At 42.7% G+C, this 144,179-nt stretch overlaps 2 protein-coding genes and 2 long non-coding RNA genes across 6 annotated transcripts in view; 1 reads left to right on the plus strand and 3 right to left on the minus strand.

The window, feature by feature from the left end:
* Positions 1 to 2,502: 2,502 nt before the first annotated feature.
* On the plus strand, positions 2,503 to 20,337 carry LOC121675906. The gene is made up of 3 exons (XR_006020273.1): positions 2,503 to 2,567; positions 6,313 to 6,438; positions 20,020 to 20,337. It is a non-coding gene; the product is annotated as an uncharacterized LOC121675906 (long non-coding RNA).
* Positions 19,594 to 22,587, minus strand: LOC121675907. Of its 2 annotated transcripts, none has more exons than XR_006020274.1 (3): positions 22,459 to 22,587; positions 20,237 to 20,303; positions 19,594 to 19,799 (listed from the first exon to the last, which is right to left on the minus strand). It is a non-coding gene; the product is annotated as an uncharacterized LOC121675907 (long non-coding RNA). The 2 variants fall into 2 exon arrangements; XR_006020275.1 differs by lacking the exon at positions 22,459 to 22,587 and adding an exon at positions 20,398 to 20,487 and having other exon boundaries at positions 19,596 to 19,799.
* A 13,846-nt stretch (positions 22,588 to 36,433) lies between these two features.
* Positions 36,434 to 116,159, minus strand: PLB1 (phospholipase B1). 2 transcript variants are annotated; one of them, XM_042051737.1, is made up of 58 exons: positions 114,899 to 116,155; positions 111,104 to 111,141; positions 109,938 to 110,001; positions 109,398 to 109,456; positions 107,935 to 107,966; positions 107,011 to 107,054; positions 105,975 to 106,059; positions 105,428 to 105,479; positions 104,197 to 104,283; positions 103,650 to 103,712; positions 102,261 to 102,343; positions 99,796 to 99,862; positions 99,037 to 99,141; positions 97,474 to 97,563; positions 93,144 to 93,212; positions 92,252 to 92,332; positions 90,695 to 90,761; positions 89,957 to 90,015; positions 88,812 to 88,885; positions 87,275 to 87,318; positions 86,320 to 86,428; positions 85,389 to 85,440; positions 83,382 to 83,462; positions 81,784 to 81,849; positions 80,987 to 81,087; positions 78,191 to 78,272; positions 77,430 to 77,534; positions 76,684 to 76,779; positions 76,161 to 76,232; positions 75,485 to 75,544; positions 75,025 to 75,085; positions 74,245 to 74,303; positions 72,346 to 72,413; positions 71,308 to 71,351; positions 69,968 to 70,076; positions 66,219 to 66,270; positions 65,993 to 66,073; positions 64,820 to 64,885; positions 64,318 to 64,418; positions 63,376 to 63,457; positions 62,848 to 62,952; positions 61,104 to 61,199; positions 59,924 to 59,995; positions 58,262 to 58,333; positions 55,942 to 56,002; positions 55,173 to 55,231; positions 52,614 to 52,672; positions 51,381 to 51,424; positions 50,072 to 50,171; positions 48,630 to 48,681; positions 46,682 to 46,762; positions 45,655 to 45,720; positions 45,008 to 45,102; positions 43,763 to 43,844; positions 42,332 to 42,436; positions 41,133 to 41,228; positions 37,569 to 37,643; positions 36,434 to 37,105 (listed from the first exon to the last, which is right to left on the minus strand). In XM_042051737.1, exons 1-58 carry the CDS (start codon positions 114,945 to 114,947, stop codon positions 36,884 to 36,886), a joined length of 4,401 nt encoding a protein of 1,466 aa, XP_041907671.1. In that variant the 5' UTR covers positions 114,948 to 116,155; the 3' UTR covers positions 36,434 to 36,883. The 2 variants fall into 2 exon arrangements, with proteins under 2 accessions (XP_041907671.1, XP_041907672.1); XM_042051738.1 differs by lacking the exons at positions 36,434 to 37,105; positions 37,569 to 37,643; positions 41,133 to 41,228; positions 43,763 to 43,844 and having other exon boundaries at positions 42,338 to 42,436; positions 114,899 to 116,159.
* A 16,644-nt stretch (positions 116,160 to 132,803) lies between these two features.
* FOSL2 (FOS like 2, AP-1 transcription factor subunit) overlaps positions 132,804 to 144,179 on the minus strand; it is a 16,566-nt gene continuing 5,190 nt past the window's right edge. Inside the window, exons 2-4 of the mRNA XM_042051575.1 lie at positions 142,585 to 142,839; positions 138,893 to 139,000; positions 132,804 to 137,441 (exon numbers count right to left, since the gene is read on the minus strand). Of these exons, the coding sequence (XP_041907509.1) occupies positions 136,932 to 137,441; positions 138,893 to 139,000; positions 142,585 to 142,839 (873 nt within the window). The 3' untranslated portion in view covers positions 132,804 to 136,931. The remainder of the gene's footprint in view (positions 137,442 to 138,892; positions 139,001 to 142,584; positions 142,840 to 144,179) is intronic.

Genomic DNA, 144,179 nt, shown 5'->3' on the forward strand with positions numbered 1-144,179 from the left:
GGATCTCCAAGTGCTCTCTAAATATCAATAATCAGACTATGAAGTGATTAAATTTTGACACACATTTCTCACAGAGGGTTACACTTACAATGAGAAGGTAAATAAGTTCCTCCAGGTTATGTGGTGAGTCATAGTCTGGTCTCCTGCATGCTCTGACTGTCCACGTCTCTTCTTGTTAATGTGTCTCCAGTGTGCTGTGTCCTCAGCCATATTCCCAGGACACAGTTTTTAAATGTGAAACCATTACAGTTAATAGCACAGGGACAGGATTGCAGTGTATGCAGCATAGATCACTGTAGCTGGGGCATCTGAGTGCTCTGTGGGCAATTTATAATGTGCTAAGAGATTTATGAGCAGCCCTCAAACCTCTTGCTAGTGGCAGTTGCAGTGGGTGTTAAGTGACTGAAGATTCTTAATTATTTGATGATTTTTATTGATTTGTGTTGTTATTGCTTAACATGACTGCATGACTGTAGTAACAAGGCATCTATCAATCTGAAAGTGTTTTCCAGCCAGTGAATTATTCAAGTGTGTGATTCTTAGAGGTAAACTGTTCTGTTGGACTGCTGGGAGGCTGATTTGCTCAAGAGTACTCACACCTTGCAGGGCAAGCCTACGGGAGCTTTGGACATCACAGTCACTGATGGATGCAGCACAAGTTCCTGAGCCAAACCCGCCCCTGCTGACTAACTCCCTGTTGTCTGCTGCATGTAAAAGCAGCCTTGGGAAGGATTGCTTTTTACCTGCAATTTCAGGGGGAACCTTCCCACAAAAGCATTTTCTGGACAACTTTGTGAAATATGTATTTGCTGTGAATCACTAGGTATTGCTTCTTCTTAGACCTACAGCCATAAGCCCTAAAGGGATTCTAGTCCTGGATCAGGAGACAGCAAAGGCCTGCACTATCTCCTTCAGTTTCCTGGAGAAGAGTTGTGCAGTGCTCCAGTTTATCCCATCGTCTGCATGATGGAGGGTGTGCCACCGAGCACACCTGTCCTGCAGTTGAGGCAATGCTATAATTTAATATACTTCATGATCAGCATTTTGAGAGTTTGAATTTGCTATTTCTCCATTATGTAATTACATAATAATAATAATTTAACTAACATAATGTACGTGGCATTTTGCTGTTGCTTCTTATGTAAATTAGAGATATTTAGCAATATGTTGCAAAATGGATATGTGTATTTCAGACTGAGATCTAAGAGGTTACTTTGATTCAGAATGAAATAAAAAGAAGCTGTTGGAAAGACCTATTTTATAAAGAAATAACTATTTAATTATAACTCTTCATCCCATGGCTTACTCACTAACATAGAAACTGCAGAGCTTCAAAGAGTTTAAATTTTTAAAAAAAGACCAAACAAAACCCGTCTGTACTTCTGTCTTTTTAAAGAAATTCAGATACTTAAATGTAGGTTCAGAAACTGAAATTATATACAAATGGGGAATTTGAGGTTGAATTTTGAAAAAGCAGTGTGAACAACTAACTAAACATTAAGGAAATAGCTAATCTTTAGGTAGGAAAGAACACTTATTTTAGTCGTTAATCTGCTCATAAGAAGCAGAGACACTCTATATTTAAAGTACACTCCAGAAGAACTAAAAAGAAATTTAAAGTAAAATTTAGATATCAAAATACATCAGACAGCTTGACTTCTACCCAATTGTAACAAACACTTCTCATTCCTACTAAATTATGCAGCATTTTTATTATCTATTAAGTAACCTAATTTAACCCTGTTGTTCCAAAAATAGTTCACTTGCATACAGTACGGCTCAGAAGAACAGGAGATGGGGAGACCACAGCAGTGAGTCACACTGACAGGTTTAGGCCTTGAGTCAGCAAAACCTGGCCTTACTCCCAAAGCCTGGATGGGCTTGATTCAGAGGAGGCCATAGCTGTCATTTGTGTTTGGGGGTTGTACACCATGGTCTCCCAAAAGCGTGTCCCAGGTCTGCAGACACACACATGGCCGTGGTGGCCACACTGTGCTTTCCCTGGTGGCAGCACTGGCTCCAGGTGGTCATTCCAAGCTCCTGCTCTCCCTCCCCACTGTGATTTGCCACCCTTGCCACCGTGCTGATGTGTCTGTGGGATTGCACTGAAAGTCAGGTGCCTGCAGTGATCCAGATGAATAACAACTCCCTCTGGCTCTCTGGAAAGCAGTAGCTTTAACCCATGTTGCTCTGGGTGCTCTGGTGTATAGCACACCTCCCAAAGACACATGTCTCAGCCCGGCTGAAGACTGGAGACTGTGGTATGAGGCTGAAACTGGCAGTGGCTGCTGGTGGAGGGGGCTGGCTGAGCTGTCCCCCAGAGCGATGGTGTGGGGTGGCTGTACCATCAGTGGGCTAGCAGGGAGGCTACAGCCCCCAGCTGCGGCTCTCACATCCTACTGAGTCATCCCATGACTCCAGATAAGCCATGTGCCTTATCGTGCCTCAGCCTGCCACCTGCAAATCAGTGATAACAAAATTTAAATAATTCAGAAGAATGTAGCAAGGCTTAGTGGAGGTTTGTAATACGTTTTGGACTCGTTACATACAGTAGAGTGGAATTTAAGGTATTGCTGTTACGGAGTGTGTTGCTAGTAGTGCTGTCTTCCTTTAATAATCCCTGCAAACTCCCTGTCTTCCTACTTTCATTACCAGTGCTTGGCTTTGGTGTCATTGTGTTGCTTGGACACCTTCTAATTTAAATTTCATGTTTTGATTTCTGGGTGATAACTTCAAACACCAATTTTCTTCTGCTATGCTATGCAGCCTTTTGCTCATTTTAATGAAACCTAGCAACCATAATGTAAATTGGAAATAACTACAGCCCATTAGACTATTGAAATCCCTGAAGATTTGAATTATTCACTATTAACAGAACTTGTATAATTATAGGTTAAGATATCACTTAGGCATTTAGCATACATCAGCTCCACTGTTAATTTTTAGCTCTTGATCTGTATTAGTAACCTCAGCTTGCTAAATTAAAGGATATGCCTCCAATTAGCCTAAATTTAACATTCAAGAACACATCTCTGGTGGGATGATGCTTATAAGTTTAGAATATCCAGGCAATTTCAACTGATCTACTAAGTCTCTATCACAAGTGGAAGAGAAAACATTTTCTTGCAAACACTTCGGTGACTTTCACAGGGGTAAAAGAAAAAAGGACAGAGCTGCATTTTGTGTAAAGTCCAAAGCCAGAAGTGTGACAAGCATTGCAGCCCTCTGCCCCTGTAGGGATCCCAAAAAAAGTTTGTACCTGGGACAGAGGCAGTTGTGTCATTGAATGAGGCCTCAGAAAGCAAAACACTTAGTCTGAGGCAACAGGAAAGCATTGAGATACATAGAGAGAAAAAAAGAGAGAGCAGTGACACTTAGCAAAAAACCCCAAGCCAAACCAAACTAACACTGTAAACAACAAACCAGCAAAAAGCTATTACTTTTCCCCAAGAACTTTGGCTGTGTTTAACACCGCAGGGCTGGGTAGGACACTTCTGTTTGTGCACTGTAGATGTTAGCTGTGTACTGCAGTGCAGGCAGTTGTGGCACCTGTGCGAGGTGTGGTCCTCGCAGAGTTTGGTGCTCTGTAAACAACACTGCACAAGCTGAGTTTCAGAGCTAAGCAGTGCAAGTCCCTCATTCAAAGCTGAGCTTCTTCTTTGGGATTGTCCCCAAGAATCACAAAAATTAATTACTTTCTTGAGCAACTTCTTTCCAATTAAATGACCAGAAAAGTTAGTGTGACAGAGTTAAAATCTCATGTACTCATCCTTTAAAATAAAAGCACTTTCTGATCAGAGTAAACTGTAATTGGCTGGGATCTTAATAACAGGCTTTCAGCCACCACTGGGTAGTTTTAACTCCTTCCTCAGAGTCAGAAACACGCTGCAGTACTTTGATAAGACTCAACATTTGTCTTTTTTCTTCCGAGGGCAGTGAGATGACTTTCTCTTTGCTAGTGTATAAATTAACTCTTCCACCAGGAAGGAAAGATTCCTGGTAACCATCTGTGTATTTTTCTTACCATTTGGTACCTGCTTTAGATGATTAGCTTGCACTACATAGTCCTAGGTAATCACACTTCCACTTCTGGAAAGCCCTTTTAAAATATGTAGCTAGAAAATGGTTTAGGCTTCAAAGCAAATGATGAGTCTGTTCACACATGCTGGTCAGAAGTTGGAATAGAATCTTAAAGCTTTTGTCTTGGCCAACACTGAGAAAAAATAGTTTTTGACAGTGTCCTCTCTTATATCCATAAATTCAATAAAATAAAATTCAGTAAACATGAGTGATCTTGGTAATGAGGTGAAATGCCGGGCACTTGGTAGCTGTATAATTGTGTCATAAGTATAATTCAAAAAATGGTTGCTAATATTGATGAGTGTCTCCATAGGAAAGCTCTGGGTGATAAGAAATCCTCTTCCTGGGAAATCTGCTTATAAACTTATAATGGCAACCATTACAGAGAAGGGAAAAAGCACTAAACTGGAAAATGCTATTAAGAATGTAATAGAACCCAAATTATTCAAAGCTTAGTCATTACATTCATTCAGCTAAACTTGTTGCAAAGTGTGGATTTTATTGGAAACAATTGAAATCAAAAGATTATACTACTAATACCTAACTTTAGTGTGCCCAGAACAAATGAAAAAGAAAAAAGAACATTTTCAGCTCACAGCACAATGAGGATTTTTCCAGGGTTTGTTTTTTTCACTTAGGAAATTGGACCATGTTATATAAAACCTCTTGTCATGTTAAGCAGTCACTGTAGTATGTACATCTTTTTAATTAGACTTCCAAAATTATGGGGGTGCCTCACTCCTTAGACAGTTCCTTCTGGCCATGCCAAATTCCAAAATCTTAATGCCTGTAGTTGTCCTACCAGCCTCCAAATGAAGGCTTTGGTTGGTGAATCTCAGATTTGTGACATCCCCCACGTGCTTGCAGTCATTTCAGAACATCCAGGGGTGGTCCAGCACAGGCAGTACTGATACTCCAACTCCTTTGTTTCATGAGGCTCCTTGAACTCATCATTCCTTTGGCTGTATTGCGTGTCCCTGATGCCAGGATTATTTGTGTCCTACGTCAAGTAGATGCCATCTAATATAAAATCCATTAACAGCTCTGAGAGCAAGGACCGAAGCTGAGGTGCCTGACTAATTCAAGGCAGCTCACTGATGAGCACGTGGGATTTTTCATCACCCTTTGGAGGCTGCTTATTCTACTCTGTGGTTGCTGGGAATGCCTGTATGCCTGACTTGAGTGCTTTGAATCACCCTACATGGACAGGGACTGACTTCTCAGCCCTTGCAATGTCTCAGTAGAGCTGCCTTAGCAGTCTGGCCTCCTCCTCTGCCTCTCCTTGTGTGGGTTTATGCCTGAACCCTTGCAGATTCCTCTTTAAAACTGTCAAATGTTTAAGGAGTTTGGATTTCTCTCATCTACTCTGGAATTTTGCCTTTAATTACTTAGAACAAAGACTTTTCCCATTCTAATTAAACACCTCTTGCCTCAAGTGCCGACTATCCGTGCCTTTGCACGATCATTTACTTTCAAGATTTTGAAAGTATTTTTCACTTGCATGCTCCAGATGGCTTGTCAGTGACAACATTCATGCATTTAGTTCTTTTCTCTCATTAAGCCTGTGGATTTTCAAAATATTTCTGGAATGCAATCTTACAGTTTTCTCTCTCATTTTTTTTTCTTTTGCCCTTTTCAACCCAAATGCAAGAAAAAGTACAAAATAGGTGTTTTCATGTCTGAGTTGATGTTGATTCTTTTTGGATAGGGGAAGAGTGGAAAGGGTACAGGCAGAACTTATTTAAATTAGTGATGTCAACAGTCAGAAGTACAACAGGCAGGTAGAGTACTGCTCAGTTGCTGTAACTCTTTAAATTTGACCTCCTGCCTAGCCTTCCTGGGCACACCTGCTCTGTGAATTGGAAGAATGAGCCAAGCTATCAACAACCCGAGCTGGTAAGGCTTCCTCACACAGCATCACACAGACGCAGTGTAGCCACAGCAGCCCATCCACAGACAAGGAAACAGTCTCCTGCAGCTGGGTAAGGCAGCCAGAGCCAGCAGCTGTATGGGGCGAGGGAGAACCTGCTCCGTGCAGGACGCAGCCTGCCTGGTGTCCCATAACATCTTCTCTTAAATCCCTTTTGTCCCAGCTGCACCCATGCACCGATTAGTGAGGAAGTTAGAGCTGGCATGAGTTATGCAGGAGAGAGTGAAAAGTCATATAAATGTGCAAGTAAGTAGGAGTAGGACAGGCAGGACTAATTTTTCGCATGTTTTTGTACTTCCCAGGGTGTTGCTTGTCTCATCACACCACTCTCTGCTGGTGGGGGAATCCCATTAATGCAGCCTTTCTCTAAAGGATCAGGCCTGATCCTCCCTCCACAAGGCTGGCATCCTTGTGCTGACTTGAACTGGGTGAGAGTCAGACCCACCGTGTGGCTGGGGAAGGGGAGGTTTCGGAAACAAATTATACATTGTTAAGTGGTTAGAAGACACGCTGGTTTAAATAAGCACTTAGCTCGCATTTACGCTTGAAAGTTTTGTCATGCTGGTAGAGTTCTGCCAGTAAACTCCTCCTACATAATTAGAGGCTTTTTGCCTATAAGATGCATTCCAGTCTGGCAAGTGATATAAGCCATAACATCAAAACCACCACTTTTTTTTTTTTTTTTTTTTTTTTTTTTTTTGCATTTTTTTCTTTTTTTTTTGCTGGTGTATTTGTGTCTGTGTAAGGGCTTTTGTTGAAGCAGTTATGTTATAAAAACCACCCTACAAAACACAAAACCTTCAAGCACAAACTGGAGCCTTGTCTACCCAGCCAGATGTTACTATGCTTTAAATACAGTTATGGAAAATCAAGGTAAAGTTGTTAGAACGTGCTGACCACAAATGAACAGTCATCAGAGATTAAGTTAAATCCCACTCAGCACTATATAAGATAACCATATATGCAGAGTGGTATAATCTAGTTTGACTTTTTCATAGCTGTGGTTGGACAGGGACTGTTTGGCTTGCTTTAAACTATATTAAATTTTAATAGGGCTGGAGTGAAATCTGCTTTATTCCAGTTTATTTTTCACTAGTATTATAACATATTTATTCTGACATCCATTATTTTGGTTGTCATCTCAATTAAGTGTGTTAAGCGTTCTTCCTTTTAGGCTTTCATGTTTATTTTCCATTTTTTTGATACCATGAACTCTAAGCATATCTGAGATCCCAATGGGAAAGAAATGTCTGTCACTTTGATACTCCTCTGACTCTTTAAATGCAGACCCCCTAAAATTTTTTCATCGCCTAAGTGAAACTATTTTCAAGCATTAATATAGCAGATTATCAATACAAATGACAATAAATCTTCTTAGCTGAATATCACTTTCTAAAGGATGTCATTAGGCACACTCAGATTCATTTTCCCCAGTGGACAGTAATTTGGTCTTGCATTTCTAATAGTCTACCACATTTTAATTATTTTTCTTTCACGTGAATGCTGCTAGCTTTCCCCAACAATGCTAATGCTGCCCTTCAGAAAACAATAACAAGTTTTTATAATTGGCAAGGCTAGTCCTGAAGAAGTCACAGAAACTTATTTATTAGGCCCCATTGAAAATCAATACTATCTTACACGTGCAGTGCAAGTTTCACTCACTGATACCCAAAGTCCATCTGCTAATGAAGGACTGGAGCCAGATTTGCCCTGGAATCAATCACAGTTTGTTACTGCATTCAGAGGAGGTAAATTTAGGCTTACACTAAGTAAAAGAGAAACCTAGTTTTTCTCTGAGGTGCAATTAATTCTGCAGTGTGATGTGGACCAGATCAACCAGCCCTGCTTATTTCCCAGGCACGAGAATGCCCGTGACCATGCTGTAAGTACCAGCTAACAGTGTGACCAGGGAACAGTTTGTTAAGCAACAGTCAAAGCAGGAAATGCACAATGCTATATCCTGGTGATTCCACTGGCAAATGTGACTGGACAACGTAAATCGCCAAGCTGGAATTAAACCAGGCATTGTATCTTTCTTACAGAAAGCACTGGGGCTTTCCTGCTTGCCACAGAGAGGGTTCGTTCCTCATCCCAGGCAGGTATTGTGGCTCATGATGCATTCGTACTGCGTCTGGCAAAGAGAGTCTGTTGTGTCACTGTGACCTCTGTAGGACTTTATGTGATGATAATCCTTGGAGAGATCCCTGCCACCAGCACTTAAAGCTACGGAAAGGACGAACTGAAAGGCTGAACCAGGAACCAGGAGTGCAGTAGAGCACTGGCACATGCTTTCAGTCATGGGATACTAAATAGACACAGTGACTGAGGTTTTCAGAGGACCATGAGAAAGTCAAACACTTGGATATACTTTTCATTGTTTTTTGCCTGCAAAAACAGTGAAGGACTACTGGCTGATATTCCACTTCAGGCCAGAGCCTCACACTGAAATAATGAAATTCTTGCTTCACTACTCAAGCAAACAGACCCAAGAGCATTTTTTCTAAACACAAACAAAAGCAAATGCAATTTTGTTGCTGGCACACAGCCTCCATGTGTATTGCACCCATTACTTCTGCTTTGGTGGCTAGCTGAAAGCAAACACATACGAGCCTACATAGCTGTTTAAGGTCAATCCTGCCAGGCTAACAGTAGGGTTTTCTCTGACCATCTATTTATCATCTATCATTGTCATCTGTATCACCACAGGAGAGTGTCATCTCCTCTTTGCTCTAAGTGTTTACTGTTATCCTCTGCAGCACCAATTGATTTCCCAGTACAGATAATAATAAACACCCAAACAGTTACATAATCCACCTGCAATTTTCCAAGAGAGGACATAAAAAATTATGCCTGTGAAAAGCAGAAACTTTCATCTTCAAAGAATACTGTGTAATTTTGGGAAATAGCCTTAAATGTGTAATTCAAGTGTAGAAGTGGGAACTACACAATTCCAAAGATTCATTAGTGGTTATGTATCTTTTAGCTCCAGGCCACTGTGTGAATCAGGACCAGGTGAGTAGTGACAGAAAGTTGTTACTACCTGGCAGACAAGAGGAGAAGACGTGGTGTTCCATCCCACTCAGATTTTTCATGGGCTGCTGACCACAATACAAAGACTCTGGACTGAACAATGTGCACAGATTAATCATCTGACTCTGATCTGGGAATAATCCCTTCTGATTGGGGTAGATAAGCAATTGCCCTGCATGGCAAGTAGTCTTACCATTGCCCTTTCTGCACTTATTGTATGAAAAATGAGGACAGGCAGACCTGTAGGCAGTGCAAATTGTCCATTTGGGTCATTGATTTCAGAGTGATTACCATTGCCTGTGCTGCTGAGGAGCTGGCCCAACAGGGTTTATATACGTTGATGGAAGCCAGCAGATTTTTTGTGAGCATTACATACATTTTTTATATATGTCTACTGTAGATTAATTCTCCCATCTTTTAAAGGTACAAAATATGTTTCTCAAATCACTTGCAATCAATCAATATCCAATGCATTGGATTTTTTCCACCCTCTTGCTATACCAGATTTCACTAATTTTACAGCACATTTGAGTAAAACACATGGGTTTAGATTTTTTATAGTGCCTTATGGTATTTTTGCTGGGAAAGTACTTTCAAAGTGGGGTAGGGTTTTTTTCTTTTTTTTCTGTGTGTGCATTCATTAATCCAGTCTCAAATTCTGATATTTCTGTCCTTTTCAACATTTGATAGATAAGAACAGGACATACTACAGTACACTCAGAATTCCCATTTTACTGCAAACTTTTAATTTGCCTCTATAAATCACATAACCCATTCTGCTTCTGGTGGATGATATGTGTCCCCAACAAATGATACACCAGGTATTAGTGCTATTAAAATCTAAGAACTCTAAACTCCAACTTAATAAAAAGTACACCTGTCATTACATATTTCAATACATGGGCAGAACACCTTTTTTAACTGTCTTGAAGGAAGCAGCACAGGTGCAGTCTCATGCTTAAGAACAGCCATTTCTGCTCCTTCACATCACACGAACAGCAATAAATAGCTGGTGTGATTAATGAGATGAACTAAGACCATCTCCAACCTGATTTGAGTATTTAGTTAGTCAAAGCAGTTGTTTACTTCCCATATGACAAAGCAACAGGGGTTACTATAATTAATAAAAAGTAATGATAAATAATTTTGAGAATATGAGCTTTATGAATGTTTACTGAATGTTTTAACAAACAGATGAAAAAACCCCAAACTCCTCCAAACATGAATACAAACCCCATGTTTCCCTGCCCTGGCTTTCTGGATGTGAGCCGTAATGCCCCAGTGGCTCAGCTCTGCTCCAGTGTGGGCGAGAGGAGGGGACACCAAACCCATGTGAATGAGGCCGCTGGCCAAACTCCCCATTTGTAGCACGCCTCTGAGGCACGCACACCCACGGAGCTGTGGGTGTGTTTTCAGTGCTGTAGGGCACCCAGACAAGCTGGGGAGAGAGCCTGGGCAAGAGGAAGATTTGCATCTCCCCATGGAGAACATGAGGTGGAGACAGACCTGACATGGGGGCCATGTCTCATGGCTGGCTCACGGCCTGCACTGTTGTCAACCTGAGCAGCATAGGCCAGCCTGGTAAAACAGCACCATGTTTACCCTTTGGTATTCCTAAATGAGATCCTCTAATGTCTCTTTTCCATCTCTGCCATTTCATGTTTATGGGGTGCCACATACCTTCTCACCTGCCTAGAGCCTTCAACACACAAGACAAAAAATAAAACCCCAAAGCATCTCATCCCAGCCACAGAGCTATGCAGTTTCTCAGCATTTGCTTGGTTCTTTTTTCAGCAAAGAAATGTTACTCTGGGGGAGAGGCACAGGGACCTATTGATCTGCTGACTCAGATGTCAAAGGGGCAGATCACACATAGCCTCCCAAAAGCTTTTCTGTTGCTGAGTACCCTACTTCTGCAGGGGCTTAGCAGCCCAGACTCCTGAAGAGGGATTTACTCAAGTAACATGTTGCTTTTCCCAACAGCATTTTCTCTTGCAAACACCCATCTTGTCAATGAGCAATTCCATAACCATTAGTGACTCTGGCTTCTCAGTGGACCAAATATATGTTTTGTGTGCTTGAAGAAGATTTGGTGCTTTTGACTGGAGCTGCAAATAAAATTCACTGAAACACAGAACCAACTTTGGCTCCAAGGAAAAAAAGTCCAGTGACGTAAAAGTTTGGTGATTGTAATGGAGGTTAAAGTTATTTGACCTGGGTTGAATTTCAGCTTGAAAGAAGGGCAAATTGAGAACTTGCAAAGACTTGAAGAATAATTCCATAAACAAAAAAGGTACTTTATCAGATAAGCATTCCCATTAATTTTTATTCAGTCTCATTCAAGAAAGTTATTTTTTTGGTGCCAACAGATTATGTTAAGATTAGTTCTGAACTCCTACAGAAAGAGGTTGGCTGTCTCTGTTTCTGAGCCATGACTGAATCCTCAATGAGAAGAGGACAAAAGAGAGGTTTTATGGCACAACAGCAGACAAATGAAGAGCCTACAATCCTGGGAGGAGACTGATAGGGGCAGGCTTGAGGAGAGGCAAAGGCATCACCATTTGCCTATCAAGGGTAGTCTGAGGTAGGGGAAAGTAGTAGGTAGGTCTTTCTTTCAAGGTTTGATGTGGACAGGAGAACCTTACAGGCAGCTGCCCAAGCTCTTAGTGCAGAGGCCTTCTCTTCCAGAAACAGGCAAGGTCCTATCTGTGGCCTTGTCACAGAAAATACATGAAAAATAATATAAATAGTATCCACTGTACATTGGGATTAAAGAGAGAGAGCTGTGACATAGTGCTGATTAGCACATGACTTTATTCTGCTTTTTTGCTTTGCTCTTCTTTTACTGAAGTTCTCCACTATTTTTACTACTCCCTCTCTCTCATTCAAGCTGTGTTTGAGAAACCATTCCTCTCCATGGACTACAGCAGGCTTTGGATCAAATCCTACAATACATTTGCAGCTTGTTGAATTACTAAACATACTTGCTTCACAATCTTTGTGCTATATATTGCTTCATCAGATGAAACAATGATAAAATTTGATCCTATGGTCTAATTCCAAGGAAGGCAAACACTTACCCTAGTCAGAACTAGCATGCCAGCTCAGCTTTTGAGTCCTTTGGAAATCTGGGCTCCTCTAAGCCCGGGCTTTCACTGCTGGTAGGTGGCCAGATTTACAATACAATAAATTACTTGCTCCTGGAGAGAATTTTAATCAGATAAATGCAGTGATTTCTTTATACTGTCTGGAGGCAGTCTCTGAAAAAAAAAGTATACAGCCTGATGTGACTGATTTAGTGTTATTTTATAGACATACATGCATTCCCTATGATGGCTTACTTTTAAGAATGTTTGTTTTTTGAATAGCAATCTCTGTGTTACTATCACTATTAATCCAGGAAAAGGAAATTTGTGGCTCAAAGTCCCTTGTCCATATGAGTCCTCACTCCCAGTACACTGAAAGCTTGAGGTGAGTCTAAATTTATGGCTCATCAAAGCCTGTTAAGTATGGGAAAGGTTTTTTCTCTTCTGATTTACCTAGTAAGTAACCATAAAGAAGCCTAGAAGGAGAAAAAAATGGTTCAGAATAGGTTTCTCTGCAGCAAACACTCAAAGACTGTGAAAATACTATAACGGTATCACTACTAGAAGATAAAGCTGGCATAAAGAAATAATATGTATTTCAATGTTGCAAACAGTGAGGTTAAAAAATTAATTAAAGAACCTTGCCCATATACAAAAGATGGTAGGTTAGTCTAGTCTCAAACCTGTAAGTGGGAAAAAGATTTGAGGTTTAAAATGAGTGTCTCAGCTGGTGCTTTGGACAAAGACTTTTGACCAATAATTAAATTAGTAAAATCATGAGTTAAGTTGTTTGGGGTTTTGGGGGGTTTTTTTGGTTGGCTGGGTTTTTGTTTGTTTGCTTGCTTTTGGTTGTAGGGTTTTTTTGGTTGGTTGGTTTGGTTTTTTTGGTTTTGTTAAATTACTAAAATACTATACCTGCCTTTAGACACCAAAACTGCCTCCGTGTGAGAGAAACTAAGCGCCCACAACCATAACATGATGGCCACTTCTGTAGCTTTGTCAAGGAGATCTCACCTGCAGGGGCTAGGGAAAGCTCCTGCTCAGGGTTCTCAAGCTAGGACTATAATAAATACATGGAGACTTTGATACGCCTGTCTTTCTTTCCTTCCCCCTTCCTTTTCTTATTAGCTTTGGTATCAAAGACCTTCACCCTGTAACACTTGTTACTTGGACTTCAGAGTAAACGCATTCAGTCCCCATGAAACCCTACAGAGAGCACACTGCAAGTGGGTTGAGTGAGCAGGGAAGCACACTCAGCCACAAACAACTCTCATGCCTGTAACAATTCCTCCTAACTGCATCTGAACATCTGTCATTCATCTCTCTCTTTATATTTGCTAGCAGCTTTAGGAATATCTAGGCCACTAGGCAGATTTTCTATTCAAAACCTGTGGCCCAAATTCTTAAGAACACACATTATATCCCCTTAAAAGGACAAAGAGGAGTGTGTCTGCTTGTTTACATTTGTTTAGAAAGCAGAGCCAATGAGCTAAATTATGATGCATTGGCATAAGAAACAGTGGAAATCTGCTTGAGTAAGACAAAGAGTACCAATATATTTCTGGTTTTTGATCAGTACCTGCCCTGCATTCAACACGCCTTATGATGGTTAATTCGTTCAAAAGTATAAATAGTACAAACTAGGGGATCAAGCCTAGAAGCCAGCAGCTGTGTCCCCTGCCTCCTCACATCCAAAATGCCTGATGTTAAAGAAGACTGCAGCACAGCTACTTAATTGGTCAGCCATTTAAAGGGCAACAAAACCAGTCAAGCTTTTCTGAACCCTAGTCTTACATTGACTGTCAGTTCTCTAAAAAGCATCTTTTCACCTTAGAACACAGTCCAGAACAGTAAGAGACTCCACAGTGAAGCCTCACATACAGGAGCATTTAATGAAACTAACACCCAATGGTATAAGAAAGACAAATTGTGTATTTCAATTTGATTGAGAACACCCTATGGCCACTGGAGTGGAAGGATTTTTTATACTGATGGCATGGGCTGGGAGTGTGCTCACCCGGTTCTGTTCCCTGGCCTTAGCTAACAACTTCTAGCATCACCTTGGGCACACTCATTATCTCCAGGTTACATTTAGGAAAATCCCATGAATGGCTTTCCAAAGCTGGGGCTTTTTTGCAGAATTCTTGATGATGTGAAATTATTAAATCAGGATTAATGGTGTTTCTAAAAATACTTGTGCAGCACAGGTTGTTCAGTCCGATGCAGGAAAAAAGGTTAAATTATACAACGTAAGCAGACGTTCAGCTTAGATGATCGTAACAGTCCCTGCTGGACTTAATATCCATGAATCAATGTATGACAGGGGATAAATGCAGTGGGACATTATGTGTTTACTGATTCCAGTCTTTTTAAAACCTTTTTCCTTTCTTTTCTTTGAAGCCTCAGACACTGACGATTATTCTGGTCTGAATCACAGAATGATTTGCTTTGGGAGGGACCTTAAAGATCATTGAGTTCCAGCCCCCCTGCCATGGGCAGGAGGACACCTTCCACTAGACCAAGTTGCTCAGAGCCTCATCCAGCCTGGCCTTGAACACTCCAAGGATTGGGCATCCATCTCTGGGAAGCCTGTTCCAGTGCCTGCCCACCCTCACTGTAAAGAATTTCTTCCTAAAATCTAATCTAGATCTGCCCTCTTTCAGTTTAAAGCCATTCTCCCTCGTCCTATCACTTAAAAAGATTAAAATCTTAAGAGGTTAATGGCTTGATCCTGCAAGGCAAACTTTTTAAAATATGGTAGATTGGAAGAATTCTTTGTCAAAAACACACAGAGTAGCTGCCTTTGACAAAAGAAACTGTTTTCAGTGTGAGCTTTAATTTTGACTGTTCGTCAAAAGTAGATCACTCAGTGCTGACTTAAGGCAGTGGTAAAGCTTCCACATGACTTCAGTGACCCAACCCTTCACCACTGCTCTTATTCCATCCACCCAGCACAATGAGTCAACTGATTGCATTTAGGAATTTGCTGTACACCTGCAATTTATTGTGCTGTCATCTCAGAAAGAAGTACTGTTGAAGAATGACATAGTCTTTCCTTTAGAATTTACTGTACCAATAAAATTAATCACTCAACCTCCAGTTTCTAGAAAACTCCACAGAGGAAATCAAATTCTAAAGAGGGTCCTTTCTTATCAGTACCAACCAGGTAAAAAGTGAATCACTGCACAGGCCTCAATGTGAAATACAGATGGCCCTGGAGTGGCAATCAAACTTTAAAAGTTCATGTTTCACAGAAACATCAAGGTGGGTAGTTGGAAAAGGCTGGACTGATTTGGAAGTGCTCCCACAGTTTGAAGCATTTTTTGGTTTAATGTAGTTAGCAGTGGTTTCAGGATGCAAGGAAGAGCCCACCCGGGGCAACTGTGATTTAGATAAGGGAGACACATGCCAGTGGCTGAGTCAGATGAGTGACAACACAGAAAATCCAATCCAGCCTTTGCTTTGAGTCTGGCACCTATCAAAACCTGCCTCCCAAGGAAATGTATGACACGAAGCCACGATCTGGTATGGGCATACCACCTCTGGAATGGTGAGGGCAGTGAATGAACACGAAGCTGGTTTGTCCCAAGCCCTCCCATCCATGAGGCTCAGTGTAGGGGGGTAGGTTTTCCAGGACCAAGGGAGTCCATACTGCCCTTCCCATACTGTTAGCACCACTCGGCATAGCACACACACAGTGTGACTCCATGGGAAAGCGGCCACACCACTGAGCTTCCCCCATTGCTCCATCAGGAACGGTGTGCTTTACAAGCACTGATGTGCAAAGACCCGTAACTTGTCCTTGAATGGATTTGCTACTCCATTCAAGAGTTAGCAAAGTAAAACATGAAAACTCAACAGCCTGAACATTTTTCCAGTGCCTCACAGTTAGTGTCTAAGAGTTTTGAAGAAAAAAAATCTGTGCCAGGAACTTGAAATCCCATTACCTATTAGACCCAAGTCCACACTAGTCCTGTTTATTTTTAAGGGAAAGCTTAAGGTTATTCAGCTACTCAGCTGAATGAGTAAGGAATATAATTTTCATGAGTCATTAGAGGATATACAGAAATCAGTAGAACTATCCAAATTTTGCTGCTAATTTGCTATGGTTAGGTCACTTAAACTCTCCATTCTCCCTTATTCCTGCCCATAAAGTAAAGACAATTCTAATGACTGCTCTTATGACAGAAATACTGGAAGATTTAATGAGCTAATATTTTTTCCAACAGAGGAAATATGTAAAGTACTCAGTAAACGCTGAATGTTATCACTAGTGCTGGAGCAGTGGTGGATAGTAAGAGTGCCAGCCCTTTTAGCTAAGGGAGAGATAGAAAAAAAATCTCTTTCATTGAGAGAGAACCAAAATTGAAAGGGGTTATATTTTTACAAATTTTCACAATTGCATGTTCCAGAACTTGCTTAAAACATTGTGAAGTCACACAACCTATTTGCTGCTTTTCAAAAGCAAGAGAGTGACTCCCTCATCTCCACAAACACTTCAATCTTGCTTTTACTGCTTCTTCACATACAACTTGCCATTACATATTTTAAAATCCCTACACCAGGCAAAATTAATTAGTCCAAAAGTCTTATGGAGATTTACAAACTTGCTTGATAAATCCTGTGCTTCAGCCTAGGATGGTTTTTCTTTGCACATTAACAGATGAAAGCTACCAGAAATTATTATAAAGCACAGGGTAAGAAGCTCAGGTAGTATAAAAGTACTCTTCAGTTGGCTTAGGTTGACTTATACTTTGAGGATCTGGACACAAACCAAGAGGAAGCTTGCCAACAGAGCTTTTCCTCAGCAACCGTCTCTTAGAGAGGCCATTGCAATCCCAAATAATTTCCTCTATTAAACCCCTGTTCCAGCTCAGGAGTTCCTTCCTTTTGCAGCAGCAATGGGAAAATGCAACCAACAGCATCAGATCCATCTGCACGAGTAGTTTAACTACACAGATCCATGATTAGTATTTCAATTTGTGTACTGTGCTTAACAAAGAAGCTTGAGAGCCAGCTTCAATTCATAAGGAAACATATTTTTCAAAGCCATCTGAGCTGACACGTTAACAAAAGAACACTATCTGACTCACTGAAATCAAGATCCTCCTCAGCAATAAAAACCTGGGGAAAGAGAGGATTTGCATCTTGCCCAGGATGTCAACAGGATTTGCTCAATGACAAAAGACACACTGATCACTGGCAGCCTAAACCCAGCACAGCAGGCATCAGCAGTTAGTCCTGTCCTTGTAGATATCTTAAATGGGTTCATAATTTCCCTCATTTCACCAATTTCATTAAGATGAGAATGTTCACATCAGTAAACATACACATTTGGACAAATAAGCTTGTATGATGAGATTACACTCTGTACTGGAGTTTGCAGAACAGCACTGCTCCCAGAACGTGCAGCTCTGTGCCATCAGCTGCCATTACTTTTGTTCTCAGTACCCCTGTCATAACACACAGGGCCCCAGCAAGTAGTAAGTGATGGCAGCTGACATGGGGAGTAACTGAGGCACAGATAGAATTGGTGTTAGTGCTCCTCTGCTGCCAGAATACAGCCCAGGTTTGTGGTTTGGGTTGTTAAGGAGCCCAGCAGATTGATGTTTTTTCCTATTTTTCCCTTCACTGTAGCATCAATTTTGTTAGGTTTATAGCTCTCGCAGAAAAATGTCCTGCTAAACACAGATGACAAAATATATAGTACATACAGAAAACATATCCTGTAGGGACCTTTCAACATCATCTCCAGATATCATATTTTTCTGATTATAAAATAACTCTTCAATATCTCCAGCTGTGCATGGAGACATGAGATAAACCCAACACAGTAGTATCAAGGAATTGATCTGCTTGCATCTTCTTTCCTGCCACCAGCTGTATGAGAGTCATTTACTTAAAAGCAACTTTGGAATTCAAGTATTTTGACCTCAAGTATATCAAAACACCTCTAGGCAACCTCCATGCAGGATCAGCTGAGTATAGCCCCATTTCTACCGACATGAGGAATAATGTCATTTGATCTCAGTCTTTTTATCTTTTCTAATGCTTTTGTCTCTTTTGCCTACTCCTCCTGTTACCTGGTGTGCAGCGTGCCCCTTAAGAGATCCAGGATACATTGTCTCAGAGAAACAGCAATTAATTATTAAACCTGTCTCTGTAACAGCCTTCCAGGTGTTGAGACAATCTGTAAGCTAAGCACTGATGTTTATCTCTGTAACACGGCACTACTGCATGAAACCTGTCAGCTGAACTGCTGCACAAGCCTTTTCATTTTTATCCGTTTTTACTTTTTATGGAATCACCTTACAATGGAAAAATGCCTTTTTACAGAAAAGAAATAGACAATCTGTGGTTAAATCCTCCCTTTTGTCCACTTCTGGGCAGGCATGTGTCACCATGCAAAACATCACCCTGATTTCAGTACTGTACTTACCACCTTTGCTGTGTAAGCAGTCAGGAGCTGGAAACCTGGAGCCAGGTTCAGATCCAGCACTTGCCGTTTCCAAACCAGCTCATTTCTTGTGGGATTACACATCTTTACATCATCTGGCTAATTTTAAGGTTGTCCATGGAAAGGGAATAGAGTGGGTGAGGGCTGAGAATCTGCTGCCGGCAAAAAAACTCCCAGAACTGTGGGGTGAGATTTTGTGCCCTGCAGTTGCCAGATGAACCTTTGGTGATTAGATTTCTTTTGTCTGCCTTTATCAGTATTATTACAGTTATTTTTTTCATGGTCTATAGTAACACGTTAAAAATCCCTCTCAGGGATCTAAAACTATTGTCCTAATTGCAGTGCAAACAACCTAGAAGTAACTTAATAAACACTAGAAGAGTCCAGGTTTCTTACAGGTTTGTCTCTCATGGTTATTCAGAGGTACAAACTGAGGCACTTTTTTTGATGCCTAACTACTGTACCTCCCTTATGAATTTTTTGGTATCTACTAAGATACATTTTATCTGCTACTTTTCTTTCTGGCATGTGACTTCAGGGCTCCTCTCTGCTCCAGCTGGCTGCCTACTTGCACAAAACTTGCAGAAATTCAATTAGCTTTGAGCCCATCTCCAGCAGCCAAATTAAATCAACTGGTGTGTTCAACAGTTATCTGAAGATGTACAGAACATGACCACCCTGTTTCCTGAGGAAACCAGACTCGCAATTCCTACTTCTAAGAGCTAATCATTTGCAATGGATATATGAAATAAATGGGAAAAAGAGAAGATGGCAGAAAGGCTGAAGTTAGGTAATAAAGAGCCGAGCATTCCATTGTGCAAGAAAATGAACATTAGTCACAGTCCAATGCTGACAGCTGCACCTCCTTTGCAACCAGGCAAGGCATTTAAAGGAAGGATGGGCAGCCAGGAGGAAGGTGGCAAGGTGGGGTTTGGTCCCAAATCATCTTATATGTACAAGGCAGCGTGGGGAGAAACTCCCCTTGAAGGGATCTAGTAGGAGATGGACAAGCTGTTTACCCCTGGATCCAAGTGCTGATCCAAGGAGACTCACCTGCCTCTGGCCTTGCCCCATGACATGCCATTCACTCCAGCCATAGCCTGGGGCTCATCTTCCAGCTGAGCATCTCATAGAAACACTCCTGCTGCCTCAACCCAAATGGAGCAAGGGGAAGCTTCCTTTATAAATTCAGACATGAGCAGGTGGAGAGCTGCTCCTGTGGAAAGTCAGGAGACACAGTAACTTTTTCCATTGTTTGCAAAAGGGGTGTCTGCCCACACCCTCCACAGGGAGGGGAGGTCTTGGAGAGGGACTGTGTTTTCAGGACCTTCTTTACAAAAGTGAAATGCTTGCACTTTTCAGTATGGGGAAGGGAAAGGCAGTTAATGTGTGTTGAGAGACATCTCAACATGTTTCTGACATTTTCTGTGTTACAGGAGACATCTGGGCTCTCACTTTTCTGCATGGGTGGATACTGGAGGTTTGGATGGAAAGAAACCCCAAATTTAAAGAGCTTCTGTAGCATGTTTTGGCCGATGTGGTCCACTGAAAAGCAGCAGTAAACAGGTGCTGGTGGCTGAATGGACGGATACGTAGGCCACGATGATAGAGACAGGACAGAGCACAAGATTCTGCGGAGCTAGGACTACTCACAGGTTTGGCTGTTTCACGTATCCATAAGGCAATGTCACATTTTCCATTTGGTCAAATGAAGATGGTCCTGGAATAAATAAATGTGAGAATTGTTAGCTGAAGCAGTGACAAATCAGACATGTGTGCTTTGCCTCTAGAAAAGCTGCTTTTTTTTCCTCTACCTGCATCAAGAGCACAAGCTGGCTCATATCAGCTCTTCCCCTTTTCTAGCTCTCTGCTGTCAGAGCTACCTTGTTCCAGGAGAGTTTTTTCCCCACTGGATAAGCCTGATGCTTTAAGGCCTGTGCAGGCTTTAAAGCTGCTTACAGATTGCAAAGCGACCTTTCTTAGACTCCAGATTGAGACTGACTCACGTGAACTGAGAGTCCCTGAACATGGGGGGCAAATAGTCTTTCATATTTCTAAACTGTCAGATAGTCATTAGTTATAAATAATAAACATCACGTGGCTTGCAAAATATATATCCAGCCTATTTAAGAGTACTTAATGCTTGCGGTAAGTTTTTTACCTCCAAGTATTTTTATCTTAACTGTGGTTTCAGCCCTTGGCCTCAGAATTGCCTACGGGAGGGAAGGAGAAAGGTAAATATCATACATTATACTCTTGAGAGGTGAAGAAAAGGGGCAAGCAAAAGACAGAACTTGGATGAGACCCAGGAGAAATGAGGATGGACTTGTGCACACATTAGCCATTGTGGCTGCAGTGCTTTGCAGAAAGGCTGTGCTTGCTGCCTGCTTCTTGCCAGACACCAGGCAGGAAGACTTTGTGCAAGCCCCATCCTCAGCCTCTGACCTCTGGGAAAGGCAGGACAGGAGGCAGAGCGGGTCCCTGCTCCTCCCAGCTGCACCCCAGTGCTGACTGCGGTGCCAGTCTGCAAGGCAGGCAGGGGTTACACAGATTGGCTCCCCAAGAACATACCATGATTCCTCTTTCCTCTCTCCAGTTCACTAAGCCCTCATTTCCTATGCCTCTGCTAGCACAGTTCAGGCTGAAAAATAGTCTTCGTAATGGCCAAGCTTGTTTGCTTTCTTTGGGGATGTTTATTTAATACCTCTTCACTAATGAGTCAGGCTTTTTCTATGATCCACAAGGCATCAATATTGCATGTGCTCAGAGACCTGAAGGCTAAGAAATACATGGATGCTAAGCACTGCGTATTTCAAGCGGCAAGAGTTTTGTTAACAGCAACAGCTAAACAAGCCAGGGAACAGCCTGAACTTCTGGAGTCAAAGCGAGATCAAAGCACACAAAGGTTAATTGGCAAAATGCCACAGGAGCCATTTTGCAGTGGGAATTTATGATTTACAAGTGTACCAGGAAAAGACTGCTTTAATCACTAGATTATGCTAAGTACTTACCAAATTTAATACAGTAAACCACTATTTTTTTCCTACTTCAGCATCAGAAAGCTTCCCTTCTTAAATATAGAAACATATAATCAGATTCTTATCAAATGGTTTTCCCCTCCTTCCCCAAGAAGACCATCAATATTATAAATAAACCCATCAAGATCTCTGAGAAAGGGCTGCAGAGGATGGGGAGAAGTTCTACCTCTTCCTCCCTGTCCCTATCCTGTTTTGTGCATCCCACAACTATTTGCTTGGAGGCACTTGTCCCATTTGCCTGTGCTGCCCTCTGGGTTGTTTTCTCCATGACTTGGAGTTGTCCTGTGAGCACAGAAATCCCCTGATGCCCTTCCGAGTAGCCCTGTGTACCTCAATTGCCCAGCATGCTCCTTGGACAACAACTTTGCCAAAACAAGGGGGGAGGGGATGCTGAGGAACCCCAGAATCACATGTTCCTGGTGGCAAGGACATGCCACCCAGAGGGTCACCCCACAGCCAAGGGACGCTGCTGCAGGAGCAAGGCAGCAACCCTGGCTCACCACCTCCCAAAGACAGCATGTCAAAAATTCCATTGTGAGCTTAAATGGTATTCATAGACACCATCAATTACAGAGACCCTAAATGCATTGAATAAAAATCCATTTAAAGATCAGTGCTCTTCAAGACTCCTAAAAACAGCTCAAAAAGATGATATCACTATAACCCTCTCCTGAATTTCATGGTTTCAAGTAGATCTCTGATGCTCAGCAGGGTTTGGTTCACACTGAGGCTCAGCGCCTGACACCGGTATCCATCAAAGAGCAGAACAGAGACAGCAGGAAGCAAGCTCAGACTGACCTTTTCTGTTACAGGGAACAGGGCTCACAATTCCCTTACCTTCACGAAACAAGATTCAGCAGCATAACATCAGTACAGAATTAGTGCAGAATAAACTAAAAATCAGTCTCACAACCTTCAGGATTGGTAAAAATCAAAAGACAGCACAGGAACAGAGCCCTATCTCTAAGCCAAGGCAAACAGCTGACCTCTTGCTCCGTTTTTAAACTCCAACCTGCCCCTCCTTGTCTTTGACCATAACTGGGCACAGCTGGGCGCCCGCCGCTTGCCTCCAGCCGGGGGGGAGGCTGAGGCAACAAACAGAAAACATATGTGAGCTACAGCCCTTGCTAAATGAGCTGTACGCAGTATTTTTCATTCTCGGTGTGGTGGCATTTGAGGCAGTTGTTGGAGTGCTCACAGGGGTGCAGTTTCTTTGGCTAAAGCTGGCTTTTTGGTCATCTGAACCTAATTTACGCAGCTGTAGCAGATGTCCCAGAGCCAAGGACACAGGGATAGCAGCAGGCAGTGCCAGTATACCAGCAATATGATAGGCACAGTACCTCAGTCGTCAGTGGATACATATATTGTTATCCTGATTTTGACTCTCAGGTCTAAAATGAGTTATTTAAAGTTATTTAACCTCTTGAGTTTGGGTTTCCCTGGCTACTTATGTTTTTATTTGTGTTTACCAATTCGTCAGTGCTGCTTGCAAAAATAAGATAGCGCTTACAGGCTATTCTCAAGAGAAGAAGCATTTTTCATTCCGAGTTTTACTGGAGCAATGGTACTAGAAGCAGTAATAAGGCATAAGTTGCAGTAATGCTGCTTATTCCCTTCATAACTAACCTACAAGGGTGGAGGAATATTAAGTACCATGTAGGTCACTGATTTTCTTATTCATGCAAAATCTCCACTGCAAGTTTAAGCAATGCCCATACCTATCATGCAACAGGGTAAGCTGTGATGCAGTTTGCTTTTTCTTCATTAATGTCATTTGTTTCTATCCCTTACTCAACCCCTCTTTTTTTCTTTATTTTTTCTTTATTTTTTCTTTTTTTTTTTTTTTTTTTTTGTTAACTGTTCTGCAGAAAGTCAAACCACAGTCACCTTTCTTCTACAAACAAATCCAATTAGTTAAGATTGTGGATGGATTAAGATTTAAGACTCCTCAGAGATGCCTGGATGGAAACCCTCTAGGTTAGCTAGTTCTTATTCAAAAACACACAAACAAGGATGGAGGACAGCACCACATTTAACTTGGGGACTGGTGGGTGGAAACCACCAGATAATTAAGGATCTCTCTTTATCACCCTTGAAAAGGGTGGATCAGATAAGCCAGGATATTACCCATTACCGACAAGGACAGGTATGTAGGTCACTGTGTCACATGGAAAGACGAAGAGCAGAACCCGAGCAGCAGCCTGCACACAGTGGCCCAGATCAAAGCAGAAACTGGGGACACCTTCAGAAAGAGCTCTGGCCATGGATTGGGGAACAGCAGAACAAAGAAAAGCACCATGCCCAATTCTCTTTTCCCTCTGGATAGACAGATTGCCATCTTGGCTGCTGTCAGGAGATAGCTGATGAAAAAAATCAAACCCTTTAGTGAAGAATTCCTAGGATTTTTTATGGCCAGAAATAGGGAGAGTAAACAGGTGCAGGGAGTATGCAAACAGCTGCACGTGCAGCACGAGTGACTTCTGCTTGGTCCCACTCTTCCTGGAGTTCTTTCATCCAGAAAAACTGTCAAAGCGAGGAGAAGGGAACAAGGATTTCTCTCCTAAGGCACGGAACACAAATGAGGCAGATGGCAGGATTGATACAAAGGTTTCAGGCATTCAGTTTTTGGGAACAGGTTAGGAGAGATCTGAATCCAGCTTCAGCAGGGTGAGCCATCAACTAGTCTGCAGCTCTGGCTGAACAGCTGCTATTGCTCTTGGAAATAAAAGTTGCCAGCATATAGGTGCCAATAAAGTCCAATGCCAACATGGTCAGTTAAGACTGATGGCATGAGATCATCCTGGAGCACCAGCTACCCAGCAGGAGTCAGTAAGGGTAGAAATGCTGACAACCACTTCTCCACTGCTTTCTAGTGATGCCTGTTTAGGTCCATGTGACTCCAGAAGGCACCATGCTTGTCACCTGCCGGGCAGTTCCCTTGATTATGTGGTGTTGCACAGCAACGGGATATGACTGTTTCCCTGGATCAAGACGTGGGTATTTCAGGACACAGTATTTTAGATAACTGTTTACACAGTCACAGCTGGCTGCAGTAAAGTCATCAAGTGTTTCTGAGGTTACTTAGTACTGCAGGAAAACTGAACAAGAATCTGCCTGAGCTCCTTCACCATGGCCTCTGTCCCAAAGGGTGCCACAAACCCATGAAAGTGGCAAAGGCTCAGCACTGCAGCAGAAGCTACTTTGGGTGCTAGCAACTTAAATTTTGGCAGCCTTTGGTCTAAACAGCTTGAATATTGGGGGAGAATCGTAACACTGCAGAAGTCTCTTTTATGATGAGGGGGATTAAACACTGGAGCAGGTTGCCCAGAGAGATGGTAGAGGCCACACCCCTGGACACATCCAAGGCTGGCTTGGACAGGGCTCTGAACAGCCTGATCTGGATAGAGATTTATCTGTTCATTGCAAGGGGGTTGGACTAGATGACCTTTAAAGGTCCCATCCAACCCAAAGACCTCAATTGCACCAGCTATTCTGCCCTCATCAGAAAGGTACTGTTGCACTCTCTACTTCTGCTGCTACCAGCTCTGAGCAGAATGGTGCCAGTTTAGCAAGAATATCTGCCACCAACAGAGCTTATTGGAGGATAAGACCTATCTTGTGTGAATGCTGAGTTGGGAATGCATTTTCTTTTCACACTGTAATAAATCTGAATGTTGCAACCCCCTGGAAAATAATTGTTTAGGGTTGATCATAATGCAGAAACAATTTTTTCGAGTCTGCCTATGGAGTTTTTGTGTCTTTATGAAAACAAACATTTCATAGGGAAGAAAGAAATTTGTTCTAAAAAGTCCCCAAAAGTGAAAGCGAGACACTTCACCACCATCCAAACTTTGCAAAACATGAATTTCTGTAGAACTGTATTTTTTTACTGGCCTGCTATAGCTGTAATTGGTTATTGTTTTCCTGTCCAATTCTAATCAGTATAGCAATATCCAACAAGGTGTGTTGAAAAACGACATGGTATTATATGGGCAAAAATGTACTTATAATGTATTTCTAATGACAAAAGAATGAGGTTGGTAAATGTAGTTTATTTCACTCTGTGGGAATGGTATGAGAGATCTGCAAAAGGCTGGTGGGCACCAGGTGAGCCTATGCTAAAAGAACTGCAGGAAGAGCTGTACCATCAAATCTCTTCTAGGAAGCAGTAGGCAATGTGAAAATATTAGATTAGGGGCAGAGTGGTCATTTCAAACAACTTTGCATTTTAAATTGGCCAGCAAGCAGAAGGTTGAGAGAGACCACGAACACAAAACTGGGTTCCAGTATTAGCCAGTCAAATTCTGAACTGATGTCAGGAACACGGTGATGATTATATCATGAATTTCACAATATTTGGTGCAGATTCCTACAGCTCTTGCTCCTGCAAATCTGTAATTACATGAACATTCCTATTCCCATTTAAAAGTAAAAAATATTTCCAGCCTTGAAAGTTTAGAAAACATTAACCAAGCACTCCAAACCAAAAAACATAAATAAAAAAGCACATCAAACTAATTATTAAATTCCCCCAAACTCTCAGGGTTTTCAAGCACACATCTCATGCTGTGTGATGGTCTGAGTTGAGCTGATAGTGCTGGCTGCTCAACTGGAGAAAATTTGATTTTCTTGAGGGGAAGGTGACTAAGAGCGGGTATCTGTTTTTAAAGATAAGAGGCTAAAATACAGTGGCTGTGTGGTTGGTAGGAAGGAATAGCTGTAGTTCTCACGTGGCTTTTTTTGTGTGTTTGAGGGATGGAGCTAGGAGAAAGACTAAAAGTGGATACTAGCTTTCATGACAATCTTTACTTGCTCCCTATCTTTTTCATATATTTCTTACATGACACTACAGAAGTTTTTGGACACCTGGGAAATGCATCACTAACTGAGATATATATACACATATCCATGTGTGCATATATTCACATATATGTATATGTGTACTTTAAATGTCTGCAACCCTTTAGTCACCTAGGCCCTTGTACGAAGCAAGAGCCACAACATGCAGGAGGTAAAAATAGGAATGTAGCTGTCGCAAATCCATCTTTAATCCTCATTTAATTACACAGGCCAGTGGGGCCTTAACGCTGAGACAGCTCTGTGCTGCAGAGAGCTCCAGCACGTGTAAAGGGAGCAGCAGCACTGGATGACACAGGACCGTGGAGGACAGACAGAGTGTGAAGTGAAGGCTGTAATTAGGAAACCACTATATTGTGAAGCAGGCAGCCTAATGAAAGCAGCTGATGAAACCAGCTGACTGCATCTATATTGACAAGAGCCTGCTAGCATCATTAATATCTGTTATCATTTTCCCCCCCACCCCAGCACATCTCTGAATGTATAGAGTGAGGTAACCTCCCACACCATAATGACCAAAATCCTTAGAGAATTGCTATGCTGAGAACTGCCCTGAATTTCTGTGTTGTGATGGCCACTATGTTGGGTATGGGGGGGAGAATTTAATCTCTGGGCCCACCTATGGCAAACAGCCAAGAAAGGATGGCTGCATCCTACTCCTGCTTCACACATGCTCCCGCATGTGTGAAGGACATGGAGGAAATACAGAAAATACAACTAGGCAGTGATAGATGCAGAGGAGTAGACTATGCTCAATCCCAGCAGAAGGATAACAACAAATGCAAGGCACTTCCACAGAGCTCTTCCTCATCAGGCTTAAAATGCTCCTCACTCACTTTAGTGAGTTCATCACTCCTGGCTCTTCTGAGAGGGGGTCAGAGTGCAATGACCCATTGTCCTCTCAGGAAGACTGGGGCAGAGGAAGAGAGCAAGGTGCTTCTTTGAGGCCTGACACATGAACAGAAAATGAGTCTGCTATTTTTCAGTGCTTAATTCTGAGAAATTTAGCTTATATGCCTCAAGAAGACCTTTGGAGATTCCTGGCTGATCTGTCCCTTGCATCTGGTACCCTATACTTTTTTCGTCCCTGAAAGCATTTTGTGCAGTTTGGCTTGGAGAAGCTGACAGGTTCTCTGTGTATGCTGATGGACTAGTCCCCTGCTTTTCAGTTTAGCTGTTAATGCAAGTGGAAATACATCCAGGAAGAAGCTTGCCCTTTTGCTGCCCTTGATGCACCTAGATTGAGCCTACAGGATTTTAAGTCTCCAGAGCTCTCCATCTAGCAGCTTGTGAAAACATTCTGAATTTACTACCCTTTTATCCAGCAAAGAAAATAAATCTTCCTTGCCATAAATGCTAATGTTGGTGCACTGAGAAATCCAAAGGGAGGCTGCAGAGGGAGAGAGAAACATTCCCCATGCAATGATTAAAGTGCCAGTTCATGAAAGCTGACGTCAGCGAGTGCTTTCAGGGTGGCAGAGCGTTTTGCATTTATCCTTTCCTTGTTTGTGCTCCATCTGGATGGGCTCCAGTGGAAAAAAAAAAAGAGGGAAAAGGACAAGCTAATGCCTTTCTAATACACTTCTGAATTCCTTCGGTTTCACACAGGGAGCAGGCTCTGAAACATCTAACTTCTGCTTGCCCAGTTCAGTGAGATAAAAGAAACCGAAGGCAGCTGGAGCTTGGGCCAAACTAAATCATAATTAGATTATCATAGCAAACAGTCAGCTGGGGCAGCTCAAAGGAAGACCAAAGGAGGGCACATGGGTAAATAACATCTTAGGATTTGATAACTTGCAGGGACAACCCTGTTTCCCATCAAGAAGATTCACCTCAACCCACAACTGTTTAATATAAAGTTATGATGTTTCAAAACTCAAAAAAGCTACAGGTTTCTGCCAAAAATGGTCTGGTGGGAAGACACCCAAAAGCAGTTCCCCAACTCCATGGTTGGGGTAGAGGATAAGCACAGACAGTACCAGGCTTCCTATTGAAGCAGATTCCCCTTCCCCAGGATTGAGCAGCACAGGGAATGCCACAAACTCCCTCTTTCCATGACTTTTATTTTATTTCTAAGCTGCGGTTGGAGTCAGTGGGAAAGGCTAACCAATCACTGTGGTCACACACATGCTCCAACTGCTCCAACAATTACACTGCAGGGTTTCTTGCTGGAGATGGCTACTGATAATTTGGTTTTACAACTACAAACTGGTACTGTCATGCAGCAGGGATGGTGATTGCGCACAACAGTGGTTTTGGTCTGTGGTCACTCTCTTAGCTAGCAAAATTACTCGGTAGAGGCAGCTCATGTTGATCAATACTGGAGTTAGTTTGGCAGTGAAATGGCCCTTAAACACTGAAATAACAGCTTTGCATTTACTGGAACTATTCAAAAGAAACAACTTTTCCTCCTCCTCAGACATGATGATGATTTAGTGTAAGTTCCCGTTTCAAAAGTCAGGATGGCAGTATAAACAAATCAAAAGGTTCCAAATCAGCAATATTTTTCAACTATATGCTTTCAACTGGAAAATAAGTCAAAAGGCAAACATCCTGCATTGTTAAATATTCTGAAACTAAAGAGCCTTTGAAATAACATTCTGAAATGAAAACTTTCACTTTAGGTCCACTTTTCCCCATCATTTTTCTTTCATCAAATAAAAAATGACAGACCAACAGCACAATAAAAAATTTCCACTTCATGAACCTAATTTCTTCTCAATAGCATCCACTTTTTTCTGTTCTGGAGGACATACTACCACCATGTAAACAGATCTGAGATCGGATCCCTGAAAATCCTGACCCTTCCTGCTCTACTCAGTGTGCAAGGATCCCTTCAGAGCTTAGTGCAACCTGCAGCCTTGCACCTTGCAGGCTGGAGGTGGAACCCAGTCAGCTAATTACTGGGTGTGGAATGCAAGCGGGAGCACGATGGGAGGGCAGTGAACTTCCCGGTCGTCTCCATTCCCCACCCCGCCATCCTCTCGGCCCGGGCTGCCACCACAGCGCTGCCAAGCGCTCAGTGTCTCTGCGTGTAAATGGAGCATGGGGCGGACCCGATCCTCAGTGGAGTTCGCTGCTCCCCACCCCTCTCTCTCCCCTGGAACAAGCTGCCAATATTTTGCCGTATTTGCATTCAATCTAAGGCGAAAAACAGGCGTTAAGCTGGCAGAGCCACCAGTTGCTCCGTGTTAGTGATTGAGTGATAAATTGTGCAGTGGTTACACAACTGGGCTGTGTCTGTGGAGCCAGGACTGCTGGGTTTAATCTCCTGCTCAGTCACTGACTCACCACGTAGCCTGGAGAACATCATTTCACCTCTGCACATAAATTTCATCATCTTTAGTTGGGGGGTAATAAGGCTATCCCACAGGAATGTTAGGACACACAAATTACCCTCATAAACATTTGTGAAATTCTCTAGATGATGCTTCGGCAAATGCATTAAGTTTTTTGTTGTTGAATAAGCAACAGCCAGAGGAATGTCCTAATTGTCAGGCTGGCTTATTTACTCACCTTGTACCAGAGATTTCTGGTAGCTCTGGCAAAAGGGTATCTCAGGTAGGGGAAAGGGTGAAGAGATTGTTTGGCTACTGCAGTAGGAGCAGCAGCAGGAAAAGGTCAGCTCCCGCCACAAAAACAAGTACGTGATAGATAAATGTTATGTCAAAGGCTAAGTGGCATTGGTGGCATTTTCAGCTCAGATGCACAAGCAGCTTATGCAGATGACACAGTGATGCAATACGTGTGTCTAATCCTGTTAAAAATGTTCCACAAAGTCCCACGTCATTTCTCCAGAGTACACGCTGAACTCTGGGTTTAGACTTTCAAAGCAGTTAGATACCTGAAGTTCTGCTTTTGTGCCTTCCCGGAGGTGTTATTTTTGTTGCCTACAGTGAGCATCTCACTGTCTGTCCTCCACCTGAGGCTGTCTGGGAAGCACAGCCTGGGTGTGTCAGCGCCTCTGATCCCCAGAGGGTCTGGGATGAATACTCAGGGACACTATATGATTCATACAGTCACTCAGTTTGGCTGTGGGATGTTTAGTAGCTGCTGCAACCCAGGCCCTAGAGGCTGTACTTGCAGACAGGCAAGGTTTCTGAGGGTTCCAAAGTCTATGTTGAAGTAATATAAGATGGTTGCTGAGACAGCTAAGGAGAGAGAGAATCTAGAAACTTTCAGAAGATGCAACCTTGATTTTTGTTGTCTAATCTATCCCAGCTGTGTCCTCCCCACTTACTCCTAACTCCTGTGTTTTACTTTGGTCTGAAAGCTGATTCAGAGGATACCTGTGGGCAACCTGTGGGTAAATCCTACCTGTGTAGGTAAATCCCTCATGGGTGGAGAGCTGCTGAACCAGGCAATTCCCGTGTCTTTAACCAGTGCAAGAACACAGAAAGTACCTTCTGCCTCATCCACCCACTGTGAAGCCCTTACACAAGGCCCAGCTTCCCTGCCGTTGTTAAATTGAGCCACTGCTGAGCAACCCTGGCTGCTGTTTCAAGTTGGGGATTATCTCCTATCACTGCCTAAGCCCATTGGGGCCCTCAGGTGGTGCTTTGTGTCACCTAAGCAACACAAATGGTAGCTAAAGGGTTTTCCTCCATGGCTAGTTTTTAACACCAAAAGGAATTTTTATAAAATCTTTGATGGTTATGATAGAGATACTTTGAAGGTATCACGCCCCTTTTCTTCATAGCCAGAATAATTTTACACCAGTGAGAAAGCACTCTTAGATGTTTGGAAGCAGCTGGTTTCTCCAGCTGAAATAACTCACTCCAGGGTCAGCAGCAGGAATTCCTGACTGCCTCTCATGGAACCATGTCCCTGCAGCACCCCTAGTCCAAAGGGACTATTAAATCCTTCTTGTAGGGAAGAAGAAGGCCTGGAAACTACAAACACTCTACAACAGAAACACATTCATGGATCCCATACTTCATCCAACAGAGGACATTAGCACATTTCCATACCCAGCTTCTACCAATCCTGCTGAAGGCCTGCAATTAGGGAAAACCCACACAGTTCAGCAAACGACATTTTCTCAGTGAACTTAATGTAGTTATGACTTCATCATGAGTGACAGTTTCATAGGTCACAGAAATGGAAAGACATAAGGAAACTTCCTGTAGCCCTTGAGTAGTTCCAGCCACCCCTTAAATAAGCTCACCTGTGTTTAATTTATTTTCTAAAACTGCTCAAGCCCTGTGCTTTTCTGTCTTTTCCCTTGGGGTACTGTTGTCTCCAGTGGTCAAAACCAGAACAATTTTTCATTTGTGCTGTAATGGTCATCAAAAGCAGCTAAAGTTAATAATTTTCAAAATGAGTAGGAGAAATCTACCATTCTCAGAAAGACAGTGAAACATCTGATGTCCACCAAAGTTAAGTGGTGGCAAGGACAGGTAAATGGAAGATACTCAGCATGTGATAAGCTAAAATGTGCCAGACTTTCTTTCTCCTTCTTCCACCTCCCCCTTTTTAGATACAGACTCCTGGACTCCTGCTAGAGATGCTTCTCAGGCCCTGATTGAGCAAACTGGGTCCTTGGAACAGAATTAGTTTTAACACAATAGTTCACAGGAGCATGCTTCCCTGTTGTGCTCAAGGATCCATGATATCCAGAAAACTTGTTTTATTTAATTAATATATGAACTACTTTATGGATAGAATTTTTGTCCTACTGGTCCCAAAATCCCAGATACCTTCCTTCTAAAAAAAAAAAAAAAAGGTGGGGGGAGGGCAGGAAGAGCAAGCATTGCAAACCTATGATCCTCCAATAGCAATTCTTTAAATACTCCGGGGAGCATGAATCACAAAAATGAAGAGTTGTAAAAATCCAGAGCTTTTCCTTTCTTTAGGTGGGGTGGTTTCAGCTCAACAGTTTAGCTAAATATCCCTCAAAGTAACAAAATTCTTGCCCAGATGTCCCAGGCTATCACATACTGCCTAGCCGTTAAAATGACATCATTTGTCATTAGCACATCTCACCACCTAGAAGGTGGTGGGAGGAAACATTTAGCAGTCTCCAAAGCCACGCAAAATTCTCTGCAGTTGTTTTTTCTGAACTTTCCCGCTCTTCCCTAAGTTCACTGAGCACCTAAACTGGACTTCGAGGCAAACTGACCCTAGACCTTTCAAAGCAGGATGCAGGCACTGTACCATGATGAAAGGAATGTCCCTCAGCAGTAACAAAGAAGGCCAGAATTTAAACTCCAGAACTGCTGAAGCTGCAGGCAAATGTTTGTCAACACTTGTCAGGCTTCATCTCTTCCCTGTTTGAAGAACAGATTATTTCTCAAGACCAGGGAACACTGTAACATTTACTCCCAATGTCCTTCTTGACAACCTGAGCTGTTGGCTAGTAGCCACAAAGGTCCTTTGGACAGTGGCCACTCATGCAGGCTGAGCTGTGGCTCTTCTCCAGAGGGAGCATTCATAAAGGCTGTTTTCTCAAGGTGTTAGACAATCACTTCATACAGAAGAGGTGCTTTTCAGTGGTGGGCAAGACCACCATTGGGCAAAGCAAAATTCTTGGTTAAAATGGCAACCAATTCATTTTTCCATACGGAGTTGAAGTTCCTTCTAAGCCTCTCTTCTTTTGTGCTTCAGTAGGCAATCTGTCTATTCTGCATCCACTGAGGCAAAATGCCATAAGGGCATTTGAAACCAAGGGCATGTCATTACAGAAAAAAAAAGAGGGATGGACAACTGACAGGTAAGATTACTGCCTGATTTAATGTGATACTGAATGCAAAGTATCCAGACCTAATCAGTTGTCATTCATTCCAGATTAATGTTACCTTTGCTTAATAAGCATGGAGGGAATGTTCAGCAGTAACATCTTCACGGAAATAATTTTGCTCCTGGAACAGCTGCAAACTGCACAATTCTTGAGTTTTTTTTTTTAATGCCGGTGCAGTTCATCACATACTTTAGTCTACAGAAGAAAGATGCCAGAAGATACTTCCATAGACTAAATAAGAAACCTGCCAGTTCCTGCTCCAGCTCCTGCATTCAAGCTACACCAAAACTACAGAAAGTAGGGGAAGTCTCCTGTTGCATTAGCAGAACAGAGCCAATATAACTTAAGCTTGATGGTTTCCCAAAAGCATCAGTAATGGCAGCATTCCTTACAGGGCTAAATGCCACAGGGAAGTGCACTCCAAAGCAGAATCACCCAGGCTCCTGCACAAGAATTATTTCCACTCTAGAATCCTTCAGGATTCTAAGAACCATGCTAAGAACCATCTTTCCTCTCACTTCCCAACTGGCTGCACGTCTTAAAATTTAGAACAGAGTTTTCATCCTAAGTAAGAAAAGGGGATGTTTAGTTATTCTAGCAGGTGGCACAAACATGAAACCCAAGAAGTGCTTGTACCCATCTCTAGGCAGGACAAGCCTGATGTGAGAGGCTGCAGCATTTTGTGACTCTAATTCATGCTCCAGGACTCCCATGCCACTTCCTGCATGCACACATGATTTGGAAAGGTATATCAGCGCTGAACTACTGTTCTTGAGTTTCTTTGAGATACCTAGTACTGATGAAAGGCTCTGTAGAGAACTATTACCTTTTTACTTCTTCCCAAAACAAGAGTTGTATGAGCAGTGGCTATCAAAGTTCCCAGTAGGGAAGACGATCCACAAGAACAGCATTTAGGGATGAGAACAGATAGTAGCCTTCGGATACTTGCTCTGGTTCCTCACATGAGCTTATGTTTCCCAATGTGTCTGAGGTGTAGGTGCTACGGAATAGACTGAAATCTTGTCCCTTGGTTGTAGGCCATGTTTGCTTCCGTTTCCCAAGCTAAATAAATATCAGGTAGATGCTTAATGACCCACAGTGAAGACAGGGACAGGAAGAGCATCCCGTGCTGCACTGGAACAAGATGCAAGTGCTTCTGTTTTACATTCTAAATATATCCCCATTTTGTGCTGCCTGTAGAGATCACAGACACACATCTGTGGGTAAGACGCAGGTAAATAAAAGTCCTACTGTTAATAGCCCTACCTTTGAGAGCAGATCAAAGAGGAGCTGAGAGCAACTACAGCCTCTGAATCCTGACTATGTAACTTGTACTCTGCCCAGCTCTTTTTACCTTAGCAAGGACAATGACAGGAGTGAAATGAGAAGAGGAGTCTGAACAGCTTCTGCGTGCATAATAGTAAATTTAGGAAACCCAGAACACTTTCTTATTGGAAACATTATAATTTTCTACTCATTTGCATTTCTGGAGTGGAAATGTAGTACAACACAAAAAACTGCACCAGTGCAAATCTCACTTTGGCTTCAATAAAATTAAAATGTAAAGTATTTAACATAGAAAAAAAGAAATATTGGGAAACAAGATCATGTGGAACATGTGAACTATCTTTTGTACTAATAGATCATATGAATTGGCCTGCAGGTTTAAAACAAGGAAAATCCAATTTCCAAAAAGGATGATCTCTCAACTCCTGATCAGAATTTTTAAAGAAAACCAAACCAACCAAACCAAAAAGTGAAAAACAACTTTGCAAGCTCTTCTACAGATAATAGCTGTGGAGTGTCCAGCCTGGGAGACCTGAACTCAACAGAGGTCCTATAAGAAGGGTTAAGCCAAGGTGGCTTGCAGGTACCACATTTTTGTTTAGACCCCCTTACTACATGCTAGTGAGGAAATTCCTTCATCACAGGAAGGGTCATTCTGGAACCAGCTCCCAGAGAGGGGAGGGCAGGAGGATACAGGACTGTCCCTGGGCTATTTAGCCCTGGAGGAGAAGTGACAGGTATGGCCCAGCTCCACATCCAATCCCAGATGGGAGGAGCCTGGAGTCCAAGGGGGTACAGAGCCTGCAGTTATTCTGATGCCTTAGCTTTTAACTTTTATATTTCTCAAATCCTGTACTGCTCTAGTGTGTAACTCTGAAGCTTCATACAGCCTGTTAGCTGCTGTTCTCTCATGCTGGTCAGACATGACAAACCCTCTCTGGGCCTCAACTCAAGGACACCGTGTTGTCCCCAGCCCCAAAATGCGTAAACTAAAGCCGGGGGGGGGGGGGGGGAGGGCAAACTTGGGGTAATTACATCATTAACTGAAATTATAATTGGAGAATTAACCCTGGTATGCAAATGAACCAAACTTAAAAAACTGTGAAGAACCTGTGACCCAGGGTCCATCTTGGGTGTGGTCTTTTGACTGCCCAGGCTGTACCTTTGAAGGCCCTTCAAATAAATACCTCCTTTTATTCTCTTAATCTTTAGCCTCTCTTTTCAGGCAGCCACTTCCAGGCATCAATTCTGTCAGGAATGCCATCTGGATCCAAGTTCCTCAGAAGCTAGCTTAAAGATGTTTCCATGGCATTGTGCTTGCCCATGTAGAATCACCTTAGCACCTTCAAAGCAATGGTCTTGCTGGAATCTAACATGTGAAATTGCAGCTGCTCTTTAGCTCACTTATACCTTACTATTGTGGAACACCAGGTTGCAATCACGGACTTGTCTCTAACATTTTAAATACAGGTTTATAAGAGAAAAGGACAGGTGCACAATTAAGAAGCCAAGATGTGTGAACAGGTGTTCTTGCTTTGTGCAATCGACATCCTGAGCAATATTCATGAAACAGAGAACTGGACCCCAGAATGAAAAAGCTTTTAACCCTTTGTCCTGGTTTCAGCTGGGATAGAGTTAGAATTTTTCATAATAGCTGGTTCCGTGCTGTGTTTAGGATTTAGTACAAGAATAATGTTGATAACAAATCAATATTTTAGTTGTTGCTAAGTAGTGCTTGCTCTAAACCAAGGACTTTCCAGTTTCCTGCGCTCTGACAGCACAAGAAGCTGGGAGAGAACATGGCCAGGATAGCTGACCTGAGCGGGCCAAAGGGATATTCCATGCCATAAAGTATCATGCTTACTATATAGACGGGGGGAAGACATCCAGGAGGGGCTGATTACTCACCAAGGATAGGCTGGGCATCAGTCAGCAGGTGATGAGAAATTTTATTGTGCAGTACTTGTTTTTCTTGAGTTTTATTCCTCTCTCTTTTTTGTTACTTCCCATTTCATTACAATTATTACATTTTACTTTATTTCAGTTATTAAAACTGTTCCTATCTCAACCCATGGGATTTACCTTTTTCCAGGTCTCCTCCTCATCCCACTGAAGGGTACTGAGGGGGATTGAGTGAGCAGGTGTGTGGTACTCAGTTGCCAGCTGATGTGAAACCACAGCCGACTTTGAACTTCATCCTCCACCCGACTGGTGTGCAGAAGATAACTCTACAGTACATTACTGATCAATGTTATTTGGCCCAAAAATCCCTGGGCAACCAAGAAGCTTCATTCATATCCAACAGGTTTTTCATTCTGCTGCTCTCTGTGTCAAGCCAGAGAGCACCCTTGTCAGAGAAAGATGTTTGCTCCACTTGTGTTACAGAGGGGTTGTTTTAAGGTTGTTTTCTGTGTCAGCCTTACGTTGGTGCTTCTTGGTTCTTCTTCGTGACACAACCCAGCCAAGTAAAGAACCCACCAAGACCCCAGCTACTGCAGTCACAATGACAGCCCAGTAGGGGACTGAAGATTCTGTTTTCTCCAAGTTGAGATCTGAATTTCCAAATCCACTATTTCTTCGCGTGGAGAGAAAAGGTTTCTCCTACAAAGGGAGAGCAAAGGCTTTATTGACCACAGACCACTCAATGTGGGCAGTATTACAACAATAGGCCACTGCCCATTCTTTAGACAATCTGCTCTTTTTGCCTTCTCTCTGTCTTAGCCCAAACATTCTCCTGCTCTATTTCCTGAAAATTCTGAGAACACATAATAGAAGCCACCTCATAATCAGGAGTGGTGGCATCTCTTCCCAATTTCCTTGCTGCAAATAACCAAATGGAAATACATAGACTCATTAGAACTGGCTTTCATGAGAGGCTTTACACTCCAGTGAGGATAAAGTTTTTTGTCTTAAATCTTTAGATTTCCCTGTCTGTAACAAAACAAGAGTATATTTTAGCTGTTTGTAGCCCTCACAAAGATACTCTTTTAAAGAGCTTTACAAGTGTGAAGAAAGGAGAAGAATAGAGATAATCAATGGAGGGAGCACCTTGACCTTTACTTACAGGGTTTGGACACCTGAGTTTTGATCTGTCATGGGTAAAGTTGTTGTAAGTCTGCTTTTCACCAACTGGCTCCAGCTGAAGAAGAAAAAGCAATGTTAAACATAATGATGAATTTTTTATTCTCAGACTCTCTTGACTCAGACAGTTACACCTTCTTATCCAATCTTTTGGTGCTTGCAGTAACGAAGAAGTGTGGTAGAAGGAGCACAGGAAAGTTTGCAAACATTTTAACAGTCATGAACTGAAGACATTGACAATCTAACGTACTGGCTGCAGACTAACTCCCTCAGAAGCAAGGAATAGGATAACTCTTTATTCCTTTTGCGTTGCTCTGAATACAACATATTTTAAATGTTCCGCTAAAGCGAAGTAGTTCACTATTACACCCAGTTCTGCCATTACTCATCTCAACTGGCAGTATAAACCACAAAGGATAAAACCCACATGACAGATGTTAGACATATGACTTAGCACATTACTTAAAGAAAGATGCCTAGGTGTCACGGTGATGGGAGTTGCTTCAGAAATGACAGAGATACCGAGAGAAGATGGGACAGCGCCAACCTTTGCAGTCTTCACTCAGACAAGAAATTCCCTGGGAGTTTTAGCTGAGGCTGGGTTCACAATCTTGCAAGAAGCGAGTTAAACAGAGCCTTTTATACTATCAGTTGTCAGCTAAGTTGCAATAGCTGACCACAGGCTCACCCCGAGCCCATTTCCAACTCAACATAAAATATGCCCAGGCTAATAGCAGGCAGTTGTGCTTGGCTAGGAGTGCACATACCACCGGTTGCCATAGTTAAGCTAACGAGTAGAGGCTTGCTCAGTCACGTTAATCGAAGTGTTTACAGCAGTTGTATGGACATGCCTGAAGTAATGACTTCAAGATTGGTCCACAGAGAACTGCAAAGTTGTCATCCAGCACCTCTGGGAATACAGCACAGAGGACAGCTGTTGCTTCTGCTGTTGTCCATAAAAGCATTTACTGTCCTCAAGAGATTAAAGTGTCAGCTGTATGCTGAAAAGAAACAATACAGCAACAAGCCCAACACAACAGGGAAAAAACTAATTCCATCCGTAAGATTCTCATATGGAAACACAGGGAATATTTTCTCTCTTTAGTTCATTTTTAATAAAAAATTTTTAAAAATAGAAAGAAGCTAGCAGAGACTGTAAAATAAAAAGATATGAACCACAGAAAAATATAACTAGGGAAGAGAAGAAAGCTAGCAAGTGAAGAGAAGATGAGAAGCAAAACAGGATGCCAAGTTTTGCTGATTGTTGTAGGGTCCTGATGGACTCTTTTATGACTCCTAATCACTTGGCCCACCCACCAGCTAATGCAGTGAAGACTGAATTTGGTCGGTTTTTTGTACCTTAAAGGGAACAACAGTTATTTGTATGATGCGTGGCTCATATCTTGCAGCATTCTGCCTGCAGGGCAACTGGTTATTTGTAGAAAATTGTAATTCTTCCCATGCCAGGGCACTTGGTAAGGATTCTGGCACAGAGCCCAGACAAAAGATGATAAAATATAAAATTCTGTAACCATACTTGCTTACTTCATCTCTATGCAATCTGTTCTTCAGGAGCATTAGCTTCTGAGCTTTGAAGATGACAGTATCCTCAAGTCCATGAGCATAGAGGACAAGTTCTGGAAGAAACCCACAGCTCCTCTAGAGCATGTGGCAAGCATGGAGGCAGAACACAAGCCAAAAACTCTGTCCATGTGTCTCTTCATCTTGGCCAAAGACCTGACAAGGTGGGTTTGGGACCAGTGGAAACCCCTTAAGACGCCAGAATCTTCTGACTTGAGAGAGCAGGAGCACACTTTGTTTTGCACGAAGCAAAAAGGGCAAAGAACATTACAGCAAAGGAGAGACTCCGTAAGCCATCCCAAACCCTGCATAACCACACAGTGGCCAGGCACAGTCTGGCCCTTGATGTGCACTGACAAGAATCCGTGTCATTTGGCCACAAGCCTGCAGCCTGCCGAGCTTTTCAGGGAACAGGGAAACAATACCGCCTTACAGTAAGCTTGCACAGCCTTGCCGTACAAGGACTGCGAGGGAAAAGCAGGGATGTGCCACAAGAACGAGATTTAAATAGTAAACAGTAACATCTTCAGTTGGCGTAGACCGACAGATCTCTATGGGAGGGAATAGCTGTGCTTTGCATCAGTAAGAACCCCATCCCTGCCACCTCAGTAGAAAGCTTTGTGTCAATATCCTTATACGCGTAGGAAATGAATGACAGTCTGGACAGAAAAAAACACTGGTGGCATAGGAAAAAAGACTGATGGTGATTCAGGAATGAGTAATGGCCAGTAGGAATACCACATGGCAACAGAAACCCAATTTAAGACCGCCATATGCCCAGGTACTGCCTCTTTTTTTTTTTTCTTGAAACCCTCAGCCATGCTCAATTTGAATTTTTCTACATTTTCCTGGAGCTTCTGGCCCACCATTAGCCCTGTTTAAACTAAGAAGCAGAGCGAAGTGTACCAGCCTGCTGTCACCTGGAGTCCCAGACAGGGAAGCCTGCTGGAACACAGGCAGATTTGCTGTGCATGCACAAATCAATTACTCTGAGCATGTGTGTACATTGTACATTCTATAACCCTGGACCTGCAGCTCATATGCCATACTGGGCAGCTGCACAGATTCCTGCCCTGAGTTTTCCAGTCCTTCTGCTCAAGCTCATTCTGGGGTATCCTGTAAGTTTCTTGTCTTGCTCAAACTTTTACTCGGATGGAAAAGAAATTCCCCTCCATTTATGCTTGTTTCTTGTACAAACAGGAACGCAGGAGTTCTGCTAGCACAATGTGTTTGGGTACTGGTGTTTACAAGACAAGGGGAGGAAATGTTGCTGTGGTATGAAAATGCCATAGTCTTCCTTCCAACATGGGGAAACATTTCTGAAAGCAACTGTGACCTTGGAGTTATCAAGTCTAGCATGTGCCTCTTACACCTTCTTCCAACACTATTTGAAAGCTATCATCTCCCCCAAAATGACAGATGGAATGTGATTACAAGCATCATACGTTTAATTTCAGCCCCCCATTACTTTTAGTGACTCTACTAAAACTGCCTCAGATACAAGAGTGGGTGGTACAACATGTCCACACTATTAATGGCAGCAAAAATTCAGTCACATATACATTTTCCTAATAAAATACCTAATAGAATACACAGAAGAAGGGCAAGCTTATTGAATAGACATTTTCAGCAAACCTACAGAACTGAATGTTTAACTGTTCAGACTGACTTTTTGTTTTAATGCAAGTTATTTACCAAATCAGAAAGGAATTTTTCATTATATTAAGACTCTCAGGACTTCCCATTTTGAAAGAGCAAAGGCTTACACTGTTTCATGCAACATGATCACTTTGGATTACGTTCCTAAGCAATGCAGAGTGAGAAGAATCTCAGAGTTGAGCTACCCCCTCTTGTTAGGATATCAGTTTTATGTCTTGCTTACTCTTTTGTTTCAGACACCTTTCTCATGATCTTTTGTAGATGCTGCTACCACAAACACATAGGGATCTAAGTTGTAACCCCTTACCATATTATTCCAGAGAGCCATGGCCATCTCAGCATAACCTCTTACACTGAAATGAAAGCAGTCTGCAGCAAAGAAACTTATATCTGGCTTGCTGGTCTGCAATAAAAGCAAAAATGTATTTCTCATCAGATTTCAATCTCTGAGATCGGACATACTATATCTAATAGTGTACTGTACTTGGTATACCCACTTCACAATTTTGGTATCTTCCTAAAGGCAATATGCTCATGTTTTCACACTTAGGTAAAAAATAAACTCAGGTACTCCTAACTATGGGCTGATTACTGCACCTTGAGACCTTCTGTGTAATGTAGCCTGCTCAACTTCACAGAGAAATTTTCATAACAAAACTAAACCTGTCATTAAGCCAACAGTCACAGCTGTTATATGGACACTGCCATTGACCCACATTCCATGTTGTACAGAAGTGATAGAAAACTGCTTATTATTGCTTTTTAAACTTCTGTGACTCAGACTTACAATCTTTCAGGTGTTGAAATGTCTGCTGAATTTCAGATAACAATAAAAATGGTGGGCTTATCCAGCTGTGGCAAATGTCTCTCTTAGGGGGAATTTGCCTCATCACTACCTGTATGGTGACTGTTGTTTGATCTTCTGGCTGCCAGAAAAAAAAAATGCGGATGGTACATAAAAAGGATCAGTACTATGCAAAACTGGGTTGTTTTGACCAGGATTCATGCTGGATATTTGTATCCCAAACTACACAGCATACATAATGCTAAGGCTTGAGAAAAGGAGGAGAATCAGTGTTTGGTTTCAAAGGCTGCTTCCTGTTTCTAGGCTTGGATGAGTCACAGATTCAAGTGCTGCTCTCCATTTGAAGAAAACCTGAACAAATTCCGTAACCTAAATCGGGAAACTGTGGTGAATGCTAACCAACCGCCTCAACAGGGGAAGCAACATGCAGTTTAGAGGAAGTTAGAGGGTGCCTCGTTTATGGGTGCACACTATGAATGTTTCCTAAAGCCATTTTGATTCACAGGCAGCACTGTGAATCCTCTTGCCTTCTTGTGAGACTTCCTGTCTTCTCCTCTCTCACTCTTACCCACAGATTCCACGCTGCGCCACTAGACCGTGCAGAGAGAAGAAAACACAATCCTTTGTGGCATGGATCTTACTGGCTTAAGAGAAATCAAGATACTGGCCCTTGCATAATGGGAAAGCAAAAGAGGACTCACGCTATCCAGGGGCAACAAGGTGTTCCGGAAAAATGGCTGCATGACCACTGCAAAGTCCTCCCGCTGTTCGTACCGACCGCTGTTGATCAGCTGCAGTGCTTCAGCCTGGATGCAGTGGAAGTAGTGAGAACAGAAGACTTACTCACAAGTCTCATCTAACATTTGTCAGCTATCAGAAACATGCAGTTTACACATCTTTCAGTGTAGGAAGCCGTAAATCGTTAGTGTAAATCCAGCTAAATGTTATAAAGCAGTCAAGAAAACAGCTGAGAAAATAATTTGGTTCGTGAAGAGATTTTCATGAGGAAAATGCCCAGAAGCTGGGTTAATTCAAAGAAAAAAAAAGACATAAAAGATATAGATTGCTTAATTAAAAAAAAAAGGAAAAAAATAGAAAAAAAAGTAGTTCAAACCTTACTGATAGAAACCAAAGCTGCCCAATTGCAATGAGATTAAAATTTACAGAAAATTTAAAAAGAGGAATAAGGCTAACATTTTTAGAAGTGACAAATGAGTCCAGAATGCCAACTTGAGGCTGAAGTGCACTTGATTTTTCAGAAAGGTGTGCTTGAATTAAAATAAAACTTAAACATTGAAAAATTACCTGCCACTTTCAAAAATTATGGTCACAGACATTCATACAAATAAAAAACCCCATCTCATTGTAACTTGCCATCTTATGGCTACAAATGCTAATGCTCCCAGTGGTATCTCAAAACATTCCTAATCCATCTTCCTTAGTTAAGAAAAATGACCCCTCTAGTAGGCTTATACAAGCATTTTCCAGGGTGAATTTCTTGAGCTTTGTCAGAGTCGTTGGACAACAGCCACTGCCAGAGCCAGAATGGAGAACATAATGTGATCTGATACAGTGATTCCTGTATTCATAAGAACATCGATGGAAAAAGCTTCTGCTCCAGTGGCTATTTATAGCTTCTGTTAATTTTGAGTGAATCTTACGCCTGAGGCTATGAAAAGTTACTCTCAGATATTAAGCTGGCCCATGGTTGGTTTACTTAATTTTTTCTGCTAAGCTGTTTCACGAAACAGCTGATGCAAGGTCATTTGTCACTCTTGCAGTGACATGTTAATTCATGTGAGCTACTCACTGGGCTCATAACAGACAAACACATATCAACAAAGCAGTCATCATTACTAACTCCTTTTCGGCTGTTGAAACAGCAGTTGGAAACAGAGCTGGTCTCCATCTGCATCCAGCTCAGAACTGAGGTCAAATCGTAAGGCAACATGGAAAGACTTGCACTGCTACTAACTGGTTAGCTGGGTAGGGTTTTGATTAGGCTGTAGCCAAGTTTTTTTCCAGTTATCCCTCTCTGTAGTGCTGAAGATATGCATGAGAGGAAGGCCAGTGAGGGAAGCAATACAAAGAGACACAAGTGAAGATGACCAGTTACAGAATCAAAGCATTACCTGAAAATCTCTGTTAACTCTCTTAATTTCTTGTAATTCAGACGAATTTTCCTCTGGGTTTAAGAAACATGGGCAAACTTTCCTTCAATGAAAGAAATACTAGAATTAAAAGCTAGTCTAGAATAGCCTATTCACAGTTCTTTGGCAGTGTGTGTTTGTTCAAGCAGCTCAGGATAGGTGCTCAAAGCTCACATGCAGAAGGGAGAGCCACCTCAGTGGCTTACAAGTGGACAGATACTTCAGAAAAGAAAAATCTCTACTGACTTACTTTTCAAAATAAACACCTGTTGCAGCCAGAAAGAGCTGCAGGATCCACAACTCTTGAGTCAAACAAAAAAGTGTTTAGTATGCCACACATTAGCAGGAAATCACATGTATTAGGATAAGAAGAAAACCCACCCTATGAATGGGCTTACAGCAGATTTTTAGACATCTGGGAGTTTGAACTTAGAAAAGACAAATTTTTCATGTAGTCTGAGTCCTCGCACCACTCTGTTTTATTATGTTACCCTCATAACAAGAGGTAATAACTTGTGCTTCACTGAAATTTATATTCTAAGAATGTCCTTGGAATGAATATGAAGACATCAAGCAAGATAGTCAATTCATTATTTTCTCTTCCAGTGTGTTCCTGTAGTTAATCACTTGTATTATTAAAAATCTGTGCCTAACCTAATTTGAATTCATTTGGCATCACCTCCCAACTACTGGTCTTTGTTACACCTTTCTCTGCAAGACTAAAGAGGCTTTTCATGTCCATTCTGATGCCTTTAAAGACACTGCTGCTTTCTAAATAAAGTCCCTCGACCTTCTTTGAGTTAAGATTTTGGTCTCCTTCATTAGATGTGAGGAGCAGTTCCTGGTTGTGCTCTGCTGTATGCAGCCCAGCCTGCACCAGAGGTAATGCACAAAGAGAGGCATCAGGGATGTCAGCCTGTGCTGCTGACCAGGGGATGGCTGGGCAAAATAGCCTTCAAAGTTCAGCAGCACAACAATCATATGTTGACTGTTGACTTGTGCTGCGTTATGCTGCCTTAGAGCTGAGAAGTGATAACTCTGCTATCCACTCTGCCTTTTAGTTGAAATATTGGAAGAAGTAATAGAAAGTTGATGAGAATTAGTGCATCCGGTAAAGGCAGCAATGCAAGAAGCTTGGAAAGCTCAGTGTGGATGTCCTCCTGTAGAAATTGAGACTGAGCCAAAAAAGTATCACTTTCTAAGCAAAGAGCTGTTTTGCTCACTTACTTTGCTCTCAAAGCACACTCTGAAGAGCTTGCTGTGATTTGACGCAGTCCAGAGAACTCTAGCATCTCCACCATGTTGATAAAGACTCTTGGGAGCTGCAAGGATTATAATAACCAGACATACAGACATGTTACAAATAACAGAACATGATACCACTACAAAGAGGGAGAAGTGCCATCCGTAGGTCAGGGAGTCAGGGCAAACTGCACTGGCTGCAGCCAGTGGCATGTGCAAGGATGATGTATAAAAGGAGGGGGAGGGAGACATACAGTGGATGTCAGCCAAAAAATTCCAGCAGCTAGTACAAACCAGCCGAAATGCTGCTTCACTCCCTGGGACATTTCCATTTGCTCTAGGATAAATGAAACTGTTTATGGTTGGTTTAGCCATGAAAACTGGCTGTAGGGTCATGGTATGTCTGGTCCACAGCATAAATATGGTGAAACACAGTTTTTCTGAAACTGCAGCCCTCTCTCAGGGCATGAGCTAATACAGTTGTTGAAATGCAGCACGGAGGAACAGTCTGACTCCAGCTATTTGAAAGATGATCTTGTATGAAACATAATCACTGACAGTCTGTCAGAGGTGAGAAAAACATCAGTGTACTTGCCAGGAACATAACTTGCTAGGGTATCTGAAAAGCTTACCTCCTTATAGAAAATATCCAGAGTGTCCTGAAGGTGCTTTATATACTTTTGCACCGAATAGGTTTCCTGTTTACAAAAAAAAATGAATCAGTCTTTTTAATGAACCAAGAAGGTGGTCTGTGAAAAGATACACCAACTTAACGTTCCTTTTTTCTTTTGCTGGCAGATATATTTCCAGATCAAGAAGTTTATTGGCCCATGTACAGAGGTTATATAGTGCTTGTGTTTTTATGTCATTAATATATTCCCCTAATCTCTGTAGGAAATCCTGAGGTATCTTGCCAGAGCCTTTCCCTGATAATGACTATATTGATCACATTTTTGGATTTTGCATTGTCTTATGAACAGAACAACATCTTTTTTTTCAAACTGCCAGTCTGGAGAAACCGATATGAAGGCAGTCAGACCCCACAAAGCCCATAAGCAAAACAACTTTGTGACTGTAGCTCTAGAAATGTAGCTGTGGGGACAAAGGCTCCAGGTAGCAGCCTATAAAGTAAAGAGCAAAACAGAGAAAAGCACCTGGTCATTTCAACAAGCTTGGGTCCAGACCCCCAACCTGTGCTACATGAACTGTTTCAGAGGGGGTGACCACTGACAGCTAAAGAAAAGACATGTTTTTCACTATAAACTGATATTATTTTGAGTGTCATTCTGAAGCAAGAATTGGGCATCCTCAGTAATTATTGTGTGGAGATGCTTTCCAGAAGACTTCACTTGTGTCCCATAACATGCCTAAGATACCACACTGATTGCTTTGTCCAGTTAAGCAGGGAGAGCTCTTCATCTTAATCTTGGTGTTTTGTTCAGTATGGGCAGGTTCCCAGTATTTAAAAAACGCATTTCTCCAGAGCTGCAGTGCCCCGGTGTTAAAAGCTGTGTACTTGTTTCTGATACAATACAGATGAAAGGGGCAGGACTTCTAAGCACTTCTTAAACAAAGAGGAACTTTGGCTCCCTGAGAGAGAGAAAGGCTATATTTCCAGGGCTGGTCACCTGCCAAATGCCTCGATTCAGAGATACAAACCTTGTCCAGGCAGTACTGGCATAGGTCGCTGCCTCCAACAAGGATGGTAATCAGCTTCCAGTCTTCCTTGAAGTTAATTTTCTAGTGGCACATAAAATAAACAGATTGCAGCACCCATTGCTTAGGCATGCAGAGATAACATTCACAAATGTTATTTATTTATATATATATTTTTATATATATATATATATATTTATATATATATATATATATATATTTATATATATTTATATATATATTTAGCCCCATTCACAAATGGGGCTAAACGGGGCACAGACAGTAGGGCAGAACAGAGGAGGTATGCTGAGTTAAGCTGGCAGAAGAAAAGCATCTCTCCAGGGGGAAAATCTGAACTGTTTGCTCGTCTACTGCAATTCATCTTGGCTTCTGTGAGGAAATTCCCTTCAGGAGACAAGCTCTGTCAGGGTAACCAAGCATGGAAATGTGTCTGTGGCAGCAAGCATCCCTACATGAATGTCAGGACAGGGATGGACAGGAGAGATTTGCCAGCCATGGCTGCACACTGCAGGCAGCGTGGGGATAAAGCCGTGTGGGAGTGGAGGCTGGAGTGACTCATGAAGCTGTGGAACTGGAGCTGCTGGGGATCCCTGCCAGCTGGGCAAGAATTATCCCGTGGCCAGGAGGGGCAAGGGGTGCCCCAGGGAACAGACAGCTGGATTAAAATAGAAGAGTCCAGGAGGCTGGTGACTTCACTGAGCTCATATAAGGGCAGCTGCAGCATCCACGTCACCACAAGCTAACAATAGGCGCTGCTGAGAGTTGGCTCTCATCAAAACATTTTGTAACATTCAGTACAAAGAAAGGAATCAAAGGCAACTATTTTTAGTGTGGTGCATTTACATAACAAACATCTGCGAAAGGATCCCACAAATAGAGGGAGGGCCTGGGAATCACCCACAGGTCTGAATTCTCCTCTTTAACCGGCAATTTGCTCAGAAGGACTTTCATGAAGAGGCAATGCAATGTTATGGCAGGGACACAGCCCTCTCGCTTTTTAAAAAAATGCATTAAAAGCTGTGAATAAAACAAAGTACAAGAGCCTCTGCTCTTCTATTCTATTGAAAAGCCACGCCAGCTCCCTTCACTCTGCCAAACAATTGGCAATGCAGAGCAACTGACAGTGGGGTGAGCATGCAGCATCCATCAAGAGTTCTGGCATGGAGAGACACATGCTTTGACAAATCCTGCTTATTCAGTGCCTCCCTTTCCCATTCAGCCTGAGCCAAGGAGCACCAGGCACTCCCATTCCCTTAGAGGGAATGCTCTCCCTAAACCAGCAGCTCACACCCAGTCATCCACTCAAATTCAGCCAAAGCTCGGAGCAGGGCAGCTTTGAGTTTCTCATAGATTTCTTCCCCTCCTCACTTTTGATGCCCTTTGTAGCCCTCAGTGGAGTTGGCATAGCAGACTGGTCCACAATGCTAGATCCCCTCTAATTCTCTAAAAGATTATGGTGTGACAGAGATTCACCCAGTCCTGAGGTTTCTGGTCACTGATTAATTATTTGCCTGCTCAAAACCAGACTTTTCAAAAAACCAGAGGGCTTTTTCTCCTGCAGACTTCAGTAGTCCCTCTTCCCAGTATTGTGAATATCGTGACTCATGTTGGTCTGCAGGTACCTGCTCCAGCAATTTTACACTCAACCTTTACGACCTTCACTTTGAAGGCTGCTGCTCAACAAAGCAATCCTGTGACCTCACCAGAGCCTTCAGATTTCTCCCCTTCCTCACTACCATCCTTACATCTCCTGGCTGCACTGCACCCTACATTAGGGGTAATTCATCTGGTACATTCATTGGAAAGCACAGCAGAAACAAGGACTTTTCTTTCATCAGTAAAGCACTCTTCATGACTCAAGCTTCCCATTAATTACAGTCATCTCCCAGAGACCACGGGAGCACTGAGGCGTGGCCCAAATCCCACTTACCGAGCTGCTTCTCATCAGCTCCACCAGTGCACGTGCTTGGGCTGGCATATCACTAGGAGAGAGAACGGAAGATTTTAGATGTGTGCCCTAAAAGCACGTCACCTTCTTGATCTCTCACTCCTCCTTTCAGGGGATCTCAGGATCAGCAGAAATCAGTATAAGGAAAGTGATGCCTCAAAAGGCTGAGCAAACACTGAAGGACCAAGTTGCACAAGTGAATAATCTGATCTGAAAAGCCTTCAGCTTTTCAGCTGGGATGGCTGCCAAGTGGCACGCAACTGGTATGAGCTCTTCCCATCTCAGAGTTGGCTTAAGTGCATTTTGTTTGGGAAAAACACTAATGCCCAGATGCACAGAGACATTGAGTTGCATAACTCCCTTCAAAGATCTGCTGGGGGAGTTTGGTGCTGACACAGAAGCTGGGCACCTAACCAGCCTTCCTGATCCAGCCTTAAATTCCTATTGCTTGTCTTATGGCTGGAAGATATTGCTTACATTGTGGGACTGCCAGGCTGGAGAGTCCCAGTCCAGCTCTGGACAGGATGCAACATCAACAGGCCAAAGCAAAAAACCATGCTGAGACACCAGATGGAAATGAGCTCCTGATATACCAGAATAAAACTGTGCTTGAGCTAATAAGCCCTGCCTCTCTCCAGCAACTACATAAATGCAGTTACATTATTTGGATTCCCAGAACCATATTGATCACGCTGAGTCAGCTTTGCTCAGGGTACCTATGAAATATTTAGTAGCTATACAGGCTTTGATAGCTATCCTAAATCTCTCCTGCAGCAGATTTAACGGTTGTTAAAGGTGTCACAAAAAGCTTTGGAAACAAATTCTGTGAGTATTCATGGAACAGGCACAGGGTAAGCCATACAAATTCTTTCACCTTTTGGTTCTTAACAGACTAGCAGATTTTTTTCTTCAGGAGGAGAAAGGAATTATTTCCCAGCTGCTCTTTTTTTTTCCCCTTTGCACTGCAAACAGGTATAGTTTTTAATGCCATTAGGGTAGCAGTGGGCTTCTATTAGTTAGTTTCAGGCACATTTTCAAGAAATCAAGGAATAAAAGAGATGCTCATGAATTTTTTCTCATTACAGATATTGCCTGACAGTGAATTAGGGACCTGCACACTGAAGACAGGACAGAAAGAGGTACTGGTTGAATTAGAAGCATAACTAAAGCATTGGCTCAAAAACTATGGGCGAAATCAAATAAAGAAAGGAAGCTTGTGTCTAATTTTTAAAAAGATAACAAATAAATCCCCCAAATACTGAATTGAATTTAAAAAGTAAAAACCCGAAACTCACAACTAAAAACATCAGATCACAGAAGCATGCCGAGTACCAGCAGGTCACCAGCATTACCTCAGCCCTGACATGCATCACAAAGGTCACCTGCCAGTCCATCACATCTCACTCCTTTGCAATTGTCCTTACCGTGCTGTGGCATTTCTCTCTGCTACGTTGAATCCAGCTGTTTCCTTGGAACTGCCACTGGAGAAGCCAAAGAGGTTCGGATTGAATTTCTTCAGGATGTCTTAAAAAGAAAAGCCACAGTGTTTAACCACTCACAGTACAACCAGCAGCGCTGCCTCCCACGCGCAGAAACAGGAGCCAGTTGAGTGGTGAGAATACGGACCTGTGTTTTCCCCTCATTCGTGTGACTTCACAGGAGCTAGAGACATGGCTGCTTTGAAGACTCTAGTTACTGTCCAAATTTCATCACTGCAACTATTTCTCCCCATGGGCCTGAGAAGTCAGGGCCTGGTGGCCCAGGAGATGCACAGGTGGATCTCAGGCACATCACCACTTTTGAATTTAAGTGTCAGAGTACTTGTGGTTACTTTCTTTCATGTACCAGAAGCAGATGCCCTGAATATGGCCCTCTACCTCTCACTCCTCCAGCTAGATAATACTACTTGTGGCAGTGAATTTTTTTCATTTTTCTAGATTTCACTGAAACCTTCAGAGGGGAAGCACGATGTCTGAAAACTGTTACTGTTACTGTGTCTGTGGTGCTGTCTGAACACTCTTTATAGAATCTCATTGATAATGCATAAATGAATTGCGCCTTCTATTTCTCTTCAAGCACAGTGATATGCCTGGTACAAGGCAAAGCACATCAGATTTTATTATTAACAATGTCAGGTATTGTCAAACTGCTCCACAGCATAGATCACATACAAATAGATCAACCATTGTAAGCCAAGTCCCTTCCAATTTATTGTCACACTGACCACTTAATGGTTTCTCTGGCAACTACTAGGGCAAAAAAAATTATAGTATTTTTAGATTTTTTTTTTCACTGCTATGTAGCAACTTGAAATCATCAGGAAGAACCACAGCTTTGTCAACAACCCTGGCTAGATGGACTGCTAATTGTTTCATAACCCTTCATTTGTCCACAGACATTACAGTCAGTCACTAGAAAGCACAAAACAAAATAAGGGAGGAGCAGGTCTGCCATGAACTTCTGTCAACTTCAGCACATTTACTCCTAATTCTTTTGGTCAAAAGGACGATACAATCACATGCAGGTCCTGTGATGCAGAGGGGGTGAATCAACTTTACAGCTGATCAGGTCAGTCTGGATTTCGTCTGTGACTCACATGAACTGCTCATACCCACAACAGACGGATATCCCCACTGTTTGCAAGGAGAGAATGACCATTTCCAGATGTTTCCTAGCATCCACTTAAACGGCTTTCAGTGTACTACCCAACTTTTGCTTTTCTAGGATACTCACTGGGTAAAGTAGCCTGGATCTCCAGGGTCTCATCACCTCCAATACTACAAAGGGAAAGAACAAAATCACCCAGTAGGGTTAATCCTGCAGCCATCTGTCTTATTGTCACCATATGTTGTTGTAGCGGCCCAAGAAGGAAAAAACAACCTCCCCGCCCAAAATACTTATTTCAAACAGTACTAAGGAGGTAAACCACAGGAATTCAGGGAAAGTAGTGAAAGGATAACTCACATTAAATAAAGCAGGGCAGCAGCTAAGATAGAAGCTATGCCTTCAGGCTGGGAACAGACCATATTGGAAGAACTGATTTTTCATATGGACATGCAGGGATACCTATCATTGAAAGGCATATGTCCTCACTAAAGCTGCTCCATGTTACCTTGCTGAAACTACATTTGCATGCAGTTAGACATAGGAGAGACTCCATTAAATATTAATTAACTACCTATTTGCAATTCTGCAATGCCAGTGACAAAGAGCCTCTGCCTCTGCCATTCAGAACTTGCCCGTGTGCAGAGCCAATACACTCCTGCACCACTTCTGGCAGCCCCTCCTGAAAATATCCATGCCTGCAGACACATGCAAAGGGACGCAGAAAGAGCAAAGAGGACAATGTATACATGCACACACTTATCAACCATCCATCTGCCCATAGGGAGCAGGCAGTTTCCTTCCACTCTAGCATGGATATTGAGCTTCACACCCTCTGATGTGCCTCGTTTGCCCACTTTGCAATAGCAAAGGTGTTTGGAACGTCTTCACTGAGTATGTATGTATGTATGCAGTGCTCTCACCATGTTCATGCCAATCCACACTCACTCAGACCTTCTAGCATTAGACACTGCAGTAGATAATCACAGCAACAACAACACTTTGAATAAGATCCAGAGAGACTAGCAAAAGGCTAAAAGGTACTGTGACAGAGGACCACGCTTGTAGCAATCAGGTCTGGTTAACGCACACACAAAAAAAACCCCAAAAGAAAAAAAGAAAAAAAAAGCAGCAAGAAAAAGCCCACAAAAACAAACACAACCCACCCCCCCCACCCGCCATAAGAATCACTCCTTTTCTCTTCCAGTCCTGCCTCCTCCAGTCCTTATCAAACAATACTTGCTGTGTCAGCATCCTTGCCCTGAATTTACATACATAAAGATGTAACTACACAACCAGGTGACCCACACTTTTAACTATGTGCACAAAAATAGAGAAAAAAAAATGAGCATTCTCACTCACCTCCAGGAAAGTCCCCTCCAGTCTGTTTGTAGGTCAGGTACTTTGGCTCCTACTGCAGTCTGGAAAAGATGGAAATAACAATTGATAAAATACTAAGAGAAAAAAAAGCCCTATGAATTTAGGTAGGATAGACATCATGTTTTGAAAGTGCTGAAGCAATCTGGTAACATTACTCTGCATCCAGCCAAGCTTTTGCAATATCCCAGTTCTAGCATAAGTGGTCCGTGTCCTTACTGACCACCACACACTGGCCTGTGGGCAGCCCTGCATCTCCCATACTTCAGTTTTCTGGGCTTCTCCTCATATGTAAAAGGAATTCACCTAGATAGTAAACCATGGAGCATCAGAGGAGATATAGTCCAGGCAGAGGACATCAGACTGTAAGGTCAAGGACATAAGACGCTAAAGCTACTATTCATACTGTTTTAGCAACCCAGTGGGACCCAGATTAACATCAACAGCTTTGTATTTGTTTGGATTTTTTTCTGATGGAAAATGCTTCATCCTGGCATTTCCTGAAGAAAGATGATTTTGAGAGACTTAATAATCCAGAAAAAAAGCCCCAAACACTGATGAAAAATTCCCATCCAGTTTTAGCTGTACATAAATCAGAGGAGCTGCTTTTTAATCTGCCAAGAAAACAAATCTTTGGTGTACAATCCATTTTTCCTCTCCTGGATCCAGTCTGCTAGTCTAACACACAAACTTGATGAGGTGTAGACAGGATTTTTTTGGCCAGTATAGATAAGCCTGTTGGTGTGTCTATTGCTTTCACTGTGCACTGGGGCTGAGAAGTCAGACAGATGAATTCTAACCAGTGACATGACTAAACTGCTCAATGTTTCATTAATCTCCAACTGTATCTAGACTGAGACAGCCTTCCTTCCTGCACTGTGAACTTTCATATCCTTCAAAATTAAATAAATACATAAAGCCATCAGAACAAACACCTCTGTGCTGAATTTGAGTAGCTCACAGGATGGGGACAAACCTCTAGCAGGGTCAGCACCCTGACTCGCATTCAGGGCAGCAGCTGTGAGAAGGGGTTCTTCTGCAGCTTTACAATTTTTTAGTGGTCTCACCTAATTTTGTATTCTTCAAAAAGCCATGGTACCAATTCAGCCATAAACACTGACTGCGTTCAGGGATCGTGTGGGAAGTACCAGGAGGACAATCAGTGCCTTGGTGGACTTGGCTGCTGCAGTCCCCCTGTGCCAAGGATGCCATATGAAGTGCACGTGGCTGCTGTGGGAGGTATGAGTATGTGTACACATGTGGGAAACACTCTGCCAGTATTTCTGGCCCCCACAAATAGTTCACTTTATAAAACCCCAAAACACATCTTACTGTGGCAGTGTAACTGGTAGGAACTGCATGAACAATGGCAATATGAGAACCTACTTTGCTCAGCTCTTGAGACCAGAGACCTCAAGCATCATAATCCAGCCCCTATGACTATGGCTTTCTGAGACATTTCACATACTGAAAGAACTTATATTTTAAAAATAAGAGGTATGGGATAGTGTCATGCCTAGCATTCAATATGGGGGAGGAAATAAAGCAATTAATTTTAAGAGTCATGGCAATGGATAGGAGGGAGACTCGTAGGGTCTTCACTTATTTCTTCTAAGAAAAGCTCAAAGCTTTGCAGCAGGGGGAAAGCCAGGATTACAGCAGGTCAAGCAAAATCAGTCTCAGAGCTAATGAGAAGGTGCATGATGCATAATGAAGACATGCACACCTGCCTGTAAAATAAGCCTGATCATTTAAGGGCTTCAGACCCTTCAAGTCCCTCTGAACCCAACAGGAACAGAAGCTGCTAGAATGAGCACTGGTTTAGTTCAGGAGTTAAAATTCAGAGGAACTGTTGACGCAAATGTTTGCTTTCATCCCATGCTAGAACAATTCTGTAGGGCTGTGGAATTCTAGAACTTTTTCTCAGAAAACTTCAGTGCACATCTGCAGTATTCCCTGCTATTCTTCTCTGGGGCCTTTTTTTTTTTTTTTTTTGTATCTACTTTTTTGTTTTCAACCTCCATTTCTTAGTACTTGAAATACATCAGAGCTTTAACTGGAAGACATCTAACTCAGGAAGCAACAACTGAAAGCAAAATTCTGAAATACAGAAGTATCAGACTTATCTCAAGTGGGAAGCACTTCATTCTGCAATAAATTATTTCCATGGGAGTTTCCAGCAAATGTCTTATTGCATCAAAAATATCAACTGCTTTCACTTTTTTTTTTCCTCATGTCAGAAGAGACTGTTCCTATAAAACAGCCACTTCCCTTTTCAAAAACACTTGAATAAACTGTACGCAACAGAGAATGGGATCCCATTTCTGTCCTGGCCTGAATTATTCATTGCTGGATTACACAATTGCCAGTGTCACTCATACCCCTAGAGGCTATTTCTTTGCAAAGGGAACCAGGAAGATGAGTTTTGCTTTGCCAAGCCAAAGCAATTTGCTTTCTATCTGATGATGTCTGACTTGACAACATCTAGGTGGAAAACGACAACTGCTCTTCTCATTCTAAATGTGGGAATACAGCAGTACTCACAGTCAGGGAATCTCCCAGTGCTCCAATGGCTTTGATGTCAGCAGGCCGGAGCTCATGTACTGTAAAACAGGAGAAGAATAAAACCAGGATTACTGACAACTGACAAAATACTGGTTAGGAGAAGAAATATGCAAGTCTTAGATTCCAATCTGATGGCATTTTTGCAGACTTTTAAGGCAGAAAAAGCCTCAGGTTCTGTGTGTCAGCTAGGCAAAATGCGTAACTTCTTGCCTTTGCTTGCAACAGTATATTACACTAACACGGAAAGAAATGGACCTTAAAACAGCTTAGGTAAAAAATGGAAACAGACTAGATATGTTTACAGATGCATACATTCAATCACTTTTAATTGGCTTACAGGTTTGGGTCATAGATCAATATTTCCTATTAAAATCTCCCTGTAAAGTCTTAAACTACACACAGCACTTGCACTGCACTGCTTATCAGAGTAAATTCCAACTTGCTAAGTCACTAACACCCCTAAAACACTAAAAGGTCAATTTTAATCTGCCATGTTGCTGTATGATAAATGATGTATATTATATATGCATATGATAAATGTGATCATATTTATCCACAGAGACATACCTGCTGTCATGTAGAACTTACTGTGAATGGCAAGACAGACTTTTTCCCTTTGTTGCTAAATATATCAGCTTTTATTGTTTACTTTCCATCTAGGATGTGCAATTTCAACATCTTACTGTCTTTAAAAACAAAAGATGAAATTTTTCCTATGTGTGATTTTAGGTTAGGAGTTCTTTCCCACCTGATGTTGGGACACGACTAGATGGAGTATGTCCAGGACACGACAGTTCACTGCCCCAATTCTGAAATGACAAGTTACAAAATTCTTTCATCTTGTAGCTAAAAGATAATGTGGAATTCATATATGGTTTAGTTGTACAGTGAAGAGCAAAACCAAGTTAAAACATACATCCTAGTTTGGCGCCTATGTAGCTCAACAGTCTTTTGCACCTCTTTGTGGAATACAGTCCAAACAATAATTACTTTTGGTGACATTTTCTAGCCAAAGCATAAAACTTTTCCAAAGGCAAAACATTTCATCTTGAAATACTGCTTATGACAAAGTTCCAGAAGGAAAATTATTTTTTCCCTCTCTGCAGCCTAGAAATTTTGGCCAAGACCTAGAAGTTGGGGTCTCCAGGTCTGAAGTCTTGCTCCATCTCAAAAGATAAGAGATGTAAAAGCAAATAAAAATCAATAATAAAATTCCCTGCAAAGTTATAATGTTATATTAATGCATTATATTATTAATAAATTATTATATTAGCTGGTGAAGGGTCTGAACATCAGTCCTACGAGAAGCAGCTGAGGAAATTGGGGCTGTTTAGTCGGGAGAAAAGGAGGCTCAGGGGTGACCTTATCACTCTGTACCACTGTGTGAAAGGAGGTGTGGTGAGGTGGGAGTCAGCCTCCTCCCAGGCAACTAGTGAAGGAACAAGGGGAAATGGACTCAAGTAGCAACAGGGGAAGTTCAGGTTGGCTATTAGAAGAAATTTATTCACTGAAAGAGTGGTCAAACATTGGAACAACCTTATATATTCTATTACTATATTATCATTCCCCACATACCTTGCCAGGACCCTATTATTTTCCTAGAAACTTTCAAAAAGGGCTTGCTTTGACTGAATATAAAATTTGAAAAATCTTCAAGGCTTTAAAAGTTCCAGTAAAGAAAACTGTCAGGCTCTAAATAATTGTACTTTACCATACATTTGTTGGTGGCATAATAGTTATTATGTATATTCCACCAACTGAAGAAATGGAATCAAACACACATTGCAGAACTCCTTAGCTCACCAGCAGAGAGAGCTGATGAATGTCCCCTGCTGCTTTTTGGTAACAAGCAACCATATTAGCCAAGAAGGCAGCAAGGGAAAAACTACAATTGTTACAGTGGCCAGCCCTTGCAAGAGCAATGAGAGCTGTGTACACTGATCGAAGGGCCAGCCCTGCTACAAGCAGGAGGTCAAGCTAGGGATGTCCTGAGTCCAACCTCAGTTATTCTGTGATTGCACAGTTCTACCAGACTAAAACTACATGGACCAGTGGTCTTCAGAAAGCATGGCTGCTGTTAAAAAACATCACAACAAATTCATCTGTTCTTGTAAAAAAATGGTGCAAATAGGCTCCGCTATCAATCATTAAAGTGGTTGCAGAGGCTAGAAAGGACAGATAGGCTTATTTTTAGATCAGAGAGGAAAGTGCTGCTTTACCCTCTCTCTACTTCTTTCCTTTATCACTTCAAAAGCTGTTGCTGTTCAGATTCACTGGAAGTCCAAGAGTTACCTATTTGTCGCGGGTTCGGTTTGTGCTAACCTATAACACTATTAAAAGCATAACTCTAGCTCTACAGATAAAAATCCCATTTCAATCCTGAAAACCATGGCTTTCTAAGACAATAACTGCTGTTCTTTGTGACCCTCAAGACATACAAAGATTTTGATAATTGGGTTAGTCATGAGCACCCCCAGTATGTCAAACTAGCCCAGCCCATTTTGACTGCCAAGCAAATAACTGCTCCATTTCTTCAAGTCCTACACATAACGTTTGTTTTTGCAGTTTGTTTAACATACCTCATGATAGTTGCTCAATCATGGTGGAAATTAAGTCCCTTTGAAAATGGGATTCCTATCACCTTTGCACAGAGTCACACATCCAATATGTAAAGGTGACTGCCCTCTACAGGTTAAGCTTACTTGAGTGCAAGGAAGAACGGTGCCTCCAGAACAGAATATCTAAATCTTCCTCAGATTATTTGGGGGTCAGGATTCTAAGATAACTTCTCCATACCGAGAGGAACTTGCTCTCTGAATTAATTATGCATTCTAGGTTACTTACTTCTGGTTGCAGTTTTGATACAAATGCACCAGTAATGTAATTAATTTTGTTTGGCTTTTAGGAAAACATTTGTTTACACTGGAAAAAGTGCAATGTAAGGCAGAATTCTCTTTCCAAAAACTGGTAATAGTTTATGTAATCTATAAATTCAGGATGATGTGTTAAGAGACAAGACGCAGCTTTGCATAGTTTGCCTAAAATGCAGCAAATGGTGTAACAATTACCTCTATTGGCTCTCTAGTGGGCTCCACAGGTGTGTAGTTGCTATTCTTGTATGTTCCCAGGAATGGACTGTTCTGGAGAAAGAGGAAACAAAATCAGAGAAATAAGAGAAACTAGGCAATAAGGACATGGCACAAACCACAGCAAGTGATACCAAGGTATCATATAACCAAGAAAGTAATTGCCTAAGCTGTAAAATTGGATTCTGGACTTCGAAACCATGCTCCTTCCTTAAAATTCCTAACATTTGTTTTTAGAACCTTATCATAAAAATTACATATGCCAGATGCCAATTGCAGCTTAACATTTTCCTCTCCTAATGTTCCAAATTAGACTTTATAAAATGTTTAGTCCCTTCAAAAAGCACTGAATTAAAATCTAGACAAAACTGGGCAGATCTTCTGTGTCAGCAGCAGGGAGGTGAAATATTGCTTACTGAAAACATCATTCTTCCCTCCAAGGGAGGCTGTAGAAATTTCATCGTTATTTTTGTTCCCTACTGATGCAGCATGCATTCAGGAAGACACGCACATCATATAGGCTAAAAAATTTCACCTGGAGGCCCACTTACCTCAATTGAGAGGAACTCCAGTATCTGCATAAGGAAGTCTTAAAAACCACTAAAATTAGAAGGTAGGCTTTTATTGTACTGAAGTTTGCCTCAAAACAAATAATTTTCTGTGGCTACTGGCACTTCCATCAATGAACTTTTCATAGCACTTAGGCTTACTAAAGGCTTACCATTTCTGCAAAAAGATCTATATACATCTTTTCAAGGCATATAAAACTTTTCTTTGCCTACTTCTGAAAAACGACATCTTTGAGTAAGAGTGAAGAAAGGGAAAGAAGTATAAAATCCACATTATTTGGCAGTGAAGAAGTTGCTGAGTTAATTTAAGCTGCTTGGAAAGAGTGCTGGGTAAATGAAGTAGGATCATTTTGAGTGAATCTGAGGACTTCTGAAATATGCTGGTTAATACTCAGCAGATTTTCCTCGTCCGACAGGATGGACACAGTATGGACAAAAGCCTCGTGTATAAGTTGAATGCCTGTCTCCAGAATTCAGAGAACTCAGAACTCTGCTCCCTGATCTGTTCAGTTCTTTGGCCTTCTTGTTGAAACTGCTGAAGAAAGGGAGCCAATTACTGCTGCCTGCAGTGGTCATTTCCACGTGCTGGTACCTAGCAACTGTACTGCAAGTTCAGCAGCTTGTTTTGTAATTGCAGAAGCAGCTTCCAAAGAGTCTGAAGTATCCCTCTTATGGATCAGGCCAGGAAAACCAGCCTGCCACTAATTCAAGATAGATTCTCTGTTTTCAAAGCTGCTGCGGTGCCCAAACCCCACTGATTCTGACGGGAAAGTTAATGCAGCATATTCTGTTGTTTGCTGCTTGAGCTGCCTCTGTACTTCACAAACAACAAAAAACAACCTCTGCTACAACTGCAAACACACAAATCAGCATGTTGTCAATCAGTATTCACAGCACAGCAAAATGGCCACGGGACACCAGCGCAGGTATATAAGAACACCTGCTCACTCAGAGGTAAACAGAGAACAAAGCTTTAAGTAAACTGCTTCCACATATACCAAACGCCTGCTCTCTGCAACAAGCACAAGCAGTACAGCCTCCTGATAGCCACCTTCCAAAGTGTGGGTATATTTACCTGAGCTGGACAGCCAAGGACGATGTCAGCCGAGAAATCAAATGAGTTAGCTTTCTGGCCTACAGGCTGTAACTACAAAACAAAGACAAAAGAACCTGTTTTTTTAACCATGTCAGCTCATCTTAAATTTGCATAACAATTCTAATTTTAAAAACTCCGACATACATATACCTTTCAAATCTATATAAAGATGCCTGCATTTACAGACCTAGATTTACAGCCAAGGCTGAAAGGCATCTACTTCTCAGAAAGAACATGGCAACTGCAAAACAAAAGAGCAGCTCTAGAAAGAAGCTTAAAATGGGAAGTGGAAAGCTACAGTGGAACAGTTTAAACTCCTGGAGGATTTTGGCAGGCACATGAAGTACCTTGGAACTTCGCCAGAAAGCAAGGTCATAAACTTTCTTCTCTTGCATAAAAGACGTTAAGAGTCCCTCAATTTTTTATAGCTAAGATGCATGATGGCATCTCCAACAAAAGGCTGTTTATGTGTAGAAGGTAATACCAAATCTAATTAGAGGTACTGCTTGATGATTGCTTGCAATCATGTCAGCTGTTAAAATATTACCCCAAAGTACATGGAAGTTACTGTTCAGGATCCAAGATACTGCCTCTGACTGCTGGGTACTCCTGCACTGCAATGCTAAGTAAAATGGGTTTGCTTAAGCAGTCTTTAGTGACTCATTTTCATTGAGCTTAACTCATTTCCAAAAGTAGTAAAACTGAACTGAATTAAAGCCACTTTAAGTCCTAATGAGACATTAAGAACACATGGATTTAAAACAAACTTCTAAGCAATCAATTTTAAATTGACGGATGCAGTTACAATTCTTTATTTGGTGGTTTCCCATAGCAGCCCATAGAAACATCATCCTTATAAAATGCTATCCCGCCTTGCATGAAAACAGATGAAGACGACTCAGATGACAGATGAAGCTGCCCAGATGAAGCCACAAAATGACTGTGATCGTGCACTTGCAGCACCCCACATGCTTTAAGAACCAAGAGATTCTAGGCAGAGAGAAGTGCCAAGCCAAGAGGGTGTTTAACTAGGTAAGGAGAGACAAACACAAGGTCCAGCACTACCCAGGCCTTAATTGCAATGATTATTACAGAGATCATTTTAATGGTAGTCAGGTCTAGGTGAAGATCTCATTATATGCAGAACCTGTCACCTTACCACAGCATTCCAGAGGGCCTTGGCAAGCTGAGAATGGCCTTTCTGGCTCGGATGGAAGCAGTCAGGTGCAAAGTAGGAGACATCTGGATTCCCATCCTACAAATAAAAGCACAAAGGACATCTGGGTGTAGAAGAATCCCCACGGTTCCAACCTGGAGTTGCTGAGGCCAAATCACAACCAGTAAAGAGAGATTCGTGTCACTTGTTGTCCCTGCTCCATTGCAGGAAGGATCCTGGTTATCTGGTAATACAAACTGTACTCAGGCAGACCCGTGAGCTACCAGAAACACTTAGCTAGAGATGATTATATGCCTCCATGGGCATATCCACCCAGAAGCAGCAAAACCACCATTTTCAATTACAGGTACAGCTCCTCTTCAGGTTCTGCAGTTAGGATGGGTTCCTCTCCTTGGTTCCAGCTGTCAGTAGAACTGGAACCACAGGCAACATTATGCTCTGCAGTACCTTCTGCACAGCTGTGAGTTTTGAAAGGATCAAGAAGCGAGTGTTTGATGGAAGGCAGCTGGGCTGACCAGGCACACCAGAGCAGTCTCCTTTCTGAACAAAGCTGTACTTTAATACAGCACTGGAGGGTCTGAAGGAAATGGAGTTTGAAAATTTAAATATTTAAATATCACACAAATACCGAAATTAGGGTCACACATGACCGAAACAACACTTTTGGTCAGAGAAGTTCTTCCTCAAAACTTGAGTGGGTTCTGTTTCAGTGTGGTTTGGCTTGCTTTTTAGAGGATTATTACTAAAATTTGCACCATATCTTTTGCCATGTTTAGAGACAGAGTTTTCAGTTCAGGAACATCTGAATGTTGTGTGAGATAAGAAAAAGAGCATCCTGAACTTCTTAAAATCTGAACGAATGCTTGTGAGTCTACAAAAAATGGTTCAAAAATATTTTGCTGCTTCTGTTTTTATTTCTGTGTTCCCTACTCTCAGTACCAAGATCCCTAGGGATGACTTTTCATAGGCACCAGCTTCATGCACAAACAAACAAGACAAAAGGCCTGTGAAGTTTTCAGTCAGTTTTCCAAATTTGCCTGTAGCAGCGTCTTGGTTTTTCAAAATTTCACCAGCTATTGGGAACATTTTCAGAATCAGACCAGTTCAATTATGCCAGAGCAATCCCTGCGCAATATTTTGCCCCATTTGCTCTTAGCTCCAGGTACATATGAAAATAGTTTCAGCTTTAGGGAAAGTTTGAGTCTTTTCCTAGATTTACAGCTTACTGGAACTTGCCATTCAAGGAACTGAAATATACATCAACATATACATATTAACTACATAAAACTACTTCCACGAGATCATAGGTAAACTTCCCTTTCTGTCAGACACAGAAAAATGAGTTATGTGGCATAAAGGGGAGCTAACACCATAGTCTCCACTGAGCAATGCAGCTATGCTGCTTTAAGAAGTGTAACTTAATAACTCTTTTATTAATCAGGTTGTATTTTCAGGAATAAAAATATTTATGTACCTTAAAGAACATACACAAACAAACCTCTTAAATCAGGTTTTGACTCATTTTCCAAAAGAGTAATTGGTATTAACAGAACATGTAAAACTAAGAAGTTCTGACTATCTGAAGAAATCTGTTGTACTATACCAAAAAGCAGCAACTTCTCATAAGAAAAGCACAGAACAAAGTGAAACTATTTTGCATATGGTCTCTACAGGTAAGAGACCCATCCTTAGTCCTTTAAATGCAGAAGTCACCTTTAGATCATACCTGATCAAGAGAAGTCTCGAGATTTTGGAGGAAAGGTTGGATGACCACTGTGAAATTTTCATGAGTGCCATATCTGCCAGACTCTATCAGTCTCTGAACGCCAAGCTGCAAGAAACAAAAAACCATCAGCCATACCTCAACATCTCTACATCACAACTACTTTCTTTGTTTGGGTTTTCTGAAAGCCCTGGAATCAAAAGGAAGTTTTACTTGTGAACTTAAATAGCCTCAGACATTGCCAAAGGAGGGCTGAGATGTTGCAAAGGGGCTGAGAAGGCTGGAACACCGAAACTGTTTGTCAGGGACAGGATTTTGGTGACTAAACTCCCACCGATTAACCTCTACCAGGAAACAGTTTTTCTGAAGACCTCTGCTGCTCGTTTTGGTCACATGATAGGTTTGGATAGCAGCAAATGACCTCCTGCCGAGTTCATAATTTGGATGAAATACTAGTATGATATATGCTTGGTAATCAAGAGCTCACCTCCACTGGAAATAAAGTAACTGTACCACTCTTGATAGTCATACCTGGTAAGCTTTGGTGGCATCCCTCACCATCGTTAAATTTTCTGAGTTTTCTTCTCCTGTGAGAACACAGCTACACAGATAACTGTGGGGGAGGTTAGAGGAGAGAACAGGAATAGAGAGAGTTAAACATCTGATAATGCAGAAGCCACCCTTTGCCACCCAATGCCCTCATGACATTACTTCTTGATCCTTTCAGAACTCACAGCTGTGCAGAAGGTACTGCAGAGCATAATGTTGCCTGTGGTTCCAGTCATGTTTCTGTGAAAACGTTTTATTGTCCTTGCTACTTAGTCTTATTTTCTGCCTCACATGAATGATAATACTCTAGGGAATTTTGGTTTCACACCCAGATATATCAAAATAGTGCACACTGCACAGAGGGCAGTTTGTTTTATTAATTACACCCTGGCATCCAAAGGCCCTGCAGACTGACAGAGGTCTGACACCAGACCCCCTGGGAACTAGAAAACAGGTCTTTGAAATGTACTGCCTGCTTTACCTCTGAGCTGATACTGTTCCAATCAACAATTCCTTTTGCATTCCCAAGACAGAGAATTTCTCTCTGTCTGAAAGGTCAGCAAAGAATGCAAATTACCAACTGCACTAAAGCCTCTGAAACAGGAGAAGCCTGTTTACTCTGGAAATACACCATGTTCCCACAAAAAGGCCTGCAAATTCAAATGTTTGTGCACTTCAACCCCATCTTGAAGAACCCTGTATCAGTAACTTTAACCATAGCCTTTGAGGTGTACATCATGTACAGTTCTAGATATGGAACACACTTAGGTCAAAGCCAAGAGAAGGAAATGCCATCAAGCAGGGTGATGTCAGCACTGCATGGGAAGTCCACAGGACTGTGCTGCTACCTTTAAACATCAGCTCAAATTATGAGAGAAGCATGGAATAAAAACACAAATGGGACAAAAGGAAGACAAGCCTTACTCTGCCAAGTAAGTGGGGCACTGAACTGGAGTGTCCACAAATAACTGTCTTAGAGGGAGGATGTCCATCACATCGACCAGACTCACTAGAGCTTTTGGAACCTGAAAGGCAAGTCAGACTTTAGCTTAGAAGGAACAGGTTACACAGCCCACAGTGCATTTATTTTACCCCAAGGTCCAGCCATTTGACACACCCCTTCCCTTTCTCCACCACTGGAAGGATAAAAAAATTTAAAAGAATGAAAAAGCAACAAACTCCCCCAACTCAGCTTTCTATTCTTTTCCCACACCATAGCTCAGTGTTACTATCTGTCATTTCAGACTGCATCTCACTACTGCAGATAGACAAGACAAAAGAAAATGGTTTTTGTAGAAGTCAACAGCATATGTTTGGTACCAGAATGGAAAAAAAACCCCACAAAATCAAACAAACAGAAGAGCTAGCATCAGTCAGTCATGTCTCAGTGTGAGCTAGAATGCTGGGATAATTTCACACTACTTGCCTCCTTGTGCAGAATATCAAGAGTTTCTTGAATCCTTTTGATGTAATTCCCAGCTGAGTAGTGAACCTGATAGAAACAGAAGAGATTACTGTCAAATGGAGACACGAAGAATTTAGGTTGGGAGGCTGGAGAATCACATTAATTCACTTCCTCTTCTGCCCTACAATGCTGTGGTCAGTAGAATGTTCTTGCTTCTTTCTAGAGACTAGGGATTTTAAACATTGCAATTAATCTAAAACATAGGGAGGCTCGGTGAAAGTTTGGATTTAAAATAAGCCTTGTTGAGTAGCAGCATATTTAACCCAAATCCACTGGGCCCTTCACATAAAAATGCAGGAAGGAGCCCAATCTGAATGCATGCTGAACAGCACAAACCAAACAGCCATAAGCATGCTCACAGCCACTGATAAGCTCTCATAAAATTATGGGAAATCATTGCTTGTCAAGGTCATAGCTATAAATAAGGCTATAAAACTTGGCAGCAGCAGCAAAGATGCCTAGCAAGGCTCCTGCAGAAGCAGCACATTTCTCAAGCACAAGGGGTTGCAGGAGAATTGAAAATGCTCACAAGAAGTTAGCATATTAAAGGCAAGAGAGTGAGAGCTGGCAGTGAAAGGTGGCCTCTCCCTGCCGCCTGCCCACTCAACTCCCATGATCTCCTTATGGCAGCCCTAAAGGCTTTTCCACAATCCAGAGAAGCATAACATTCAAATATGACTGAGCACTGCAGCAACTCCCCTTGTACATACACCTCACCTGCTCCTAGCACCTCCCTACACTGTGAATTATGGGGTGATGACAATTGTAGGGTTGCACTGCTTTGAACTACCACTACCATTCTTGGATGTCTAAAGAGGCCAAGCTAGCAGCAGAGCAGTTACCACATCAGAGGAGTGAGGCATTTCTTCCCTTCCATTTTTTGCTTATGATCAAAAGACAGTAGCCAAAGCAGTGGTTCTTAGCCTGGAGTAAGCCAGAGAAAACAAAACCATCCTACTCTGTTGCTGGTAACTTTTTATATCAGGGTACTGCCAGCAACAACCCCTGTCAAAACATAGAGCAGCCCATCTATAACTCATGTTATCTCTGTGAAGCCTTTATGGATCCATAGGTTTCCCTCGAGGTGTTTCTACACCGACACCCCCGTTTCAGATAACCACTTCCACTACTCACAGGGTCTTTGCAATAGTTGCACAGATCGTTGCCTCCAATATGCACTGTTATGAGCTTCCAGTCAGCACTGAAGTCAATTCTCTGTGCAATAAAGAAGAAAACGACGACTCTGAATTTCTTTAACTCTGTGATATGCATGTGGGGTCATTGCAGGTGCATCTGTTGTGTCAAGCAACACCTATTTCTATTCACGCTTGTATGTTTAAAGGGGTCTCAGACAACTTACCTGATCAGTTTTCATAAGTCTCACGAGATTTCTTGCTTGGGCTGGCAAGTGCCTGGAAAGAAGGAGAACTAGTGAGAGAAAGAAACTCCAGTATTGAGAGATCAACATTACCACACTTCAGACATCTTAAGTCAAGTTATCAGATCCCGGAAGGGTTGAGTGAGAACACATTACAATACTCATGTTGCTGTGATCAAATTACAGGTTCACATCTTGGTGATAAAATCAACATCAAATCAAACTTGAATACAGATTTTACTCAAGTTCAGTAATTTATCTGGAACCATAAGTTCAGCTCCTATTACAGTGCTTAGCACCTCAAACAGCTGAAAAGCCAGACACGGCAACAGTTGTTACAGAGAGCCTCTGCAGAGCTAGGCTGCTACCAGCCTATTCTTTGTAGACTAAAAGAAGGGAATCCCCAGTCCCAATATTTAGCTGACCTCCTGAGCAACATGCCCCTGAAAAACTTACGTTTCAGAGTTCACTGTGCACACTGTCCTCATTTTTGTAGTCTGCACCCAGAATCAGTACATAACTATGTGAAACAGCTCTGTGCACACAACTTTTCCAGGGTAATTAAAAATCAAAAAACCCTTCAAGATTACTCAGACAAGTTAAGATGACAGCCTTGCTGCTTTCCAATAGCCAGGTGAGCACTCTTTCTCTTTTTTCTGTACACACACATATATATCAATAGATTAGATAGATAGGTAGAGAGATAGATAACTAAAGCGCAATGAGTTTTGAGTTACCTAGGCTGAATGCTTCAGCTTTGTTTCACTGCCCTGACACATTGGTCTTCAAATATGCATAGAGAAGAGAAGAGAATGGGGTCAGAAATCATTGACCTTCCAGGCAGGTCTGTGGTTTGGAATGAGCTGCATCTCCCTCCAGGCTCTTGTTAAAGACACCAGCTGTCTATCATTTCTGGGAGCATATCAGCTGACACTTGTTTTGTATGGCAACCAGAGTTTAGCTCTCCTTTGCAATGCTTTGTTTACTGTAGGAAAAAGAGAGGCCTCTCACCACCCTTGTCCAGTTGAATACTGATCTAACACTGGCATGGGAGCATCTACTAAGGAATGAGCCCTGTCATACATCTACTTGTGACACAGACACTGCGGGCATGTAGTAGTTCTTATCACCATTACCCTTGTCCAATGCCATAACCTACTTATTTATATCCCAAAGCTATCACAAGCCGCCACAATTTCCTTCTGTTCTTACTGTGGAAACCCCTAAGCTAGGGCATTGACTTCAATATTGACACAGAAGAAAACATCACTTCTTGATCTGACAGTCCACAACATATTTGATTTCTCATGCAGTCAGTGAGGTGCTGGTGCATCCTGAGCCAATGCAGTCAGCAAGATCCAATAACATCTTGAATGAAGTAGTGCCAGCAATCATCCATCCTTGAACTGCAGTTTCAACCAAATTTAGATCCTGACCAATGGAAAAAGTTTGCTAAAGGGTTATACAGATATTCACAGTTCCTGACACCTGTTTTCTCCTCTCTCTTAAATTTTAACCTCCTTTTTTTTTTTTTCACATGAAATCAGATCCCTCAGCCAGGTTCTGCTTCAGCAACATTATTCAGATCTTTCCTTAACTCTGTCATGTACTTAAGTACTTAAGATACTTAACTCTATCATGTAATTAATGAATGCAGATAGGCTTTTTTGCTGAATGAGACCTGCATTACTACATTTTCATTTAGTTCAATAAAGAGCTCTTCAAAGCAGCCATGCCATTTCTTATGCCTGGTTTCCATAAACTGGTAAGGCTGCAAAATTATCTGATTTCAGAAATGTCCCAGCACCTCTGGAAAGCACTTTCCAGATTAGCACCATAAAGCAAGACAGGCCAGGTAACAATTCTTAAATACCAGCATTAGCTGGTGGACTTCTTCTGCCCTGTGAATCACTGGAAAATGGATGGTTTTGGCTGACGGAGAATAAATGCTGGATTGTATCATCATTCCCAGGTCAAATACCTAAAGCAGGAGAAAAGTTTCCTTATGTTGCAATACATTCCAGTAGATGAATTAATCTTCTCAGGTACATCAAGAGCCAAAACATTATAGGACAGAGCCCCAAAAGGAGTATCTCAGAGCTCAGGGCTAGTAGTTTACAGGACTTTACTTTTGCACAACTTTCTGCAGACAATTATGAGACAGAGAAACATCAGAAGACAAGCAGAAATCTGGCATGATTGTTGTCTGTGACTCCTTGCTGAATGTTTACAAAACATGGTTACAAAACAAAGATAGCTCGATTTCATGATGTTTATCCAGACCAGTCACTTGCAGGGGAAGAGAGAAAACTAATTGGTGTAGATGAAGAAAGCAATTTTCATTAGACTGGCATGGATCAACTCATTTCAAACAGCTAACAAATAGCTATTTAATAGCAATGCCTGGGTTGCTGCTGATACAAGTTGTCTTAAGTCATAATGGTGACTTAAGAGGTTGTGTATCCTGCTTCAAGTCCTCCCACCAAACCAAAAAGACTTTTTAGGGATTTATCCAATAAAGAATGCAAGACAGGCACCTATCTCGTTCTTTCATGCAACAAGCAAAAGCTGGAGGTAATCTGGATGTATGCTGAATACAGTATGTTAATACAGTCTCATTAATGGCTGATGCACATTTCACTGACATACACGGATACATTTGGTCATCACCAGGTAAAAAAAGGCCTTTTCTCAGTTCTGGGGGGGCTGTAGGATATAGCAGGGGACCTAGTACCCTATTTCTGTCATGAAATCCATGTATTTACTGAGATTACCAGAATGACTCAGAAGTTACTCAAGGCCTACAGGAGAGCAATAAAAAAACCTGATAAATCCTAATAATCTTTGTTTAGCTACAGCAAATGCAAACACCTCTCTTGGCTTCAGAACTTCACTTCCAAGACTTCTTCAGAAAGCAAGACGAATTTTTCTTTAAACAAACAAATTAAGGTCTGGGTAATATCAATTCACAATGTCAAATCCAGGCATGATCTGCCAAATTCTGTGCCCAAACTATGACTGAATTCAAGCAGCCATCTGTTTTGTTAATTAAACATCACTGACTTTGAATAAGTATCCAGGGATTTCTATGATAAGCAATGTAGCAAAGCTCAACTCATGGAGCTTCCCAGGTGTGACTAAAAGCAAAGAGCCAAATTCAGATGACTGCAAGACATTACAATCCCTATTATATTGGCAGAACAGGCTGCAACTGCACCAGGTCTGCAATGCACCAAAACCCATGTATGACCATTAATAATTCTCTTTTCTTAAGCTTCCAGACTGTTTTTTCCCTGCCTCTTTCTTGTCCTCTCCTGCTTGCTTATCCAAAAACCTGAGGCCATAATTATGTAAGATTTCATCCTGTTTCACTCCTACTTTCTCTTTATCAATTCATTGCATGTTCAATTTCTACAAACATTCATGTTCTCAGAGATTTATTGACCAATAAATAGATAAATTAATAGATATTGAACAGGAAGGGTAGAAACCTCCAAAGAGAGCTTACCGGTTTCTTGTTTGTGGATTTCATAACCAGGATTGTTAGTTTCATTTGAAAGTTCAGCTATGAAATAAACCCATACATTTAACATGTTTTGAGCCAATTTTCAACTCTAACTCAACTGGTTTTGCTTGCTCTTCAGAGCAAGCTGTGACAGCACATGAGACAGTTGAAAGGCAATTAGATGAAGCATCCATCACCTAAAAATGTAAAACAAGAAGCTACATACTCAGCCTGTGCTCCAGGAACTGCTTGGTTAAGGAATGCATTGGAATCATTCTCACTCCCGGTACCAGTAGAGTAGCCCATGATCTTAACATTGAACTTTCGAAAGATGTCTGAAAAACAAAGGTGGCAATGAAGGCAAAGAGACTCCAGCTGCTCCCTGCCTACAGGGACTAGCACACACCAGCACTGCCACAGTTTTGTCTCTGACAGCACAGCTGCTGCTGCTAGATGGATTCACCAAGCAGTGCGGAGGGGGTCACCAGCTGGCAGTGACTCAGACGGCAGTGTGCTTGCAGTGCCCTGCACTGGCACCAGCAGATAAGATGAGCAGAATTGAGGACTACCACGTGCAGTTCTCTCTCATGTTGTAGTGGTTAAAGCCTAAAATAAAATTCTCAGACATACGATGTTGACTTTGTGAAGTGAGTGCAAAGGGTCCTTCAGCCCAGCAGGAGCTGGTTTTCAGCTAAAGGATCTGGGTCTTCTTCACTGCTGTGCAAAATCTCATGCTACTGACAAATGTGAGGAACAAAGCCTTAGATGCATGGTTCTGATGAAGTCCCACCATGTTCTCCACAGTAGTTTCCAAAAGGAAGTTGACAGTAATTTACAGCTGAGAGTGAACATGGCCACATCGCAAACTATAAAATCTACTCTAATCTCAAAGACTGAGTTTAATCACGTCTTAATGAGGGCTTTAGCAAATGTAATAGGACTCAATTAATCAATTAATTGCTTGTTCTAATTATATTCCTGTTACATTCTGCTTAAAATAGTGGTCAACACACAAAAGAACAGTTTACTGGCCCTCTTCGAATGGAAGTTTATTATTGCAGCTGATCCAAACTGAAACTCGAGAGGCTTTACATTAACAATAGACTGAGATATGAAAAGTTGCAGGTTTCAATGAAGAGGAAGTTAAAATTATGTACATAAAAGACATGTATGAGTAGGCAGCTTTATTTACCAAAGAGGCCTACTCTATGCAAATATTTCTTTTGGAAATAATTGTGATGGAATATTTATTAAAAGCAAATATTAAGTACATCATGAGCACGGACATAGCAAGGTTATTTAGAAATTCAAATAATACTCAACAAAGAGTTGAAAAGGAAGAGGGAAAAGGAAGTAAGGGAATTTCTATCAGGTTCTCAGCTTCATTGATGAAGGCAACTTTTTATTTTTTAATCGTAGGATACTGTTTCTTTTAAAGGTAGTTCTTGTTAATTACACTAAACCAGCTTTGAGATACTTAAAAGCTCTCTAGAAATCCATCAGAAATGAGCCCACTGCATCTCCTCGATCTTGCCATATTTTATATCTAGCAAAGCGTTTACTTACTAGGTAGAGTTGTCACATTCTCCAAGGACTCATCTCCTCCAATACTAAAATGAGAAAGGAAAATCCCAGTCACTCATCTCTTATCTGGACACACACAGTAAACAAAGTGAAAACTTGCCATACATCATGGGGAAGAGCAAAGGGTTATTAATTTAGTAACTATTGGTCAGAATCCATGGAGAGGACAGAAGTGGAAGTGCTATTGGGGAGAACAGGTGAGGTTTCAGTGGTGAAGATGCCCGTCAGAAAGATTTAATGCTCTTGCAGATGTACAGGATCAATAGTCAATCATTTATCAAGTGGAAGAAAAATGCCTGACATAGCTTCATACTCAAATGATCAAGCCTTAAGTATTGCAGATTAGAAGGTCAACTTTGAGGCCCACTCCAGCCTCATGAAGCCACTCTAAGGCAACACCAAACACAGACAGCCCTTGAATGACCAGAGAGGTTCAGCAGTGGTTCCTCACTTTCTCCTGCTTTCTGCACAGGGATATATTTCTCCAGCTTTTGTGTTGACAGGACATACTGAGGCCACACTCCAGCATACACAGAGGTATTAGCACAGCACAGAACTGCTTCAGTCAATATCAATAGAGCTTTATCACAACAGCAAAACAGTTTAGTCTTTTATGACTGTGTGTTGCTGTATGTGGCAAAAGTTCTCTGGCCAAACTATCTTCCATGACACTACAAAAAGTTCAGAAATAGAAAACTTTGAGAAGAAGTCCCAAAACCAACCAATTCTGACTTGTTTGTTCCAGTGATTCTTCTCCAGTTTTGTAGATTTCCAACCTGACATCCCAACATAAAAATGCAAACTGTTGCAGGCAGCCAAAAATAAAAGCACGAGAGAGATCAAAAAGCTTGCTTAAAATCCACTGCTGAAAATGCTTTCTGTCAAGCTACTGTTATGACAAATCCTGGATCATGATACACGTTCAAGAAATGCTAGCCTGAGAAGTAACTTTTTTTTTCAACTTTCTGACAGCTGTAAGACCCCAAACACATCTCTTCATCACCTTGGCTGAAGACTTACCTCCAAGACAGTCCCCGGTATTGAGTGGTCACATCCTGGAGGGTGTCTGAGGCAATTCCCGAACCAGCCTGGACATTATTTTTCAATAACCAAATGAAATTAAAGCACAATTACTAATGCAATAGTAACTTGTAACACCAATACATAAACAAATACAATTTACTAATTTAAATAGAATTACATAGTTGTTTTGTTTACTTTTGAATTGAATGGATGTCTTCCAAAGCCTTAAAAGGCATCTGACTTTTCCCAAACCTTTCTCCTGAAGAACACAACAATACCTTTCATAATTATTTACAAGCATCATACTGTATATATGACACACAAAGTGTATGATGGAGCTGTGGAACAAAGACGTGGGTCTAGATGAGATAGATAACTTTTTTATGGTTGCATTACTCAACAGTGATGAAAACATCTCAAACACATCAAACTTTCTGGCTAATGATATGAAGCACTATATGAACTCAGCAGAGAAAATAAACATGTATCAGAAAGAAGCACCATAAAACATCTATACACACCAGTTTGAAAACCATTGTGCTAGATATGGAAAGACTTATAGCAGAACTGGAGCCAGGAGGAAGCACTCTCTACACTTACCCTGAAGAAAGAGGCAAGCTACTCCTCTACAAGTACAAGCAACTACATCCCTCCTAAAACCTCCAGAATTCAGAAGCAGAGTTCCTGCCAGCTGTGATTGTATAGTTTCATTCTGAATCTAGGTGCAGGTTAGTACTTCAGTACAGCACAAGACCAGGCAGCCTATCTGCTGCTACCTTAGATCAAACCAAAATACTACATTTTCTCCTATGTATAAACTTTATTGAAATAATAGAAGATTGGTGTCCAGAATAACTAGGTGATAAACCACTGCATGTTCTACGAAAGCAGATTTTATTCCTAGCTCCTACAGACTATACTTAGAAGCAGAAGCACCTGCATATTACAATACAGCACCCTAGATATTACAATACAGCAACCACAACCATATACAGAATATCTTTCATTTGTTAATACTGCAGGTTTACATCAAAATGCTTCTATTTGTTTCAGTAGCCTCCTGTGTGTAGAAGTTGTAGCAACGTCTGCCAGAGCATTGTAAAGGTTCATGGTTTGTGTACACAATGTCTTTGTTGTTAAGGCTCAGATTCAGTGAAAGCTATGTTCCAATTACATCTTTCTGTCCAGTGTTTCCTTTGACCTGGCTGTAGAGTTTCAGTCTTTGACCAGTATGAAAATATGAGGCAGAAAGGCATAACTGGAATTGAGGATGTCTGGATTTTGAGATACATTCCTTCTTGGCTACCGAAGATAACCATCAGCAGCAAGAACTATATTGTGATCAAGAAATCAGTTAGTAGTTAAAATAGGCACAATAAAATGACTAAATATCTTCTGAAATGCATTGAGTCACAGGGCTCTCATGCCATACTTCCTTATCTCATTAATGCTAAAATGATTAAAATGCTATTATCCAACACCACTTAGTTGCATTCTGCTCCTGAAAGAACCAAGGTTGAAGAACAGGCTCATCAGTCCATTCCCATTCAGAAAAAAACTTTGGAAAGCACAGTAACCTAAGCCTTGTGCTACGTCCCATTCATTTCAACAGCATCTGATCTCTTCTGGCTCCAATTCAGCAAACTACTTAGGCACCTCTTTAAAGGATTTGCCTGTGTTTTTGCCTGAGTTCAAAAGCACATGAATATGTGTGTCAGGGAAATGGAGTGCTGGAAGACTGACACCTTCTTTCTGGATCTGGCTGCTAGATCTATCTGTTATCATCCACGAATGAACAGATCTTTGCTTCTGGGTACAAGAGCTATTTCCCCTCCACCGGAGTGCGCACATGTTTGTAGCTTTACCAAGAGAACAGTAAAAACACTGTCTTCTTACCGTCAAAGAATCCCCAAGGGCTGCTACAATTTTCACATCAGCTGGCTTTAGGGAATGCACTGCAAAGGAAAGAGATACAGTTGAACCTGGTTAGGAAATAGCTATTTTTTTTCTCTACTGTGTGTGTGAAATACTCCATTGCACATTGTGATGCTCTGTCACGTTGTTTTTGCAATACCCAAGTGATAAATCAGAAGTTCTTTCCAGCTCATCCCCTGTGATTGTAGCACCAACGTACGCATATTATTCAGTATTTCAATGGTTAATGTTGCTACTGAACTGATATAAGAGCAAGGAGCAAATAACAGTAAGTGGCAAACAATATCCAGCACCAAAGTGAAGGTAAAACAATGCAGAATTACACAAAGCAGGAGCAGCACATTGAAGATATAAAAAGACTAAGGAGAAGACAGCATGAAGTTATTTGAAAAATCAAATATTGCAAAATTCCAGATGAACATGAATTAAGCTGTACTTCCAGTTTCTCTCCATGAGATTTAGGTAGAATATCTTATAAGCTATGTCAGCACTCGAATTTGGATTTTATCACAAATTATTTTGAAGTTCTCCACTGGCAGTGAGTTCAGTGAAGCTACTTAGTCAGAATGCTACCTTGCGTGACAATGTGGCATTGTATCTTTTAAGCATCTGCTGAAAAACATGACATCCTTTCTGAGCAGTGTTTTTCACAGTCCAGCAGTCATTTCAGCAAAAATTAACATCACCTTGAAGGACGGCTGAAGGTAATGCAACTTCTTAACATAAAACAGGCAAGACTACCTGAAGTTGCAGGAGGGGAGGATGGAGACCTGTCCTCGCATAGCAGCTGGCTTCCATAATTCTAAAGAGAAAAAGAAAGCTGAATAGCATTTGGCTAGCAAATACAGTCAGTAGTAACTAGGATCTTCCCAGCAGAGGCCAGGTGGATAAACCAGAGCCTCTTTAGCATGTAATTAACTAGACAGGTTGCTCAATTCAATAGTCATACTCAGAACTGCTCAGAACAGCACAGCGTCCTGTACTGACAACAGTGCTGTCTGAGCACGTGTTCTTACAGGTGTTTCCAGAGGCATTTTGTCTAACTCAGGGAGTATGTCCCCACTCTGTGCCACACACTCAGCCTCCCAAGCCCCTTTGGCCAAAGACTGATTTCCCCTGTGCTGCAGAACATAACTCATTTGGTTACCACACAGGAATAGATGCAGCAGAGTAACAGTGGGATGGTGATGTTGACACTTACTGGAGTTTGGTTAGGGTATGTGTAATTACTGTTCTTATACGTCCTCAGGAACGGCTGAGCCTACAAAACAAAGCAATTTGAATCAGTGCAAAGCATCAGAGGAACACGCAGAGATTTCCATTCTCCAAACTTCCATTCTCAGACGTCTGTAGATGATTAGCAGCTTGATGCAAATAAAACCCCAGGGATTTAAAAAAAAAATAATAATAAAAGGCCTTTTTAAAATCTGTATAACAACAATGCAAATCTGGGCTATATTTTTATAACAGAAGTTAGAGAATACCCAGCTGTGTGTGGCTCACAAGAAGCTTGTGGCCCCACTGCAAGGTATTCCCAGTAACTCCTGCAGAGTTGTGCTGAGTGGTGCCATCATTGCTGTTTCCCCCCACTGAAGCTCTGTCAATCAGTGTGGGTACTTGATGATTTGATTAGGTAGGCCAAACACCCTGCCCCTGTGTTTTGGCCAGCTGTGATGTGTGACTGTGAGGAAGTTTACTCCTGCTTGCCCTCCATCATCTCCTGGGTGAGTGTTCATACTGCTCTTGGTGGCAGTGGCGCAAACTGTGTGGGGAAGAGCAGATCACCCTCACAGAGACAGAGCTCCAGGCACTGGGGAAAGACTCACACAGACTCCCAGTCACCCCCAGCACCTCCACATAAACACAGACACCCTTACCTCAGATGGACATTTGAGAACAATCTCATCTTCTATGGGCTGACTATCTGTCTTCTCCCCTACAGGCTCCAGCTGAGGGAAAAAGGGGAGTGCACAGAGGAAAAGCAGATGAGTACCAGAGAGCAGTGGGTGATGCTGTGCTGCCAGTCCCTGGAAACTAGACAACTGCAGGGCACTGCACCAGTGCTGGCAGCTGCCTCCATGCACTGTTTCTTTGTGTGCTGAAGAGGCTAATTCCCATACACCTTGAATGGGGCCTGCTGATCAATGTGCCTGGCAGGCATCATCTTCCTGAGGGACAGAGCCTGAACACACCCAGCCTTAACATACCCCAAGATTTACTGGTGTGACATGACTGGTTTAACAATTCAGGCGACCTTTCTCCATGTGATCACACTTTTCCTTCGTAAACACTGTTCCAAGAGATATGGCTAGCTACCCAGTAGCTCCCTGGGGTTTTTTTGCTGCCAAGGCCAGGATGAAGTGAACAAGGAGGGACCAACACAACCTTTAAAAACCTTACCATGTTGTTCCACAAAGCACGTGCAACCTGGGAATGAGCCTTTTGACTGAAATGGAAACAATCTGGGGCAAAATATGAAGAATCTGGTGACCCCTCCTAGAAAACAAGATAGGTGCTGTCACAGAGGCAGCAAACACGCAACAAGCTGTGCATTATGTCTTCTCTCTTCCTGTGAGATAACCCAGCGGGCTCCTAAACAAAGTATCTGCAAAGGCCTCTGAGGCAAACAGAATTAAACCAGGCCAGAGAAAGTTAGTAACTCAGAATGAAGAAGCCTTTTAATACTCTTTAATATAGTACTCCCAAAGTAATAAGGAATACAGACCATTGTGACTCTGAGTACAGAAATACATGGGCACAGATATCAACTGTGTTCTTTCTTTATTTCCCTTGAGATTTACACATTACGGTGCTTTGAAACATGTGGGTTTTCATACCAAATGTCATTTACCAAAGTACTGGAAAGGAGTTGATGTGTAGGGAACTTAGAGCAAGTGCTTCCTGATGAAGACTTTGAACTACAATATCTACTTCACGGTTGTCCAAGTGCAGTGCCCCAAATCAAGGTCTGTATTCCTGTTGCCCATTATCTCCACTATTCCATAAACATTTTCTGCAGTTTTGGATGGTAACTGAATATAATAATTACTATGTCAGAAAACTGCTGGCTACATTTACAGCTAAAGTTTTGACAAGTCAAAGGCATTGTACCAGGATTTAATGTAGGTGTGGTTTTCTTGTTTTACCTGTGTTTTTGGCATTTCCATATTAGTCATAAATGGCTGTACAACCACTGTGAAATCATCCTTCGTGTCATACCTTCCACTCTCCACTAACTGGCGGGTTCTCTCCTAAAGAGTCAAGGAAAAGTCGTCATTGTTCCTTCTTCTATCCTCAGCTCATCAAGTTGTTCCACCCATTTACCCCTCACCCAGGGGTTGCCCTTCCCTCCTGCAGAAGCTCAGACATGACCATGGTTTTCAGCTTGTGCCAGGCAGCCAATGCAGATGCCTTTTTGAGACACTCATCCTGGTCTTCTTTGCAGAGGGGCAGCCTGGGAATGGCTGGCTGACTGACAGGGACTGGCAGCCTGCTCAGGGATTAGGTTTTCTGTCAAAAAGATGTCCTTCCAGAACCACCGAAGTGTTTTTGGTTTGGCTGACATGCCGTGCCTGAAAGCTTGTTCCTGAGTTACCATGTTGTTTGGCTTAACCTGATTTCCAATAACATAACAGATCAAAAAACTGCTGGCTCTCTGCTGGCTCTCTTAATGACCACAAAAATACACTCCTTTCTACGGCTCTGTTACAATTTTTCTTCTCATCTGTTTTGTTGGTTTAGTGAAACAGAATTGTAAAGATCTTGATCCTACTTTTTAAAATCACAACTACAAATATGTCATTAGAATGAGTGGAAACTGTCCCCCACTTTTAAATTAGCCCATCTATGGTCCCCTTGATCAACAGAAGGATGACATTAAACTTCTAACAAATGCAATGTGCCTTACCTGATACTTTCTGTTAAAGTAGATCAACTTCTTTAATTCAGTGGAATTGTCCTTAGGGTTTATGACACAAGGGCACAGCATCCTGTGGAATAGGAGCATGGCACTGAGATTTGCTCTTCTTTTTCCCCCTGCTCCTGAGCTGACAAGCTGCAGGATTAAAAGCTCTAAGAGGGATGTCTTTGAAAGGCCATCGAATGAGAGCATTACCTCTCACTCCTGAGTTTCTGCACAGTCTCAATTCTTGAGCAGAAACACATTTATTTGGGATAAATTAATGAACAGAAAGTGAGGAAAAGGCTCCATGCAAGCAAAAACCACACCATATGCCCATGGCAAGGCTTCAGCAGCAGGAGTTTTCTCTGTGAGGAGGGGCAGGGCTGCCTGCTCTGGACACAGCTCCAGCAAACCAACCACAGGGCATGGCTGAGCCTCTCAGCCAAGCTGGTGGTGTCTCTGTGAAAACTTGCTTAAGAAAGGGCAGAAAACACCAGAGAAGGAGAGGAGAGAACAACAGCAGGAGCAAGGAAGAGGTGCTCCATGGCAGAACAGGCACTCTGTGGATGGACATGACTGAAGGACTCATGCTGGAGCACAGGACAAGAGTGAGCAGGAAGGAGTGGCAGAGAGATACCAGACCCAGACCCCAAGCCATGCCTCACTGAAGGGACTGAGGGTACCCTGCAGCAGTAACAAGGGTGGAGGGAGAGGTTCTTGGAGCAAAGTTTAACCTGAGAAGGAGGGAGGACAGGTGCTTTAACTGTTCAACTTTTTTGTTTGTTCATTTCCCAATACCCGAATCAACAATTAAATGTTTATGCTCATGGAAAACAAATACAATTAAATTCCCCAAATCAGGTCTGTTTTGCCTGCAGTGATACGTGGTAAATAAGTGGCTTTCCTGCCTTTATTTTGACCCATGAATTTTCTTGCTCACAATCCTTGTTTTCTCCCCATGGTTCCAGGGTGGGGTGAATGAGCAGCTGTGTGGAGTGCTTGGCTGGCACGTGGGGCCAACTCACCACAAAAAACTACTCATAAGTACACTTGTGCAACATGGCTTGCTTCAGCAGAACTGTGCAAGCACCCCTCAAGATGGAGCTCCCACAAATTCATTCTAATCAGCTGAGAGAATCAGAGGTTACAGGATGCTTCACAGTGAGGCTGGTAGAGCACCAAAACAGTCACCCAGACTGATGCTGAATTCTCCATCCTTAGAGAGCCATTTTAACCTGAGACATTCTAAGATTCTGTGAACCCCAGTTGGTCACCTTTATCCCTCCCCTGAAGTTTTGGTCTTCCTAGCATGTGGATATTTTTCTTGGGATGTTCTGTCTTCCTGGGCATGTATCATCATTGCTTGAGAAATCCAAATTAGAAAAAGGACCCTTTTCAAAAATCCTGACCGTATGACCACAGTAAAGCATCCCTGAGAGAGCTCTTAGAGAAATACCTCTTACAGAGATGCAGTTGATACATGTAAAATATACACAGATCCCTGCCATGTCCAAACTTGACTTAATGGAGACCAACCAACAGAAGATTTTACTTCCACAGTACATCTATATGAGAACAATACAAATCTAAATCGTGGTTTCAGAAGTTTCAGAAACATAAGTTAGGCAACATTAGTAGAAACATCTTCTCTTCAGGTTGCTTGCTACTCTCAGGAAAAAAGAGACTACTTTCAAGATCAAAATCTTCCTTCAGTTCTTCTTCCATTCAGTGGAATGGCATTTATTATCCCACACAGGGTCTGCTTATCACCCTGTAAACTTGGCTTGCTGCCAGACAGGAAAATGTCAGCATGGCACCTGAAATGATGGGAAAGGGTTACAGCTATCATGAGATAATATAATCTTAAAGGCTTCACTAACTATCCTTGTCCAATGATTAGGACCTTGAGATACCTGTGAACTCTAACCAGTAACCTTTGTTAAAAATAAGCAAACAAACAAACAAATAAATAAAACTACAACTGGCTACTGGAAGCACCAGCACCCTGAGTTTCAAAACCAACTTTCCACTGACAGCCATGAGAAAGCCCTTAAATCACAGCAAGAGGGTTGCATCTCTGTCCCTCTTGTAAAGCCAGTGGCTGCCTACATTCACAGGACAAGGTTATTCTCCCCATCTGTCTAGAAGAGCAGAGATCTGCTTTTCTGAAAACAAGCAGGCCCTGCCAGAAGCGACTCAGGGGACAATGCTGGACCCTATCTGAGTCACCAAAAGTCCACTGAGGGTGCAGACCTGCCACCTCAGTAGTGGACTAACACTGGCCTGAAAGGATTGTTGAGCCATAAAGCAGCAGGTGGCATAATTAAGCATCCAAAACAACTACTTGAGAGACTAATTGGAGCTAAAACTAATTATCAGCAATGAGATTACAGAGATTGAAAATTGCAGAAACAAGAGGGAGAGTTTTAAGTGCAGAAAAGTAAATCTGTAAATGCAACTAGAAAACCTTGTGTCTTAGTGTCTTCTCCACCTGCACCAAAGAGTGCCCAGCTGAGCTCTTTCTGCTCTGGCTTGAACTCACTTGCAGGTTAAGTGAGGAGTCAAAAATGGCACCTTCATAAGAAGTGGTAACAACAGGGCTCAGATACAGAGACAGTGACAGAGAGAGCTTATTCTAAATGCTGTGTTGGAATCAAAATGTAGGTACATGCACATGCACAGAGAAAGATGTTTGGTGGTCTGAAATACTAGAATCTGTTCCCTTTACGACAAAACTTCCCAAGAAGACGTTGCAGCCTTCTGTGACAACACTGAGATCTGTAACATAAATCATCTGCAAACCTCATCAGCACTTTTGGGCAGCTATTGTTTTCCGATGCATGCAGCTCCCGGAGGCTTTCTATGGAAAGCAACGTCACCAGGTTCACATATGCCCGTGGAACCTGCCAAGAGAACAAACAAATCCAGAGCAAACTCCTGGAGCACAGAGTGCTGCTTTTGTCCCTACACAGCCACAGCAGACCCTGGTAGCAGCCTGCTGATTGAAGCATCATGTATTATTTATAACAGAGGTGTTCAAAGTGCTTTCTCAATAATTAATCCCCCACACAAGCAATACCAAATTACAGCCCCTGCCTGCACTGCCTAGTTCTATTCTAAATGTTGATAGCTGGTCACTTGAAAATGACGGCTTCAAAAATGTCCAAACAAGTTGTTATAGGTCCCAGCAAGACTCAGACATCTGCTAACCCTTCAAGTACTCTCATCATTCTTACCTTTATGTGGAATATTAGAATCTCTCTCTTAATGACCACAAAAATATACTTATTTGCAGTTTAAAAAACAAGCAAAGCATTGTCTAGTCAATTAATATAGTTTTTTTAACTTTGTTATAACATTTTTTCTTATTATTTGTCCACAGCACATCAGCTAGAACTAAGAACATCCTTATTCCTTTGGTAAAAAACTTCTCCAGCCCTTTTTGCCTTTCACAAAGATTTTCCTGCAAGCAAACACCTCTGCATACAGTAGTACTCTGCAGATGAAAGCAATGAAATAAATTCTTAATCAATAATCAGTGACTGCTTTGCTAACAGAACAAAATCCCTGCTCCCGCATCCTAGAAAAGTTTGACTTACCTCTTTGTGAAGTAAGTCCAAAGCTATTTGCAGGTTGTAGGTGTAGTTTTCAGGAGAATGGTGTACCTGTTAAAGCAAGAGGTTTGAATTTTATTATTAGTTTATTCAGGCAGGGACAAGAATGACTAGCTAGTGTCTTTCACAGTAGTGTTCATGTTTCCTACTCTTGGGTCAAAAGTAACAGAGTCATAGGCAAAACTGTCCTGTTTCTGCTTTTCTTCCTTCCCATCACAGCTATCTCACTGGCAAGAAAACATCTGGCAGCCACTGGATACCAGTGAGGGTGAAAATTCACAGGGTATTATCAGACATCACAACATCCTCAACCCCCGGGATTGCTTGGGCTGGTCTTAAAAGCATGGCTAACAACTTGCTAACAGGGGCCATATCTGGGAGAGAACAGTTTGTGTAAAAGTAAGTTTATTTCTGCTGTATGGAATATTAGAACATGTTTCCCATATGCTCCTTGCCTGCCACAAATAATAACTGGCAAAACTTAGGTGTTTATCTGGGAACAAAATCACTTCATATACTTGTCTTTCAGTGCCATAATTTCCTTGCTCCATTTTAGTGGTTTAAACACTCTAATTTTATTGTCTCAAGTAATCCAACATTTATTTTTTCACTTTTGGAACTATAACAGTCCAATAAACTTTCTTACGAGAAATGCCTGTCTTATTTTCAGCCTTTTTTCTCTCTCATTTAACTTCAAGCAGAAGTTCATTGAGAGCTCCACTTGCTTACTCTATAGAAGTAGACAGCTCAGATCCCTTACTCATTTCCTAAGTCACAGCTCACCAAGAACATTGTGGCTGGCACTGTTTGTACTTGTGCCACACAAAGACCACTGTGATCCTTGGATGCAAACACGTTCCCTCCTTGTCACCCACCCCAGTCACATGAACAGGCACTTTGTGTTTGGGCTGACAGCAGAAGGTAGGAATGGTTAATTTGCTCCTTCCTTGTTTTATAACCATCTTACTGTGCTGCTTTGCTGTTCTTCCTGATCCAAAATGAATCATGGATAATGACAGTCATGTGCTCAACTGCCTGTGAGTAGGTAACCCTCATCACTAAGTGAGGAGTCTGCCACAGCCTTTCACCTCATCTACAGTCACACATACCAAAGGCTGGACACTGTACATACGTTACATATACACAATATGTACACATTACATATAACTGAACTAGCATGAGCTGTGCTTAGAACTTTTCCCATAGCACTGAAAATATTAAGAGAGTACCAAGTAAGACTTAGGAGGGTGACTGGCAAGGCAAGGCAAAGAGGAGTAAAAGCTCTTGACCTTTTATCCACAGGAGATAAAGTGACCATGCAACAAAAAGTAACCCTAGTAAACAGCAAAACAAAGTTGCAACAGTTATGTATTTACAGGTGATCTAAGGGTATCTCTAACATTATCAAAACATTATGCTGAGCCACCTGAAGGTCTCAGTACAGCTACATTCCAGAGCTGCACAATTCAGACCTACCTTACTTTGGCCTCACCCACCAAGTTCCTCCCTCTCACCCCCTGCAATGCATAAAGACTGTGTGACTTGTCTGGCCCAGTTCATGCTCCAGGTAGCAGGGAACTTACTGGATCTTCGCAGTGTTTGCAGAGGTCGTTTCCTCCTATGAAAAGTGTTATGAGCTTCCAGTCATTCTGGAAATTTATTCTCTACACAGAGAAGGAGATGGAACAGAAGTTACTAGTTTAAAAAAGAAAAGGAGGGAGATGCAGGCAACGTACTAAACACAAATTTCCCATTTCTCAGAGTACATGGCTATCATTCCCTGGGCATCCAGAACAAAAACAAGTTTGCAGTCATGACTGAAGATATAGAAACTGCTATGATCTAAACCAGATTTATAATATCAATGGCATCATGGAAAACTATTTGCTTCAGAAAACTATTGCTCAAAATCTATCTGTATGCTCTTAGTAATATCTTGTGTATAGTGACTCCTCTTGCAGCCCTAGAAGCATATCTTCATGGCAAAAATTATGGTACATGTTTTACTGTGTCATAAATAATGCAGCTATCCTGCTGGAAAACCCAGGAGCACTGTATATTTCAGTCTTGCTTTGAGACAAACTGCAAGGAACAGTGGGGCAATATTAACTCTATCTAACAATAACGGTAAAACATTACAGCACTTTTTTTTTCTCCAAGGATTTTGCAAAGGGACAGCTAGCTAAATCAATGTAATTGTGCTACAGTAAATAAACACCTTTTTAGCTTTGAGGTAAGGTTCAGATATGCCTAGTACCATGTTGTGGATGTTGTGCTCAATATCCTAATGCTTTAATTTCAGTGTAAAACACCAGTAAAAAAAGCACCAATAGTGCATCAGCCTCAAGCTGTTTGAAAACATCTTTCTTCAAAGGCAGGAGGCAACATATCCCAGCTCATATACACCTTGTTCAATAGTTTGGTCTCAAAATGTACAAAATCAAAAAGAGGGGAAAATTTCCTCCTGCACTCAACAAGTGTTTTTAAAAGAAGGGGGGAAAAGGATCTCTTAAATCAAAGATATATGACCTCTACTATGAGCATGCTTTCTAGTCAGAAAAGACTTCACTAGCTAAATAAAAATGTTTATTAGTTAAATAAAAGATATTTCCATTAATTTCTGTTAACATTTTCAAGCCAATAAATTTGACAGACTAATGCTTAGAAGCCTTAAATGGTTTGAATGAAAACCATCCAACCCCTCATTGTTAGTTGCTGTTCTTTTTAATCTCACTTCAGATGCAGCCATCAGATTGAAATCTTGTTTACAAGAAAGTGAACCAAAAAGGAAGGTACTGCAAATATTTTTGCCAATATCTACACACCAAAGTATTTACACTAAACACGCACACAGATATCTTGAAGGCTTTTTGGCTGCTTTCCAGCTGCACAACTGGAAAGCCAAACTATTAAAATGTAACTTAGGTCACTGATTGCATAGCACATTTGTCAAATTACAAATAGCAAACACTGAAAGGACGAACTGAGGTGGGAAATATGCAAGCAATCCTCAACCTAATGTGTATTTTACAGACCATTAATCAAATAATTCCTAACAATAAATGTGTAAGTCAAAAATCAGCTGATGACTAGATGAAAGAAGGGATTCATTTGTTTTTCTAGAAAACAGTCCCTTCCTCACTTCACATGTTCACTCCACATGATTTGCTACTTGAAAAGCTTGCCCTCAACATCCTAGCATGTATCATTTTTGCTGGAAAAACCACCTGCTTACAAGATAATTAACAGCACCACAGCAAAATCCTCACAGAGAAAAGGTTCTGTTATCTTACAGGGTGACACAGGTTGGAAGGGGAAGCATTTACAGCACTTGCAGTAAAAATGATGAGAAGATTACAATTATCTTGGTTTGATAGTAACTATCATAGCCTAGTACAAATTCGATTAAGAGTCATTATAGATTATTTTGTGCTGACTTACACTCTGCACTGAGAAGAATTACACTGTACCCTGCTTTACCTACAGCTTTAAAGTTTGGCATTCCCTGTTGAGATGTGCTCTTGGTCTGTTAGAAACTACTGATGCCATGTCATTTCATTCTAAAGATATTAATGACATGTTAAACTCACTGAATCATTCTTCATGAGGTCCACCAGTTTCCTAACCTGTTCAGGAACACCGCTAAAAATAAAACAAAATCATAAAATAAATTTACAAAAATATAAAGAAAGAATCCTGCATAGATAGCAGCAAAGAGGAAAGCTGATGAATGGACACCCAAAAACCCCAGAGAAAGTCCATTTTTAATTGAATGGAATATACGATATAGCCAACAAAGCCCATATTTTGAGACAGTGAAGAAAAAAGAAAAAAGAGAAAATAATTAGCATCCAACAGGCACTGGGCTACTTTGCAAATGCTGCATAGTTACTCTTTTACAAGCTATATAGAAAATGCACTTTTCTCTTCCCACCACCAGACAGATGCTATCAACAGACGTAGCTCTGAAGCATCTGTGCTCATACCAATGTTATTATATAGCCTCAAGGCACTGAAGTAGGTCTTATAAGAACTGTTACCAGTGGAAAAAAAAGTAGGATATGAATTGCACTGAAGACAGTGCACAGCAGTCTCTAGTTAATTCCCAGCTCTGGCAGACCAGGAATTAAACAATCCACAATTTTCTCAGTCTCTACACGAACTCTTGGTCCTGATGGACAAGCAGGCTTGAATATACCTCCTATAAAGTGGAGATATCTTTTGTCTGTCTCACAACAGGAAAGCTTTCTGAGTAGTGCTTGTAAAATGATGTGGCTTTCTTGGTTGAAAATGCTAGAGAAAGTATTGCTTTTGTTCCTAACTTATTTGACATAGATTAGAAACACTGCAAAGTCCTCATCACATTTCTTGGCCTTCATGCTACAGTTAGGATAAAAAATGTCTCTGGGTTTGCCTATTAGACTTACTGTGCTCCTGCCAAAGTCCAGGGCTTGGTCCTTTTTTAGTCACAAGGAATTTTATAGAAAAAAATCAAATTTCTGTTAAAAGTTTCCCTCTTACTCTGCACGAGCCCCTGCCACAGCTTGGTTGAATGCAGCATTGTTTGAATTCTCTCTTCCAGTGCCAATGGAATACCCTACCAAGGATGGGTTGAACTCACGAAGAATATCTGCAGAAAAAGACAGCACCCTAAAATATTGCTTCTATCAGCAGCTAACAAATGAGGCAATAAAGATTAGACTTTAGCAAAAGACCATTATAAAGCTTAGGAGATAGCTATCCAAAAAAATATTGACCTTTTTAAGTATAATAAACATGGAGATTCATCACCATATGACCATTTCCCCGCCTTCGAGATTCCTGAATTTCAGTAATTCAGAGATCTCATGACCTAACATGACCATCTTGGCTAGCAATGCCATTTTGCCTGGTAAGCAAGGCTGGGTAACCATATACTCAGGCAGGAGATCCTCATGCCATCATGCTCTAACTGCAGACAGGTTGGAATCAAATCCTTTAGCCTGATGGCCCCAGATGTATTAACCCCAAAGACCCCAGATTCCCTTCTAGATCTTAGGTTACAAACCAGCCTTACAAACACCTCAGATGTAAAGTGTCCTGACCTTTAAAAAGCATGTAAAATCTGATCTTGTAATGTGATTCTGCTTCTGCCTAAAACAACTTTCTCATACAGTCCAAACAGTTTCTTTAGGCTATGACCTAAGATCTTTGATTCATCTATCCCAAACACATTTTAGACAGAACTATAACCAGCAGAAGAACACTGAAACAACCAAAACCTAGGAATTACAAAATACATATTTAAGTCATGCACAGCATATTACAGCCTGGTTGTTCTGCAACTTTTACTCAGCACTGGACATTGAACACAAAGGGATTGCTTGTGTCATGCTACACATTTTAACCCTTCTCTCCTGTCTCCTTTTATAACAGTAGGTATTCTAACAATAAACAGCACCACATATTTGTGAAATTTACAGGAAAAGTCACTTACTTGGCAGTGTCGTGACTGTGCTTATGTTTTCATTTCCTCCAACACTGTTAAAAAGAAAGAACAGGAAAAAAGTGTTCCAAGGTACGATGGACTCGGCAAGGCAACGGACAAGGTAGGAGAGTGCGCCCCTTTGGGGTTACCACACATCTACAGAGCACACCCAGACTCTGGGGGCCTGTCCCCAGCGGGTCACAACATCAGAGACACTGTCAGCACCAGCAGAACAATCATATTAGAAGCCCTGCACAACAGCTGTCCTTCCAGCTCTCTCATGTGTTCTGGCACACGCTCAAACCTAGCTGAAAGAAATGCGATTTTTTTCAAGGCTGCCACCTTTGCTATTGTTGTACCTATTAAAATATTTATAGCTTCCATTTTTAGTTAACAAATCTAACCACAACAAAAAGTTCTAAAAACATCTATTTCAGAGTGGTAAGTAAAACCAGTACCTTTTCCTTCCCCCATTGCCTTCCCCCCTCTCCCATTTCACTCAGCTTGAAGAATACTACTAGACTGGTGAAACTGACCGTTATGTCTGTGTGCTCCTTGTTCTCCTTCATGCTGAAGAAAATACTAGTAGACTTGTTGCAAAAAAAGTCAATAGATTACTATTAAAGATAAAAATATTAAATGTTTGTTTTAGAACACCTCTATTGTATCCCTTTAATGTGGAACAGATTTTGAGGTGCACTAGAACCATCCCTGGAAGTGCTTGAGGCCAAGCTGGATGGGGCTCTGAGTAACCTGATCTAGTGAAAAGTGTCCCTGCCCATGGCAGGGGGTAGGAAGCAGATGAACTTTAAGATCCCTTCCAACCCAGGCCATTCTACGATTCTGTGAATATATCCAAACTTCTTCTAGAGTTACAGTGGCTTAAAAAATGATGAACAGAAGATCAGCCTGACAAGTTTGGTGTTAAATCATGCAGTTGCAGATTAACATGTGAACGTGATTGCCCTTCTTCAGAGCCTTTTTGATGTGTCTAACAACATGCTGCATATGTAAAAGCCTGTATTGACTCATAACTGATAAACTGTTCTCCATGATGTAAGCAGTACTTAAAAGGATCAAGGAAAGAGATACTGCATATGAAACAACAGCAGAAAAGATTTTTTTGTAGACCACCAATTTTAAATGAGACTAACGGGTGACGTGGGCCACACTGGGCAAGAGCAGACAGGATACAGAAAGAGCAGGGACAGAAATGCAGAATGGACAAGTGATGTAATGGCAATGGAGTCTAGAGGACCCCTTTCCAGGATCTCCTACAACTGTGAGATTGGAAAAGAACTTCTTAACAAGAACCCCATTTTCCCACGTATCCAGGTCAATTCCAGCCATGCCACATTGTACTCTAGATAGCCACTAGTTGAATATTTCCTTTATCATGAGTAATAGTACAGCCATGTGCCTTCATGCAAAATGTGACATCAAATCCAGTTTCCACAAGCCTCCATTTGCTACAATAACAACTATATAGGTCAAAACTGAAGACAATGGATTCTCTCCCACTGGGGGGAAAATTCCTGCAACTCACCTCCAAGAAAGACCTCGGTACTGAGTCAGGACATCCAGAACATCATGGGGTTTGGATCCTGCCCCATTACCTGCCTGGAAGAAGAAGAGGAGTTCACCTTCAGAAAATAAGCATTGCTACAGTAACTAGTTCTCTGACTGATCCTAGTGAGAATAATTAAAAAGCATATTAATGAAGGAAGCTATGTCATCTTCCCAAAATAGAACAGATCCTTGTTCTCAAGAAGATCAAAGGCTGAAGGTATTTTAAGTCTGTTTCGGTGAATTACCCTCTTCTACCAACTTTGTGATTAGATCAAGTGGGGGAAAAATTTCTTGAGAATGTTCAAAATACCCATATAATTCTAAATTTACATAAGGAGTAAATAAGAGAGCAGTGGTCCTGAATTAATTCATTATAATGTTCCTCACATTAAAAAGTTGTACAGTGATTTTACATCCTTCCCAGTTTCTCCAAGGAAAGACTACAAGGATTTAATGTGATAATTAGCACAGAACACATAGGAAACATGAATTATGACATGAGCAGTGAAGCAGTCACCACTGATTGGAGAATCACGCCACTGTAGGGGTAATGAGCTTACACAGTACCAGGAATAGTGCTAAAATAAAAAAATTCCCAAGGTAAGTTACACTTGACACATCTGGTGTTCTATTGCAATTTTAATCATATATTTAGTTAGTATAAATTACTATGGCTTTATAGGCTTTGGTATTATCATATATATATTTTATCATATTACATAGATATAGAGATACACACAATCAGCTGCAGAACTTTTTCTTTCTCTTCATGCTGCTTACTGATAGCTTTCAGTCCCAATACCTTGGGAGCTGCTAAAAATGAGTAAAGGAAAGCAATTGCTGCAAGTCCTCTCTAGCAGACTAGTTTTGCTGCTGCACAATCTAATCTTACATCTCTTCCTTGTGTGGCACTCTTGTGGACTTTAAATGGGAACTGTGCACTCAGATCAGACTCATGATCTGATTACCAATCAGCCAGCCAAGGTGGAGTATGGAAAAAAAAGAAGTGAAAAACGTGTTTGGCTCAATAGGGCATAACTGTACATATTCCATTTCCCAGGTTAAAAAATAAGAAATTTAATTGCTAGCTTTATCAGTGGCTATCCAGTGATTTTTACTTACTGTGAGTGAATCTCCCAGGCCAGCAATCACCCGAATATCTGCCGGTTTCAAATTATGAACTGAAAAAAAAAATAAAGGTAGCGTAAAGGAAAGAAAGAAAATTACAAATTATGATGGTTATTAGAAGTTTTCCTCATAATAAGTATAATAAAGCATTGCAAAGACAGTATTTTTAATATTCATGACAGCATCAGCTCATCAAATCAGAAATGATTCTTGGTACCACAGCTGGGCAGTAGCTACAGAGACAAAGGAGGCAGCAAGACTTCAGTCTTGCATTTGTTTGTCCTTGAATTTCTTTTAACTGGTGAAAATGACTGAAAAACAGGCAGAGCTCTGGTGCCAGCACAGGGTGGATATTTGGCACCATCACCGCTTCTGAGGAAAGACAAAACCTACCCAAGGACAGAACTCCATAAGGGTTTTTGTACCTCAGACTGCATTAACAAGAGCCCCCTACAGTTTTTCCACCCTGGGAGTGAAAGACCTGACTGCCTCCTATCTTTTCCACTGTCACTTCTTGGTTTGTACACGGAAGACGCAGTCGCATAAACTTGCATCACCCTCGAGGTAGTGAACTCGCATCTTGCTACACAACCACTCACATTGTTCCAAAAAGGCTCTTAAAAGCCACAGCCAACAAAGTGCACTTCTCCAGAGCTCCTGAGCAAATCCAGCTCTATTCTCCTTCTGTCATCAAATGAAGTAGCTCTGTGACAAAAAGGCTTAGTACCATACCTGAAACCGGAACCGTATCAGAGGGAACCCGGTCACTACAGGGAATATTTGTTCCATAACTCCTCTCCTGCAAAGACAGACAGGGCGAGATTTCACATCAGTCTCACTGTAGTCTGGGCACGATAAACCATTTACATCTCAGAGCATTAGATCAATGAAATCCCCACGTACTTTGCATACAACTACCCAGCAGGCCTGTCCTCAGAGTGCGCCTTCTGAAGGTGGACACGAGCTCAGCCTGCTCGGAAGTCGTGCAGCCTTACGAGAGCAGCACAACTCCTGCCTACCAGTGGGGTCAGTCGTTTTAGACTCTGAGCCATGCTGTGCTCAGCTATGCAACATTTGGTGTGCCCATACCCTGAACAACTTTTGCAAGAAACTGACCATCTCTGGAATATCCTAGCACAAAACCATACCTCTGTCAGCAGGCCATGAGCCTGCCTTCTCCGTACGCAGTGCTGTATGTGCAGCCAGGGATTTGCCCTCCTGGCTCTTTTGGGTTGCAGCCTACTGACAGAAATACCCCCAAAGTCTACTGTTAGTGAAGGGCTGACCATCAGTATACCAGAGCAAACCACCACACAAGACTCAAAGATGTGCTTTTGCTCCAAATCTCTCTGCAGAATTCCTTAAGTAGGCTAACTTGCCTCAGGAAAAGATACTTGTATGTCTTGTCCCATTGTTCTGGATTGGGCTTTTAATTTTTAATTTAAAAACCCAACAAAACAACCACAAACATTAACACAGTATTGCTCCTTACCTCCTTAACACCTCCTTACACTACAGCTATTTCCAAAAACTAGAGTGGTAGGTACCATTGCCCCATGGAGAGGTCTGTACACCCCAGGTAACTAACAAAACAGATGACACTACATTAAAATGTGAGCAGAAATGCATATTACAACTCCAGTGATGAACAGGCCGTCTTGTCTAGATGTGGCCCAGGCACTGTGTTCTGAGGCATGAAAATGAACATTATCAGCTCACTTTGTAACTGCTTGAGAACATCAACTTCTGCTCAAAATCGAGTACTCTGACTTATAAAACACAATCATGGGTCTTTTTCTCCACACATCTAATCTGAAACTACCTCACAAAAAAGAAAAGAAAAAAAAAAGAAAAACCCATATTCTTCAGTTTTACTGTGGCATAAATAAGATGAAATCATAAACACAGATGAATCACTGTGTAAACACAGTGGTTGGATCTGATCTAGTTTCTTCCATGGTAGGACTAAACAGCTCCATTTTCACTATTTTCTTATCCCAGGAAAAATAACACTTTCATCCAGATGTTTAACATAGGCTCTTCCAGTGAAGGCAAGACCCACTTCAGGCTAGTTGAACACATCTACCTTACTCAAACTCTACAGAGCCCACCAAGGAGAAAATGTGATATTAAACTGACTATTTAGTCAAGCATAGAAGTAAAAAGTTGGAGCTTTGCATTTAGTTTTCTCAGGTAGCACTGTTTATTTAGGCTACAACCCACTCTAACCCACTTGCCCCACTCCCTGGTATACACTCAGTCCATCTCATGCAAACAGTCCTACTGTACCTGAGATGTTTCTCTGGTGTTTGATGTCCTCAGGGAAGATGAGTAGTTACTATTTCTATATGTAAACAAATACGGATTTTCCTGCAGAGTGAAGAGAGTATGTTTGCCAATGCTAGTGGAAACATAGTCAGCTGATGTTAAAGTCTTCTGGCTATATTTTACGTGAGGAAAAAAACCTTTACAGTATTAATTTTTGAATGAACATTGCATTAGTGAAGTAAACCAGGTTAGACTTGAAAGTTAAGCCCTGGTCTGAAGCCCGGTCCTAGGTATGCTCTAGGCACAGCACCACTTCCTGCCTTAAACCTAACATCAAACAAAACATAAAATTCTATTTCTTTGATATTTTAATTGCTGTTCAGAAGCTTTTGGATGCCAGTAGTATTTTATCACTATCAAATTATTGAAGTCAGAGCTTAAATGCAAAAGCATTCAAGAACCTTCTCTTTCAACATGAGATGCTCCAGTCCTGACTATTGACAGCTCCAGGGACTGAATGAGTAAAATCTGGCAGCAGAGGCAAATCTAGAAAAGCTAGAGTATATAAAATACATGGATTCGATTTTATTGGTGACACAGATTTGAATACTGATAATGAACCTCGTACCTGCAATTAATAAATTCAGATTAGCTAGATGTATTTTGAACCAAAAAAATATCTGACAAAGATGATTTAACTAAATTTTGTCAGAAATTCTTTTTTTCAGAGTTTCATCTGTAGAAAATAAAGACTCCGTGTCAATGAACTTTAGGAACACTCAGTTTTTAACAGTGCAATAACTTGGGCAAGAGCACATTCCCAAGAACTTCAGAAAACAACAACAGTATTTGAAAACTTGGAAATTCTGCAAAGAGTAAATAAAATCACAGAATAACAAGGAAGCCCTTTTACCTGAGATGGACACTGGACCTGAACAATTTTTGTGACACCATAAGGCTGCTTCTGTCCAACTGGCTGCATCTAGAATGGGAGAGAACAGAGGAATTGTACACATGCTGTGTGTGGGAAGGAAGGGAGAGCAGCAGCAATGTGAAGGCTCTAGTGCCTGGAGTTTTCCATCAGGCTCATATACATATATCTAAAAACATATATTTAAAAATTTATTTTGCTTATGATAAATATTTATCTAGGCACAATATACCACACGTATACCTTCCAAGGCAAGGAACTGAAAACAAGTCCTCTCACGCGAGCAGACTGTCTTCCCATCACGACTAAAACTTCCATCCGAACATTAATTCAGCTTTTGGGAATGTTGACTCTCTAAGTGTTGATCGTTTACCCTACCTTTCAGAACTGTTTCATTATCTACACTCTCATACATGTTAGGCAACACCAAAAGGTGCATTCCAACTCCATACAGAGATTTAATAACATTTATGTTTGTTGACCTTCTTGAAACAAGATGGAGAGGGGATTATTGTAATGAAAAATTATGGAATTATTCAGAAAATACTGACAGCACAAAGGGGCAAATACCAAAAATAATCACTTCACCTGTTCAGACAGCTTGCTGAGTGCTAATTAAATTGCAATCACACACTGAGGAATTGGCTGAGGGTTTAGATCCCTCAGTGCATGTCTGCTCAGCTTGGCATCAGCAGCTGCCAGGACCAGCAGCCTACACAAGAAACAGGATGAAAGGGACTAGAAAATACAACAGCAGCAGGCTTGATGTCACCAATACACTCTGGGCAGGAATGCTATATTCTATTTTGATTGTTCCATCAACAAAAACAATGGGAAAATTCAGAGAAATAGAGAAGAGGCTTACAGAGTTTATATTCTTTGAGAGAAACATTTGAAGAAACAGTCTGCTTTTTTGAGACAGGAGGGGGAAATAAAAAAAATTTCCCCAAAATAAGCAAAATAATGAAGCTCAGAGGAAAGATACATTGGGATACTTTCCCATCCTCCTAGGATGAAACAAAGTAGCTATTTAATTCCATTCTTAAAAGAAAATATACTTCCAACACAGAATCATCCCACAAAACATGGGATACCTACAACGTGATATTTCTTGACCAGAAATTAAGATCAAACAAGTATTAGACTCTTGCATGTGTTGGGAGTTGGGTGACAAGAACAAATTTCTCGAGAAGGCAGTAAGTTCCAGCTGGCTCCGCCACCCTGTTCTCCCAGCAAAGACTGACAGCTCCCGTGCAGCTCAGCTGCCCGGTCCTGGTCAGGGAATAGGGCACCAGGGCTGTACGGTGGCCACCAAGCCTCCCCTGAATTGCAGCACATCTGTCATGCAGGCCAGTTAGTGTGTGGGTCTGCCCTGGTACTCAGCAGGGTCTGAGGCAGCACAAACCCCTGAACACAGAAGAGAGGCACAGGCAGCCTCCTGCCACGTTGTTCCCTTGTGGGTTCTTGCCTGGGTTTAGTTTCTCTTTTGGTTGCACGATAGGGTTGGGGTTTATTTCTGTTACACAAAAGAGTGCCAAAAGACAAGAAGCTCTTACTCTTGTGAAGTTTTTTACACACATGAATGGAGCTTTGCCCTCAGATAAATGGCCAGAGGTAAAAGTGATTAATTTTGACAAATGCCTATGATCAGGCTCTCTGTGGTAAACATCGAAGCTGTCCAAGTACACAGCCAACCTCTCTCAGCTTTTCCAATGTCATTTAGTTGACTGTTCTCTGGTGTGCTTTGCAATTGCTGATCCTAAAGAGTTGGAAGTGTGCTGGTGAAATATGCAGCCCTGCCTAGGACAAGCCCTTAGGATCTGTTGGCACAGCTCCTTCTCTGCCAGGCTGCAGTGCAGCCCTAAGGCCAACTGCCACTAGATTTTCAAGGTTTTGCCCTTTGGCCAATAAGCAGGTAATTATTCCAGGAAAACCAAGCTTCAAAACAAGGTAAGGACAGCCTGGCAGAGAGCAGAAGGGAAACCTCTGAATGCAGTTTTATTCTGCTGTGTTTTCTGCAAGCCAACTGATTTCCTATCAGCTCCCAAGACTGCGTTAATAGGTTGTTTTTTTCTTAGTTTTTAAAGAAGTCAGCATAAACTGTTGGCTGGATTTCCCAGTAGAACTGGAGTGACCTTTATGAGGTGAGGACACCTGCTAGTCCTTTTTATGCTGAACTTGTCTTTCATATCTGCTTTTACATTGTGGCAGAATACAGGCAGACAAGACAATCACAGGCAAAGAAACAACCCTGAAAGGCCCCTTTCTGATGACTGCCAGATGTACCATGAAAACTCCACTAAATCAAAGAGAAGTCAGGAAAAAAGATGGCAAAACGAGTTGAGGGGAATGTTACCATTCCTGCAATCTTTCTTCAAACCAGTGGCAAGATGTGGTTTTGCCACATTTTGCTCTTCCTCCAGATTACCTAGGCTGTTCCCTCACTAGAGGAATTGCCTCACACTGAGAAAAAACACTGAAATAAAACGAAGTAGGTATTTGTCTCCTTTATGACAATGTTTTGGTCCTGGAGGCTCCACAGCATGCTCACCACCCAAGTCTGGGTAACTGGCCCTGCTGCAGCCAGCCTTAAAAGCACAGCCTCGTTTTGCTTATGGTTTTTCATCTCTGCTGTTTCCACAAAATGCTCCTGGGAATTAGAGTGACAAGAAAAGGGTAACATGCCATTGAATGGGTTGCTCAAGAACAGAGCACAGGAGGACAAATAAAGTCTGTGCAGAAAAGGTTAAGAGACGGAAGAATGAAAGAGAGGGCATCTATTTTATCATGGAAGAACTGAGGTAGAACTGTGACATCATCACAAGGAATATCACAGATAACAGCAAAGGAGATAACAGCATGGCTGTACCAAGGTTACCACTGCAACATCTTACCAATTTTACCTCCTTGCCTTCTACTAACTAACTAAAGTCATACTAACTTTAACTAAAAGATAATGTATTTTATTAAAGTGACTGCATTGTTCTTCTAGATATATCATCTGGTGGAAGAGAAGCCTCTTTCTGCAAATTCTGCTTCTTTAAATGATCAGGGCTACAACGGCATTATTACTGCTTGAATTAGCATAAAAGAAAACAAGAACATGCCAATATGCATGAATTTATGTTAAAATATGGTTTATGAAAAGGTGGTTGCAGTATAGACATCTTCTCCTTCATGCTTAGGATAATTTGGACAGACACAGGAATAACAGGTACTCTCCAAAGAAAACCTTATTAACACATGGACTGCAAAACAAGAAAAAAGTATTTTATATTTTATCTAACTTAATTGGCCATTGAATGTTCTTCATAATTAAAAAAGAGATTGCATGTGCTCTCTAAGGTTACTAGAAAAAGAAACAGGAAACATTGAAAGTTTTAAAAAAGAAACAGTAAAATCAACATTTTGTCTAAAACAATGGATGTAAGGGCATATCCAAACAGTAACATCCTGCTTCGTTCCGTCGAGTCCAAACCCACATGCCTGCTTTTTTGTCTCATTCATATTGAAAAGCAGCTCACATTTCTTCACTTGCCCCTATCATCAACTTCAAAATGCAAACTCCTCCAGCTGTACATGCATCCACTCAGTCTCACACACACAAATGCTGTGTGTCAGCAGCTCAAGCCTGCAGTGGGAAACAGCCCCCTACAGAACACTGGTCATAGTCAAGTCAAGTGGGTCAGAGTCCACATTTCTTTCAGACAACCTCTCTCACCTAATAGAAGACACAATTTGCTGGCTTTCCTCAGCTGAATAGGACATCCAGCTCTTGAGGATGTAACAAGAGCTCCTCAAGGTTGTCTATCACCTTTTCACTATGAGCAACAGCAGCAGAAAGATGATGGTTAAGGAGGAGACAGAGGTCTGAGACTCATTAGTAAGAATGGTGGGGGGATACAGGATAGAGGACAGAGTAGACAGGAGTATAATTGCTATAATCTCAGGTTAGGACAAGCCTCAGTCACCCAGTGCTGGGCTGTCAAAGAGGTACGATTAGCAAAAAAAGGACCTGTCACAACTCATTTATTCCGTGAAGCTTCCCAAAGGGCTACTTTGAAAACCTTTCTAAAAAGTCCTTGGTAGAAAATAGCAGCCAATGAACAGAATGAGATTTGTCTTGGAAGTGTGGGGCATTTAGCATTATTCAAGAGCAATCTCCCTGCACAGCTGAAGATAGCAGTCATGGGATAATTGTTATATTCTTCCTTCCCCTCCCCCTTTGCTACTCAAAGCCTGGCTTGTGCAGGGTTGCTACCAGGCATCCGTGGCAAGTTCAGCAAGAAACAGTCTCTGTGGTACTGCTTACCATGTTGTTCCAGAGGCCCACAGCCACAAAAAGATAATCTTCCAGAATTTCCACTTCTGTCTTTGATGTGGTAATCAAACCATCCTTGCCCTGAAAGAGAAAGTACTTTGAGCATCATAAAATAATTAAGAGTATGGAAAGATGTGATATTCAGTCACAAAAGTTCTCAATCTATAAAAAAATATTCATATCCACAAGAAAATCAATCTTTGGTATTCTCACAGAGCCACTTGCCATTGATCCCAGTTACTACTGGTGTGTCAAGACAGAAAGATGCTGTTTCTGTAAATGATTGTTGCACATCAACCGGAGAAGAAGAGCAGAGCAACAGCACAGCATGATCGCAGTAGTGACACGCAGTAGAGCAGGAAGACACAGGTGTGAACACATGAATCATTTGGAATAATGATTCCAAACAACACTTCTTCTAGCCAAAACATGCATTTAAAGATTAGAAACACGCAGAATTTGTCTTAAGAGAGCATGCTGAATTTTAAATGAAATGTAACTGTTGGAAGAGTTTGGAAGGTTACACATGGTGGCTTGCAGGCATACCACAAATCATACGAAATAGAGAATCTATCTATGACATATGATGGCATTCAAAGAAATAATAGAGCAAATTACTGACATAAAAAGTAATGCCATGAAAGTTAGAAGTCTGCTATTTGCATATGGACAAGCCATCAACAAAAAAAAAGCCTGGCAAAAGATGACCTCAGAAGCAACAAGATGATTTTGCAACATAGCAGACACTGCTCTTCCTGGAAGAAAAATTTCTTCTCCCAGTTCACTTTGTTCTGATACTGAGCTGAGGGGAGCAATGGAATTACCTCAAATTCATGGAGCTATTATGATGCTCAGAAACCAGACCATGACTCACTACCAACAAAAAACCACCTAATGTGTTGGATTTTGATACCTCACTCCAAGTGAGCCATTCTCTAAAAAGTAAGACTCTCCCTCTTCATTGCCAGATCTTAGACAACCTTGACCTTTGAACTTCCCTTTAAAATCACTTAGGACAAAACCATGCCTGACATTGTAGGCAATCCCATCTTCATTCCCTACTGGCTACACCAGGAAATATTAATTCCCAAGTTCCCAGACTCATTGCAGGGAAATAACCATACTTTCCAATATAGTTTACAAACACCTTTATCTTTTGTCCCTCTAACTCTCAAATACTTCACATTACCCACTTTTTGCCTTTGTTGTCAAACACATTGAGCATAATCAGGGATGAATATGGTGATGACTACAAAGATATGGAAAAATCAGCAGCACTGACAGTTTCCACACTTGTGACCTTAGGTGCAGAGGTGTCATAGCTTGATTTATCCAGGCGCATAGCATCCAAAACACAGGACCTCTGACTGGTGCTGTTTAAATCAAGTTCCACTCTCAGAACTTCTATGTCTGATCCTGAGGTGTGTTCTTCCTGTGCCTGACTATCCTTGTCTTCCAGCATTACACAGCCTAGGACAGGAAAGCCTGCTGAATATTGCACTCAGTCTCAGCAGACCCAAACCAGAAAGAATGCAGCAGCTTGAGTTTACTCACCAGTCTGAGCAGCAGATTTCTTTCTTGGAGAGAAGGCTGAAGAACAACAGTGAAGTCATCCTTTTGATCAAAACTCTCAGACTCCAGCAGTTTTTCCAAAGCATCCTAAGTAGACAACCATTTAATGGGATAAGTATTATCAGGTAGAGAGTGTAATGTATGTGTGATTCGTCAGGGCTTAAAGTAAATTAAAATTATCCCCATTCCTAATAAACCACAGAAATAAAATTGTGTAATTCAGAACAAAGACAGTAATTACATGAAATCTTGTTACACAACAACTGGAAAATCCTTGTAGCTATAAGAAAGATGGTTTACCATCATTTTCTTTGAAAGGGAGGCAAGCCTAGCAAGGCAATGAAACGTCATGTTTATTGCCACCCTGGCACGTTTAAAAGAAACTCTAGCACAACTGTCTTTGTCTTAACAGAAGGTTTCCCTCTTCTAAATCATGTGGCATTTTACTGGGCAAGATGGATCATTTCTCTGATGGGATACAAAAAATCCTAGGTTGCCAAAAGTTATATAGACATTTAAAACTTCAAGAGATACTAAGATCACTCAGGTATAGAGAGAACCTATTGTCAATATTCCTGAGGTAAGAAATGGGATCAGGATTGCTATGGATATGTGACAGAAAGGCTGTCACTCAACTTCCTCACTGCTATTCCTCCCTTAACTCCTTGCTTCAGGCCAATCTGGAAAACGAATAGAGATGTCTAGCAATATGAGAGCCAAACAACACCAAAGATACCGTACCTGATAGGACCACCTCAGTATGTTATCACCTAATGCAGAGCAACTGAGCTGATTCCTGCCTGGATTGCTGCAGAAAAGAGTTAAAAACATGAAAGACATTATGAACTTTTGATAAACAAGGTGGATGGCATGACTTCTTTTGAGCCACTGACAAGCACATGCTAAAGACTAAATTGTTTTATGGGTAGAAAAGGCTACATGGAACATGCTAATTTTTGATATAAACATAGAATGATATATATTCCCATATCCAGAGCTTTGTATCTCTTTTTGATTTCAAAGCCTAGTCAGTTGACAACTACGCCAGACTTAGATTAGCACAGGATCTCACAAGCTAGCGACATGCTCAAGCCTAAAATAGCAGCTGCACTGGTTTTCAAACATCTCCCTTTCTGTAGTCACACAGGAAAATTGAACAAACTCAAAATACATCCACAGGAACTTTTTCTTTAGTATTTGGCATGAAGACCTGCACCTAGAAACGTGGATGGAAGCTGCAGAAGGTTATACATGCTAAAGGATGACTGGCACAGTCAGATTTCTGACCTGCAAGGTGAGATGTGTATACTGCGTATTTTTGAGGCTAGCTGGAGAACTCTGGGAGTTCCCAAAGCTGTAGACAGGAACAATATAAGATACACAAAAGATTAGTCAGGTTCCAGCAAAGATATACTCCCTTGAAATTTCCTAGATGGACTGGAATCTGAGAAAGTTTCTGGGGGGTTTGCAGATACAAGCAATAAGTATGTGTCAGGATCCTTTTCACAGAGCTCTAGCTAAATCCATAAAACAAGAGTTTTCTGATGAAGTGCTATTATCACTGCTGGTGAGTGAAAGAAATATGAACTCAGGACCAGAATCTTACCCAAGCCTAACAAAAGAACCTCATAAAATACATGAAGAGAGTTACATGCCTAAAGATAGGGTTCATGCACTACTTCTAGTGCAGATGCTTCTAGTTAGTAAGAAATTAGTAAAGGAGGGACCTTTAAATCCCCATTATGTCCCAAACTTCAATGCCTAAAGTTCAGTACTGACATGGGACTGAAACTGTCAACCACTATTATCCTCTTTGACTCTTGAAATTTCACATTTTGGTATGGATTTATATTTTTCTCTCAGAGCACACCTCATAATGACAACTTAGTAACCAAATGCTGGAGGTCCTTATCTGGGAGAGGACCTGGGCCTCAGGCTGTCTAACAAGCAGTAAAGTCCGAGACTTGCAAACTTGTGGGACCATTCAACCAGATAAACACAGCTATGAGAGCATGCTGACAATAAGAAAGCAAATTGCCTTAAGTACAAAAGGAAATATAAAAATTCCTCAGAGGAAAAGAAAAATAGATCTATTTAATTTTATTTTTTAAGGTCTTTTATATATGGTAAGGCCCATATTCCTAAACGCATCTTTTCCATATTTCTCACATTTTTCCCCTTCATGTTTGTGCAGGAGAAATAAGCTAGAGTGCCCCATGCAGTTGCTTTTGACAAGGAAAGCTTCTCCTCTGCTTGTATTTGTTAAGCACATGGTTACATAGCAGCCAGACCTCTTCCCCTCTTCCATCAGAACGTCTCCAAGGTTGTGTACTTGCAAAGCTTGTGAAACTCTTCAGGATGACTATATTAGTACATATGGTGTCCTATGCCATGAGCACAGGGAAAAAAAATTACTGTGGAGTAAGATGGAGTGTAATCTCACCAGCTGTAAACTACTCCATCATAACTGCTCATGTGCACACTCCTACTCCATACTAAATCGGGACACAAACTACTCACACTTTTGTTACAAAGTACGGAGAAAGACAGATAAATAGATGCAGTTACCATAAGGAACTGGCAGCTTGGATGTTTTCTACCCTGCATACCCTAAGCCCAAGTAGTATCTTTCCAATAGCCTAATAACGTCCTTTAAAATCAGTTACCCATTTTGTGAACACTGATATGTAGAAACTTAAACTTTTGAAGCTTTTGACTTGAGAGTTGCAAAACAAAAGTATCACTGAATAAAAAACTGGGGGCAGCTAGACCATGCAATCTTGTGGCCACAATCTCAGCGCTGGGTCTGGCTGGGATGGAGTTAACTTCCCTCATAGCAGCACCATATGGTGCTGTGTTTTGGATTTGTGGCTAAAACTGTTGATAACAAACCAGTGCTCTGGATCTTGGTGAACAGTGCCTGTACAGTGTTGAGGCTTTCTCTTTTTCCCGCACTCTGACCCCATATTTAAATAAGCTGTCCAATATGACAGGATTAAAAGCACTAGCTTCCTAGTAAAAATATATCTTTCAGAGAGAGTAAATCAGAAACAAAGCAAAGACTTAAAATCTTTTACATACTTTTGTATTAAGGGCAGAAAAACAGTTCAGAAGATTGTGGCTCAGTCATAAAGTCAATGCATATACATAGCTGTTTGTTGAACACCAGCAGGAGACAGCGACAAGAAGTTAAAGAAACCTGTTACCTGACATTACTGTAATTTTGGCATGAGAGAGAGGCAGTTGTGAGCTCAGTGGAATCCACTAGATTTACGAAGGCCTTGGGAACCTGAAGTAATAAAGTAAAAAGTATTCATGCTAGATTTGCAATTAAAGATCAGCAAGCAGCAATTATGGCAAACTACATCTACAACCTCACATGTATTACCTCTGGCCTGGGATTCTGCCTACATAAAATCAATGATCTAAGTCTTTGGCAATTCTGTCCTGAACCCTGCTCCTATATAGGCCTGCTATGTAGTATCATCATTTATGAAGTACTTGTGACCGTGATTTCTTGACTGAGACACAGCAATTCATTTTACATAACCAGAATGGCCACCAGCCAATTCAATTGAACTCAAATGAACTTGGAACTACTGTTTTTGTGGTAACAGAGCAATGCAAAGCTGGGGACGAAACATCCTGTGTAACAGCACAAGCACTCATGCAACCCACCACACCTCTCCCCCATGCAGAAAGCAGCTTTTCATTTACATAATGACATATCACTTTTACAAGTGCACATAAACAGATTCTGGAAATAATAGTGGAGAGAATCTGAAGAGAATGTGGGGGTGGAACTTCCCCCAAACACAACATTTGTCGAAGTCAGTTGGAGAAAAACGAGTGGTTATGGCCTGATGCAACTGAACCGTAGCAGGTTTAGAATATGCTGTAGGCCTTCAATGCAGCAAAACAAAATTACTGGAAGATGCTATTGAAATAATTCAGTTAAATGGTTTATAGTCTGCTTTAGTAGTAATCTATCCTCATCTAGTCTACTATTCACAAGGCACAACACAGAACACTTCCCAGAAACCATCCTGGATAAGCAGATAATTCTTAGCTCAGCCAGCTAGAAAACCTTTATAAAGGCTGAGATTTTAAAATGAACACAAAATAGGAAAGAAGATCTATGATACATATTTTAGTGGGTGTTTTCCCTGGTCTGTAAAGGTCATCACCAGTTAGTTAGCAGCCTGTACACTGCCTAGGTGTTCCACACCAGTAATTAGATACCAGTTACTTTCACCAACAGCCCTGTTAAACATGACTTTCAGACCTAGACAGATGTACTCCAATTTTCACAGAAATCATTTTTAAAAAACCCAAAGACTGAGTGATTATCTTGTGAGAGATTATCTTGTGTTGCAAAACAGAGCAGTTACCCATCCATCCTTTCTGTTTGCATGCATCAGCTTTTTAAAAGCAGGAGTAAAGCACTTATTGAAAACATTCGGAGCCAGTGGGTTGAAGTCAATGAGACTGGTGTTCTAAGCCATGTGAAGAGTGGTACAAGCCCTAGTCTAGAAAGGGAGACTGGAAAAATACACAAAGGATTCAGCTATTCAGGGCTGATGAATACGTCTTACCTTCTCATACAAAAAATCCAAGACAGCTGTAAGTTTTTCCAGGTTTTCTGATATGCAGTCCTTCTGCAAATGAGACAAAAAATGCCATCAAAACTACTAGAAAAACCAGTTATCCATTTCCTAGAAGTCACAAACCCTGTGTATTGAGCTGTGTACAGAAGGGTTATTAAGAACCACTCTCTTCTAAATTCAGCCTTAGCCAGCAACAAGTAAATAGCATGGGAACTAGTCTTGTAATTTAGCTGCCTATAAATAGACAACTTGACATATATTGAAAAAAAGACAGGGATAGGGAAGAAAAGTATCTTTATACTTGAGGTGGAAAACAGTTGTTCCACTAAGACATTTCAGACTAGCAACGGCAAATAAGGCACAGATGTTTATAAATACAAAACACATCATGTGCCAGGAGCTTACATCACTGGATAGAGGTGTCCCAACATCCCAGACTTAACTATGCCTTTGGTTCACTGTGGCAGAGAGCAGAGCATGGGAAAATGTCTGAACTACCTGCCTTGACTGTGAAACCACCCCACAAAGTGCTTACCAGTTGTGTGGGAGCATAGTAGGAACATGGGGTTTCCGCACTAAAAAACACTGTGATCAGTTTCCAATCATTTTGGAAATCCGTCATCTGGGAGAAAAAAATAAAGGAATAGGATGATAGGTGATCTATTTGCTGTTTTCCTTTCTCACACACAATTTGCTATGGCTTCAAAACCAGTGAGACCAAGCAGCAGTCCATGGCCCAGCCCTGGCCACCGTGATCCCTTCCATTTGACAAGCCACCCAGCTTTTCCCTAGAGGAGACAGCAAATGGGTGGTTAGGCATCAAGTGCTGCAATTAAAGCTGAACACACACCTACAAAAAGCTCAGGATAGAGCCTGGAATTGCTGCTGCTGTAGGAGACTATTGGAAAAGACAGGCATGGACAGCTCAGCACAGAACTTGATGCTGCCTCTTTCCATCACTGTTGCATCTTGCCAACAGGATTACTGTACATGAACTGCTGAGAAGCAGTCACACCAGTGGGACAAAGACTGGAATAAAAAATCTGAGAGCTAGAGCCCTGCTCAGCTGTGCTATGTTTATTAGGCAATGCTCAACAATCCTGAAGAGCCTTGGTGAGAACCACAAACATGCATGCTAAATCCCTACAGAGTAAAGAGGCAGCATCAGAATTGCCTTGGCAATTACATTTTCCCATTATTTCAAGACTATTTTACAAAATAACATGCCTCATGGTTAAGAATAAAGGAGAAATGAATGCTTAAAGCTCCAGGATGGGACCTAAAAAGCACTCAGCCATGAGAGACCATTCAAGCTCTCACCAGCATCAGCCAAAGCATATCTAGGTCTTTATTGTCCTTTTTGAAAATATGTTCCCAAAAGACCAAAAGGAACTGAAGAGACAAATACTGAGAATTATTATTTTGGGTTGGCTTCTCAGAAATACTGGCACAGTTACAGAGTGTAGCTAGCAGAAATCTCACATCTTTAGCCAACAGAAAGCAAACATATTGGCTTCCCTACCAAGCTCTTCGGCCGCTTTCACAAAAGCAAAAAAAGGTGGGATACTTTCAGAACAAAACTCTGCACTTGAAAGGCACAGAATTGATTCTTATTTACAACAGAAAGACCAAAGTCCGTTAACCTCAAGAAATGGCATTTTCTGTTTTGAAAAGATTTTTGAGTGCTGTTTAAAGTATTAAACCACTTTTCTGCCTCTTTCTGCTTCAACACCATGCTTTCTGAATTGTCCTTGCTTTAAACAAACCTGATTCTCTTTCATGAGCTCCACTATTTCTTCAGCTTGATGCAGGGGGTCTCTGAAAAGCAGAAAGGAAAAGAGAAATTATGAAGGCGTCAGTAAGGTTAAAGCTTTGGCTGATTTTTAGCATTGAATCAAACAACATTTGAGGATTCAGGTTGGATTCATCTTTTCTCTCCTAAATGTGTTAAGATTAGACAATTGACTGTGCTACCCAGAGAGCTCTGGGTGATTAGTTCATATTCAGCTCTCTGACTTTCAGACATGTGCACTTAGATGAAAACAGCAGCTTAGTAGGCACATCTCAACTTCTACTTGAGCCAAAAGTTTGTTTTGCAGCTATAAAGAGACCTGACGTTAACTCAGGTGATCAGACCCCAAAGCTGGGCTTTGTTCCTCCTGATTCCAAGAGGTGCCAACTGAGCCACAATGGCAGCCTCTGGCAGTACTGAGCATATTCTGTGCCCAGTGAAGTGCTCCAGAATCAAAGACTTCCATCCTCCCCGTCGCCAGCTGTACATCAGCAGCCCAGCCAAAAGCCCCTCAGACTCACCTGGCTTGACTGCCTGGTGTTGCTCCTGCCGTGCCAGGCGGAGGGGACAGATGCAGGACCGAGGGGTTGAAGGTGCTAATGAGAGCTGAATGACACACACAGGTTAGGCCATTTCTGCATCCAACAGACTGCTACTCTGCTGATTCATTAAACACAACGGAACTAAAACAGCCAGAACATGTAAAATCTGAGCACCTCCTGGCAAGCATGAGAGGTATGCCCAAGCCCCTCTGCAGCTATTCTTCTTGGTTTTGTTCCTCACCTTCTGAAGTGAAGGCTTGATGTCTGAGTTTGCCTCCAGACTCAGGTCAAAAACCTCCATCCCCATCTCACGTCAGCCACAAGTAGTGAGGCAGGCTTAAATAGAGGTAGCTGTAGAAATGAAGCTACTGGGAAGGGCTACCCAGGGAGACTCATGAAACACCAACGAGTTGCCACGTTTTAAACCCCTTTTACAGGGAAATGGACATGACACCAAGGAGCTAAGATATTAGGAAGATGATTTGGATGGGAGGACCCTGGAGCTGTATTTTACACAGCATTTCAGTGGGCATGAAAGTTTTACTTGCAATGCCCTTTAAGCAAGTAAAGGCTGCCTTCAAAGACAGCCAATAGACAATGAATTCACAGATGTGGTGCATCTATGGCAGCCCCAGCATAAATCCTAAGCACATGGCAGTTCTGGGCAGGCAAACCCACACAAGAGCTCACCAGGCCAGCATGGGCCGCAAGCACACACCAGCAGAGACTGTGGAGCAGGTAGAAATAACAGGCCAAAAAACCCTGTTGGGCATTTAAGAATCTTGCAGCCATCTGTCACACCCCTTCTTCACTGCCTTTTGTCTGCCCAGACAGTCTCTTTAAAGCCAGCACAATAACCCAAGCTGGCTGTACTCATGTCCCCAGGTACACCACCCCTCAGGCTTCCTTTACACCCCTGTGCTGCACCTGCTCAGCAGCCCAGCAGAGCCCTGGAGCTCCTGCCAGCAAGCTGTTAAATTCATTTCTGAAGTTTTAGTGTGACAGCAAGACACACCTGCTAAAGTTGCCATGCTTACTTCAAGGAAGTTCTTTCCTGAGCTATAGAAAGAGAAAACAGGAAGTTTCTGTTACTCTATTTCTCAAAGAAAAATTATATTACATCACAGCCACAAATTCTTATCAGTTATGCTGCATCTCAGAATGTAAATTCATGGCAGCTGCTGCAAGTAAGAATGGGGCCTTTCTTTCCCCAAAACTGTCATGTCATCAGCTACTGCTGAGTAAGAACATAGCCTCTCATCTCAATTTTTTCTGTCTCTGTACCCTCTGCATGTTACAGTACTTGTGCTTGCTTATACACAGGTATAAGTGATGCAGGGGCCTCTCCATGTATACCCACATACAAGTGCACACAGATGTTTATGCAACCATTAAAGAAACTTAGTCTCTTAAAGTTTATCTGTGCAGTGCTAAATCCTCATCTGGAATGCTATGACTCAAAAGATCTGCAGAGACTTGCAACTACAAGGTTTGGCCATGTGTTCACTCACTGAGCTAGATCTTCTGAAGGGGCATGGAAGAAGGAAACGGGGTAAAGCTTGTCCATTGAAGCACTGGGAATCAGCCAAGCAGAGGAAAGGGTATCTGGATTACTGTGTTCTTTCCTAGCTCTGATAAATCCCTCATTTCTGGTCTCTAACTAGTGAATTATGATGATTACTACCTAGGATTTATCATGCAATAATGATTCTTTATCAATGGTATTGCAACCCTAAGGTAATTATATATGCTGCATAAGTACAAAAAATTTCTATTACCTAAGACCAGGGAAAGTTACAGTGTCTCAAAATACTTTCCATTTTACATAAGCTTTCTCCTCCTCCCTATAGAACAATAAAAAATATTGCTTGGGCATAATTCCTGCACCGTGATAGTATAGAGGTTGGGATAATGAAACTTATGAAAGCTAACTTGTTACCTTCGGAGTAAATCCTCACCAGATTCTGGTGTCTGTGAACAAAGAAGAAATAAGAATAAAATTAAGCAAAGCATAAACTAGACCTACATATGTTGTTCCCCTACCATATTCCACTCCTGTTAGAGACAGTACTGTTTTCTACATACTCTTCTCTATTGTGTTGTAATCACTCACAGATTTAAGTTATTTTCCAGAACTTCTCTATTACAGTGCATTTTCATAGTCTGGTAATCCTTTCTTAGTTACTGCTTTCATTAATGATTTTTTTTCACATATGGCGTAAAATAAAATTTGACTAGTTGAAATCAAATTCCATAAAATGAAATGCTGTTCTAGACCAGCTTTCTCTGGATCTACTCCTACTCCTTTCCAACAAGGGACATGACCTGAAGTCATTTAGATAATTTACATAGATGGCACTCAGACAGAAGAGTGTCTGTTAACAAGAAAGAACATCAATAGAGGAACTTCACTGATTTCAGAGAGTTTGAAGAGGTGACAGTGACAGATGTTTGCTCTAGGAAAGCAAACATTCCTTAAAAGATCACTTACATGTTTTCCTATGACACCCCCACAAGCAACAAAGACACCAGCACAAAGAAGACTTGCTCTAAAGGGCCATGTATCTGATATGGGTGAAGCACCTTTGCATTCAAGACAATAAATTTTTCAAAAGAAAAGGTACTCACAAGGAGTCCAGAAGTGCTGATTTTCTAAAGGAAAAGTATGATGTCTTGCTGGATACCATCTCAAATCTGAAAGTTGCTTTGTAATAAGGGAGACTCTACCCTATTATTCACAGTTACAGCTTCTCCAATGGCTATCAATTTTTGCTCTAGAGGCATTTCTACACTTCCTCAAAGCTTGAGAATTGTGGTTAAATGCTTCTAATTCGGCCTCAAACCTATTTCAGATATCCACTTCCAACTATTAAGACAAATAAAGATCATCCAAATCTGACTATATTATTACAGGCAGGAGAACTTTACCCACTGATCTATACATCAGAAGCATATCTTTGGGATCCTTGTAGACCTCCTGCCTTCTAGGTAAGAAACCAGTCTCTACAGAAAACACTTCATTAAGTGGGAAATCTACTGCATTTCTCAATAATTTGTATTTGTTCCAGTTTGAATTTTCCCAGCATCTTCTTCCAGTTATTCAATCTGTTATGCTCATTGTTAGGAAATCTAACGTGCTCTAATCAAATATCATGGTTCTCTGCAAGAGCACTGTGATCACATTTCCTCCTGCACAAAGTCAGCTGGCTATTTTTAGACTCAGGGTATACTGCAACACTGAACAGCAGGTACTTCCAGTCATTTTTTCACCAGAATTCTTTGATGCTTGTGGAAAGATTCAAGTCCTGAACAGCCTGAGACCCCAAACTACATCATCAGCTGACTTCATCATCACAACGGAGGAAATGGGTCACACTCAGCACATTTCCTGCCTGTACTTACTCTTTGCAAACTTCCTATTGAAGTGACTGCTTTAATGTCAGCCGGCCTTAGAGCATGAACTGCAGAAAATTAAAAGACTTCAGGTTACAAAAGACCCCAAAACAGTAACCCTAACAGAAACTTACATTCAGCAGTACATTAAAACATAACAAAGTCATCTAAAACGTAAGAAGTCTATACTGATGGCTTTGATTGGAGGTTTTAAATAAGTCAGAAAGGATGGGAAACTTTACTCAGGTGTTCAGTAAATACTTTGGGTGTTTAGAGGCACTGATATGCTGAACTATCAAGCAAGAAAAGATCAAAAAACACTTCCGGGAATGATTGAAGTAATAGTGACATCCCCAGTTAGCAGCTGAAGAAACAAAGGTAGAAAAGTAATCATGAATGGAACAAAAACCTAAGGAGTTTGTAGAGCCTAGCTCCACTTCAGTCAATCCCACACATATGCATCTCTGCAAACATCTGATTTCTGCCCCAGCCCATTCTCAAATAATTTTGGGAGGGAAAGCCTCTGCGGAGACAATATCAAACACAAACCTGAAGATGAAGGGGTCTCAGGGAACACCACCTGCTCACATGAAAACTGCAATCTTCTTAGAGCCTTTGAGATAAACAAATAAATACGATTGATTGCTTAGACCTAACAAGGAAATTTGTGGAATGAGGGGTCCTATGGGCTCCATTCTCACACAGGACCAAGATTCTACTCACGTAAACAATTTCACAGAACAATTACACCTCTGTTAGAAATACATGGGAACACAGATATGGACAGCTGTGTTTTCAATTAACTCTTCCAGAACATGATATTTTCTGCTCAGTTTTCTTACTGATTGCCATAGAACTGGGCCTGAGCAAATGGTGAAATGTGCTGAATACATCCTGTTACATCCATTGCTGCAGTGACTGCTTAATCTGGAAGAGGTCATAAGGACAGCTACTGCAGGCATCTCTGTGTGCCAAGGGGCATCTGACTGACATAGCAAAATGTTACATCTCCAGTATGCAACAGGAAAGGCAGAATGAACCAGTTCTGGCTCCTTAGCAACACCTGGCCAGGTGATCAGAGGATGTGAGTTATTCACTCAGTGTGAGAGAGAGCTCAGTACCAGCAGAAACATTGTTTAATGCCATCCTATATCCTTACGGTAGGCACAGCCCTTCACTGAGTGCTTTAAAGGGGCATGAAAGGCAATCCTCACCTCCTCAGGAGGTGGCAAGGAGTTCCCTCATTGCAATGACCATGAGTGGCTGGCTGACCATCACCAGTACCTAAAGGTGAAATCTGTATAATGACAAGGGCCACCATGGTCCACATACATTCCCTAGAGCCCAGCTGGAGGACTTTAATGGTGCAGACCCTTTGCACTGTTATAAAGCAAAGAAGAGTTTAATCCTGTGTTTCTAAAAGAGCAACAGAGCATCTAGGAACAAGTGCTAACCACAAAAGACCTACGAACAGGATATGCAACCTAATAACAAGCACTGCTCGGAGAAAACCTCATTTCCTGATTACATTCTGTAATCTTGCAGCTGCACTATCACATTGCCGACTCATTGGCTTTGCATTTCTTCTTTGCAGAAGCAGTTTAGAGCAAAAAGCTGTATTCTTTCTACTGCTTGCCTCAGAGAAAGCAACAGCCTGATAGGTAATGATGGGTATTGAAAACAGGAAAAAAACCGAAGCTGTACTCATACTTTACCTCTAGTTCCCCATATTCTTCCAGATCATCTGCATTACCTTAAAAACATTAAAGAAATGGTTATGCTATTTTTTTTTTTTACCTTAGATAAAAAAAAGCTTCATAAGACTCAATATACCTAAAAGCACAGAATCTGGAGAGGAGGCACCTTTCTCATCTGCCCTGCTTTCCAAAGATGAGGCTCATCCCAACAACCAAATCATTTTCTTTGATTTTGCTATACTAGAATAAGCTTTTAGTTATTATAAACAGGTGACATCTGTTGAAATCACTGGAATTTATAGGAATAGGTGATGAACTTCGTGCAGATCCCCTCAAACAACCCCATTCTCCACAGGTCTTCTCTACCTGTTTTCCTCTTCAGCACATTTCATATACTGCTGTAGTCTTATTTTGTCCAAATTTAGAGTAATTTGAACAGGTACAAGGTGAAACTCCTTAGAAAGGAGCAATTCATGTTAATCTGCATCTTCCACAGTCAGGGAGCAGCATGACACTGTTGTGAGTTTGCCATAGCAATACAGAAACAGCTGCAATTTCTTCTCTTAGTAGAGTGTTGGCAGACAAAATAGCCTGTGGAGCCAGGAGTCAGGCCTGTAGCTGTTTCCTGTTAAGGAAGAATTATTCTCTTTCCTTGAGCATACACCTGGATTTATACAAACAGATTTTGGTTTATTCTAAAATTTCCACAAAGCCTAGGTCAGCTGAACTTCAAAGCACTCTCTCAGCTGTTCTTGCTTGCCACACCGAAGCCATCAGCACCCAGCAAGTCTTATACAGAATTTTAAAAATTGTCCTTTAAGAGTCAGGAGCTATTTTTGGAATATTTAGCCCTTCTGAGTACTTCTGGCTTGTACACCTTTCTTTCCATGTCAATGACAGAGTAAGAGCTGAGCCGGCTCAGCCCAGCAGGTGAGACATCCTTGGGTGTCGGGCAGCCAGCGGTGCTCATGCTGCAAGGAGATGTGCCTGGCATGAGCAGGGGGCACTGGGCAGGCTCTGGGGACATGGGCACCTGTGCATACAGGTCAGTGAGGTGACACAGAACCACTACTGCCCCCCATGACCACCTCAGCCTGTCACCTGTGCCACACTACATGACCTTACTCAGTAGCTGTCAGCAACTTCCACATGCGGTTTTTTCCCCTACTTGGATTTCAGCCATGAGCTTCTTGCAAATTTATATTATTTTTACATTACTTTGTAGAAGGTTGAAACAGCTTCCTGGCTGTTGTGTGACATATTTTTAAAATTTCTGCCTGTTCAATCTGTGGTTTTTGATGATGCTTTACTCAGGGCAATAACCAAAACCCAAACTCTGTTTGGGTTCCTGGAGGCACAAGCAATGAGGGACTTGTCTGGATCACATAAATCTACTGCAGAAACTCAGTATCTGAGAATTTTAACACTAATTTCAACTATATTTGAGAATAGTTCCTTAGGTTACATTGAGAGAAAAAGAGGATCCAATCCCAGTTTCCAGGATTCAGGGAGTTGGAGGAACAGTTATAATGTGTCAGACTGAAAGTCTATCTAATCTGGGATTTTGCCTCTGACGATATCCAAATACAGATGCTTAGGCAAAGAACAAGGAAAATACAGTTATACTTCCATGTTCTACCCACCCAACTATCCATACTATTGTGCTCCCTGAGCAAGCAATTACTTAATGTTGAAGAACTCCCTGACATCTTTCTTCCATGGATTTGCCTATTTGTTTTTCTAATACTTTCACAACTTCTGGCTTCCCCCAAGTCCTGCGGCAAAAGGGGCTTCATCATTTAACTGCATGTTGAAAAGAAGTGCTCCTCATTTGTTAATGACCTGATTGTTTCCTTGTTGCTCTTATAAAGAGTAGTCATTCCCTTGTTTCTGCAAAATTTTCCATTTTGCATGTGCCTGTATGTCTTTATAATATACTTATCCCTACTTTTTCCAGGCTGAAGAGTCAGTTTCCTTGATCTCATGTCGAAGCTGTTTCATAAGCCTGACTACTCTCCCCCTCTACCCTCCTCCTAGATTTTACCACATCTTTTTTGAGAGGAAAAATCCAGATGCCTGTCAAGATGCAGGTGAACTGTGGCCCTGTACACAGCAGCAGCAACATGGTTTTTATGCTGTTCTCTCGCTAACTCCTGAATTAATTTCTCTCTGTCACTAGCACTGATGTCTTCAGACAATTGTGTTCTGAGGTCAAGCAGTATCTGTTTAGAGTTCACCATAGTGTACACATAGATAAGAGTAATATACAAGGGGAAAACTTAGTTTAAGTTTTCATTCTGAACATCCTGAACAGTTTTGCACCAGCAAGTTGGAACCCACCCTTCATCCAGACGACTTCTGAACATGTGCAGAGCCCACATCCCAACACCGATCAATATGAGCATCACAGTTAATGAAATGGACATGTTCATATTTCTGCTTGGCTCACTCCCTTGGGTGGATATCACTTAATCCTGGCAGTCCTTCTATATTTGTCATCAGTTTGTTCAAGGATTTGGTCACTACTCCTCTTGTCCCCTGTGCTGAAAGGCTTGGAGTGCAAGGCCCTTTTTAAGCTGTTATGTAAGGACACCAAAGAAAAAAAGAAATTGTCAGGCTTCAGCCTTCTTTTATACATCAGTCAGTCCTACAGACTCCATGTTTCAGAAGAACTTGAAATAGGATGTGTCGGTTTTCATTCCTTCAACAATAATTCATTGTTTCTCTTCAGATTAATTTTTGGCTTAGCTGATCAAATTTTAACCTTTCCAGTTTTCTTAGTTTGTTTTGGATTTACACTTTCCATATGGCAACTTTTTAAACTCCTGTTACTCCCAATACTATACTTACTCCCTTACTATACCATGGAATAATTCTAACGTGTGTTTTCAATTTTCCTGACATAAAAAAAGGAAGTATTTTTCAGACAATTTTCCCAAAATTTGGGAGAAAGATTCTAACTCCTTCCTCCCTTGCTCTTATCGTTAATGTGTTTCAATGAACAATTCTTACAGGCTCTTATCAATCAACATATTTTTTCCTGGATTAAGTTTTCAGAGGAACTGCAGTCACCATGCATATTTTTCCCTAAGTTAAAAAGCTCAGGTGTGATAATTTCTTCTGATTACTTTAGGAACCAAAACCTAACAGTTTATTATTTATCAGAGCACCTTATAACCCTCTGAAGACACTGACATCACAGCCTTCTGCTAAGGTAAAGCACTATTACTAGTTATCATTATTGTCTTACAGGCTGAGACCTGAAGCACAGAGCCAGTAAAGCCAAAACATACACAACATTTTCAGTCTTGACACCTACAAAACCGTCATTGGCACCAAACGTGGACTTTAGAGACCTAGTATAGGGAACAAGGTCTCCAGCCTACCCTGAATATTACAGAAATCTGAACAATGCCTTGAATGCCAGGATGATGGTTAACCATTCACATAACCTTCTATCACTGAAGATTATCATAGTTACAAATTCAGAGAAAACCTCTGTTCCTTGCTTGAATTTCTGCACCTTTTTGGCACAGATCTCACTGCTAGTCTAATTGTTTGATGTTTCTCTCACCAGAAAGCTTTAGTGCATAAGATACATTCTATCCCCAGAACAGTGCAAACCAATGCATACATCTTTATCAAAAAATGATCAAATATACCCAAAACTGCATTTAAGATCACAGTTTTACTCACAGATTTTCTCCATCCTGCTTCTAAAACTCCTGCTACACACCCACCTTGCAACAACTAAAAATAGAGGTTCCCAAATACTGTGCAATGCAAATTTTCAGAGGACTTTTCAAAACTTACCTTCTGAGGAGAGCAACCAAAGGAACAGCACACCTAACAACAGCTTCATGATAACTACCTCTATGAATTGATAATCCTGGAGTGCTGTGTGTTAGATGTTAGGGCTGAGAAGAAAGAAATTCTCTTCCTTTTCCCTCCTTTATATCTTAAAAGTTGATGACTCAGCAGCCATAAAACTTATTTGCTTCTACCTTTGGAAAGCAAAGCGACAATAATATCTCATTTCATTGCCCATCCAAGGGTCAAAGAATGGGTACAGCTTCTCTCACTTGTTCAGAGAGAGGTGGCCATTTTTCAGGGGAGTTCTCAGCAAATCTAAGGACCAAGATCACATGAGTCAGCTTCCAGCAGGGTCAAGGCTCTTCAGGCAATACATAACACATTAGTTTGGCATTAGCCTGCTTCTGCCAGGCAAGGAAGGAGCCTCTGCTCCTGAGGCAACAAGGTCAACTGAACCCTATGTAGCAGCCCAGACCCACCCAAAGAGGAAGGTTGTGCTCTTCCTTTTGTCTCCTTCCCTACCTGCCTCTTTCTTGCCTTCAACCAGACTCATGCTGTGCCTGTTTCTCTTCCACTAGTTCCTCTTCTGGAGGATTTTCCTTCACTGGGTTATGCCTCACCAGTATTTGCCAAGACAGAGCAGTGTCAGACAAGCAGGATCGGTAACTCTGCCCTCACACTGCACAGGTCTCCAAACCCCTCACTATGACACTCTTACAGTAGCATGGTCACTTCTGCAGAGTCAAAGAGCATGCAGAAATGCCAGCTAGACCATGATACAACTCCCCAGTGAGACTACCACTATGCCTCCATTACAGTGTCAGGGTCAAACCTCTGAAGAGCAGCCTGCTGTCCTCACACAAAACAACAGAGTGACCTTTGGCCTCTTCCGAGCTCTCTGACACCCAGAGAGAGCTCCTACATGAATAATGGGAGTCTGCTTAAATAAACAGCCTTAAATGCTTAAATAAACCACTAACACACCCAACTCAGGCAGTCTAACCCATCCTTCAAAGGGGTTTTTGTTTATTTTGCCCTTCTGTTGTTTCATGACAGAAATTTGACATTCTTTGAAGGAACACGTTGGAGGTAGATCTTGTGCTCATTTCACATTTCAAAAACCAAGAATGCTGTATTAATTCTGAACATGAACAGCTATTGCTCAGAGCAACCTTCAAGGAGGAATGTACATAGACAAGGGAAAGAATTCCTCCACCCCCTGAGTCTCCACTGTCAACTCAGCAAAAACATACCGGCAGAAGGAGCTTCTCACCTCAGACACAGCTGTACATTCGAGCCTGAGAGGGATAAGCTCATTCTGCCTGGGGGTCTCACACCTGAAACACAGTTTGACACCGAAACTCCTTTGACCAGTAAGGTAAGGAAAAGTTAAAGGCTTACTCACTGTTGGGGCACAGCCCCACACCAGCAAGCCCTGCTGGGGCTGAGCTGCAGTGGAACTCCCAAGCAAGTGGTCAGAATGAGGGAGGTTCAGGTGAGGCTGGTCAGGACCATTATCACATCTCAGTCAAGGTGGCATTGCACAGTCTCAGCACAGATGGGAGTTACCTTGGGTGGGTCTCGTCATTACATACAAGGGTCTGTGGCTTCTTCATTCCTCAAGGGAAAGCTCTCACTATCAAAAGTCTGAGAAACAGACTTCTTGAAGAGCTGGAAGCATTTAAAATCCCAGAAAGTCTCTTCCTCATGGTACACAAAGCAAAACATGAAAAGAAAGGTAGCATTAATTCATTCATTTGCCATAAACCACAGATCCAAGAGTAAGTTTAGCCTTTAAACACTGTGACATATGACACAGTGACACAGACAAACGCTTTAAACATGTGACATTGTTAACTTCAAGGCTTGTAAATCTCTTGTAAACACTCCTTCCCACCACTGAAGCATCAAAATAGCTCCTAGACTGAATAGCAAATAACAAGCAGCAGCAAAGATCAAAAAAGTTTGCAAAAGGGAGAAGAGAGAATTTTCTATTAGATGGAGAAGGTGTCAGAGACAAATTAAAGCTTTTGCATTACTGCAAGGGCAAAGTTAGATGCAGCTACAGAAGGCAAGCAGAGTTCCAGACCATAAACCAACACTCAGCTGATGGTATTTAGAAATACCCTAGGGAACTGCAGCTATGTAGCTGATTACCTAATGATCAACACAGAACATCTTGTGTGTACCCTAAAGCGCCTGCTGCTGCTCAGGTGGGACAAGGAGCTAGATGGGCCTGATAGTTAACCCTGCCTGAATCGTGTGACTTGTCTTGTCCTTTGCCCTGGATGGAGAGGGCTCATAACACAACTGGCACAGAAGAGCATTGCGTGAGGGTTGGTGGTGAAGAGCAGAAGTTTTGTGCCTTGGCATGCTCTCAAGCAGAGGACCTGTTTCACAGGTCTACGTCCAACAGTGCAAAATACCACAAAAACAAAAGTCGAGCCCCAGTTACAGTTTTAAAGTAAGCAACACCCAAACAGATACTCAAACACAGGTGCTGAAGCATATTAGCAAAACTCTTTGGTTCATTGCTACATCTTTGGGTGGCTTATAATATACCTAAAGCTTCACCTTTCATACCCAGTGAGGGAGCTATAGCTGGGAAAGCCATGGGATTTTTTTCTAGCTTGTCTTTAAGTTTTTCCTTATCTCTTCTGTTAAACAGAGCTTCTGTCTGCATTTCTTTTACTCATACAGAATACCAAACCCCCAAAAGTCTTTCAACCTATCTAGGTCCTCACCTATAGGACTGTTGTTTTAAAATACAAATAATGAAGGTATGGCTGCATATTAAAAGAAAAAAAAAAAAAAACAACAATAAAACCAAACAGACAAAAAAACTCCATAGAACTCAACCATTCATAATTAAACCCAAGATGTTTGTCACCACAAGCACAACCTTGTACTGAGTAACTTAGGGAGGTAGCCAGCTCAATTGCTAATAAGCAGAGGCCATATATCAGTGGATAATGTCACTGCATCCACAAAACTATCACATTGCACTGGCAGAGCAGAGGACTTCTTGTGGAAATACAAAGCAGATCGAGTTTCCATTTCATTTGAAGATAGAGCCTGTCTGTGACCTGTCACTGCTTCAGCTAATCCTACTGCCTTGACAAAGCATCAGATCTTGAATTTTGTGTTTAGGAAGCATATCCCTGAATTGCTCCATCTATGAAGTACTCATCTGTGATGGGTAGAACATGACAGTGCTAGAAAAATGTCAGGAATAAATCATACACAACAGCAAGACACTTCATGTGTCCTTGTGATGTTGTGCCGTTGCCTCCTCTTGCCTCTGTGATTCACACTGCTGGTAAATTTAGTCCGTATTCTGGACCTAGACAGAAGATCTTCCTCCACAGAGGCGTTCAGACATGCAGTAGAGGGTGAGGAGATCAAGTGAGGCCAAGGGCAGCCAGGGACATGAATCACCAGGCAGCAATTCTGCGGCAGCAGGCAGGAGGGCTGCACAGCTTGCAGGAGGCTGCTACCACCTGCTGGAGGGAGTGCAAATCCTCCAAGGAAAAGAAGAACACAAACGTTAATGTGTAACTTGAAAGCACCAGTCTGCCTATGGTCAGATTACTGAAAGCGGGAAAAAGGCCTTGTAATGCTTAGTGCAGTCCTTCAGAAAGCCCAGGCTTTTGGAGTTGAAGGCAAGGAGGATATAAATCATTTCTAAAATGGCTTTAAAAAAGAAACCTTAATAAAAACAAATGCAAACACAAGGCCTCAAACACACTTCCCTAAATTTTTCTAAGCTCAGCACATGGTTGGACTCTTGACTTCTATAGTTAGATCTGAATAGCTGCTATAGAGACCTAAGCTGTGGCAGTAAGTACACAAATAAGCAAGGTCACCACCACAACTATAGCCATATTTTGGATGAGCTATGAAGCAGTGCTCTCCTGCAAGCACCTACCAGTACCTGAAGGCAGCAATGTAACAACAAAATCTCCAATCCAAAGTTAATAAGTGAATGAAACTTGAAACTTCTTCCTTGTGCCTGAAGTAGGGCACAACTTCCCACACAGACTGTTTGATTACTTGCTGAGGGCACAAGCCCTTTAGCCACTCATCTGTGGCTGGCACTAAAGTACAGCATAAAGTTCATCTCCACAGACTGCTCGGGGCTGCTGAGAGGCTGGTGCTGCCCAGCCTGCCTTTGCACCTTGTGTATCTGCCACAGGTCCCTCATTCCCCGCTGCCTGTCACAAAAACACACTGTGCCCTTTGCAGCAAAAGCTGGAACTGCTCCTCACTGCCTGTTCTAGCAGCCTCTGGGCCTTTGATGCAGGCAAGCTGCAGATCATGCCATAGGGCTGAAATCCTCCTGGCTCCTTGTGGGCAGGAGCCCCTGAAGCCCGATGATAGCTGCAAGGCTGCTGAGAACTCTGAACAGCTGGAGAACAGCAGAAGCCAAGATTTAAAGATCCTCTGCTAAAGACTGCTTTTACTTACTTTTCTGTATTGTGAGGATTCGTTTGAGTCTGTAAGCAGCAAGAAGCTGGGGACCAGATACTTCCTGTGGCCTCCTCAGTTGGCCCCTTGGTTATCAAATCAGGAGATAAAGCTCATTTCTGGGGAGCCCTGTTTACAGCCACAGACTTGAGAGTGTTCACCAGTGCTACCACAGCCTAGAGAAAGCAGTGCTGGCAGGAAGGCAGATAGAAGAGGGAAGCAGTCTGCCTGCCTCTGATAGACAGTGATGGCATTTGACAGCAGGAACCAGAAAATGCGTGTTCCCTTGATGTGTCTCTGGGTGAGTTCATTCATGCTCACACGCAAATTACCTAATTCTCAAAACTTACATGGAAATCAGGCACCTAAATAAACACCACTGTGAACTGAAGAACAAGTCTCAAAGCACTGTGGTTCTCCATAAAATGAAAACATGAGTATTGCCTTTCTCCCATTCTTTTCCATTAAGCTATAAAATTCCCAAAACAGTGCCAGCTTTTGGCTGTTTGTAATCACGCCACAAAGGGGCTCTGTTTTCAGCCAGTGCTATAATTGCAGCAGCCAGCGTGGGAAGCTCCTGGCTCACCTGTGCTCTCTGAAGCTCTTCCCACATGAAGGTGCAACATACAGACTCTTTGGGGTCAGCCTGTCTAGATGCCATGGTGTCCCAGACTTGCTAGCCCATCTATGCACACTCCCCCACAGAAGTTCATTTCTCAGCCTGTCTTTACATGTCAAAAAATGTATTCCTTTGACCTCAGTGAGCCAGTCCCAGATGTGCTATATTCCTTTTGCATCATTAATACTTGTGCTGCTCTTGAAAAAGATAGGAGTATCAAGTGGTAGCATAGTGATTGAGATGGGGAGAGGAGGTAAGGCTGCTTTTCCTCATAAGGGATAAGACTGACTTTTCTGGCTGCATTTGCACCAAACTCTTAGAGACCTTTACATTCCACAGCGCTCGAGGTTACTCAGTTTTCATCCATTACCAGCAGAAGCTCCTGGAGCCAGAAGTGTATGGCTTGGCGTGCTCCCTTCACATACTTCACACAACACAAATTGTGGCAAATACGTCCTCCCATTGTAGTGCTCACCATCTATGCAATGCTCTGATCTGCTCTCACCTGTTTTGTGGCTAAAAGAGCTGGGCTGTCCAGGTGCTCTGTGTCTTCTTGCTCACCAGTTCTTTCACCCAATGGGGGGAGCTGCACTGAGGCAAGCCTGGGGGTAACAGATTCAGTGCTTAGAGAAGTGAGTTGAAAGGCCTTTGGACACAGACACATTTATTTTACTAAGGGACCAAGCAGCTGAAGCCTTCTGTAACTGTGAAGAGGTGCTTACAGAAACTAAATTTCCTTTTGTGAGGCAAAGAAATCGTAGGAGAACAACAAGCAAACACCATCAAGTCAATCTTAAACCCAAAGTCACACACAGCTCAGCACTCCAGAAAGGGAAGCAGGTAAACAGACGCAAAATAAATAGGAGGGCTGAGCATACAGAAACTACGGAAGCCAGACTGGACTAGAAGTATGTACGGTGCAGGGCAGAAAGGAGTATCAGTGCTCTGGCAGGAGCACATGGCCACTCGGCCTGAGCGACAAACTGCGTGCGGAGGGTCACGCCTGCTCCAGCCAGCTGTAACTCTCGCCGTTGCCACCAGAGGACACCAAATTCCCACATTGTCACTCCTGAACACAACGAGTATCCTGAGCCTTCGGCTGAGAGTGGGGAAAAAATGTCACGGCCGCGGAGCTGTACCTCCAGTCCTTCGGAGGAGCAGTCCAGGCCAGGGCATTCTTGATGTGACTGGCGTTTGCCCGGGTGTACCATCACACAGCAGCAGCTCCGTCTCCTCCCTCCCAGTCAGAAGCCAATTTCAAGCTTGCATATTTTCAGTGACTGCATGCTTTGAAGACCAGTAATAATACAGAAAATAACAGTGATTCAAACCAATGCTAGATGATCAGAGACCAAAAGCCACTGCCAGCTGAACAGATGCTCTTATCCCATATTTCCATTGAAAGAGCCTTCCAAAATTCACAGTTCTGCCAGGCTTCATCCTGACATTTCAGCAGAATATTGCAAGAATGCCATCAAGTGCTAGAGGCCTTTGTTTTTAAGATGGAAAGGCTGGGCTCTGGAACCAGCTACAGGTGCAGGCATGGGCCTGTCCATAGGATTTTCTGAACAATTAATCTAAACATTATTATTTCAAGTGATCTCAATAAATTGCAAAAGCTGCTCAGAATCAACTGGCTAAAATTCAATAAAAACACAGCAAAGTACTATGATTGGGAAGGAGAAATTAAGTGCACAAATGGATGACTTGGAATAATTGGTTAAGCAGCAGTACTACACAAAAGGATCTAGAGGAATTAGAGTGGATCATATAATGAGTCAACAGTATACTGCAGTTGCAACAAAAACATTTCTTTTGGAATATATTAATGGAGTGTCATAAGTGTGCCACGGAAAGTCATTATTCTGCTTTACTCCAAAACAGTGCTCACTAATGCTAAGCTCTGTGCCAAATCTGGAGCACTAGCAGTTTCAGAAAGATGGAGTTAGAGCAGACCAGCCAGCCCAACAGGAAGCTTAAGAAACCCTAGGGAAAGCTGGATGGACTTTTTCGGATGGACTAGGAGAGGTTTTTCTGGGAGAGAAAGAGAAGAGGGAGGATGGCTACTCTGATCACAGGGGGCTGTTCTAGCCAGCAGTAATTACTATGCATCTGTTTTCTCTGGCGGCTCAGAAGAAAGACAGGCAGAGGGGTCCGAGATCAGTGTGGAACAAAGGCAGACACCAAACCTGGGACTAGTTTGGGTTTCATCTCAACAGGCATCTCTGTTTTTCTTATATAAGAGGGAAGGCACGCAGGCGGGGGATGGGAGAGGTCACGAGTTTTGATGTGACTGTCAGTGACAACCTGGAAACTTGCTTTCAGGTGAGGAATGGTCCTTTTAACACAACAAAGCGGCACACCCAGGAGTGCATACACAGACCACACCTACTGGAGCCAGCTTCCACAGGGTTGTTTGTACAGCAAGCAAAGGAGAAAATAAAGATTGGAGATAGAGCTTGCTTTTTGCCCACTCCTCCCCCAGGTCAACCTGTCCCTATGAATAGTATAGCAAGGCTGTTCACATATTACTGCTTTCTGCGGCTCCTGGGGACCTTCAAGGTCCTGCTAATAGCACTGCTGTAAGATTTCCACCCCTTAGACCTGGTTTCCACCCAGCACATAAATAAATTTGGGCATGTCCCCATTCAGCAAAGGCCTTAAGCTTATGCCTACATTTTAAGCACAAGCTTCAGAGAGTGTGTTCCATGACTTCTGCAAACAAGGCCTTTATCTCAAAAAACGTAGATAAAACAACTTTTCGTTTAGCTAAGCTCAAACATTTCCCTCAAACTCCTTGAATCTACCTCCTCTCTGACACTGAAAGAGATGCCTTGCATAAGAAGACTCCCTTGCTTCCTCTCTGCTGTAATTCATCAGCTCTTCCCTGCTCCAGGGCACGTACCTCTAAGGACAGATGAAATCTATTCCTGTTTGTTACTATGCAGAGCTAGATCTCAACAGCAGTGATAAAGGCCCTTGCACATCCTAGCTTGCTTTCTGATACTTCCCTTTTCTCTGGAATTCATACTCCTCACCCGCCCTTACTCCCTTCCCCCTTCTCTGTTTGCTCATACTTCTGGAAAGATGACTGAAGGCTAACCAATGAGTAAGGCACTGCTGCACGTCATCGCCTCTCTGCTGCAAGAAGGGGTGAATAAGTTCGTTTGTCCACAGGTTAAAGTGAGGTTGCCATCCTAACAAGGAGCATGTAATTGGGAGACCAAGCAGTCGGAAACCTGCCCTCTCCTCTCTCTTGTCTGGACCTTTTAATTTCTCTTGTTTTCTTCATTGCGTACAGCACTTTATGCCTGCACAGCATCTTTCAAGTGAGGATCTCAAAGGGCTTCACAGACCTTAATTAAACATCATAAATCCGTAATTGATAGATGAAAATTCTGAGTCACAAAAAGGTGAAGTGATGTGCTCATAGTGAAACAGTGAGTCAGTTGCAGAGCTTGGAGCAGGGTTATGGCGATCCCAATCCAGTACTCAGCATCTTCCTCCCTTGCCAGACTTCACGGAAGACTTGGAGAGTGAGTTCAACAGCTGCCTGATGCTGCTCCCAGTGGCCATTCAGCCACTGGTGGGGAACAACCATCAATGGCATTTGGTGCTGCGGTCCCAGACCCGCTAAGGGTGGAGGCTGGGTTGCAGGAGCATTGCGTTATCTGGGAACAGCCCCAACCACCCCACTCCCCACTGACTGTGACCCCAAAGCCAGCCTGGAGCCCAGGGCTCAGTTAATGGCTATTTCCAAATCCCAAGGAGGCAACCACAGGATAAGACCGGTCCCTTCAACCTACCCATATGGTGGCCTGACAGAGGAAGGGCCTTCATGTCCTGATCCATGCCTGTAGCAGCAATGCTATTACCCCTACCACAGACCCACAGGGACACAGTGCAGTCTGCACCCAGGGACCCAGGCAGGCACCCAGCCAGCTCCTGGCTGTCAGTTGGCCCCGGGCAGGTTCCTTCTTTTTTCCTGTTTCCCTCTCAAGCCTGTGTTTTCACATCCACAGCCTGTAGGCTCGGCAGGGCTGGGACCCTCCCAGCTGGGCATTTGCACGGAGTGGCCCAGTCCGAATCTGGCTGGGCTGGCAGGAGAGCACAGCCCTGCCTGCCCATCCCTCCTTGGTGCCGGGGAGCCGGTCCCTCTTGGTGGACATCGTCCCAGTCTGCTTTCCAATTATAGCATTGCAGGGCTGTGACTGCATTTAATTGTCTGCATTTTATAAACACTAAACGGCCTTGGCTGACGCCCGAGTTAATAATCCCCTGCAGAAGCGACTTTGGCCGGCCGGCTCCCAGCTGGGCCCTCACCACGCCCACCAGAAAGGGTCAATTAAAAAAAGATGGGAGTGGATAAAAACACAGAAACACAACTTAAAAGACGATGATGCACCTGAGGAAATGACACATCCCCCCTCCTGTCTGCCACCGAGCTGTGATGCCGCTGCTGAGTTGGGCTTTCCTGAAGGCACCAAACAGGAAAGCTCTGCTCCTCAAACCCACCTGCCTGCCATGGCCAGTGCCAGCTGCCCACACCTGAGCACCCTTTCTCAACCATCCCAGTGACTGCCTGGATCAGGGTCCGAGAACGGCAGAAGACCTGTAGCAGGACAAACAGATCAGCTCACCTATCATGTCAAACCGACATTTCTTTCCTCCAGGTTTTCCCCTCACTTAATACTAGCAAAGGGAAAAAACCCAACACAACTCACCTCAAAAATGCAAACAGAATAAAAATCCCGAGAGTAAATAGCCAAGGCTTTTATGTTAATGCAAGAGTCATTGACAGCATCAAAACAAAGGGAAAATCTCTGAGTCAAATTTGCAAATGATGTAAATAAGTCTATTGAGTTTCAGTGAAGGGCACAGGCTGCCCTACAGCATGTATATAGGTGTATGTGCTGCCCTCATCCCCCTCTGCTACCGCATCCCAACTCAGTGGCACAAGGGACACTGGAAGGGGAACAGATGACACTTCAGGAGGATTTGTACATATCACTGCTAAAGCTCAGCATTTCTATTTTAAAAAGAAAGAAAAAAAAATACAATGAAAAACCCAAACAGGGCGAGTGCACAGCTGCAAGGCGGCCTGGGTAATTGTGCAATGCTGGGAACTCTTAGGTAGTTAATAATTATACTCAACCTTCGGTCTAGTTCCTAACAACACCCCTAGGCGTGTCGCTCTTACAGAATAAGGGCACACGCCCTGCTGTGTCTCCTTGCTTAACAGGAACACAAAGTACAGTAGTAGGAGGTGTTTCCTTGAACTCTGAACAATTGGACATTTAAGGATTAATTACTGTTAAGGAGCTTTGGACTGGCAAACACACTAACTCAGCTCTTGGCTGCGTCTCCCAGCCAAGTTCTCTCAGTCATCCTAATTAGACATTCTGATACCATCTTTAATTATATGATCTCACATGCTATTTTTTTTTCTTCTTTTTCTTTTTTTTTCTTTTTCTTACACTGAACCCCTGTCTCCTGCAGCACGCCGAGAGGGCAGAGCACGAAGGGGTGAATTGGCGGTGAGGAAGGCGCCAGGCTGGGAGTCGCTCCCCTCCAATTCTCTTGGTGCAGCAGCAAGACCATATATACACTGTTGGCACCCGAGGCGATTGGGACCCGAGCTCCTCACACTGCTGAAAACACCCCAGGTCTTTCACAAGAGGGAGGAAAGCACTGAGCCTACCACAGCTCCCTCACTGCTGTGGGCAAGACGGGACGTATACGGTATTTGTCAGTATTGACTGCAGCCTGGGTGGAATAATCCTGCGCCGAGTGATATTCCACACCAGCCGCGGCGAGTGCGTGTGTGCGCGCATGCATACACACACATTTGCTCCCCTGTACACACCTTGATCTTATTGAAACAACAGGAGGAGCATAGTGCGTGCTATTAATGTTTTTCACCTTTGTAAACATTGCGCTGCTGGGGCGCTGCTCCTGCACCCCAACGTGCAGCACCCGGCGGTGCTGTGGGCCTGCCCTCTCATCCCCCTTGACCCAGGGCCTGCCAAAAGCTGCTGAGGCTGCTTCACATTCAAGCTGATCCTGTTGGACTACAACGTCCTTCCTAGGAAGGGAGCCGGCTGCATCCGAAAGCCAGTAACCGACATCACTTTTTTTCCTCTGTGTTGTCATTAGCTGCCCATCCTCCAGCAGCCCCCCCTTTCCCCAGATGCAAGGAGGGAAGTTTTGGGCTGCGTGCTTTCAACTGAAACGCTGCTCCGCTGAGCTGGAAACTCGGTATACCCTGAGGTCAGCCGAGGTTCACTATGCTGGGGAACTCCTTAAATGGTATAGTCTGAAAAGCCGTCGCCCTTTGTTTTCGCAAGCAGCACAGGGAGAGATGGGCAAGTTCTCACTGGGGCTCTTTCCTAAATGCTGGACTCGCAGCCTTGTGTGGCCGTGGGGGCAAAGAGGCAGCTGCTCCCTGCTTTTCCCAGCGCCAGCCTGCTCCTTGGAAATGGCTCCAAGATCCAGCCCTGCCTCTGCCTGCCAGAAGAACCGGCTGGCCTCAGCCGGGACGCTGCGCAGCTCCCGTGCTCGCCCCGTGCTCCCGGGGCTGGTGAGCCTGGTGCGCATCCTGGCAGGGTCTCTGCCCTGCCCGTCCTGCTCTAGGGTCTGGGCTAGCCTGTGGGCGTAAGCAACCGCTGAGCACTTCATCACACCTTTCCAAAATCAGGGGGGAGGAAAGGAGGCCCTGGCTGTCCCACAGGCAGGCAGCAGTACCCCACACAGGGAGGAGCCCTCTCCTCCCAGCTCCTAGGCGTTCCTTGCTGATTCAGAGTCAACATAATGGGGCTGAGATGGCGCCATTGATCCTGCTGGGCAGGCGGAGCCGCTATATGGTAGGGATTAGTAATGACTTTCTTCCCCATGGCACCGGGTCACAGGATTTAGCCCTTTGTACAGCCCCACTGTGGAAACAGTCTGCCTCCCTCCTTACCACCAGAAACGTGCCTGTGGAGCTGCCACTGGTTCTGGGGAACAGAGAAATGGCAACAGCTGCGCAAAAAAATTCAGAGTTGGAGCCATGTGACAAAAGAAAACCAGAATTGGAACCAGTCAGTCACCAGGGGTGGAGGATAGACCTACCCTACTAAGGCAGCCAATCATACTGTCAGGAGGTCCTTCCTTTAGTCCTCTAGGACAGGCAGCCCTATGCAGTCAGGGACCTCCTCCAGCCAGGTACATCCTGGAGGACCTCAAGTTGCCAAGACCTTCGCTGTGCAGCTCCTGCTCTGTGCCACCACAACCTTGTTCCTTGTAGCTGCCTGGGAACAGCCTGGCCACAGGCAACTACAGCTCCAGCAAACCCCTCACCTACACCAGGACAACAAGAGCAGGGGGAGGAAGATCATCACTCCAGGATAAGCACCCATCCCAGCTGCAGGTGCTGACAGAAGAGGACACACAAGGTCAAGGGAAGCACCTGAAGCTGATGTTTTGAAGGCATCACTCTCCTTTCTTGTTCCCTCCCTTTTACCACAAGCAGTGTCACAGGCAGATCTTAATTTCCTCAGCTGCCAGAAGTGAAGAATGTAATTAGATACCAGTATGGCCTGAGAAGGCTGCTCAGAGCAGAGATTTAATCACAGTCCTTGTGGCTCACAAACACGGTGTTCAGTCAGAGGCTACAAAAGGCAGCCAACGTCTGCCATCACCCCTGTGACCTGGAGCAGCCAGGGAGCAGTGAAGGGTTGCAGCCTTCCAAGTGAGCATCAGCCTAGAACAAAGGCTGTGGCAACCGATTCCTGAGGCACGAGGCTGTGGTGCTGCTCACTCCTGGCCCTGATGGCCTGCCCCAAGCTCTGGCTTTGAGGGGCCAGAGCAGGGCTGTGCCTCGCTAGACCATAGGGCAGTCTTAGATGTGGAGGGCTGGTGCGTTCACCTTTCCCCTAGATTATTCATGGGCCTCTGGCATGTGGGCCTTTAAAGCCCACAGGCTGGTGTCTGTTGCTCTACCCTCATTAACATGAAACAAACAGTTTCAAAACTAAATCAAGTACATTTCAGAGGAGAAAATATGATGTAAGCAACTCAAACAGGAATTAGTGAGTTAGAGCACCCAGTGCTTGAATAGCTTGAGCTACCCAAAAGAAAAGAACTGACCTATTTCCTCCCTTTGCCCAAACCCAGCATCTCCTCCTGTGGCCGTTCACATCAGTAATCACTAGCAGGAGCATGTGTCATCATTAGGAGCCACTGATGAATTTGCCTGAGTCTGGGAGCCCAACCAGGGTTACAGAAAGGGGGTGGGGGGCCAGAGGGAGCTCTTTGTTCAGTTAATGGATTGTGCCTGATCTGTGTGCTCACCTAGGATCATCAGCTGTAGATCCTTATTTACCTTTCCAGGGAACTTGAAAAACAACTTTGGTCTGGGAGAGGAAAAACAGTAGGAGAGCCTGCAAAAGGCAAATAGGCAGCAGTTCCTGGCACTGCCTGTGGACTTGCAGAGTTGTACAGTCATTTGTGGGATGCAGGATCTAGATCACAGCCATGTAAGGCCTGTCTCCCTCTCTTCCCCCACGCTAGTCTGTGGAATGGAGCATGCAAAATTAAAAAGGAAATCTGAGACTCACACTGCAGCAAGCTGAACAGTTTACATTCTTGTCTGCCATGATAGCCTCCTCCCAGCTTAGTCCTTATCTGTTTGACCTTGCATAGCCAGCATCAAAAAGCTGATACTTAGTACAGAGGAATTCTGGGGTTCAAATGAGATAGCACTGCAAGGGGGAAAGAAATATGCTCGCAATATGTTCCTTCAGGACTATATAGAATGAAAAGCAGAAGCACAGAATGGTTGAGGTTGGAAGGCATCACAGGAGAGTGTCTAGTCCACCCTTTTGCTGAAGCAGGGTCACTTAGAGCAGATTGCTGAGAACCATGTTGTCTAGTTTTGAATGTCTCCAAGGATGGAGACTCCACAAACTTCCCTATGCCAGTGTTTGACCACTTTCACAGTGAAAAAGTTACTTTCATGTCCTCTATTACAAATTGTGACCATTGCCTCTCATCCTGTCACTTGGTACTACTGGGAAGAGTATGATTACATCTCCTTCACTTCCTACTCCCATCAGGTATTTACACACTTCGGTAAGATCCTCCCTGAGCCTTCTTTTCTCACAGCCAAACATTCCTAGCTGTCTTGGCCTCTCCTCCCAGCCTTGTCCTGTCTTCATCAAGGAAAATCTTCCTGAGGTGTGCTGGATCTCACTACACTGGAACATGCATGAAAAACTTTCATTTAAACCTCAGCCCTATGAGAGGGTGCTGGCAACTTCCACCCATCTGATAATCCATCTGCACTGTTCATTGTCCTGACACTGGCCAGGCACTGCTGAATGGGGGCCTCACTAGTGCCATGTGAGATTGAGCAGAAAACACTTGTTATGAAGTTGCAGGACACACAGACATCAGCAGAGTAGAACCATATCATGGAGGGTTTTTTTATCTTTTAATGCATCGTTTTTTCCACTTTGGGGTATCTGATGCAATAACCATGTCACCGTTTTTCTCTGTCACATCCTTCCCACATGGCAGTGGAAACATCACTTCAAACCAGTATTCTGGATGCCCTCCTTTCCCCCACTCCCACTCCAGCTCTGCTTGCCGTTAAGCTGTCTTCAGATTTAACACATGCTTATTCTTTCCACTCGCTGCAGAATTTCTGCCGTGTTCCTGTAGCTGCTCCTGCAGGTTCTAGATAAAATTTTTAAAGTGGAAAAAAAAAATTCACTAACAGCCTTCATCTGACAACTTGACATCCTCTGGCATGATATATTCAGGCAACTCGTCTAGGCTTTCTCTTGCCACGAAAGCTCTGTTCCAGGTGGGGTCTCCACTCCATTTAAGAAGACCAAGCTACCCACACATGCTGCTTGGAGAGAGGAGCCAGTGCTTTGGTCAATGTGACCACTAGGAAAAGTCCAGAGATAAGTCTCACATTCTGGGAAGAGGACAGGCGAAAGAGAATGGAGACCCTCTTTTAATTCTTGTACACACTAAAGACATTGTTGGGATGTATGCTGATCCTGATTGAAGAGTTTTTGGTGCAGATGTCCCTCACAGCCTTTCCTGCAAAGGGAATGGGTGATCTCTCTTCCAGTGCGACTCTGCCTACCCTGTGGTAAGATACAGATCACTCCCTCTCACCACAGGGTTAGGGCATTGCAGGGTAGAGGGAGGATGAGCCTGTTTCAGAAGGAGGGGAAATTCCCTATGTAAAGTGATCTAAACCAAGACGAGGATGTTGGGAAAAACATAATTTCCATGTCAATGTGGTAGAATTTGGCCTCCCACAGCTAGAAGACTGGTGGAAAAGAGTGTGCTCTGCTGTGCAATTTCATCCTTCAAAACCAAGTTACAGTAACTGCTGTGGACATTCCCAGGTCCACAGCTAATGATGATCACAGGCAGTCACAAGCAGCTACTGCTGGGACAAGATTGGGTGGGAGGCCGGGCCTCGCAAGCAGCATTTGCAGTCAAGCAACATTAAGCCTTTCTGAAGGGCACTGTCAGCAAACAGGAGCTTAGGGAGCACTTCAGGTTGGCAGGAGGCAAGCAAGAACATATCCTCCTGTTAGCCTTTCTTTGGGAGGGGGCGGAGGAGGGATACACTGCCAGAGGAGCTGGTTTGACAAAATCAAGGCTGGATGCCTCTGTGCAGCAGCGTAATGGGAAAGCCCTTCGAGAGGCAGGAAATCCTGGAGGCACTCCCGTTGGAGAAGGCTTGTGTGCAGCAGGAGATCAAATGGGGACTCCCCCATGCCTGAGGCCCAGTAGAGATAGATACTGAGATGATGCTCCTGAGTCCTTTGGCACATTTGCTTGTAGTTGCCATGCCCCCCAGAATATCTGCTTTTTCCTTTAGCCATACCAGGACAAGTGCATTTAGAAAAAGCTTCCCATAGGCTCTCCCTTACCCCTGTGTCATGCTTGACCCTGTAGGGAACCCTAAGGCTGGGTCCTGCTTTACAGCTCAAACCCTCCTAAGCTGATTTCATGTCAACTTTCTTACAGTATGGATTCCTGAGAGCTGAGCTCATTTCACACAGGCATGTGCATGTATTCCCTCTTCTGGTGACTGATACCTCCAGCATTCCCTATAACTTCACAAATAGTTTCCATTCATCTTATAACTTACTCCAACATCTCTGATTTCCTTCCTCATGGAACTGTGAGAACACAGGGGTTAAAGAAAAAAAAAATGAAAAAGAGGGTAAAAAAAAAAAGGGACAGGGACCAGCAGGAAACCAGAGCAGACATTACTCCTAAGGAAGTCCATGAGTAAGGAGAAGCTTGGTCTGGTGCCAGCTTGGCAGGCCATGATTCACCTATCTCCTCCCCACCAATGTTTCATTTTGAACTTGAACATGACATCCTCCACTCCTAACCTGATGTATTTGCGTTCCTTCCACTCCAGAGGCTGGAGCTTTCCCCAGGCAAGCAAGGGAATTCCATCTTAACCTCCTCCTTGCTGCCAGTGAAGCAACCATGCTCTCTGCCCCAAGTTTTCAGAGCAGGAGCTTTGACTCCTTCTAGTCAAGATTTAAAACAAACAAAAAAAAGTCATCTCGGCACACATTTTCTACCTCTATCCCATTCCTTTTTGAAGCCAAGATGAAAGGATTAGTGCTTTATTTGCCTTTTAGCCTAGGTGGGCTGCTCTGCTAGCCTCTGCCCCAGCTACCATTGTTGCAGGTAACAGCTGTCGGGATTGCAGCTGCTCCTATGAAAGAAGCCTTGCAATGTGCTGCAACCAAGGCACCTGGTAGTGCTGAACCCATTTGTTCATAGTGAAGGAACATGCGAGGTTTTAATTGTTCATGTCAAAGGGAGCTTTTTAATGACTTCAATTAACAGAGAGAACTCCAGTTAGTTCTTGCTATACAAAAGTGTCCACAATGTCATTAAAACGAGATTTACAAGTGTCATAACTGTCAGCAGCATAGTCAACAATACAGCCAATCATTACAACTGAGCACCAAGAGAAGGGGGGAACATCATACCACCAAGGAGTTGGATGAAAAGAAAGGAATATGGCGGGAGAAGGTGCAGAGGAAAAAAGAAAAGTCATTTTTTCTTTTCAGTCTAGATTGATTTTATTCTACAAAATGCTACTCAGTTAAAATTGTAAAAGCAAAACCATTTTAATATGTTCTTTCTTTCGTAGCAGCAAGCTTTCTCTAACAAGCTTTTTGTTTTAGTGCAAATACTGTAGGCCTGTAATTCAGTAAAATAACAAGAACAGAAAAGAGATGACACCAGAGAGAATGCCTCAGAGCTGAAATTCCCCAGGACTGCAAGAATGACATCAAGATCACTACAGGCAAAGAAAGGTCCCACTTCAGCAGTCATCTTTAAGAACCTCTGTGGCAGAAACCATTTCACTGCAGACAGTAAAAAAGAAAACCTACAGTCTAAAACTTTTGAGGAAAAAAAAGATAATGGTGCCCCCAAACCTTCAGCAATCTGCACAGTCACCTGTTAGTCACTGAGGCTTCATTTCACTACTGACACCTGCTTCGCAGCAGCAAAATGCTGCTGATGCTTTCAATTTGTCCCAGGTGAGTGGAATCAGAACCAGGCCCTTTCTGTATCCGAGGGTCTTAAAGCAGACTTTAGTGACACTAGTAACTTATCGCTCTAATAAAGATGCACTATCCCTTACTGATGTTACTTTGAACTACACAGTATATCAAGATATATACAACACTTTATCCTCTCACTGAGCAAAAACAATTGGATACCTATTTTCTACACATTTTAATATGGTTTTAACATCAAGTAACCACAAACAAGAAAGTGGAATAACCCTTTAATCATACAGGATAGGAGGGGAACAATTAAGTAAAACAGGATGGGATTTTATTATTATCTTGTATTCTGAGATTTGTCCTGAACTCCACCTACTGTTCACAGAGGAATGATAATGCATCTTTAAAAACATATCTCTTTTTACATTTTATACAGACAACAACAAAACCCAGATTCTTTTATTTAAGGAATCAAAAACAATTATTAGCCTAAAAAAAAAAAGAAGATTGTAGTATTTTTAATGCTTTATTATATCCAAGTCTTGAACAGAAAAAAAAAGATGTAAACATGATAAATAAATAAGAAATAAATGTATATTGTTCCCCCCACCTCTTAAAATGTTTGACTTGGCCTTCCTAACAAAAATGAACTTGCGTCATGATAATAAGATTTCTTACATTTCAGAAGTCTGTTTTAGAATGAAAAAAAAGCAACAACCAAACACCAGGAATGTGATTTGGGAGGATGTTAAATTAGTGGCGGGCAGATCTGCTGGAGCAGGCACAAGACGGCTGCCTGCCAATAAATAGTAAGAGACCAGGGAGAAGGGAGGTGTCTTACGTTTGTTTTCATTTTGTTTTTTCCTTTTCATTTAGGATGAAGGCCAGGTGGATCCTACATACAGTAAGCAGCAAAATTAAAGGTTCAGATGAACTAAATAGATCATTTAAATAATAATTATAAAAACACAACAGAGAGCTACTGTCCCCAGCATGTTGGTCCCAAATCCCATCACACCACAAGTGGCTTGAGACTTACCCAGTCTCCACACCTACAAGAAAGGAATATATGAAGGCAATGCCACAACTGGGAAAGGAGAAGGGGGAATGAGGGCAAAACTGGAATGGCAAGCATCACCTAGAAGCTGAATATTTCCTTCAATGCAGCTGCTTCTGCTCCTCCCAGTTTGGCGTTGATTAATGCAAGATGTTAGGAGAGGCTTTGTTGTTAAGAGGGCCAGTCACTAGGGGGCTGACCCAATACCAGCTGAAATTCCCTGGGCCTTTTTCCATTGACTTCAACAACTCTGTGTCAGCACTAGTTACAGCAGCTCCCACATCCCCACTACATGCAGAACATGGAGACACTACATTTAGGAATTGGCAGGGAAGTTACTCATGGAAAATAACATTTTGGGCATGGGAAGGACAATCAGTTCCCAAAGAGCACACCAGAAAACCTGAAAAGAATGTAGGGCTGGACCAAAATGGCAGTAAAGTTGTATTCGCCTGCCAGAAACTCAACAACAGTAAGGCTGATCCACAAAATACAAAAGGCTGGAGACCAGCAATCCCAACACAGACATCCTTTGAGAGACTTGAGGGACTAAATGGGCAGGCACAAGGCATCTGGGGCTTTTTCCAAACAGTAGAAAATAATCCTCTTTTTTGAGCAGTTTCACATGGCTCCCGTCAATATCACAGGTCAGGAAAGGGGAGCATCTTGTCCTGTCTCTGAGCAGGTCAATGACCAAGCAGGAGGCAGTGGGCAAGGGCCGGCTGCAGCTCCTTTTGGCAATGATTCAGTGACCACAAGCAAAGGTAGGTTTTTGTTGTTCCACCAGTTAGATCTGAGAAGGCACCTGACTTCCTGAAACCCCTACAAGGGGTGGATGTTCCTGATCTCACAGGAGACAGCAGTCCTGGTCAGCTAGCCTCAAAAGTAGCTGCATCATTTTAGGATTCACCCACCACTTGTCAGTGTTGTGTTCTGCTCAAAAATGCATGGAAATGACATGCAGAGACATTTTATTAACAGTTTTAGATTCTCAGTCCAGAGTGGCCCAAACAAGATTTGGCAAAATGGAAACAGAGAAGCTGCAGTTTCCCCTAAAGTGGTATTATCTACATAAAACCCTAGGAAAAGTGGATCCTCTGTGCTAACTATGGGAAATTTAAGATCTACTTTATTAGAAAGGAAGTTTGATGTACATGTAAGGACAATACAACTCCTTTACTAATTTTACTTACTGTGTAAGCTCAGTTTGAAACCTCTAGCACCAGTATAAGAATGGAAGTGTTTAAGCTAAATAGAAAAAGCCTGAATCCAATCAGCTTTATGAAGCAAAAAGATCACTCACATCTTCATTTCTGGCAGGTTTGGTAAATACCTGGGTTAAAAATAAGAGTTATAATAAAAAAGCCAAAGTCCACCTTTAGAGCCATAATAGCATCCCTTTGAAATTATTCAGGGAATGGGCAGTGGCCAGAGTTTGAGGGAAGCCAGCCCTGCCGAGTAAAGTTCCAGTTCCACAAGACTGAACCCTATTAATTCCCAGTGGAGTTGGTGGGGACTGCAGCAGTTTTGCATCTCATACAACTAGCCCTATAATTGTTGCATTTCTCCAGGTCCAGCCTGAACAAGAAATACCCTAGTTTTGGTTGATTAAAAAAAAAAAAAAAAAAAATATATATGTGTTTGTGGTGTGTGTGTGTGTGTAAAAGAAAAAGAATCTCACACCAAAATAAATAGCTGCCACCACAGCTCCCATAGACAGGACCAAAGAGCTATCTCCCAAGCGGTTTAGCTGGCAAGCTGGGCAATCCTAGTGTGCACAGGGTCATGGTTTGTCAGTGCCCTGACATCAATGGGAATTGAGCTTGGCTCCAAGTGGAAACAGGTTACACACACTACTGTTTTCAGTAGTGACCATGAGCACTGGGGAGCTTGTGCCCTCTGTGAGCACTTAGTAGTAGTAGCAGTCAAGCCCACAGGCTAGAGAAGACAAGGACCCAAGGCTAGGGAAAGAGCCCTTTGGTTTGACTCTTTGTCTTCAGGCCAATCAACCCCAACAAAACAAGATCAATTGTAATGCAAAACAACCAGAGGCCAAAGACCAAGGTGCAAATAACGCTAATCAATTCTCCTCAGCTGTCAATTTGTCATTTGCCAGAGCTTGTCAGAAGCTCTGTTTTAGTTCAAACAGGTCAACATTTCATCCATGCCATTCCTGCCTGGTCAGGAGCTGGGGCCCTGTGGCCTGTGCTGGTGGATACGTGCTGCTTTGTTTCCCAACAATGAAAAAATCAGCAAGGGTACAGCCAGCTAATTTCACTGTCTTAGCTGCTGCCAGTCTCCATCCTAGATTTATAGGCATGTGGTGCCACCTCTTTTTTTTTGTAGCATGTTCTGCAAATATGGCCAAGGGGAGGGGAAGGTTTACTAACAGGAAGAGATCAGCCTCTGAGTCAGGAGCCCTGATGGGAAGGAAGATGTAATACTCCCTAGACAGCAGGCAGCCCAGGAAAAGTAAACAACAAGCAGCAGACTTGATATCCAGCAAACTAGGGTAAAACCCTGCCAGTGACACTGGTAAGTGCCAGCCCAGCAGCTTTTCTGATGCTACTTTAGCCCTGAGATGCTAACTTGGTTTATGGAGGAGCCCAAAGGAATAAACATATCCACAGTTTTAAAAGGAAAGGCTTGCACACAAGCCTTCTGCTGTCTCTGTGCCTCAGGCTAGAGATTGTAAGATCTGCCCTTGCTGCTGAGCTCTTGGGCTCCTCTTGGTCCCCCTATCTCCTGGTCCTCCCAGCTGTCACCCTCCTGTCTGGGCAACCCTACGTGTTTCCCACAGCTACTCCGAAGAGGGAAGATCCTAACAAGACTTTAGAGTTCAGAGCAACTGGATGAAATGTAATGGGATCGACAACATTGGAAATGATGAGCAGAGAGAGAGAGCGAGCACGCAAGAGAGAAGTTGTAAGATCAACTAACCAGAATGATTTAAGCACAAAGCACAACCGATCAGGTCAATCCACAAAGGAAAGGGACAACTAGCAACTGTCTGCAGCTCGCCTTCAGTCCTGGCCAGAAGTGCTCCCCAAGTCCACTACGGCCACAAAGAGGTTTCCATAGGCAGTCCCTACAGAGGGGACATCACCCTCTCCAAACGGCCCTGGCGTGTCAGTCCCACCCTTGCCGTTTCCTGCCTCCAGGGAGCTGGCGTTGGTCCTCACTCTCCTTCCTGGAGCTGTAGCACTTCCCCATCCTTGTTCTTGCTGCCCTTGTGCTTGAACGATCCTGTGCCTGTCTCTAATCCCATGGAGGGGGCTCCCCCCATGGTGCTGTGGGGGATGTAACACACTGGCAAAATGGGGGGCCACAGGGGGATTACAACGCCAGCAAGGTGGGAGAGTTCAAGGAATCTGAGGACTGGTCCCCGCTGCTGCTGCTCCTCCGGTGAGCTTTGGAGCAGGACTCAGAAGGGGAGAGAGGAGACTCCTGATCCAACACGTTAGGGTAGGTGAACACCAAGTTGGAAGAGCCAGGAGTGATGGCTGGTGTTGAGGTCACCACAATGGGAGTGTTGAGTGCCTCCTCCCCATAAAAACCTCCAGCAATGCTGATGGGCTTAATGACAGACCTCTGGGCTTTGTCAAGGACCAAAGAGGAGGATGGGATCTCTTCCTCCACAGGCTCCTGCTTCACCACCACTGCTCCACTTGCTCCAGTCCGAACGCTCTGGAGGCTGCTGGATGGTGGGCTCCGATGTTCCTCGGGGCTGATTTTGCACACAGGGCTGTGAGCCACCAGCATAAACTCCAGCTTCTCCTTCTCCTTCTGGAGCTCAGCGATCTCCTTTTGCAGCACTGACTTCTCCTCCTCCAGTACTTCTGTTTCCTGCAAACAAAAGGGGAATAAATAAATAAAATACCAAAGGCTCTGGAACTACTCCTCACCTGGAACAGGGCCACCAAGTCCAGATCCCATCTGGCACAGGCAGATACACCCCAGACTCTTCATGAGCCAAGCAGACACCAGGTCATTGCCAGTCGAGCATCTTGTGTTTCATATGTCTATTAGTAGGCTATTCCCAAACTTCACCAAAACTTGCTTTAATTTTCTGATGGCCAGTTTTTGCCACTCTGTCTTGGTGTGTGACTTCAGTCTTCTCCCTTGCTCTCTGCCTGACAAGACACCTTAGCAGAGGAGCCAGATCTCCTCCCATTGTTTTTTTATGTTAGGCTAGTCATATTCTTTTCACTTTGACAGAGGTAATGTACAGCAGTCTCTAAACTGTTTCCATTTTATTTCTGTAGTGCATACCCCAGATTAGGTCTGACACTTGTCTAACTCTTGCCCAAAGGACTAACACTGGATTATCCCTTGATGCATCCTACAGTTAATGCATTCACCTTTCCCATGGTCACGTCACACAGATGGATCATAGTCTGTGAGCAATTAGTACCTTCCCATATGAGGAGCTCAACTTCACAAAACTCACACTCAGTCCTTCAGGATATGACTTCCCACTGTGCACACTCCTCTCACTTCTATCAGTTTAGTCATGATATTTCTATAGGATGTCCTGCCTCCCCTACACTGAGGATACCTCCTAATGTGAGGCAGCAGCACATTTCACTGGTGTGCTTTCACTGCTGCTGTGCTTGTTAACAAGGTCATTGGATAAAACCAGCCCCAGGCTGGCTCTTGACCAGGAGCACTGGAGCCTTTCCTTCAGCTTCTTTCAACACAAGCCAATCTTGCCTTCTCTTCAACCAGTCCCTTACCCTTGGTTCTTATGCTCAGCCCTACCTTCTCCAGCTTTACTATTACTCCTACAGCACCAGGGCACACATCTCTGTGGTGCATCCTTTTTGAAGGAAGTCAGTTACTGCCCCACCTCCAAACAAAGGCTAAGCCTAAAGGATATAGCTTTAATAGGTAAACATAACATCTGCCTTGATTTCTACTGCTTTCAGATGATCCTAACTCTTCAGTGCTGTTGTCCTTAAAGCCTGCCTTTGAGGCACAGTGTCTTTATTTCCACTTATGAAAGGAGACCAGAGTCAGGGAGACTTGTGCTAGTTGAGAGGTCAGAAGGGAAGAGAACTTCTTGGACATTCTGGGCACTCAGTAAAGAGAATCTTAGGGTCCTAAGCTCCAGGCCCAAGTCCCCCTCATCAGCTACTCTTGCTGTAGGAGCAGTACCACTGGGCAGCCTTGGCCGAGGAAGGCAGGGCATGTTTGAAGCATCTTCCTCGAACATGCTAGTGGAGGAAGAACAATGCCCTTGGAGCTGGCCCCAAGGGTGGGCGACGACGAAGGAGAAACGTATGCTGAGCACGTACCGCCTGGAGTTTCTCTGTTAGCTCTCGACGCCTGTTACGACACTTAGCAGCTGCCAGCTTGTTCCTCTCTCTCCGGATCCTTCGCTTCTCTTCTTCCTCAGGCGACAGCTGTGGGCAAGTGCCAAGAAAATCCGATCAGATCTGAGCAAGGCATTCCTTTAACTTTGTGAGGATTTAACCGCAATGCACAGGAAAAAAGCCTGATCCAGCAGGATGCTGAGCGCTCCCCCTTGTCACTGATGTCAGCAGAAGATGAAAGCACACAGTATCTCTGCCTGCACCAGGTCTTAGCGGAAGGGTGAGGAGAAGGAGCAGGGCACAGGGAGAAGATTGTGTAAGAGGACAGTGAATCTGCACCAAGGCCAAACAGATAAAAGATGCTCTGATTGTTTCACAACTTGGGTGGTACGTTAAGCAAAACCAGAGCACGATGTTGTAAGTGCCTCTTTCTTGAGAAAAAATATCTGCTGCTTCCCACACAAGAATAGTTGTTCGCTTGAAGGTCGGGGATGGTGTATAAGGGGAGACAGGGAGATCAGCAGAGCTCCCATCAAGTCCGTGAAGCAACAATGATTTATACCACCCAAAAATCTGACCTCAGATTTTTGAGCACTCAGCGAGATAACACACTGCTTCTTGCATCAGCAGGCAAGGCTCCAGTGATATCAAGGGCTTCCTGAGGCCAGCTGACACCCTCACTGATGTAAATCAGGAGCAATTCCATAGAAACCCATCCAACTACAGTCTTGCGAAACCAGAGGAAGTGAGCAGGAGCTCACAAGACCTGGTCAAGCTATGCATAGCTTTGGGAGTTTGAGACGAGGTTTTACAAACCCCAGCAGCAGCGGAAAGGTTTGTGCCATGGCCAAAGCCAGGGAGCCAGCACAGCAGGGCACGGAGCAGGTGAGCATGGCCCCGCTCTCTGCTGTGGCACCCAGAGTGCAGACAGCCCAGTGTGGGGGTCCAGGGCATGTGCTCAGCCCTGCGCTCCAACCTTGTGCCCGCACTTCAGCCTCAGCCGGCCCGTGTGTGCTGCAGGGGCTCTGGCCTGGTGACTGCAAACGAAAGCAAAACCCTGACACCTGGCAAAGCACGTGTCAGATCTCACAGAGAGCCAGGAGAGAATGGAAAGAAACACCTCTTCAGAGAAGGTTCAGTTTTAATATCTTCATGGACTGTCAATGTCACAAATGAGACATTCACCGTTTCACTATCTTTTCTTTTTATTGTTAGTTTTACTCCAACCTCAGCCTAGTTTTGGCTTGCTCTATCTCCCTAATTTTGACGTTTGCAGTTTCAGTAAGTTTACTTCAGCCTCTGGGCATTCAGCTCGCTCATTTCTGCTTTTTTTCAGGATCTGATCTGTGCCTGTGATTTCACCTGCATGTAACATGAGCCCCTGGATGTTCACTAAGCAACACAAGCAATTCTAGGACTGCAGGGGACAGAATTTATGCCCAAAAGCTTTTTCCATCAGCAGCTCACAGTGTCCATCCTAGGGTGGGGGATACCTCCACTCTGCTGGGCAGCATATTTCCCCCAGTAAGGAGCCCCTCCAGGCACTGCTCTCCCTGCTACAGCTCTCCCCACTCACTTCCCACCCCATATGAGTGCCAGGTAAAAATGTGTTTGCACACAAGTGTCCACAGTATGTCAAGGCAATGAGCATGCACATAGAAGCTATGCTGACTTGGGGGCTGTGTTTACAGTTTTCAAGAGCCCTTTCATGCTTTAGAAGCACAGATCTCATTGAAATACATTTGGTGGAGCAAAACTTCTGCTCCCAGGGCCTTCAGTAATTTTTAAATTATCTGTTTTGGAGACTCTGCTGTGCAAAAATCGCACAGACGGGGCAGAAGCCCCTAATCTGGATGTTCTTAACATTTTACCGGGTCTAAAAAGGAATATTCCATCAGTGGTTGCTGGATTTGTTTGAAAGCGGTTGGATTTGGCACTCCTTGTGCCCCTGCTGTATGTGTTCTCCATAGCTTGTCCAAGCCCAATACGTGCATTCACTGTCAGGAACGTTCATCAAAACAGGCTCTTTTCATAGAGCGTTACACAACGTTTCCAAAAAGGCACTCCGATGTGGTGTTCAAAGCACCAGCCGTGGAAACCTGAGCCAAAGGGCCACAGGAAAGCGCCGGGGTACTGCCTTAGCACGTGTCTAATCAAAAGGACTTGGCTTTGAATGACCCACAATGAACGGCTTGCAAACAAGCCACAGGCCAGGAATTGCTTGGCAGGCATCCCTCAGCAAATAACTCTGAACAACAAATAAAGCAGAGAATATGGTGATCTCTTCACGGCCAATTTGTGAACACAGAGGCAGCATTTGTCAAACAAATTAGTTGTTGCTAATTATTCCTCCAGTTCTCGTGAAACTTTCCTTGTCTTTGGACACCAGCCCTGCACACAGGGAACTGGGAAGTAGCTCCAGCTGATGGAAAAGACTGGCACAAACCCCAACCACCACAGCTACCCCATCCTTCTTCCCAAAAGTGGGTCCTCGGTGCATCCATACCAGCTTTCCACACAGAGGTACTGCTAAACTCTGCCTTTAACTGCTTAGGTCTAAACCAGACAGCAACTCCACATATAATAATTGGACTGTGAATCAAAACAGATGACGTGGAAGTAAAAGTAGGGCTGGTGAGTCTTATTAGAAACAGACCGCACGCAACAGCATGCGCTGGTGTACGGAGGGTGCGCAGTGTGTCTCACTGCACTGCTCTGCAGCGACCCACACAAATGCTGCTTGGGAACAACTTGGGGAGATCGAGTTTAGTCAGATCTATTTTTTTTTTTTTTTAAGAGAAGTCAGCCTAGTGCTGTGAATAGCTGTTCACCAGACGGCCCTGGAGAAGGGTGATTCTTACTAAGAAGAGAACAACAGATTCTGATTTAAGAAGAGAACAACTTCTGATTTCCAGAAGATGAGATGCCTGCACCTATCCAGGGTCCCAGCTTAACAATCCCGTCAGGAGGTTGAGCACAGGGCAGCAGTGGTTGAAGCCACCCCATACCAGGTATGAAAATACCTCTGACTTTGGAGCAGAAAAAATCTCTTATGGGATCCCCACCTCACTGCTGCAAAAAGATCAAGAGATTACATGTTTGTAGTGGGAAGGTGGATTTAGACCCCAGTCACCAGAAGGCTCTTCATACTAGAGTTGAGGTGCTCTAGGGAAGCTGTTCCTCCCTGCATGATGCTGGCTGGTACTGGGGGTATCACACAAATGGAGAATGGAGCAGTGCTAGCTGCTACAGAGCTGACAGAAAGCACTAGCTGATGTAATTTAGGTGTCAGATTTGTAAAGGACCTACATGAAAGCTCCTCTGCTTTCTTGGAGGTTTCCTTCTGCCTGGAGCGGCAGAGACACTCAAACTGAAACCCAGGGCTCAACTTTAGTTTCACCTGCTTTTGAAACCAAGCCGCAATGCGGGCCGGTGGTGTGAAGTGTTTGATGAAGACTAGGTAAATCTCACCATATGACGAGGAAGCAGCAATAAAAGTCACCCTCCAGCTTACACCCTACGCCACCCTAAGAAGCCCCAGCACATGTACAGCACCAGGGATGGACCTCAGTGCTCCCCTGTGGCGCTGGGAGATCTCATGAGGGGGCAGGAGCAGGAAATCTCCATACATCTGTTCTCAAGGCACTCCCAGCTGCTCCCCCCACTGCAGTTACCTGCTCATCTCTCCGTCTCCGTCCCACTGTGGTCCCGATGGTTTTGATGACACCAGGACGCTGGAGAGCCGTGTGTCCGGCCACTGAAGACAGCGGGGGCAGCGGGTGGCTGTAGGGGTGTGAGCGGGAGTAAGGGCTTGACATGGAGGTGATCACGGTGGGCTGGACCATCCACTGCAGGTCTTGGCTGGTTGTGATGGCGTTGATCGTGGGGATAAAAGCACTGCCTGATCCTGGCATATCTACTCGAAATTTCTAGGAGGAAAGGCAGAGGAGAAGAGGGACAGAGAGAAGAGAAGAAACCGTCAATGAAAGCAGAACATAAGTGGTTACTCTGAAACCAGCTAGGCCCTCAGGAGTGGCACCAGAGAGGATCAAAGCAGCACCTGAGGCAAAAACACCAGTAGCTGGTGCCTCTGCAGCATCTTAAGCTGCCCCTGCCTGCCACAGCCCCCTGAGGAAGGAACTGGGCTCAGGCACTTCCCCTCCAGAGCAGCTCTGCCTTCTCCCAACCCCCTTCCTCTTCCCCCACACACCTCCCCCAGCATACCCTAAGCCAGTCTCCCCTCCCAGGCACCATTCCCACTGCTGCCACCTCCTGCCAGTGCCCACCACTCCTTCCGGCATGGAGCAAAAGGGGAATTAAGGAGTTTCTAGAGAAACACTTCTCTTCAAGTGCAAAGAAAAGGAAGAGAAACTTAAGTTCTGAAATGCTGTTACCAACCAGTGCAAAGCCGCCTTTCACCAAAGGATTGCCCTGAAATTTGGGCTTGGTCCGCGTAAGGTTTGGTATGGCAAAGAACAGCAGCTTGCTTCTCCTTCAGTAGCTCTGTGCTCACTGAGAAACTCAGCCCTGGGATGGTTACGTGCGAGGATATGTATTTTAATAGCAGCCTATAAAATAGGTCTTAGGATTCAGATCGGACAAGCTCCCTGCAGCTCTCTGCACTGTCTAGACAAAACAAGGCAGCAGTAAAACCAAGGCAGCAGGTAATGATCGCCTCCAAAATACAAGTACACCTTCTTTCAGACAGAGGTAAATCCATCTGGATAATATGCTGGCACTAAATTGCAAGAAAAACAATCACTTGTCCCCGGAGGGGAAAGCAGGGGAGAAAGAATGTTTTTGTCTATGCTGAGCTCCTTCAGGAGGCTTTCAAAATGGTTAGACTGGAATTAACACAGACAGGCCTTGCTCCAGCAATCACTGAGCAAGGGACAGGGCTTGTAGGACACACAGCTGCCACCACCACTGGTCTGTAAGCCTTGAAATGATTCCATGAAAAATGCACATTCTTGGGTCAACAGCCTAGCTTCCCAGAGAAGTGAGAGCCCTTGCATCAGCCTGACCTCACCTCAGGTAAGCTTCCCAGATAAGGGACACCACTTCAACACAGATTTCCTTTTCAGGGTGTGCCTAGTCAAGCACCTTAAGTGCTTTGTTAAACCAAGGCTACTGCAAATAGTATTTCACGTGCTGATAGCTACAGCACTTCAGGCCAGCATTAGCGAGCTGCCAGCACCTGAAGACCAGGAGATCCAGTCTTAATACTGACAGCTGCAGACTTAACACCTTTGAACAGCTCAAAATCTAG

Source organism: Corvus kubaryi, unplaced genomic scaffold, assembly GCF_017639235.1.
Source record: "Corvus kubaryi isolate FWS band 111438036 unplaced genomic scaffold, C.kubaryi_AGA036_p1.0 76, whole genome shotgun sequence".
In the NCBI taxonomy this organism is placed as follows: Eukaryota; Metazoa; Chordata; class Aves; order Passeriformes; family Corvidae; genus Corvus; species Corvus kubaryi.

Bases quoted from the DNA above. Each gene is read 5' to 3' on its own strand.
- PLB1 (XM_042051737.1), bottom strand. From the start codon at position 114,947: ATGAAGCTGTTGTTAGGTGTGCTGTTCCTTTGGTTGCTCTCCTCAGAA. The intron at 86,429-87,274 runs GTAAGTGACTTT...CTTTTTCTGCAG, and splicing joins CACAGTCACGACACTGCCAA to ATATTCTTCGTGAGTTCAAC. The intron at 59,996-61,103 runs GTAAGGTGACAG...TTTGTTTTGTAG, and splicing joins AGGCCCTCTGGAATGCTGTG to TTACAGCCTGTAGGCCAGAA.